Source organism: Chiloscyllium punctatum, chromosome 16, assembly GCF_047496795.1.
Source record: "Chiloscyllium punctatum isolate Juve2018m chromosome 16, sChiPun1.3, whole genome shotgun sequence".
Taxonomy (NCBI): domain Eukaryota; kingdom Metazoa; phylum Chordata; class Chondrichthyes; order Orectolobiformes; family Hemiscylliidae; genus Chiloscyllium; species Chiloscyllium punctatum.
This window is the reverse complement of record NC_092754.1, coordinates 17,963,195-18,085,592: the sequence shown is the minus strand read 5'-3', so window position 1 is coordinate 18,085,592 and position 122,398 is coordinate 17,963,195. Positions and strand designations below refer to the sequence as shown.

The 122,398-nt window shown below is 42.5% G+C and overlaps 5 protein-coding genes and 1 long non-coding RNA gene across 12 annotated transcripts in view; 4 read left to right on the top strand and 2 right to left on the bottom strand.

Moving 5' to 3' along the window:
- Positions 1-730: 730 nt before the first annotated feature.
- zbtb48 (zinc finger and BTB domain containing 48) lies at positions 731-27,288 on the top strand. Of its 3 annotated transcripts, XM_072586323.1 has the most exons (11): positions 731-837; positions 6,829-7,801; positions 9,735-9,846; positions 11,084-11,176; positions 12,268-12,354; positions 19,917-20,071; positions 21,618-21,754; positions 22,845-23,009; positions 23,682-23,770; positions 24,813-25,099; positions 26,888-27,288. In XM_072586323.1, exons 2-11 carry the CDS (start codon positions 6,831-6,833, stop codon positions 26,904-26,906), a joined length of 2,115 nt encoding a protein of 704 aa, XP_072442424.1. In that variant the 5' UTR covers positions 731-837; positions 6,829-6,830; the 3' UTR covers positions 26,907-27,288. The 3 variants fall into 3 exon arrangements, with proteins under 3 accessions (XP_072442424.1, XP_072442421.1, XP_072442423.1); XM_072586320.1 differs by lacking the exon at positions 26,888-27,288 and having other exon boundaries at positions 24,813-25,788; XM_072586322.1 differs by lacking the exons at positions 731-837; positions 26,888-27,288 and adding an exon at positions 3,995-4,076 and having other exon boundaries at positions 24,813-25,789.
- A 62-nt stretch (positions 27,289-27,350) lies between these two features.
- klhl21 (kelch-like family member 21) lies at positions 27,351-67,752 on the bottom strand. 2 transcript variants are annotated; one of them, XM_072586324.1, is made up of 5 exons: positions 67,680-67,752; positions 40,479-41,535; positions 35,129-35,534; positions 30,280-30,352; positions 27,351-29,857 (listed from the first exon to the last, which is right to left on the bottom strand). In XM_072586324.1, exons 2-5 carry the CDS (start codon positions 41,503-41,505, stop codon positions 29,552-29,554), a joined length of 1,812 nt encoding a protein of 603 aa, XP_072442425.1. In that variant the 5' UTR covers positions 41,506-41,535; positions 67,680-67,752; the 3' UTR covers positions 27,351-29,551. The 2 variants fall into 2 exon arrangements, with proteins under 2 accessions (XP_072442425.1, XP_072442426.1); XM_072586325.1 differs by lacking the exon at positions 67,680-67,752 and adding an exon at positions 41,677-41,954.
- On the top strand, positions 67,216-91,621 carry LOC140486995 (uncharacterized). 3 transcript variants are annotated; one of them, XM_072586318.1, is made up of 6 exons: positions 67,216-67,509; positions 68,167-68,249; positions 68,945-68,982; positions 72,967-73,068; positions 82,612-84,607; positions 88,108-91,621. In XM_072586318.1, the coding sequence occupies exons 2-6, from the start codon at positions 68,192-68,194 to the stop codon at positions 88,332-88,334; spliced, it is 2,421 nt and encodes an 806-aa protein (XP_072442419.1). In that variant the 5' UTR covers positions 67,216-67,509; positions 68,167-68,191; the 3' UTR covers positions 88,335-91,621. The 3 variants fall into 3 exon arrangements, with proteins under 3 accessions (XP_072442419.1, XP_072442418.1, XP_072442420.1); XM_072586317.1 differs by lacking the exon at positions 67,216-67,509 and having other exon boundaries at positions 67,789-68,249; XM_072586319.1 differs by lacking the exons at positions 67,216-67,509; positions 68,167-68,249 and adding an exon at positions 68,276-68,361.
- LOC140486999 (uncharacterized) lies at positions 85,783-94,805 on the bottom strand. Its single transcript, XR_011962692.1, has 3 exons — positions 94,682-94,805; positions 92,507-92,562; positions 85,783-88,349 (listed from the first exon to the last, which is right to left on the bottom strand). It is a non-coding gene; the product is annotated as an uncharacterized lncRNA (long non-coding RNA).
- Positions 94,600-110,212, top strand: thap3 (THAP domain containing, apoptosis associated protein 3). 2 transcript variants are annotated; one of them, XM_072586327.1, is made up of 4 exons: positions 94,600-94,684; positions 101,112-101,304; positions 102,165-102,245; positions 108,376-110,212. In XM_072586327.1, exons 2-4 carry the CDS (start codon positions 101,149-101,151, stop codon positions 108,694-108,696), a joined length of 558 nt encoding a protein of 185 aa, XP_072442428.1. In that variant the 5' UTR covers positions 94,600-94,684; positions 101,112-101,148; the 3' UTR covers positions 108,697-110,212. The 2 variants fall into 2 exon arrangements, with proteins under 2 accessions (XP_072442428.1, XP_072442427.1); XM_072586326.1 differs by lacking the exon at positions 94,600-94,684 and adding an exon at positions 94,829-94,966.
- A 10,595-nt stretch (positions 110,213-120,807) lies between these two features.
- Positions 120,808-122,398, top strand: part of LOC140486844 (uncharacterized) — a 14,546-nt gene continuing 12,955 nt past the window's right edge. Inside the window, exon 1 of the mRNA XM_072585895.1 lies at positions 120,808-120,983. The gene's annotated coding sequence lies outside the window, so the exon portion shown is untranslated. The remainder of the gene's footprint in view (positions 120,984-122,398) is intronic.

Below are 122,398 nucleotides of genomic sequence, written 5' to 3'. Positions count from 1 at the left end.
AGTCCAGAACTAGAAGGCATATTTTTAGGGTGAGAGGAGAAAAGTTTAAAAAGGGACCTAAGGGAGAACTTTTTTCCGTGTGTGTATGGAATGAGCTGCTAGAGAAAGTGGCGGAGGCTCGTACAATAACATTTAAAAGGAATCTGGATGGGTATATGAATGGGAAAGGTTTAGAATAATATGGGCCAAGTGCTGGCAAATAAGACTAGATTAGTTAAGAAAATTTGGTCGGCATGGACGAGTTGGACAGAAGGGTCTGTTTCCGTTCTGTACATCTCTGTGACTCTGACATGACTGATAATGAATCAAGAGAGTGAAAGACGGAGGCGAATTCATTGCTAACACATCGAGTGTATGAGAAAACATGGGTTGAGTTATGTCCCTGTTGACTGTCCACGTATTTGGTTAAGTTGATTTAGTCCATCGTTGCCATGGTTACAAAGCAGAATCGTTTCAATATGGCAGCTTGGGTGGCACGTGATCAACATGGGAACCTCGCCAGTCCCAGGGCGAAAGAGAGAATTAAACATTAGTGGGACACACAAATATCCCTGAGGGGTAAATTTGGGGGGAAGAAAGGAAAGAAAAGGAAATCGGAATAAAATAGTGGGAAAGGAGCAAGCATCGTTTCGAGTCACGGCCGGAAGACTACAACGACCGGCATGCCTAGGGTGGTGCATGCGTGGTTGGTCGGCAGGCCGCGCGTGCTCTGTTTGTAGGTTCCCTTTGACAGATGTTTGGAAGATGGCATTTTCATTTTCACTCATCACTTGAAACTAAGAACGTCACTCACATCACATCCATTTCTAGTGGCAGTCAGAAAATATCATCCTGCAGGTAGGAAAGCCTGAAGTTAATCACAACAAGATAAATACAGCCTTTTTGCTGTTAATTAACGAACCTTACTGCTTGCAATCTCTGCTGCTTTGGCAAGATTTATTCAGCATGTGGAGAGAACTCGGGCTTTAGCCCCATTTCAGAAGGGCCTGTGTATGACTGAATGCATGGTATGCTTTGCTGAGTTTCCTGAAAGCCCTTTGAAATGCTATATTGCATAGAGTTTTGAATCAAATTAGTTAGGCCTAAATAGGCCTTTCACTAAAAATGATCTGAACTTAGTGAGTTTCTGAAAAAAATAATGCCAAGTTGAACTGAATGCAACGTGTGTGCTTGAATAATGTCCACTTTGCAGAGATAATTAGTATTTCATTTTATGCAAGTCTTTGCCACACAGTACCTGACATAACTGTACAGTGGCTGGTGTCCTATTACCAAGTCACCCTTTATTTACTTGTTCACATTAGACTGACTGTGGCCAGCCAGCTCAGAGTGAGGAGATGCTCCTCAGGAGATTATTAAATCCCTTGTTTTTTTTATTCAACGTTAAACAAATTGACAATATACATGACACGCCAAGAGTCAAAACAAAAACCTACAAAGAAACGGGGTCACAAAAGCAAACACCTCAAGTCCACTGATAACCAATAGGAAAAGCAATAATCCCCAGTTTATACCAGTCAGCCAGGGCTTCTTGATTCGGATTGTTAACTTGAGCCAATCGAGGATTTTGTAATCCACGAGATCCAAATAGTTCCAACTACTCCATCCCTCCTCCTGCCAAGTCCAGGGATGTAGAACTGGTCTTTCTCTTGGTAGGTTTTCGTGTGATGTTTTTGCCCTAGGTCCAGTTCCTCTGATTTGGATTCTGATACGGACAGTGTGTAACCAGACCTGCGTCTGAAAAGTCTCGGGAAAGTTTTGCCCTGTTCTTGCAGCGGTAATGGTATTAAGACTGCATCCATCTTGGACTCTGAGGTTTCCTTGACACTTGATGACGACCCACGGTTTCTGACAGGCTTTCTGGCTGTTCTGAGGAGCCAGGTATGTTTTGTTCCTGCCCCATTTGCAATATAGCAACTTTCAGGTAATTCACATGTTTGTTCAGGACTGCCTCACCTACCCGAATTTAGTAAATTACAGGAGCTGGCATTGTGACAACCTCACCTCGTACCCATTCAGGGCTATTTCATCCCCTGAAGTAAATTGTCCCTCTCTTGCTTAGAGGAAACGTGTGACTGGCATTGATGTCCCTGCTGCTGTTTCACCATTCCCCCCACCCCACCCACAATGTGTCTGGAAATATCAGATATAACCTGGTGTGGAGTCTTCTCCCTATCAGCAACTCTGCGGGAACTATCCCTGTTTTTGCATAAGGGGTATTCCTGTAATCAAACAGGAACAGGGACAGTTTGGTATCGAGTGACACTGTTAGCTGCTTCTTTAAATCTGCCTTCAACGTTTGGACCATTCTTTCCACTAGACCATTGGATGATAGATGGGATTTAGCTACTTTAGGAAATACTCAGATTCCCTGCTGGTAAATGATTAGATTACATTACATTACAGTGTGGAAACAGGCCCTTCGGCCCAACAAGTCCACTCCGACCCGCAACCCACCCATACCCCAAATTTACCCCTTGCCTAACACTATGGGCAATTTAGCATGGCCAATTCACCTTACCTGCACATATTTGGACTGTGGGGGGAAACCGGAGCACCCGGACGAAACCCACGCAGACACGGGGAGAACGTGCAAACTCCACACAGTCAGTCGCCTGAGGCGGGAATTGAACCCGGGTCTCTGGCGCTGTGAGGCAGCAGTGCTAACCATTGTGCCACCCACAATGATGTCCCATTGTCCATAACCAATACCTCCAGGCATCTATGTATCGCAACAATGCTTGCAGTTTCTCAGTTGTCATTCCTGAGTTGGCCAAACAAACTTTATGCACATTCAACCACTTTGAATGGGTATCCACAATGATCAGGAACATTGAGCCCATGAAAGATCCTTCATATTCGACATTAACCCAGTCTCAGGTTTACCCAGCCTTTCCCACAAATGTGGGGCACCACCAGTGGCAATGTTTGTCCTTGTTGGCACACTGGGCACTGTCCCACCAATGCAGTTACATCAGCATCCAACCCTGGCCATAGGGTTCTAGTTTCTTGGGAGCATCTTCATCTTGGAAACCCCAATTTGCCCTGGTGGAGTTTAGCCAGTATCTGGACGCGACCTTTACTTGGGACAATCACTCTTGCTCCCCATAGTAATATGCTGTCCTCTGTAGTGATCTGGCCTCACCAGATCCAGAAAGGTTTCAATCATGGTTCCAATGGTCATTTTGTTTCCCACATTACCATCAGCTGTTTTAATTTTGCTAGCACAGGATTTTTTTGTGTCTACAGTTGGATATTGTCAGCGGTGTCTGGAATGGTGTCCAGGAAGTTTAAAACCAGAACGGACTCTTCCAGGGGAGGCACCACTGGTGGAGTGTCTGCCAGTTGGAGGCAGCTCAAGGCATCCCCTTTACTTATACACGCTGAGAATGAGGGCCTAACACTGAAGTCTACCAGAAGCCATGGGTGTCACCACCTTGCCTTCCTTTAGTAGCCTTAGCAGGGATTTGTGATCTGTCACTGTGACAAATTCCCATTCGTAGAGGTACTAGTGGAACTTCCTCACAACAAAGATGACCGCCAAACCTTTCTTCTCTGGCTGGGCATTTTGCCTTCTGCATCAGCCAAAGTCCATGGAGCATATGCTATTGGGTATTCTTCTCTGTTGGGCTACCAGTGAGCCAACACCAGCCGATACCATACAGGGAGGCATCGCATGACAGCACCAATTCTCGTTTTGGATCATATTTGGCTGTCAGAGGAATTAGCCCAATAAAGCAGAGACCACACAAACCAGATTGGGTGAAATTGACAAGCTATTTATTACAAGCTATAAAGATGGAAGAGAAATTGACTAAGCTGAAACAGCACAGTCAGTCTGTCCAGGTAGCCGAGAATTCTCTCCCTCGAGCTGAGGATGAAGCCAGGTTTTACAGGAATCTTGTGCAATAAGGTTAATTAAAATGGGGAAAGATACAATGTATTTGGATATTGAGTAATCCAGTTACAATGATGATAATTGAAAAACCAGTTATTGGATGAATGTCCTGATTATTGATACAATGCAACATCCTGACAGTATCAATGGGATCAGGAGATTCCAATTCTCTTTGCAGGTAAGTGATAATGTCTCTTTTGAACCAGTAAGGTGCTTCCATTGTCCTGTCCTGGAAGTGATGTCCTTGGTGGTGCCTCTCCGTCTGACCTGTTCTTTGTGTGACTTTGGTATTGCTCCCTCTTTGCAAGCAATCTAGACCTATTCCAGTTTTACATTTTAGAATAATTACCCTTTAACTGTTAAAAATCTCTTATGATTTCTGTTTCCAGCACCGGGCCTTGCAAATCCTAAATTTGTCTGTCTGCTCCCAGTTCCATTGGTGATGATTTTTGAAATATTTGCTTTGTAAACTTTGTTCACCTACAACAAAGTTTAATGGAAACCACATTTCTATTTAGATAGAGAAATATACGTGGGGGTAAAAATAACTCTCACTAGTATCTGAACTGTTGCTAGATCAATATATTAAATACATTGTCAAACCATCTTGTTTTAAAGATTAACCTCTATGGGCAAAAAGCATGCATGCAAATCCACTGAAACTTTGAAGCAAAAGAATTGGGTCCTGTGATAATGTAACACACTTATTGTTCTGCTTTCAATATATCACTGTCAGTAATTACAATTCATAGATTGCTGACAATGCATGATACCCAATGCAATGTGTAGGAGAGGGATCTCTGGAATCTTGGGATTTTGAGCAGTTAAGTACTTGTGACATACAAGATGCACTGTGGGAATCCCCCAAGAATCCATAGATTCCCAAGGATCCAAACTCTCAATCTCCATCATCTAGAAGGATTGGGGCAATAAATACATGGGAACACCATCACCTGCAAGTACCCCTCCAGCCACTCACTATTCTGACTCGGAAATATATAATTGTTCCTTTGCTGTCACTGTGTCAGAATCCTTGAACTCTCTCTCAATTACACTGTAGGTGTACCTCACTAAATACGCCGAAATATTGCAAGTACGTAGCTCACCACCTCCTTCTGAAGGCTTAGGGATAGGTAATAAATGCTGACCCAGCTGGCAAAACCCATAAGACTGAAACAAAATCCTGGGTTCATAACTGCAGTAAGCAGTGCTGCTGGTTTGAGTGTGCAACTAATAAAGATATGAGGAAGTTCTCAAGAAAGAAAGACAGACAGCTTTTGTATAACAGTTTCTGTGCTCTCCAGATGTATCAAAATACTTTAATGAAATGCATTACAGTAGTCACTGTATCTTAAAAATAGGAAACACAGCAGAACGTTGGTACGTGACAAACTCCCAAAAACAATTTGGTGATAACCAGGTACACTATTTTAATGAGATCATGGAATAATTATTGGCCAGGTCACAGGGAAGAACTCCCTTATTCCTTTTCAAACAGTGTAATCATGGGATCTCCTACAGCCACTTGATAGAGCAGTTGGGGCATCAGATTTACATCTCCTCTATGCTGGAGGAATAACTACATAGTTCCAAGTCAGGATGACGAGTAAGGGGTACTTGCAGACAGTGGTGATCCCATGTATCTGCTGACCTTGTCCTCCTAGGTGGTAGTAGTTATAGTGCCCTAGGAAAGCCATCCTGGCTAATGGTCGCATCACTGTTAGATGTGAAACCACAAACTTTGAACTTGGAGGCAGGAATGCTATCCATTGAACCATGACTGACACCAAAAGAGTAAAGTCAAAGGCAGCATCAAGGGAAGTTGCTTGTTATTATCATGCCTATTTAAGTTGCTAATTGATCCATACAGAGAGCTCCATGGGATCAAACCTCTTAATATTCACACCCACTATGCGGAATCCTAATGGACATAACCCTTTTCCATTCATTCCAATTGTAAATATTCCAATTGATGAAACAAATAAACTAAACCGTCCTGTTCAATCCAATCATTTCCCAACCACAATGCACAAAGATAACCAGAAACTGTTCCCCAGATATCTGAAGTTTGGTACACTGCTTCTGAATATTGGTAGCTGGTATTGTCTTGGCCTCAGTTGTACGGTGTGAACACTGGTATAAAGTGGTCTTGTGCTTGTTATTGTCTGTTCTTGTTTAGACAGTTTTTAATCAAGTGTATCAATGATTGTGGGACCAGAATTACATTTATCTGTAATAAGTTCATATTTTTATTTGAAGTTTATTGGTATTCTTTGATTTTAATATCTCTTTCTTTAAAAAGGATAATATTAACTTTTCAGGGTTGAACTTGAAGATATACATGTGACATTGCTGAAATGAGTAGCCATTATTATTTAAAGGTATTAGAATGACAAAACTATAGTAAAATCTCTTACTAGGGGTGGTCATGGGATGGATGGATTAAGAAATTGCCCAAATTAAATGCTGGGGCGTTACGATGTGTTTCTGAATTTGAAACTTTGACACATGGCATTAGTTAAAAATCACACACCACCAGGTTATAGTCCAACAGGTTTAATTAGAAGCACACTAACGTTTGGAGCACCGCTCCTTCACCAGGTGGTTGTGTCCTCCACAACCACCAGATGAAGGAGCGTCGCTCCGAACACTAGTGTGCTTCCAATTAAACCTGTTGGACTATAACCTGGTGGTGTGTGATTTTTAACTTTGTACACCCCAGTCCAACACCAGCATCTCCAAATCATGACACATGGCATTGTCAGTGTAGCTTTATACTGTCGTAACCTGTGCTGAATCTGCTCTTGGACTGTTTGAGGAAACCTTCCTCTGTTTCTAATCCTATGTCCTGCGAATGTTTGATAAAGTGGTGGTAAGCAGATTATTCATCATTTTTTGCAATAAAAAAATGTCTCTATTCCTATTTTTAGATATGGAAGACCATTTTTCCAAACACAGCAAGAGAATACTTCATGCATTGAACAAACAACGGGAAGATGGTAAATTTTGCGATGTTACACTGGACCTGGGTGGCCATTGCTTAAATGCACACCGTAGTATTTTGGCATGTTGTAGTAATTTCTTCCACAATATTTATGGAGCTGGTACATCTGCTGAAGTCAATCTTCCTGATAGTTGCACTAGTGTCTTGGGCCTTCTGTTTGACTTTATATACACAGGTGAGCTTCAGTTGACCCAAACAAATGTCTCTGAAGTGCTCAGTGCAGCAGAACTCCTTTCAATCCCTGATGCTGTTCAGGCTTGTCACCATTATCAGCAGAAATTTGTTGAAAATGAGAGTAGTGAAGAAACTTCATGCAGCCAAACAACCACTGAAGATAGATCTGTGAAAGTACCAATAGAACCTACCAAACATTCTGGAGATGTTGGAGTTCCTGTGAAACAAATTACTGTCACACAAATCAGACATTTTGGCAGAAAGAACAACAGATGCAATGATAAACAAACACTCAACTTGCTTACTGAGAAGCAGAAAGATAAAATAAGAGCCTTTGCTATTCAGAAAAGGTCTAGAGAATCCTTGATCTTCCCAGGAAGCCAAAACTGTAATCAGGTAAAGGGCAAGGAAGGTGGCTTAAGAGACAACAATGAGGAGAACAGTCATGAGACCACCAATGGGAACAGCAACTCTACAATGGACATAGACCTGGTCAAAGTCGAAGAAGATGAGGAGGATGAAGATATGAATGACAGAGGAGAACTGGACCATGACTACATTCCAGCCAGGCACATTTGTAAGAAACCGAGAAAAGATACCACACAAGGACTGGACAGACAAAAGCTCAAAGCCTCAGAACCAGCAAACAGAAGGAATGATCCTGCAGAGTGTCCAACTTGTCATAAGAAGTTTCTCAGCAAATATTACCTCAAAGTTCACAACAGGTAAATTGACTGCTGCCGATCACAACATTTAATTGTTGAAGTTAATGAATATGCTGTTATCTCATGTTTGTGTGATACAGAGAATAAAGGAAACTCAGCAACAAATGCAGTGATGTTGTCACACTGACTTGATTCTTCAGGAGAGCAAAGAAGGAGTGATTTATAATCATCATCTGAAATCAAGGATGAAATTGCTGGCCTAAACTCACTCCCAAGTTAAAAAGAATATAACATACACTGCTCTGGAGGTGGAGGCACTTTTACATTTGTCTGTTACAAGGCACGTTGACCAAAGTATATTGTAGATCGGGTATGGAAGACACCCTGACTAACTAACAAATGCAGGGTAATCAATCCTGTTTGGTTTGAGCATTAACTAATACTTCATCACCTGACGCTAACAGTAGAACGGATCTTTAGCGCCACTACCTCCCCCCCATCTCATCCTACTACACCTCACAAAACTGAAGTAGCAAAACTACATTTTCTCCCATATTCAATTTTCTTCAATAGAATAAATATTTCAACTCTCAAGATTTGGTCCTGAAAGCCAATTAGTTTGGGATAAGATAACTTGTGGGTCATTAAAATAAACACATCCCTATTGTTCAGGGGAAACTCAAGACATTCAAAGAAAAGATATTTTAAAAGGGATTAGCTTAGAATGGCATCATGGTCTGTACTGACATGATGGGCAGAAGGGCCTGTTCATGTGCTGTCCCATTCTATTTCCATAAAAACTGTCCCTGCAGTATGCCTACTGCTCTCTACTGCGTTTGCAATATTCTCTGTGCATATTCTGAGATCACCATGAAAGACTCTCCCTCTCAACCTTTCCCTGCCCTGAGGTGTGACGACTATTAATTGTCTCCACTACTAGTTGTCACTCTCTGAGAGGGCAGCCCTATGATCTGGTAAGGCTATGGTAACTTTATTCATGCTGAATAAAACTTTACAGGCATTCCAAAGAAAATGGGATGATTGTGGGACTGATGAGGGACCAACTTTAATCAAAAGTGCTTTGCTGTTCTGAAAAAGTATGCAAATAAATAAGTGGTCACCCACAGCTTCTTAAATTATGTTTTCTGCAGATCCATCATTATCCTTCTTTCCATTCTCCCTGGGCCTGGATACTGATCACAGTGCAGCGTTTTCCTATTGAGAGCTCATCAAAGTGTTGTCTCATGAGTATCCCAATTTGGCTAGTTCTCACACAGTGTGCAATTTGTCTTTCAGGAGGAAAGCAAACATTAACTCCATAGAATTGTGGAACACAGAAAGAGGCCATTTAGTCCATCATACTTGTGGTGGCTTTTTGAAATTTCAAGGGCAATTACGGAAAGCCAATGAATGCAACCTTGCCAGCATTGCCCGTATCCTGTGAAGGGGATTCGCAAACGATAGATCTAGAAATGATTGTTTGACTTATCTTAATTAATCGCACCAGAACAACAGTAAAGTCTCCTTCCATACCCACTTTACAACTGCTTTTTAAATGACTCTGGGTGTTGATCACTCTTTGTGGAGAACCTCCTGATGTTAGTTCCAAGTTAGCATTTCATTTGTTTAAACATGTGCCTGCTTGCCCTATTCTTGGAGGCTTGTCTTAAATATGTTCTGGATTAGTATTTTCAATGTTGTTTACTATCTGAACTTGTTCGCAGAGCTCAGTTATCTTCCTGCATAACTCATATGGTGCTGGGTATCAGTCTCATGGTTCTCTATGCTTCCTGGACTTAAATATGGGCAGAACTGTAAACAGTTGCTAAACTGTTCAATCAAATTCACAAAAGTTTTAACTGTCTCAGTCTTGGGACAATCTTCATCCCCATTACCTCATCCCACTCCTCCCCTGTAAAAATAACCTACAGCTTCAGTTGTAAGGTGATTAGTACAAACTAGCATGTTCCTAACGTGGTTGTTTTGTCTTCAGGAAGCATACAGGAGAGAAACCATTTAAATGCACCAAGTGTGGAAAGTGTTACTTCAGGAAAGAAAATTTACTTAAACACGAGGCCAGGAACTGCGTGACCAGGACAGGCGTGGTATGGAAACTAGGTTTTTAAACATTGTTTTTAATTGTTGCATTCTTGGGAGAATTTGTGCTAATCAATTTAAAGGTGCCAGTCAGAGCAAGTTTTAACAATAATCTACATCTGGCACCAATGTATCTTTTGATGTTGAACCAAGTGTTTTGCATACAGTGTTTTTACCTCAAAGGTGGATAAATCTTAAATCAGAACAGATTTGTTATCAGAAACTTATGATTCGTACACAATAATGGGAATAGGGATGTAGGAAAATGAAAATTTTTAATTATATAAACACCTTGCAAAACTTATGATTATTCCAAAGAACTTTACAATCAACTGCTTTTGAAGTGTAGTCGCTGTTGAACACCACAAGATCTGAGAAAATAGGAAAGAGATCATGACTAATCTGATTATGTGATTTGGTTGAGAGTTAAATGTTGGTCAAGTCACTGGGGGATTTCTCTTGCTCTTTTTCAGAATAGTAATGGTAATGGATCATCAACTTGCTTTTTGAAAGGACAGACAGGGCCCCTATCTGATTTGGAAAATCAATGCAGCAATGAGAGTATAAGCTTAGACTCTTTACTTAATTCTCCAAAATGAAGCTCAAATCTACAACATTCTGATTCAGTCGAGATTGCTACCCACTGAGCCAAACATTTCACCTGCTCAAACTTTAAACCTGGTTGCTGAGGATTCATTGTCTGTACCTGGGCAGTTGATCTTAACTGGGCAATGACAGCTTTGACATTTTTATACCTAGAATAAACAGCTGTCTTACATATTCTGTGCTCACTATCATCCCTGTCTCTTGTGCCCCAATGCACTGATTTCAATATTCCCATTTTTGCTTCCTCCTCCAGCCCTACATCTCAAACTGTGCTGTAAAGTCTTCACATAATGGTATCCTGCTCATCCACCAGCTCCTGGGTCGGCACTTCCTGAATCTCTTTCTCACAGAACATTCTCCCTGAACCTCTCGTGTGTAGCTGCTCTTCCCCAACTTTTTATAACCTTATAAAGAGTGTGCTTTTAACTCCATTACCATAATCTCTTGCAGTTCTTCACTGTTGTTTGGTCTCCACGCTGACCTACAGGGTGTCTTGACAGGGAGCATTTTAATCTGTTGAATAGTGCTGAACAACTGCGTATTGTCAGTACAATCAGAACAAATCCATTGATTGACTAAACCTCTTTTCCTGAAACTAATGTGATTCTGATCATGGTTTTTTTGCTTTTCTCCCTACAGGTTTACACTTGTCATGAGTGTAGCAAGACATTTAAAGGGCGGACAGAGTTGAGGAACCACCTGGTATCTCACACAGGCGAGATGCCCTTCAAGGTAGGTCGAATGGCTCTGATCAGTCATAGATTGCATCAACTAGTCTCAGCTGGGGTTAGCATTTTGAAGCTACAATTAACTAGATGAGTGAGGGGAAGTTGGGAACAGAAATAGCCCTGAGTTCTTATTCCTGATAAGCAGCATTTATCTATGAAAGTTTTGGCTGTGGTATGGCTATTAAGGGTGAGTTACGTGCTTGTTAAAACAGAGGGCAGCAACAACCATTGTCTGGAGAATGAAGGAAATGGGTAAGTAGGAAATAGAATTGTACAACACAAAAAGAAGCCATCTGGTGCCTCATTGCCGTGACAGTTCTTTAAAACTCTTTTTCCACTACCTGCAATTTTTACATGTAAAAAATATTATTATTGAATCTAATTCCACCATCCTTTCAGACAATGCATTCCAGATCACAACATATGCTGCACTTAAAATAAATTTCATATTGTTACTGGTTCTTTTGCCAATCTCTTTAAATCTATGCCTTCTGGTTACCAAGCCTTCTGCAACTGGAAGAAACTTCTCCTCATTTATTAAAACTCCCCTCAGGATTTTTTTTATCACTTAACTTCTGAACTCTGAAGAGGAGAACCACAGCTTCTCCAGTTTCTCCGCATAACAGAAGTCTCTCATCCTTAGTACCATTCTGATAAATTTCCTCTACACCTATTCCAAGACCATGATATCTTTCATAAAGTAAAGGTACCTAGAACTAGACACAGTACTCCAGCTGATACTAAGAAGTGTTTTATAGAGGTTTAGCATGTAATGAAAGATGATGGAAGGTCATTAAAAAAAAGGCAAAATGCTGAAAACATGTAAACAATTTATGCAGGTATAATGCATGAGCAGTACACAATACATAACTATGATTTACAGGGTGTTTATCTAAATGTCAAATACCTGATGTGCTAGTTGTGATAAAAGCATCTCATTTGACTCTAACAGAATTTGCTATGCTTCAAACAACAACACTTTTTTATATTAGAACAGAGAGAGTACTAACCTTACACTGTCTAACCAGCAAGAACTTTATTTATTTCTTGCTTACTCTTTGAAATTCTATTATCTGTATGTTTTAACCTTTTCAGTGCTCCTCATGCCCTCAGCAGTTCATGCAGAAAAAGGACCTGCAAATTCACATGATCAAATGTCATGGAGCTCCAAAACCATACCCGGTGAGTGACTAGAGGCAAGTTATAATACTGTGGACCTGTATTTATGTGGCATCTAAAAGCATACTATACTTTGCTGCACTGATAGTTACATATCCAGATCAGTAACAGTTACGCACTCTGTAAGGAGCTCAGGACTGCACCACATAGTAATTAATCATGGATCCCTGTCAGTTCTCTAGATGTTACATTTTGATTTAAGCTATCGTATCTGATGAGGTTAAAAATCACACAACACCAGCTTATAGTCCAACAGGTTTAATTGGAAGCATACTAGCTTTCGGAGCGACGCTCCTTCATCAGGTGGTAGTGGAGGGCTCAATCCTAACACACAGAATTTATAGCAAAAATTTACAGTGTGATGTAACTGAAATTATACATTGAAAAATCGATTGTCTGTTAAGCCTTTCATCTGTTGGAATACAGTGATAGTTTCACTTCTTTCATGTGTTTTATTATGGGGAGCATTTTATTATGGGGAGCAAGAGTGATTATCCTAAGCAAAGGTCCCAGCCATCCCGGGGTGTCCAAAATGAAAACATTGATGAGAGGTTATATCTGGTAGCCAGGATTGGTTGCAAACATAGGCGCAGGGTGGGGCAGTGCCCACAAGGACAAAAATTGCCACCAGCAACACTCCTATATTCATGGGAATGGCTGGGTAAACCCTGAACTCAGTTACGTGTCGACAATGCCAGCCCTTGCTTGGGTTCAATGTTCTTAGTAATTCTGTATGCCCACTTAAAGTGGTTGATTTGCATAGAGTTAATTCATCAAACACGGTGACCATGATAGAAATCACTTACCAGCAGGGAATTTGAGTATTTCCTAAAGTCGAATGGGATCCATTGTCTAAGGGTCTGGCAGAAAGAGCAGTCCAAACTTTGAAGGCAGGCTTAAAGAAACAGCTTACAACTTCAATTGATACCAAACTGTCCTGTTTCCTACTTGATTATCAGGGCACGCCTCATGCAACTACAGGGATAGCAGAGTTGCTAATGGGGATGAGAATCCACGCCAGATTAAATCTGATCTTCCCAGACCTAGGAGGGGGCTGAAACAGTATCAGAAGCATCAATGCCAGACACTACACTAACTGAGAGGGACATTTTATTTCAGAGGACAAGGTTTGGTGCCGAAACCACGGGAATGGCCCTGAAAGGGTTAGAGGCATGTTTGACACAAGGTCAGGTGCAACAGTAGTAGACTCGCAGATTCACCAATTTTAAGGACATTTAAATGGTCATTGGACAGGCATATGGACAAGAATGAAATAGCGTAGGTTAAATAGGCTTCTGATTGGTTTCAAAGGTTGGCGCAACAGCGAGGGTCTAAGGTCCTGTACTGCGCTGTTATGTTCTATGTCAGGTACAAAGTTCAGGTAGATGAGGCAGTCCTATCCAAGCACATGAAAGCTGCAAACTCACGAACTGGGGAGAAGCAAAACATACTCGGCCCCTCAGAAGAGTCGGAAAGGCTGTCGAAACCTGTGGTTTCTCCCCCTCCATCTACTGAAGAAACCTCTGAGTTTGAGATGGATACATCAGATGTCATAGCCTTGATACTTTTGCCACCTGAAGATGATAAAGTTTTTCCAGACTGAAGAAGCGGATTATGATCCAGTACACACCGCCCTTATCTGAAGCCGAGTCAGAGGAACCAGATCTGATGCAAAAATGCCCAGAAGCTATAAGCAAAACAATAGGCCTATGTCCCAGCTCTTAGAGGGGTAGGGATGTAGTAATTGTAACAGTATCAGCCAGGTGGACCTCATAGGACGAGTTCTCTGATTGGGGCATTAATCTGGTCCAATAAGGGAGCTCTGGCTGACAGATAAGAACAGGAGTGCAAGACGTTCTATGCACTCTGAGGAAGGCAGACTTGGTGAGGGGATACTCCCCTCTGTGAACCTATTTTAGATAGTGTTTTAAAATTATATTTCATATTTTAAAAATAAAAGAATCAATAATAGAATCTAGAGTCATTAATTTATAAATTGTCAAATATGATATTAATGACAGGATTGGTGATGTGTTGCTGCTGGAGTCAGAAGGGCACTTACACCCCTCAATAGGTAATTCAAAATTGGTCTGGGCTTGGGAACAGTGGAGTGTTACTGTGGGTGAGGCAGGTATAAGGTGCTAGGGGTTACAATTGACAACCCTCAGCCCCTGTAATTTTCCAACAGTTATGAGGCTCTTGCAAGCTATGCAGACAAGAACGTGGAACATTAGTGAATTGACCACAGCACCTTTGTGCAGGGAGCCTTTCAAGTAGGGGGAGGAAATGGGAGCATGGCCATGTTAAGAGACAGTATAATTGGGGAGAAAAGCAGAAATCATTTGAAAAGCTCAGCAGCTCTGGCAGAATGTAGTGTGAGGAGAAACGAGCGTCAACATTTCGGGTCTGGCAAACCCTCCTCAAAACTGGTAGCTAGGAAAATGTCGGTCTCCATGCAGAAGACAGGGTGGGTAGAGAGGGCAAAGAGTTAACTAGTGGTGGGGATAGAGCCCAAACAGTTAGACAGATGAAGGATTGGACAACGATATGGCTAGGAGTGTGAATGTTAGCTTCCAGTTGCCTGGCCAACATCTGTGTCAGGCTCGCTGCAGTATTCCATTGAAGCTCAGCATAAGCTGGAAGAACAAGACCTCATTTTCCATTTAGGGACCTTGCAGCCCTCTGAACTCTATATTGAATTCAATAACTTTAGGGCCTCAAACTCTCCCATATCCTTATCCCAATCCCCACACACCAAGCCTTGTTACCACATTGTCTGCCATTACACACTGCCCATTGTTAGCCACTAACAGCTATTCACTCTCCTCCCCAGATCATTATTCACTCCTTTGTCTGTCCAACTGTTCTTGTCTCTCTTTTGGCTCTATCCTCACCTTTCACCTTGACCTTAAGCTTACCCCCCACCATATCATCTGTACATAAACCGACACCCTCCCAGAAACAATTAGTTTGAAGGAGGGGTCACTAGAAATGCCAACTCCTGCCTCTCTTCACAAATGCTGCCAGACCTGCTGAGCCCTTCCAGAAGCTTCTGTTTTTGTTTCTGATTTACAGCATCCGCAGTTCTTTTAAGTTTTTATTTAGTTTAATTAGGGAGTTAGATACAGTTCTTGCAGCTGTGAGCAGGAGTCCCGAAGCATGTATTGCCGACTTGGTAAAAACAATGACTGCAGAGGCTGGAAACCAGATTCTGGATTAGTGGTGCTGGAAGAGCACAGCAGTTCAGGCAGCATCCAAGTAGCTTCGAAATCGACGTTTCGGGCAAAAGCCCTTCATCAGGAATAAAGGCAGTGAACCTGAAGCATGGAGAGATAAGCTAGAGGAGGGTGGGGGTGGGGAGAAAGTAGCATAGAGTAGGAAATGACCTGGGAGTTGCAGTGGGAGAGGGATTCCCTGAGATTCTTGTAGAGAGAGGAGGAAAACTTCTTCAAGGCAGGCATCCTTACTTGGTTAGTGGTGCTGGAAGAGCACAGCAGTTCAGGCAGCATCCAACGAGCAGCGAAATCAACGTTTCGGGCAAAAGCCCTTCATCAGGAATAAAATCTGATGAAGGGCTTTTGCCCGAAACGTTGATTTCGCTGCTCGTTGGATGCTGCCTGAACTGCTGTGCTCTTCCAGCACCACTAATCCAGTATTTGATTTTCAGCATCTGCAGTCATTGTTTTTATCCTTACTTGGTGCCAGGGTTAAGGACATCTCCTCAAGGCTTGAGAAGAATGTAGCGTGGGATGAGAGGGATTACAGTTGTCATCATCCATATTGTTATTAGCGACATTTCTAGTCCTATTGAGGAGATTATTCTGAAAAGATTTTGAATAGTTAGGAGCTAAATTAAAAACCAGAGCTTTAAAAGGTAATAATCTCTAGATTACTACCTAAGGCACAGGCAGTCTGGCATAGGACAAATTAAGTCAAGGAGTTAGATACATGATTCAAAGATTGGACCAGTAGAATGGGTTTCAGTTCATGGGGTACTGGGCTAGCTGTTGCAGTGGGACAGCTTCCTCTTAAACCATGCAGAGACCAGTGTCCTTTGAATCAATTAACTAGAGTTGCAAAGGAATTTTAAACTATTTGGTGGGGGGGTGGGGGGTGGGGGGTGCGGGTTTGGGAAGGGGGGAAAATATAGGCTAACAAATACAGGATATAGCAGAATTACAGGGCAGCTACTTTGATAACAACAGCCAGAGTAGGACAGGAAGGGGCAGTATCTACAAAAGGTAGAATAAAAGCAGTGATTAGGGTTAAAGGGAGGTAAAGCCAAAAACAAAAGGCTCTTTACTTAAACGGTCAGTATTCAGAGGAAAATAAATAAATTAATGGCACAAATAGAGGTTAATGGGTACAATCTTTGTAATAGCTATAGGACATGATTGGGAGGAGATCAAAGCTGGGAACTAAATATTCATGAGTATTGACTTCTCAAAAAGGATAGTCAGGAAAGAAAGGGTGTTGGTGTACCATTGTTAGTATGGGAGGGAATAGGTACAATAGCAAGAAATTATCTTAGATCAGAGGACGGAGAATCTGTACAGGTAGAAGTAATTAAGAGAAAGGGGAAAATGATACCGGCAGGGGTAGTCTATACGCCTTCTAACAGTAACTATTTGATGGAAATAAGAAAAATCAGGAGATAATGAGGATATGTAAAAAAAAAATGGCACTACAATAAGGCTGATGACTTTAATCTTCATGTAGATTAGGATAGTTAGATTGACAGACGCAGCCCCAGGAAGAATTCATGGAGATTATTCTGGACAGTTTCCTCGAATAATGTGTCGCAGGTTCAACTCTGGATCAGGCTGTTTGCATACAGTAATATTTTAAAAGGCAGGTTTAATAATTTATGTCAGAATAAAAGATTCCCTTGGCAATGGTGACCACAAGATGGTAGAATTTAGTATTCAATTTGAGAGTGAGGAACTTGGATTGTAAACAACAATGCTAAATTTAAACAAGGGTAATTACAATGGAATGAGGGAATAGCTTGCTAGATTAAACTGGGAAAGGTGATTAGAAGCAAAGAAAGTTGAGAATAAAATGATAGACATTTAAGAACATAGTTAATGACTCACAGCAGATATATCCCAATGAGAAAGAAAGATTCTAAGACGGGGATAGGTTAACCTGTGAAGTTATCTACAAAAGTAGAATAACAGCAGTCATTAGGGTTAAGGTGGGGATGGGGTGGGGGTGGGTGGGAGGAGAAATGGTAAAGCAAAAAAAACCTCTTTATTTAAACACTCAGTATTCAGAACAAAATAAATAAATTAATGGCACAAATAGAGGTTAATGGGTACAATTAATTAATTTATTTTGTTCTGAAGAAAACATCAAATTGAAAGAGAAAGCATATGGCATTGGTTAGCAGTAAACCACAGGATTGGAAAGTTTTAAAAATCATCAAAAGACAACTGAAACAAAGTTAAAAGAGGGAGAATATAAACTGAGGGTGGCCTTATAAGTAATATTAAGATGGACAGCGAGAGCCTCTTTAAATAAACAAAAAAGGAGAAAGAGGCCAGAATAAATACCTACTGTGTCTCCTACTGTGAAGACAGATGCTAATAACATTCTAATATTACTAAAGAATCAAAGGGCAAAAGGAGCAGAGGAAATAAATACAATAACTATTACTGGGGAAAATGTGATAGGGAAACTGATTAAGCTAAAGACTGGTATCTTCCCTGGACCTGATGGGATGCATCCTAGAATATTAAAAGAAAACAAGGAGCAGGAGTAGGCAATTCAACCACTTGAGCCTGTTCCACTATTCAATACAATCATCATCTCGGCTTCAACTCCACGTTCGTGCCTGCTACCCATAACAAATTAAAAGTCTGTCCATCTCCTTAAGTTTACTCAATGCCCCAGTATCCATTGTGCATTCCACAGATTCACACCCTTTGAGAGAAGTAATTTCTCATGTCTGTTTTAAATCTGCTACTCCTGATCCTAAAACAATGATCTCTTGTTCTAGATTGCCCACAAAAGGAAACATCTTCTCTATTTTAAAACTCACCCAACATCAGGTTATAGTCCAACAGGTTTAATTGGAAGCACACTAGCTTTCGGAGTGACGCTCCTTCATCAGGTGATAGTGGAGGGCTCAATCGTAACACAGAATTTATAGCAGAAATTCTTGGTATAAATTCTGTGTATGATCGAGCCCTCCATTATCACCGGATGAAGGAGCTTCGCTCCGAAAGCTAGTGTGCTTCCAATTAAACCTGTTGGATATAACCTGCTGTGTGATTTTTAACTTTGTACACCCCAGTCCAACACCGGCATCTCCAAATCACATCTTCTCTATTTTGACATTGTCAGTCCCTTTTAGCATCTTATATACCTCAATTAGATCTCCTGTCAATCTTCTGAAATTAGCTAAAGAGTTAGTGGATGGACCAGTGATCTTCCAAGAATCCTTAGATTTTGGAAAAGACCCCTAAGGATTGGCACACTGCCAATGTAACATCCCTATTCAAAAAAGGGAACAAACAAAACCAGAAACGATAGGCTTGTCAGTGAAATGTCTGTTATTGGAAAAATGTTAATGTCTGTTATAAAGGATGCGATAGCAGAACAGTTAGCAGTACATAATATGATAAAGCAGAGTCAGCATGGCTTCACAAAGGGGAAATCATGTGTGACATATTTATTTGAATTCTTTAAGGAGATAATGTGCAAGGTAAAGGGGATATAGTGAATGAAACATAATTAAGGTGGTATTTGATAAGGTACTGGATGCCGATCTCCTAATAAACATCATAGCCCATGATATTGGAGGTAGTATATTAACATGGACAGAGAATTAGCTAACTAATAGAAGACAGAGTTGGTTCAGGGCGGCATTTTCAGGATGGCAACTCCAACTAGTAGAGTGTCAGAGATTACAATTATTTAAATATGTATTAGTGAATTGGATGAGGAATGGGAACATACAATAGTTAAGTTTATAGATGACTTAAAAATACGTGGGAAAGCAAGTGGCGAGGGTGACACAGATTCTACAGACGAACATAGTCAGACTATCCGAGTGAGCAAAAACTTGGCAGATGGAATATAATGTGGGAAAATGTGAGATCCTTAAGAATCGAGGGGCTGAACATCATTTAAATGGAGAAAGATTGCAGAAAGCTGCAGTACTGTGGGATTTTAGTTTCTCATACATCACAAAAGGCTAGCATACAAGTTCAGTGGGTAATAGGGAGGCAAGAGGAATGTTGCCATTATTTAAGGGGATATTGTGTAAAGATAGGGAAGTCTTACTAAAACAATACAAGGCACTGTTCAGACAACACCGAGAATACGGAGATCAGAGGGCCAAAATTGATCAAAGAAATACATGGTCTAGAGAAGGTACACGAGGTTGTCCAGGACAGATTTTTAAAAATTGGTAAAGGTTATGAGGAAAAGGCAGGAGTGTAGAGTTTGAGGATTATCAGATTAGTCACAATCTCATCAAATCACTGATCAGGCCTGCTTCTGCACTTGGATCTTATCCTCTTAAAACAATTAATGTGTAGCATGTTTCTTGTTCGCAGTGCTCCACTTGCTCCAAATGTTTCCTCACTCGCAGTGACCTGCATGTGCATGAACTGTCCAGGCACCAGAGGGAGAAGCTGTTTGTGTGCGAGGAATGTGGTCACAGAGCTTCCACTCGTCATGGTCTGCAGTTACACATAAAATCCAAGCACAGGTACATTCCTGAGCATTCTCCTTAATGTACTGAGGCAGTAACAGAAGGGTACATTGCACACACACATAGTGCAAGCACAACTCCTTTTGTTTTGGCAACGATTAAAAATCAAAATGATGAATGTTTAGTGTTAAAATCCACATGTACAGAGAAGTTCATAGTTTATTCAATTGGAATTGTCACAAACTACCAAAGCTAATCTCTTAATTGAAATTGGGTCATTTGAAGATGAGGGATAGAGAGAGGGTGAACATTATAGGGCAGTTGGAGATAGGAGCGCAGAGATCTTCGCTTTGGGGACATCCAGTATTAAAATAATTATGAATGGATTATGGAAGGAGAGAATGTGAACAAAATGGCCTTTTCCAAATGCAAACTTACTTCCACTGAGTTCAAATTAGTTGCTTTGTGTTCAAACAAGTTTGGATGAGTTATGACTGTGCTTACTCATTCACATGCACTCTAACTCACTCACCCCAAAATCAAGTAACTGGCTGATATCCCTGTTGCATAGCCTGTGGAGAAGTAAAGTCTAATCTGCTGCACCCATATTGCTAGAATCTCTATTACATATGATGGAGCAGCAGTCATAAACCAAATGATCAATAGCTTCAGACAATATCTGCATTCCTCAGTTTGATATTTTTGATGGTAATTCAATTCCCTTTTGAAAACAATATTTGAGATTTTTCAAGAGACTGATATTTCAATTTCTGTTTGAGGAATTGGTGCTTCGAAAGAGGAGTGTGTCTGAAACACAGTATCACTGACAAAGACATTGCAATGGATTAATGCTGACAGAGTTACATAGAATTGCCAGAATATAGTTAAACATTTTGACAAAGTTCTTAAAATATATAACTTGGCTTTAAGATAATTGACAAAAGAAGCAGATGGGAGATGAGATTTCTTTCCATGGCAACTTATTCTGATCTGGAATACATTTCCTGAAAGGATGTTGGAAACAGATTAAATAAAAACTTTCAAAACGGAATGCATACCTATAAGGAAGCAGCAAGGATTTGGAACTAACTGGACACATATTTCAAAGTGATGGGCCAAATGGCTGCAACTTTCTATGAATTGTTATTGGTGGAATTGAAGGGCTTAGTTCCTTCATTTCATCTTCCCAAATAGAGGATCAGTTCCCTACCTTTATATTGAAGTGTTTTTTTGTTTAAGTACAGAAACAGTTTTTTGAGAAATGGGTAAATTTGTGTTAAGGATGCTATTTATATAGGGCACCTCTCGTACTGTAATAATCTTTGAGATATCAATACATATGGTGACTTTCCTGTTGAGGCACAATATTGACCAATCTCATTTAAAAAGAAAAAAAAGTTGCCTTTCAAAAGCAGAGAACTTCCCAAAGTGATTTATGGCCCTCAAAGAACTTTTGTCACCATTTTAGTTAGAAAGATGGCAGTTAATCCCACAAACAGCAACATGACCAGAGTCTGTTCTGGTGATATTGGTTCAGATTGGAAAGAACATTTAATATGGGGTGGGAACAGGAGTGACGTTCACTTTTGTACCTCTGTTTTAGGAATGAGCGGCCCTATATTTGTGAATTCTGCAACAGAGGATTCACGCAGAAGGGGAACCTGAACGTCCATCGACGGACCCACACGGGCGAGAAGCCCTTCCAGTGCCATTTATGTGGGAAAACGTTCAGGATTCAAGGTGAGCAGTTGCCTCCCGATTCAAATGGAGCTTGGCCATTTGATTATTTACAACTCCCTAACAGAGGGACCTATGCAAATTTCTGTTAGCAATGATAGCGATGGCAAACTGATCAACTGGTTTTGCACTAATACCATACAGTGTAGCCATGCCCAAACCTGTGCAGCGTTTTCTGACCTCTGTTCAGCATTGGGGACCACGTGTGGGGGTGGGAGACAGTTTTCTGGAGTTGGCTAATATTGCTGGGATTGGGAGAGAAATGTAGACAACTACAGTTATCCAGCAACCCTCTACTGATGCACTCTAGACGGGGTAGTAACACCGTCCGCAGTAGAGCTAATAATATTAGCTGATATTGGTAAAAATGATCATGAAGGTGTCAATCATAATTTTAAAATCTGAGCTCCAGTAATCTCCTTTATTCAAGAAGAAGCAGGAGTATGCCATTCAGCCCAGAGTCCACTCAAATATTCAATAAAATTACAGTTGATTTGATAGTGATCTCAACACCTGTCTGTTCCTCAATCCTGGACTCTCTCATTGAGTGAGAATAGATACAGCTTTGAATACATTCAAAAACTCTGCTGTGGAAAAGAATTCCACAGATTACACACAAGCAGGTGAGCAAAAAAGTGAAGATCAAAAGCAGTATGAAAACATGTGGCAAAACAACAGTGAGATTGACAGAGTCAAACTACAGACAGACATGGTCTATCCAATTGTGATTCCACTCCCCCACGTTTGTCACTTTTAACTGCCCTCTGAAGTGGTTCAAAAAGAAGGCTCATCTCCACTGTCTCAGGGCAACTAGTGATGGCTAATAAGTGTCAGTTTTGCCACCAATGCACACATGGATAATGAATAAGATTAAATCAACAGATAAAATTTTAAAAGCAGGACAGAGGTGAAATTGACTGATTTTGTCAGGCTGTTGCCTGAAAAGGAGGGCTTTGCCAAAGGTGAAGTGTTAGTTATGGAGTTTGATTTCACTGGCCAGCATTGAGCAGAAAACACTCAGTTCAGTCATGCAGCTGATGGGTAAAGCATGAGACAGGTATATCTTCAGGCTGTATTTTGATTTTTGTTTCAGCAAGCTTGGACAAACACAACAGGACTCATACAGGTGAACGGCCATTCAGCTGTCAGGTCTGTAGCCAGACCTTTACAGAGAGGGGTCCTCTCCATCGTCACATGGCCAGCAAGCATCAGGAAGGGCGGCCACATTACTGCGATATCTGTGGCAAAACCTTTAAAGGTAATGTTTCATATACAACGTGGTACAGCAATATTTTATTTTTCCAGCCTTTCCTAATGAGCTCTAATAACTTCACTCCATCAGTGGAAATAACCTTGAATACAGAGTGGCTGGTATTAATACTATCACACTATGTTTAGATTTGCAAACTGGGTGGCTAGTTTTTTTTTCTGCATTTCTTTTCTTACCCCCATCAACTTGACAAACTCTTCCACAGTTGCGGACAAGTGATTCTTGCTGAAACCTGCACTTTTGAATGTTGCAGGAGGAACAGCTGTAAAACAGTCTCCCAGCCACTGATTCCTCAGCCTCACACTCAAACTCACCTTCCAATTCGGTTCAGTTTGGGATGGATAGAATTTTGGTCTCTCAGGGAATTAAGGGATATAAGAAGTGGACAGGAAAGTGGAGCTGATACTTCAAAGAACACAAAATAAAGCAGAACTGAACAAGTCCAAGAACAACCTGCTATACAGGAGCGTACCTGGCTTCTGTAGAACTCTACCCGAAGCAAAGTCACCTCACTTCAAGGGAGGATGTGGCCGGGGGGGGGAGGGGGGGGGGGGTGTGTGTGGTGGGAATGGTGGTGAACATTTGGGGAATTAGGAAGACAACAAATGGGTCAATGCAGTCACTAATTGTCACTATAATTGATCTGTTCCTTCATTTCAGCCATTGATCAGTTGCGTGTACATGTGGGGAGGCACAAAGGAGTGAGGAAATTTGAGTGCAGTGAATGTGGCTATAAATTCACTCGACAGGTGAGACTCTTCATCTATTGATCAATTTTTTTTAAAACTATGAAATTTGCATTTTAGCTCTGCAAGTACTACTGAATTCTCCCAATACTGGGATCAGCTAGAGGTTGAGGTATTGAGGGAAAGAGAGGAGTACTGCCAGCCAAATAAATCTGCAAACTACAATGACTAACCATAGGGAGTTGTGAATGACAGAGTAATTTATGGAAAATCTAGATCAAAAGAGAAGATTTTGCTGATAGGTTGTGATATGGGACAGGAGTCAGCTCACGTGAAACACAAACACCAGCAAGGACTGATTAAGTTGAACAGCCTTTTGTTGCTCGACAACTTATAAATCTCAGGACCCCTTTAGAACAGCTCACAATAAGGAGTCACCAAGCAGCAACTTTAAAATGACTAGTTATGATTAATGTGACAGAAGAATGAGGGGGGAAAAAAAAAGACAATCAGATTTTTAAAAATGCTAAACAGGAAGGCAGGCAGGCCAGGTCTCAAATAGGATTATTTTAGGGCAGCACCTTTATCAAAATTCCTGTGTTTTTAATAGCCAGTTATGGTTGTCCTTCTGTGGCTTTGATATTCCTAACAAGCCACTTGAACTTCAGCTCCTGCCTCTCATAATGCTTCACAGCTACTAATTCTGTCTAAGGCGGAGTCGGACCACTCACAATATAGCGTTTAACTCCATCCATTTCCCCAGCTTGAATACTTTCCAGTTCTACAATGCTCAGAACTTTGTTACCCAGTCCAGCCTTTGTCAGTTTCCAAGTTACTTGGTCTCGTTGGCGGCAATGGAGCCTTCAGCTGTATTGGAACAAAGCTGTGGCATTCCCTGTCTAAATGTCTCCATCCTGTGAAATGTTATTCAAAACCTACCACTTTAATCAAGCTTTTGGTCAATTGCCCTAATATCTCCTTATGCAGCTATATGACAGCCTTTGTTTAGAAACACTACTGTGGAGACTCTTACAACCTTTTTAAGTAAAATCAAATTTCTGTTGACACTCTACTCAGCACTGATGTGTGTTTTGTTCAAATGCAGGCTCACTTGAGGCGACACATGGAGATTCATGGACGGGTAGAAAACTACAACCCCCGTCAGCGAAGGTTACGCAACCTGATCATCACAGATGAGAAAGAGGAAGGTGCAGAGAGTGACACAAACACAGGAACATGCACAACCAGCCCATCAGACCAGGTCCTATCCACTACAGCCATAAAGACTAATCCGTGCACAGAAACTCCAGAACTTTTACCTCATAGGTTCACAGACATTGGAAGTTATCAATTGCAAGAGAATGTGGAGCTGGCCATTGGTATGACAGACATGTACGTTGAAGAGGTCACCATAGTCAAGATATAAAAGAACTTATTCTCGGAGGATGGGGTCAGAACCTCAAAACAAATAATTGACTCTTACTTTGTAAAATATGTAAAATAAAATGGGAGTTTCTAAGTAGTCACTGATCAACACAATCTTCCCTGTACATTTTGTCCACTCACCCCCACAATTCAGTATGTCACCCAGACTTGCACAGTATAGTAAAGAGGGAGTACTGCCTTTTCAAAGTACCATTTATCAGATGAAACATTAACTCAGACACTCAGGAATTTTCAGAATACTGTGTCATTATTTGAAGACGAGCAGGGGTGTTCTTTCTCGTCCTCACCCCAACCCCTGTTCAACCTGCATTTCAAAGTGCACATAACTGCTCATTTAGCAAATCATGCAATATTATTTTGTGAAAAGACAAATTTGAAGTTTCAAGAAGTGCCTTTCATGTCTTCAGGACATTCCAAAGCACTTCAAATATTTGCTTCCCTTCAACAGTGATTTAATTTGAATCATCCAATGTGCACAACAAGATCCCAACAATTGCAGTGTGTTAATTACCTTTAAATTTTTTTTAATGGGATGTGGATGTCACAGGTAAGACCAGTATTTGTTATCTTCGATGAGAAAGTGAGGACTGCAGATGCTGGAAATCAGAGCTGAAAATGTGTTGCTGGAAAAGCGCAGCAGGTCAGGCAGCATCCAAGGAACAGGAGAATCGACGTTTCGGGCATCAGCTTCCTGAAGAAGGACTGATGCCCGAAACGTCGATTCTCCTGCTCCTTGGATGCTGCCTGACCTGCTGCGCTTTTCCAGCAACACATTTTCAGCTCAGTATTTGTTATCTGTCAATAATTACCAGAAAGTGCAAGTGTACTTACAGCACCATTTCAAAGGGAAATCTATCTACAATGAAGAATCCTTGTATTGGACAAGGTATCAACCAATGGAGAAAGTTAGCTTTTTCTCCTTATTCCCATATAATGTCTACACTGGAAAAGTACTCCATGAAGACAAGCAATCTTGTTCTTGCCTGGTCTGGCTTACATACTGATCGGTTTCCCTTAAGTGGCTTAGCAAGCCTTTCAGTTCAAAAATAATTAGGGACAGGTGAGGAATTCTGGATGTGGGCATTGCTGGCAAGGCCAATGAAAGAGAAAAAAAACAAACAACTGCAGAGATACTGCTCAATATTCAGCTAAGATGGTTTAACCATGCTGACCTCGTGGGTGTCACTGCCATCCACTGGTCACATACTCAACCTGCAAAACAATAATGCAGAAAGCATGCATTAGAAACATGAAATCTTGGATATCCTTAAAGTCTGGTAGAAGTTAATTCTCAGCTCTCCATAGATGAGATTTTTGATTACAAACAAAAAAATTTGCAAGAATAGAACTTGAAGATGAATATTGCTGGCAATGAATTAAACACTAAAGACAGAAGCAAAAATCATAGTGAAAAACCATCAAAAAAATTCCTGGATATATGTAACAGGAGCATTAAGTTATTTATTCAGCATTTTTGTTCAAAGATTTAAAATCCTTCAAACTACAACAGAATACTCAAATGGTAAAGCAAATAAACAACAAAAAAAAAACTAGATTGAGATATTGAACTAATGGCAAATTTGTCAAGCAATGTTATTTGACAGAAATTACAGGGTGTTTGAATGAAAGTTTGTACGTCCCTGTTGGAAATTAATTTCTGGTCAGAATAAGTACTGTTCAAACACAATGTGGAAAAAAAAAAACAACTTTCTCCATTTCCCCTCCATTCCACAGGTCACAAGCAACTTCCTAGAGCCTCAATCAAAATTTCACCTTCATTGGAAGGAGAGACAGCTATCGGACATCACTGTAGCCCATCTAAATAAGCGACAGACAACATAAATAGAAATGCTGGCTGAGTTATTTTTATCTTACGAACGATCATGTGGCATTACTCAAAGATGACCAAGGAATGATGAACATGTGGTGAGCAACATTCTACTCAACTGGCAACAAAAACAATAGGTTGTTGCTTGCAGTTCGATCTTGCAGTGTAGAAAATAGCTACTGCATTTGATAACCATAAAAAGGCACTATGCTTAAGAAATAATGGAACAAAAGTACAAATATAAATGAAAATATTTTCTCAACAGGAATGGTGTTGGAGCTGCTTCATGTTTATTTCACACTCACACTTAGACAACCCCTACATCAAGTCAGTATTAAACTATCGACTAAAACAAACCAAGTTAACGCCTTCAGAGTAGACCTTTTATTTTAGTGAATTTTGTGTGGTACAACTTCTCAATGTAAACTAAGTTTGTGTACAATAAGCTACAACACATCAAACAAAATAACACGCATTAAAACAAGAAATAACCAGGAAGTGTTTAGAATTTACAGAATCTGGAAAGGAAAACTACAATGTCCTACCTTTAAAATGTATTAATTTTCTCCTTCAAGGTGACCATTTTTAGGTTCAATATTAAATGAAGATTTTGTTCAGATTCAGGTATATACATAAAAAAAAAGAACTGCCCTTTCTCGAACATCTGAAAGTTTATCCAAATTGAGTTCAGCTTGACAAAAATCAACAAAAGCATCAGTTCTATCCTTGCTCTGTACATCAAACTTAACTCAGCCATCCTGTATTGAATCTGTTTCAGTGCCTCAGACTGAGAAAAAGAGGGGAAGGAAATATTTTAAAAAAAAAGGGTCTCTTGTTCCTAATTATATTTGCTGAACAAGGACAGCTTCAGTCTTATCTTCAGTTAAATAACCTGCCAAAATGCACAACAGAATGTCGAGATAGGTCTGAGTGACAATCACCGCTGCATTCTGTGCCTCAGAGAGGCAGTATCTTTAAAGGTACAAATAGGGAAAGGCAAAAGGTAGAAAAATAGAACTGCTATTTGTTTAAATACACATTTCTAAATAAAATATTTCAAACAATTGGACATGGAATAATGTCAGCAAATAATATTTATTTCATGTTCTATCCAAGTTACCTCAAAATAGATACTGGGAATACTTACTTCCAGGTTCAAAAAACTGCAAACAACCAACCATATCTTTCTACTGAATTAGTGACTCTTGAACATTTAATTGCAAACTCTCTATTTCTACTGCTTTATAAATAGAAATATATAAAAAACTAAATATATATATTCGATACCTTCTGTCCACTCCAAAATGGAGTGGATGAGCTATTTTGGAACAAGCTGGCAGTGTTTCTAGAAAATCGAGTGGAACGCCTTGATATGTATTTTTCCTACCAAAACTGAATTTTATTTTTCACCCTTATGAAATTCTAACAAGCCTGCTACTGCTAGAGAGGGTGGGGATGGTGATGGTGCAGCAAATTTTAGGCGAATTAAAAGACATCCCATAGGATTAAAGTGCACCAGTACCAACTTGCTATATCCAAGGCAACAAGACCCCAATTCCACATTCCAAACGAGCTTTCTCCACTAAACAGATTTGCTCACTTGGTGTCAGAGATTTTAATCAGGTTAGATCCAGCCTTAAAATGTAGCAATCAGTACAATCAAAGGGCTGTTGGCAAGCTTTTTCTGGAGCTAGTCATTGCCAATCCTTTTACACACTTAGCATAGCATACCTTCCAACTGGAACTCACATTGTGATTTCTTTGCGTAAACATTAAACACTACATTGTATGTCTTCATTAAAACCCAGTAAATAGCACATAGTGTTCACCTGGTTCTTCACTATATCCCAACACACTCGTAAAAAACTTAAAATCAGTAAAAATATAGTTTACTTCACAGGGCTGGAACAAAATAGAAAACAAAATAGTATGTACGCTCAACCTCTGTCTGCCTGGGCAGATAAGAGCCTCAAGAAACCTACAGGACAACTTGAAGAGTTCTCTGGCTGTCTGGTTCTCTCCAATACTTGTCCTTCAAAACAACTAGTCAAACCACATTAACCTTGTTGCTGTTCACGTGTTCGTGCTGTGTACAGAACGGCTACCTTATTTTCTTACATTGTTGCACTTCAAAAGTAAATTAATTGCAAGTGAAGCATTTTACAATGTGATCTGACGTTATGTAAAAGCAAGTCTTTTTCAAGCAATGTTAAGGAACAAGCACGTGTCCAAGGGAGAAGACAAAATTGTCGCATCTCCTAACAGAATCGGTCAACAGATACAGTGAAACCTGCCAGACTAAATATAGTCAGCAGACAAGAAATGACACAGTTGTGTCAAGATGAGCAATTTCAGACAAAACCCAATCAAACTGGGAGAAGTGACTGCTTTTGGTCCAACAGGGATGATCTTTTCAAAGAACCGGGAAAGGTCATTGTCCAATTGACACGAGCCAGAACAGAATTAGATGGTGAACTTTTGTAACGTGTTACAAATCTGTTGGTTTGGAAAGAATCCAAGCAGATTTCACTGTAGCAGATATTAGTCTTCACTCCAGTCTAGACACAGTGCTATAGGTGGAGGTTCTCATTATGAAGGTGTCTTCGATACCGAGCCAAGTTCAGAGCATTTATTTCATTGTTATGGTTGTCATTCAGAGTCCCTTCAAAGGTAACCTGGGCGGTGGGCATGAACTGTCGGAAGATGCTGACAGTTCCATGCCAGAAGGTGGGCTGTGGGAGTCGCCCCACTACACTCCAGGAACCAGTCTGAAAGTCAAAGCTTTCGATTATATCGGATAGTTCAAATGTGTTATCATAGCCGCCAGAAACAACCAACTTTCCTCCCAGGGCAGCCACACTGCCACCAACGTGCACCTGCAGTGCAGAGAAAACATCGTTGAACATACACATTCAAAATAAGGAAGCATTCTACAAAATACAAAGTACAGAGACTAAAAGGAGGGATATACCTCAGCCATGCAGCATGCTTAGTTTCAGAATTTTCAACCTATATTTCAAATTCCTCCATGGCTTTCTCAGCTCTGCAACTTCATCCAGATGTACACTCTGGTCTTTCCCATCCACCTCACCTCCAACCACCCAGTTTTCCTTTCCTTATTCCTCCTACTCTGCTCAGCTCTTACTACATGCTAGTACTCAGAGGTGGTTCAATTCAGATTGATTGCAAAATGTCACCCAATTTGAATGTAGCTGGTCACACTGTACCATCCACCCTACAAACCCTCCCATCTGCCTCCCCACTTCCAACACACACACACACACACACACACACACACCTGATTCATGGGTGGAATTTTGTCCCATTCATTCTTTGTTGGGTTATACACATCAACCTCTGAAGAATCATCCCTGTGGAGAAAAGAGGAAGACAGTGTGTTTAGCAATCAAACCAGATGCCACCAGGGTATAACCATGAGCGTAACAGCTTGTCAGAATATGTACCCACAAAAAGTCAGTCTGCATACAACTCTTCAACACAACCCATGCCTTGTATTTTACTCATATTATATCCTGTTCTAAGAGAGAAAAAAACTGGCATTTATACAGAATCATTCACAGTCTCGATATCTTTAAGTATTTTACAAGCAATGAAGCAGTGTTGAAGTGTAGTCGCTATCATAGATATTTTCCAATCAACTTGTTTGAGATGTTATTGCACAGTTCTGGGGCAAGTGAGATATGAATCCAGGCCTCATGGATCAGAGATAAGGACACTACCACTGCACTGGTTGGCACAATTGATTTGGACTGAAAAGTCTGTTTCTGCATTGTATGACACTATGCTACAATAATTCCTGTGTGTGAGAGTTCGAGTGACAGAGACAGCGAGAGCATTCTTGTGGCAACCCCCCGTAAAACTATGTATAAATATTACATTCAAATTTAGACTATAACACCTCGGATTCTGTGACCCATGATAATCAGTGTTTGGGCTCACAACGGACAACTGAACAGAGGTACTGGCACATATGGAACTGTAGCCAAGCAAGCTTCAAGAGAGGAGGAAGAAAGCTGACAGATAAAACAAAGTTACTATGAATCAGAATTCATGCAGTAAGCAACACAAGATGATAACGGTTGTTGCTCATGTCGGAAAACAAACACCCTGTCTCCAATTAATTCAGGTCCAGTTGTTTACTCGGTGAGTACTTGACTGTGGCTGACAGCAGCAGGTGGTACAGCAGCTCCTCATTCCTTCCACTGGGTGACCAGACAGAAAAGGGAGACAAGGAGAAGTTTTCTTTTCTTTCTGCAAAACAAGTTGTGATCTGTATTTCACTGCCAGATTCAGTAGCAACTTTCAAAACTGAAATTGGCAAAATGCTTGAAAAGAAAAAAAAACGGTCAGATAGTGGTGAAAAGGTCAGGGCAGCGGACTAATTGGAGAGCTTTTTTTTAAAAAAGAAATGGCAGAGGAATGATGAACTGAATTCATCTGTGCTGAATACTGCCATGAAACAGACACAGCTGTTTATGTTAAAAAGAAGTGGATAACGATAGGAGGTCAAGATCATTGAACTGCAGATGAAAAATTTAACCAAACATTGAATGCCCCCAAATTGCATAGTCTGGTCAGTGGAAACCAGGCAACCAGAGTCACTCAATGGGAGCTGTCCCAGTGTAGGAGAGCTTTAAGTTTCAGGCTGCACATTGGGCCTAGCCTGGGTTTCTTGGATTCATGTCATTTTGACCAATCTTGGCTGGGATAATAAATGGGGCAGGGGACAGGAAGCAGTTAGTGTTTGACTACCAATTAGATTTGCTCTATCAAAGATTCACATCTTCACTGGATCACTTGGGTGAACAGAATAGACACAGGTCACAGCGTGTGAATCAGTCACCATTAACTCACAAGTGTTTCACGTTGCTAATATCAACAGATCTTGGAATTCAGTGTTAGACTTTAGCCAGAAATTTCTAATAATGAGTTGAAAAAGAAAAACAGTTTCCATTGGCTTAAGACTTAATGAGAGGACACAGATTTAAAGGTGAATGGCAGAAGGAAAATTACCTTGAATGTGGTTAGAATTTGGAAAATATTAATAGTGCTGGATACACATTCAATAGTAACTTTCAAAATGAATTGGATAAGTACAGAGGAGAAGATCTGCAGGAATCTGGGAAACTAGTGAGGGAGTGGGACTAACTAGATTGCTCTTCAAAAGAATCCGTGAAGGCATGATGGGCTGAATAGCCTCCTCCTGTGCTGTACCATTCTAAAAATTACAACATTGGCTGGAAGGGCTTTGAGATGGCTAAAAGACCACAAATATAAATGCTAACACAAATGGAAATTTTGATCTTTTCACAAAGGAACAGCCCTTCCCAAATGTTAAGACTAATTGAATTACAATAAATCAGTTGACAAAAGAAGTGAAGATTCAATAGAATTTACTGGTCAAGGAAAGAATTCCCAAGGATCATAGGTAGTGTTTCAGACACCTCTTGCTCTGGTGATGAAAGACCAGCTACAATTGGATACGGCAAGGTAAGAGGAGGAAAATGCGGAACAGATACCAGAAATGACACAAGTCTGAGAGTCACTAGTATAAACCTCACCGCCTACCTCCCATAGAGGTTTGCTGGGAACCTGTGATTTAATATCGAGACGCAGGCATTTGAAAATTATTTCAGAGTCATATAGCAAGAATACAAACCCTTCGGTCCAACTCATCTGTGCCAATCAAACATCCCAATCTGACCTAGTCCCATTTGCCAGTATTTGGCCCATGTCCCTCTGAACCCTTCCTATTCATATATTGTCATTGTACCCATCTCCACCACGTCCTCTGGCAGCTCATTCTATACATGCACCATCCTCTGTGTGGAAAAAGTTATTCCTCAGATTATTTTAAATCTTTCTCCTCCTAGCTTAAAACTACGTCCTCTAGTTTGGACTCCTGCACAAATATCCACATCCAAAAGAACTTGGCTAGTCACCCTCTCCATGCTGCCCCATGATTTTATAAATGTCCGGAGTATCCCCTCAGCCTCTGACACGCCAGGAAAAAAAAAGCCTTTGGCTCAAACCTTCCAGTCCCAGCAACATTGTTATAAATCTTTTCTGCACTGTCTCAAATTTAACAACATCTTTCCTATAGAAGGGCAACTAGAATTGTACACAGTATTCCAAAAGTGACCTCACCAAAACCCTGTATGGCTACAACATGACACCCCAACTCATACTCAATGTCCTGACCAACGAAGGCAAGTGCACCAAATGCTTTCTCCACCACCCTGTCTAACTGGGACTTCACTTTCAAGGAACTATGCACCTGAACCCCAAGGTCTCTTTGTTCAGCAACACTCCCCAGGACCTTGCCATTAAATTTACATTTCCTGCCCTGGTTTACCTTACCAAAATGCAACACCTCACATTTATCCAAATTAAACTCCATCTGCCATTCCTTATCCAACTGGCCCAAGTGATCAAGATTTCCTTGTACTGGGAGATAATGTCTTCACTGTCCACCACACCATCTATTTTGGTGTCATCTGTAAACATACTAACCATATCTCTTATATTGACATCCAAATCATTTATATACATGCCAAAAAGCAGTGGACCCAGCACTGATCCTTGCAGCACACCACTGGTCACAGGCCTCCAATCCAAAAAAATGACCCTCCACCACCACCCTCTGTCCCCTACCTTCAAGCCAATTTTGTATCCAAATAGCTAGTTCCCCCGGATCCCACATGATCTAACCATACTAGCAAGACTACCATGTGGAACCTTGTTGAATGCTTGAAGTTCATCTACACAAGATCTACCGCTCTGCCTTCAACAATCTTCTTTGTCATCTCTTCAAAAGACAGGACTTACCATGCAAAAGATCATATTGACTATCCCTAATCAGTCCCTGCCTTTCCAAATGCATGTAAATCCTGTTCCTCAGAATCCCCTTCACTTACCTACCAATGACCCAAGGCTCACAGGTTTATAGTTCCCTGGCTTTTCCTTACAGCCTTTCTGAAGCAAGGTCACAAATCAGCCAACATCCAGTCCTCCATCATCTCATCTTTGGCTATTGACGATACAAATCTTGCAGCAAGGGGCCCAGCAATCTCTTTAGATTCCCACAAGGTTTTGGGAAATACTTGATCACATCCTGGGGATTTATTTACTTTTATGCATTTTAAGACATGCAGCACTTTCTCCTCTGTAAAATGAACTCTTTTCAAGACAGCAATGTTTATTTCCCCAAGTTCCCTAGCTATGCCTTTTTCCAGAGTAAATACTGACGCACAATATTTGTTTAGTGTCTCACCCATCTCCTGTGGTTCCACAGACAGCCATGTTCGTCTTTAAGGGGACCTATTCTTTCCCTCATTACTTTGTCCTTAAATGTATTAATAGATAGCTTAAACTAATAGACCTGAGAATCCAAAGATATCTCATATCCCCATTTTGCCCTCCTTAAGTATACGCCTTCTGCTCTTTCACTCTTCTAGGAATTTTTACTTGATTCCAGCTGCCTCTCTCCTCTCTCATATATGACTTCTTTTTCTTGACAAGAGCCTCAATTTCTCTAGTCACCCAGCATTCCCTATACTTACAGCCTTGCCCTTCACACTGACAGTTGAAAATGAAAGCATTTGGACACCCATTTTACATTACATTCCGTGAACTGAAAACTATAGTCAAACACCAATGGGGGAAGGCCATTTGGCTCATCAAATAATGTTTCTCAATAGGACAAGGAATCTAGAATGAATTAAATCACTATGAAAAAATCTAGAAATAAGCCCAAAGGAGAGACAACATTCTCCTTAATCAATGATCAATCTAGTCGCATCTATGTAAAACTGCAAAACTATCAAAAGGAAAGGAAGCTGAACAGTGTGGACCTGTGATTGCATGTCAATGGCTAGAAAAGAAAGGGTAGCAAACACATGTCTGAAATTAGCAACAGATCAAACCATGCTGTAATGGCAGCAGTTGTATAGTTTCAAATTTATCCATGAAGTATACAAGCCAGGGCGAGGTACCTGTGCAGCTGCTCTACAACATGGAGTGGGGGAGTAAACCTTACTCCAAAAAAGGATCATGGCATTCTGTTTACAGATGTTCCCTTGTTAATAGTAACCCCTTCTCACACAGAGTAACCAATCTAAACTCACCGCACAAAATATATTAGTCCATTGAGTGTTACTGTCTTCGGCACAAATGACCACGGAGGTAACGAACCACAAACCACAACACTCCATGAGTCAGTCTCAGGATCATAACGCTGAATGGCCATTGATTCTTTACCAGCAAGAGTGCCGATGGCATAGAGTTTTCCCCGGCAGGCTGTACTTGAGCAGTTGTCCATGGGGTAGGGCATGGGTTGCAGGGCCTCCCAGCTGTCGAGGCTATGATCGTAGCGCTCCAGGCTGTCATGGGCAATGATGTAGATATGGCCTTTGAGTACCACAGAGCTGTGGTATTCTCGGGCTTGCAGCATGGGCGAAACCTCTGTCCACTCGTTCACACTGGAATTGTAACGCCACACACAATCATACAGTGATGTCCCATCAGAACCACCTATTGGACATAAACAAACATAATGAAGACATAGCACTCATTGACTGTCCCTCTCCCTCCCAAGATCAACTGGTCATTCTCCATGCTAGTTGATAAGCACTCTCACCTCGGAAATGCCATCTTTCAGATGAAATTTTAAACCGAAGTCCTGGCTGTCCTTTCAGGTCGGCGTTAAAGAACTATGGAATTGCTTTGAAGAATAGCAGACTTATCCCAGTCACTGGCAAATATTTCTTTCTCAATTAAACAATACTAAAACAGATTATCTGGTCACCACCACATTACAGTTTGTGGGATCCTACTTTGTGCAAATTTCCAATATTACATTTCAAAAATCATTTCATTGGCTATAAGCTTCTTTGGAACACCAAGGCGGTGAAAGATGCTAATATCACAACCAAGTTCAACACATTTCATCCCAGTTTCCAGCTCAGAGAGAGGCCATTATGCCTACTGCATCTGTGCTGTAAGAGAATCTGAACCACATCCCATCCTCTCCTTAAAGGCTACAATAGTCTCTGCCTCAACCATTTCCTGGGGTGATGTATTTCATCCTCCAATTGCCCTTCAGTGTAAAAGAAGGTTTCCAAAATTGTATTTTAAGTTGCACTGAGGAAAATTAATGCTCCTGATCAAGAATTCCCCGAATAGAAGTGGTTTCCCTGTTCACTAAAAACTTGCAGCAATATAGCGACAGAATAGGATGCTCTACCCAGAGCTCCTCTGCTCTGCCTGTTCTTGTTTTCCTTTTTAGCAGTCCCAGGGCAACACAAGGGGAAACCCAAGCCCCACAGCAGTGCAAATTACCTTGGTGTAGTAGAGTGCTGATGCGGAGTGGACTGGAGGCTTGGAGCAGAGCGGGACAGTTGTTGACTGGGCCTAGCATGGGCAGTCAGACCATGAGCTTGCGGAGCTGCTGCAACATAATGTCTATTTGAAATTGTTTACCAGACTGTTATGGCAAATCCTTTAACAATAACTACTTTATTTCTAAACTTTTTTTTTTAGACACTAAGTAATACTGCTACTTTTCCTTTTATTCCTCTTTTATCCAAGATCTGTACCTAGGTATTGTACCCAAGATAGCACCATTAGAGGCAGCCATTTTAAAAATTTTTCATTGTACTCCTGTATTTCTGTACTGGAGTACATGTGACAATAGAAGGATTTTCTATTCCATTCAAAGCTACTCAATATAAAACCCTCTTAAATCTCTTGGCTCTTCCACCTAAGTGGAACCAGTCTTTCCTCAAAACCATTATCCTTCTTCCTAGCATTATTGTCCTTGATAATCTCAGCTCTGTAATCACTCAATGCAGTTTTTGACCTGGCCTTTTAGAAAAACAAAACGAGAATATCCCTCTTTTTCCTTGACCTTTATGATCTTGTTTATAAAACACAAGAGCTTAAGTCTCAATTACCAACTCTGAACACTCCTCTGACATCCTTAGGGCCGGGTGCGTTGCTCTGGCAGACTCCTCCAACACAACAACATTTCACATCTAACATTCCACTTGCTCCTCAGGGTACCCAGCTGTCCCCCAATCCTTGAGTGGCAAAGTTCAGACACAAATACTTGGCAAGCAGGCAGCTCTCAGCAGAACACAGCACCCCAAGAAGTCAGAGCTGAGAACAGCCTCAGGTCATAGCCCACTAAAGCCTAGCATGGTCACAAACCATCACGGAGAGATTTTTAACCTGTGAAGATGTAATTTACATCTTGCCTCACTGGTAGTTGCTAATTATAAATAAATTCTCAGTACGAAGGATTTCACTCCGTTAAAAATAGCTGTATGATCTGCCATGTTGACATGATATATACGTAGAGTTGACACAGACTGGGACTACTGAAATACAACACCACTTCCCATCAATGTCACTGGGGGACTGCACCTTCAGCAACCTCAAAGCACCAAGAATTCAGCATGAAAACCGGGACAGATCCAACGAGTTCTAAACTTCTAGTTTGCCAGTGCACTGCACCGTGTTAATAAAAAACATGCAGAGTTCTGCCTAGCCATCTTTAAGATAGTCTCTGCTTAACACGTGAATGGATACCAAACATAGTTTGGATTTTGATTGGGCCATTCGAGTATCTGTGAAGCGAAAACACACTCAGCAGCAAGGGATGGAGAATAAATAACGGCCTTCCCAGCAATACTCACATTGTTACCCACAACTATTCAAATATCTTCAACTGTTTTTACTTTCGATATCTGTTACTGTATGTTGTATTCATTATATCAGGTTTGTGAAGTGATTGTGTTTAAGGGAGTCCAGAACTAGAGGGTGCAAGTTTAGCATGAGAGGGGAAAGATTTAAAAGGGACCCAAGGAGCAACATTTTCATGCAGAGGATGGTGTGAGAATGGAATGAGCTGCCAGAGCAAGTGGTGGAGGCTGGTACAATTGCAATATTTAAAAGACATCTGAATGGGTATATGAATAGGAAGGGTTTAAGAGGGATATGGGCAAAATGGGATTAGATTATTTCAGGATATCTGGTCTGCATGGGTGAGTTGGCCCAAAGGATCTGCTTCTGTGCTGCACATCTCTATGACTGACTTAAGTGTCAGCTGTGCCCTGTGTCAGCCTCTAGCCCTGGAACCAAGGACTGAGGCTTGAACCTACAACCTACAACTTGAACACACATCCCAGTGCCAGTACTGAAGGAGTCCTGCACTGTCAAAGGTGCTGTCTTTCATACAATACTCGAGTCTTGTCATAAGATATAGGAGCCTTTTTCCTAAAGCTCTAGATTCCCTTAACTATTAGAAATTGGCTTATCTCAGCTTTGATTACTCTTAAAGTCCCAGCCCTAACAGCACTCTTAAGAATGCCAGATTCACCACCCTGAAAAGAAAAAAAATTCCAATTGTTCTCAAAGACTCCACTTCATGTTGCTGAAGAGTAGAGGAAATTCTCTTACATTGTATTCCTTTGAATGAGGGGTGATTTAACAGAGATACTTAAAATGTTCAAGGGATTTAATAGAGAGAGAAACTACTTCCTTTAGGGATAGAATCCAGAAACAAAGTCATTGGGCCCATCACAGATTCTTTGAAAATCTATCCAAGTTAGTCCCACTACCCTGCATTTTTCCCCAGAGACCAATAACATCTTTCTTTTCAAGTATTTAAGCTGCTTCCACCAATTGTTTTTAGACAACACCATCCCAGATCATAACATAACATTTTCCATCTTCTACCAATCTTAAATCCATGTGTCATGATAACTGACTCTGTCAACTGAAGCAGTTTCTCCATATTTATTCTATTAAATAATAGCCCAGCTTATCTCAACTCCTGTTCCCCATCAAGAGTCAAGTTGTTCAGAATGGGGTAGCATGGTGGCTCAGTGGTTAGCACTGCTGCCTCACAGCACCAGGGTCCCAGGTTTGATTCCAGCCTCGGGCAACCGTCTGTGTGGAGTTTGCGCATTCTCCCAGTGTTTGCGTGGGTTTCCTCTGGGTGCTCTGGTTTGCTCCCACAGTCCAAAGATGTGCAGGTCAGGTGAATTGGCCAGGCTAAATTGCCCATAGTACTAAGTGCATTAGACAGAGGGAAATGGATCTGGGTGGGTTACTCTTCGGAGGGTCGGTGTGGACTGGTTGGGCCGGAAGGGCCTGTTTCCGCACTGTAGGGAATCTAATCTAAAAGTAAAATGAGGAAGCAATTTTCACTTATTTCTATGACCCATGTAATTTATTTCATTTCAGTACTGAGGACCAGCTGAAACTTTCAAGACGGTGGTGAAATAGTAGCGGAGTGTGCAGGATCCTGCCCAGGGCTTATCTGCTCTGGGCATTTTAAACTTTTTTTTTTGTATTTTAATTTACTTCCCTTCTGTGCAGTGCGGAGGAGAGTGAGCCCAGCGCAGTGGATTTGAGCCATCGCGGGGTGAGTGAGCTCAACGTGGCAGAGGGTGAGGTCTCCCAGCATCTGCTATGGCAGAGAACAGGCAGCCCCAGGTTGAGGCTGGCACAGACTGAAGGAGCGATCTGAAGGCTAGGCTTGCACAATATGCTTGAAACAGTGTAATGCTGAACTTTTTATTTCATTTTCCTCATTTCAAAAGGTTCTGTACCCAGGTATCGAAGATGGTGCCGTTAAGTGCTAACTTCATAAACTTTTCACTGCATTTGTAAAGTCATGACAATAAACTTAATTCTAATTCTAAAAAGTTATCACTGTTTTAAAGAGATGACAGACACAATAGGTTGATTCCTTCTGTGTTGTCAGGAGGTGGATTTTTCTTGGGTTAAGGATGAGAGAGAGGCTGGATTAAAGCAGAAACACACAAAAAAAACAGAAGTTGTTGGAAAAGTTCAGCAGATCTGGCAGCAGCTGTGCAGAGAAATTGGAGTTAATGTTTCAGGTCTGGTGACCCTTCCTCACCAGACCCGAAATGTTAACTGATTTCTCTTCTGATTTACAGCATCCACAGTTCTTTTGGTTTTTATTTGGATTAGGGCAGATTGTGGTATAGACTTAGTAACTCTAACCGAATGGAAAGATATTTAAAGCAGTGGCTACCAGCCTTTACTTTGAACCAGAAGCTCTGGGTTCAAGTCCCACTTCAGGATGTGATGGTGACAGAAAGTAGGTTCATCATGCAGTGAAACAGGATGATTATCAACTTGTAAATTGTTTTTGTTCACCTATGGCAGGTGGCAAAAGCGGTAGAGTCTCCTGGTCAAGCATGCTTGATGCAGAGTGGTTACCTTCACTATAGCTTCAGGCAACAAGCTGGAAAACTGGTCATGGAAACGGACATAAATATATATTGTATCTGCCTCAGGGGCCTAAAAAGGCATGGGGTGGAAATAAAGATATTTTAATGGAATTGGGAGGGAGGGAAGAGATAGGCCTACTCCTGTTCCCTGGGCAACAGGGACCAGACTCAAGTAGTTTAGTGGCCGATAGGACAAGGCCCTCTTCCTTACCGGTCACATAGATGTCGTTTCCGAAGGCGGTGATGCTGTAGCCTCCGGCCAAGTGATCGGGGAACTCGGCCAAGTACCGCCAGTGCCCGGTCTGCGGGTTGAAACAGTCGACGGTGACCAGCTCGTCGCAGTCCTTGTCGCAGCCGCCGACCACCACCAGGATCTCGGCGAGGCCGGTGGACGGCCGGGCCCTCATCCTCTCGCACGGGTAGTCGTGGCGGTCGTACTCGGAGGACTGGAAGGCCCGTGCTTGGTGGATGAGCTGCAGGCAGCGGGGTGAGTAGTAGACGAGCGGGTCGCTCTCCACGTACGCGAGCAGGTAGAAGCGGCGGATAAACGGCAGCCGCACGTGCTCGAAGAGCTCGGGCCAGAAGCGGAGGCGCCGCTTGGGGTCGGCCTTGACCCAGCGCAGGGCCAGCTGGTAGGCCGCCTCCTCCTTGTCGACGTGCAGCCGGTCATCGGAGAGGTACTCGAGCAGCCGGCGCTGCGGCAGGGCCTCGAACTCCTTCTCGGCGGACAGCTCGACGATGTGGCGCAGGATGAAGCGCTTGGCGTTCTCGGCCAGGCCGCGGCAGGCGTAGGCCTCGGCGAACTCCTGGATCTCCAGGCAGTTGGCCACGTCCAGCTGCCGCTCCAGGTAGGCGCAGCACGCCTCCTTGACCGAGGGGAACTGGAAGAGGTCGGCGGCCCGGGCCAGCGGCTCCACGTTGCCCTGGGTGACGGTGACCTGGCCGGTGTAGGAGAAATCCAGCAGCAGGCCCAGGATCGGGGCCTTCACCCCGTGCAGCTCCACCCGCTCGGCGTAGCTCTCCTTCAGGCGGCCCGCGAACATGGCCCTGAAATAGTGGCTGGCGGCCGCCAGCACCGTCCGGTGACACGGGAAATCCTGGCCGTCCGCCGACAGGGTCATGTCGAAGAACTTGCCCTCCGCCCGCAGCTCGTTGATGCCCTGCAGGATGTGGAGGGCGTGATCGGGGTCGGAGAAAGGCAACACCGAGGTCTGAGTCAGCGTGCTAGGCCTGTCCATCCTTCCGGGCCGCCGGGGAGATCAAAGCATCTGTAACCAGAGAGAGCGAGAAGATTATTGAGGCATGAGTGGTCCGTTCTGCAGCTTTATAATCACGCAGCCGGTCACACAGAGGGTCATGTATATCAGGAGAGGAGCCAGGTGCAGACTGCAAATCATCTTGACATTTACTTTCAATGGATTGAATCTTGGCTGCACGCAGCCTCTCAACAACCCCATACTCCCACAGCTCAGTCACAATGTGAGTTCATGCTCGTACCCTCCCCATCAGGGAAGAACTATAAACATCAGCATTGGTGTGAATAACCATGCTGCAAAACCTATGTCGCGCTTTCTGTTAAACGTGCCCCTGATTTCGCTGCTCGTTGGATGCTGCCTGAACTGCTGTGCTATTCCAGCACCACTAATCCAGTATTTGATTTTCAGCATCTGCAGTCATTGTTTTTACCACAGGAAATTACAGTCAACATTAGAGTGGTGCTGGAAAACACACTAATCTTGACTTTGATCTCCAACATCTGCAGCCCTCACTTTATATCACACACTCTTGTTGAATGTGTGTGATTATAAAGTGAGGGCTGAGGGTGTGGGGTTGGAGAAGCACAACCCGGTCAGGCAGCATCCGAGGAGCAGGAGAATAACGTTTCGGGCATGAGCCCTTCATCAGGTCTGATTCTCCTGCTCCTCGGATGCTGCCTGACCTGCTGCGCTTTTCCAGCACCACATTCTGGAGTCTGATCTGCAGTCCTCACTTTCCCCTAGATCACTTGTTATCAGAGGGCTGGATTCCAGTCTCACCCCAGAGACTCAAGCACATTGTTCAATACTGTTAGCCTGAGGTCATATCTGCTCTCTCAGGTGGGTGTGAAACTGAGCCAGAAGATGTTTCAAAGTACAAAAGGGAAATAAACCCCTTTGGCTCCAAAAGCAAATCAGAAGCTGGGAATTCTGAAGCAAGTAACTCACCTCCTGAGTCTCCAAAGCCTGTTCAGTGTCAAAAGACACAAGTCAGGAGAGTGGTGGAATACCCTCCACTTGACAGTATGAATTCAGCTCAACAATACAAGAAACTCAGACAAAGCAATCTACTTTTTAACATTCCGTCCACCATGAATTCACAGTAGCTGCAGTACAAACGTATGGTGCACTGCAGTAACTCACCCAGTCTCCATAGACAGCAGCTTCCAAACCCACAACATTTACCACCAAGAATGACATGGGCAACAGAAACATGGTAACTCCAAAACCTTCAAGTTCCCCTGCAACCCACTCACCGACCTGTCTCGAAACTATCAGTGAGTCAAAATCCAGGAATGCTCTTCCCAACAGCAACATGGTATACCCACACCAGATGGACTACAGTAGTTCAAATTGGCAGCTCATCCACCTTTTGAGGGCAATTAGAAATGGGCAACATAATGCTGGCCCAGCCAGTGACCTTCACAAAGATTATTTAGGTTTGGATTCCTATTCTGTGCCAAATAAGGATAAAATTTGATGGGATGGGAGATATAACTTTCTGAACACCTGATGGCCATGAAGAGTAGTTACTGGATCTGATTACTATCTTGCATCCCTGGGCTCGTAAGCTACAGTCTACATCCATAATCATATTGGCTAGGATTCCTTGTGCAAGGCACTGAATGGTGGTGATTCATTGCTTGAATACAGTTGCATCTACAATAGGACAAAAGCATCTTAGCCAATATTTAATAAGTCAACTAACATTATAAACAAAAAGAAACCTGGTCACTACGACTGCTTTTCATGGGAACTTTATAACAGTAGCTTTATTGCATGCAAAGCACTTTGGGATGGATTGCAGGTGGGAAATAGATAAATGCAAAACTTTTTAAACATTGTCTGACAATGTGGCACAGGATGAAGCGCTCGGCATTCTCAGCCAGACTGCAGCAGGCGTAGGCCTCGGCGAACTCCTGGATCCCCAGGCAGTTGGCCATGTCCAGCTGCCGCTCCAGGTAGGCGCAGCACATCTCCTTGAACGAGGGGAACTGGAAGAGGTCAGCGGCCTGGGCCAGAGGGTCCACATTGCCCTGGATGATGGTGACCTGGCCAGTGTAGGAGGAACAAACACTCAGTGCAAGCACAAACAGCTCAGTTATTGTATCACAAGTCATTGTACAAACTTTTATCAATTCATCCTTCCTCTCCACCTTCTTTGCTCAAGACCTGAAGAATTTGAACAGTACCACAAGATCCTTTAAAATCTATTAGTACAGAAGGTACGGCCTTGATTCAAAAGTTAATTCCAAAAGACATCTCCAGTATAGCATTCCCTCAGTATTTTTAGCCAGATTACATTCAAAACATGGGAGTTGAATGGGAGGTAGAAATCTGTGGAGAAAAAGCAGCGTCAACATTTTAGGTCTAGTGACCCTTCTTTCTCTCCACAGATGTTGCCAGACCTGCTGAATTTCTCCAGCTTTTTCTGTTTTTGTTTCAGATTTGCAGCATCCATACTACTTTGTTTCATGAAATAACCCCACTCCCCCTATCAAAATCAGAATTTTAAATGTATTAAATCACTTTTTAGCCTTCATTATTCCAGTGGAAATAACCCCAGTCTTTCATACCTTTCCTCATTACTACAATTTCCCAAATCTGCACCTGGCATCATCCTGGAGAATACCTTCTTTACACTCTTGATGGTCTGAATGTCTACTGAGGATATTCACAATAATAGTTTACAATCTAACTGTGAACACTATAGATTTCAGTCTCAGCAGTGAAACATTGAACCATTGGCGTGAAATTTTAAAACACCGATAAAAGACTTTAGTCTTTAGCAAAGGCCCACCTGTATTCTGTGAAATTCAGCTCAGTAACAGAGTTAGGGAAATGCACACTTGGTACTTTCCTGTCAGGGAGCAGAAAATTATCATCTGCAAAATAGCATCAGACCTGCAGCCAAGGGAGAAATACAGAGTGCAAAAGGAGGGGGAATAGTTAGATCCCAGTCAACAGAAAGCAGAACATCTGGGCCAACAATAGACCATTTTGTAAATTTATTTCATTATGAAACAATAGCTCTAAAGTGCTGCAGTTCTGATCCTTGCACAAAGATTATTTAGGTTTGGATTCCTGTTCTGTGCCAAATCAGGATAAAATTTGGTGGGAAGGGAGATATAACATGTCTGAGCACCCGTTGGCCATGAAGAGTAGTTACTAGATCGGATTACTATCTCTCACCCCTGGGGACAAATGGATGAGGAGAGGATCAGGCTTGTCAGCTATAGTCTACCTCCACAATCATATTGGCTAGGATTTCTTGTACAAGGGACTGAATGGTGATGACTCATTGCTTGAATACAGCCCATGGCAGTTGAGACTTTCACAGAATGCAGGAGAGGCACAAGATAATTGGCATCTAGATCAAACTTGCATTATTTACCCCTTTTTTAAATGGATTTTGAACTCATTCAGATCTTTTCCCTGGCAACAAACTTGGTAGATCTCATGTACAGAAAACCTAATTAAGAGTTCCCCATAGCTATATATACACACACACACACACACAAATCAAAAGAGTGGAAGGGCAGATATCCAACCACAGCACACAGACCTCATGCAGCCATGAGTCATCATGCTGTCACCAGGAATTTGGTTTCATACAGAAATAAGACAAAGTATTTTAAAATCATTAGCACAAGTTATAAACAAATCCAATAACTTACTGCAGATCTCACTCTCAGAAATAACTTGTACACTGACTTCACGAGGACAAGCCTGACACCAGGTCACAAATGAGATACTAAGATAAGTAACTAAAGCTTTATTCAGATGGCCCTCAATTGAGGAGAGGCAGCAAACTGTATGGAGGGAAATCTGGAGCTCAAATTCCACGCAGCTCAAGGTATGGCCACCAACAATAGATAAGTTAAAACAGCATGCTGTGGAGGGCAAAGGTTGTTCAACATTACAAAAGTTGGGGAAGGGCGAGGACATGCAGGGATTAGATTATAACTTCATGAGTAAATACACCATACATGGGAAAAAAGATCAGGAACCACCTCATTCGGCTGTTGAATTAACCCAGATCCTGAGGATCTGAAATGCAATTTGTTTACTCTTCACAGCTAATTTACTCAGTCTATTTGCGGCATCCTCAAGAATTTTTAATCAAGGTTGTACTTGTGAACCATATTCTCTGTTGCAATGTGGAGCTGGAGGGTTGAGATAAAACTCAGCATACATCGAATGCTTCAGTGTAAAGGTAACAAAATACCCGACAAAATATTTCAGACATACAACATAAGTTAGTTGCTGAACTAGGCATATGAGTGTGTAATGGGATTCCAAGTGATGGTTTCAACCTTGACTCCTTATGAGGAATCCCACTGATAGAAATGCCACAATAATCACTGAGTTGACCAGTGCGTTATTTTATCAATAATACAATGGGCACACAGATTCTTGAAGAAGGGAACATAGTGAGTGGAATTGAGACAAAGTGAAACTTTATTTCAAGCAGCATTTTACATTGGAATATTGAATCAAGAGTAAGCTATTTACCCCTTTGAACTGCTAACCACCATTCAATGAGATCATGGCTGATTTGTGGTCTAACTCCATATATCTGCCTTGGACCTACATCTCTGAATACTTTTGCTTCATTAAAAAAAAAACTTGCTCAGATTTAAAATTAACAACTGATCCTGCATCAACTGCCCTTGTGGGAAAAAAAAAGTTCCAAATGTAACCACCTTTTGTGTGTCAAAGAGCTTCCAAACACCTCTCTTTAATGGTCTGGCTCCAATTCTCAGATTACACCCCCAGCTCTAGAATGTCCAATTAGTGGAAAGAGTTTCTTATCTACCCTGCCCTTTAAAGTCATAGAGTCAGAGATATGCAGCATGGAAGCAGACTCTTTGGTCCAACTTGTCCATGCCTACAGATATCCTATATAAATCTAGTCCCATTTATCAGCATTTGGCCCATATCCCTCTACACCCTTCCTATTCATATAACCATCCAGATGCATTTTAAATGTTGTAATTCTACCACCCTTCACTACTTCCTCTGGCAGCTCATTCCATACACACACTACTCCGTGAAAATGTTGTCCCTTAGGTCCCTTTTATATCTTTACCTTAAACCTATGCCCTCTAATTCTGGACTTGCCCACTCTGGGGAAAAGACCTTGCCTATTTATTTATGCCCCTCATGACTTTCTAAGCCTCTATAAGCTTATCCTTCAGCCTCCAACACTCTAAGGAAAATAGCCTATTTAGCCACTCCTTACACCTCAAACCTTCTAATCCTGGCAAAATCCTTGTAAATCTTTTCTGAACCTTTTCAGTTTTCACAACGTCCTTCCTATAGGAGGGACACCAGAACTGCATGCAACTAGCCATTTGAATACAGAATGAGCTCAAAGGTAGAAGACAGGTAGGTGGTGGTGGAGGGTTGTTTTTCAAACTGGAGGCCTGTGACCAGTGGAGTACCACAAGGATCGGTGCTGGGTCCACTACTTTTCATCATTTATATAAATGATTTGGATGTGAGCATAAAAGAGATATAGTAAGCAAGTTTGCTGATGACACCAAAATTGGAGGTATAGTGGATGGCAAAGAAGGCTACCTCAGATTACAACAGGATCTTGATCAGATTGGTTAATGTGCTGAGGAGTGGCAGATGGAGTTTAATTTAGATAAATGGGAGATGCTGCATTTTGGGAAAGCATAACTTAGCAGGACTTATACACTTTCTGGATTAGTAGTGCTGGAAGAGCACAGCAGTTCAGGCTTTTGCCCGAAACGTCGATTTCGAAGCTACATGGATGCTGCCTGAACTGCTGTGCTCTTCCAGCACCACTAATCCAGAATCTGGTTTCCAGCATCTGCAGTCATTGTTTTTACCTCGAGGACTTATACACTTAATGGTAAGGTCCTAGGGAGTGTTGCTGAACAGAGACCTTGGAGTGCAGGTTCATAGCTCCTTGAAAGTAGAGTTGCAGGTAGATAGGATAGTGAAGGCGGCATTTGGTATGCTTTCCTTTACTGGTCAGAGTATTGAGTACAGGAGTTGGGAGGTCATGTTACAGCTGTATAGGACATTGGTGAGGCCACTTTTGGAATATTGTGTACAATTCTGGTCTCCTTCCTATTGGAAGGATGTTGTGAAACTTGAAAGGGTTCAGAAGAGATTTACAAGGATGTTGCCAGGATTGGAGGATTTGAGCTATAGGGAGAGGTTAAATAGGCTCAGTCTGTTTTTCCTGGAGCATTGGAAACTGAGGGGTGACCTTATAGAGGTTTATAAAATCATGAGGGGTATGGATAGGATAAATTGACAAAGTCTTTTCCCTGGGGTCGGGGAGTCCAGAACTAGAGGGCATAGGTTTAGGGTGAGAGGGGTGAGAGACCTAAGGGGCAGCTTTTTCATGCAGAGGGTGGTATATGTATGGAATGAGCTGCCAGAGGAAGTGGTGGAGGCTGGTACAATTACAACATTTAAAAAGGCATCAGGATGGGTATATGAATAAGAAGAGTTTGGAGAGATAATGGGCCGGGTGCTGGCAAATGGGACTAGATTAGGTTGGGATATCTGGTCGGCATGGACGAGTTGGACCGAAGGGTCTGTTTCCATGCTGTACATCTCTATGACTCTAAGACTCCAAGAGTGGCCAAGCCAATGTCCTCTACAGTCACATGACCTCCCAACCCCGAAACTCAATGCACTGACCAATGAAGGCAAGCGTTTGGTATGCTTTCTTCATTATCCTATCTATTTGCGACTCCATTGTTAAGAAACTATGAACATGCACTCCAAGGTCTCTTTGTTCAGCAACATTCTCCAAGACCTTACCAGTAAGTATTTAAGTCTGGCTCTGATTTGCCTTTCCAAAATGCAACACCTCATATTTATTTAAATTAAACTCCATCTGCTACTCCTCAGCCCATTGGCCCATCTGATCCCATTGTACTCTGAAGTAACTTTCTTCATTGTCCACCATACCTCAATTTTGGTATCATCTGCAAACTTACTAATTATACTTCTTAAGTTCACATCAAATCATTTATATAAATGACAAAAAGCAGTGGATCCAACACTGATCCTTATGGCGCACTCTGGTCACAGGCCTCCAGTCTGAAAAGCAACACTCCACCACCACCCTCGGTCTTCTACCTTTGAGCCAGTTCTGTATCCAAATAGCTAGTTTTCCCAGTATTCCATGTGATCTAGCCTTGCTAATCAATCAGTCTACCATGAGGAACCTTGTTGAATGCCTTTCTGAATTCCATCTAGATTACATCTACTGCTCTGTCCTCATCAATCCTCTTCATTACTTCAAGAAAACTCAATTAAGTTAGTGAGACATATTTCCCACACAAAGCCATGTTGACTATCTCATATCAGTCCTTGCCTTTCCAAATACATTTAAATTTTTTCCTTCAGGATTCCCTCCAACAACATGCCCACCACCAATGTAGGTTCACCGGTCTATAGTCCGCTGGCTTTTCCTTACTGCCTTTCTTAAACAGTGACATCTCCAGTCTTCCAGCACCTCACCTGTAGCTATCAATGATACAAACATCTCTGCAAGGGGTCCAGCAATCACTTCCCTAGCTTCCCAGAGAGGTCTAGGGTACAATTGATCAGGTCCCAGGGATTTATCCACGATTATCCGTTTTAAGATGTCTAGCACTTTCTCCAATGTAATGTGGACATTATTCAAGATATCACTATTTATTTCCTCAAGTTCTATACCTTCCACATCCTTCTCCACAGTAAAGATTGATGCAAAACACTTGTTTCGATCTCACCCATCTCCTGTAGTTCCACATGTAGGGGGCTTTGCTGATATTTAAGAGGCCCTATTCTCAAGTTACCCTTTTGCCCTTAATATTGGTGTTAATATCTTGAAAGTTTAGATCAGATCAGCCTATAACCTTCTAAATTCTAGAGAAAGTGAGGAGTGCAGATGCTGGAGATCAGAGTCGAAAGTGTAGTGCTGGAAAAGCACAGCAGGTCAAGCAGCATCAGAGAAGCAGGAGAATCGACGTTTCGAGCATAAGTTCTTTGTTCTGATGAACAGCTTATGCTTGAAACGTCGACTCTCCTGCTCCTCGGATACTGCCTAACCTCTTGTGCTTTTCCAGCAACACACCTTTTGACGTTGGATTTTAATTGCACTGTTGGCAGTCATAGTTTCATCTAATTCCCGAGAATTCCCTAACTCTTTCCAAAGATTGAGGGTCTTTGGAACTCTTTATCTGAGAGTTCTGAGACAACAGTCCTCAGGCATATTTAAGGCTTAGAGAGAGATAGATTCTTGATTAGTAGGGTAATCAAGGGTTACAGGAAAAGGCAGGAGAGTAGACGTGAGGAATGTCAGATCAGCTGTTATTCTACTGAATGGTACAGCAGGCTCAAGCAGCCAAATAGTCTATTCTTGTTCCTATTTCTTTTTATGGTCTTACATTCTTTAACTCACTTGTTAAAAGTTCCCACCTGTCCAAACAGCTGAAAAGGTTTCTACAAAGCAAGTTCAATTGTTTATATTATCCTAAAGGTGCTATGTAAATATAAAATTGTCTCCATTGTGTTCCAATCTACCTTTACATAAATAGCACAGTACAAAAAAAAAATCAAACTATTGTCCCACAATGTTGCTGTTGTTCCAAATCAGAAAATGTTCCTCCAAAATCTAGAATTCTCCAATTCGGTGAAATCTGTTAAAGTTAGCATGCAAATTCCTGCCACTAGAAGGCACCACAACAGATTAACACATCATAGTACCACAACTATCCACAAAATCATAAGAGTTGTGCACACAGAAACTGACCCTTTGGTCCAACTTGTCCATGCTGACCAGATATCCTAAATTAATCTAGTCCATTTGCCAGCATTTGGCCCATATCCCTCTAAACCCTTCCTATTCATGTACACATCCAGGTGCCTTTTAAAATGTTGTAATTGTACCAGCCTCCACAACTTCCTCTGGCAGCTTGTTCCCCATCCATGTGTGAAAAAGTTGCCCCTCAGGCCTCTTTTTAATCTTTCCCCTCTCATCTTAAACCTATACCCTCTAGTTTTAGACTCCCAACCCTGAGAAAGTGACCTTGTCAATTTACCCTATCCATGCCCCTCATGATTTTGTAGACCTCTATGAAGACACCCCTCAGTCTCCGAAACTCCAGAGAAAAAAGCCCCAGTCTATTCAGCCTCTCCCTATTATTTCAAACCCTCCAAGCCCAGCAACATCCTTGTAAACTTGAAAAGTTGTAGGAAAGATTTAACACATCATAGTACCACAAGAGACAGAGACCAGAACTGAATGCAGTAGTCTAAAAGTGGCCTAAGGAATATTGTGTACAGCCACATGAGCTCCCAATTCCTATACTCAATGCATTGACCAATTAAGGCAAGTGTACCAAACAACTTCTTCACTAGCCTGTCAACCTTCATCTCCACCTTCAAGGAACTTTGAATCTGCATCCTGAAGTCTCTGTTCAGCAACACTCCCCAGGGCCCTACCATTAAATGTACAAGTCCAGCCTGATTTGCCTTAACAAAATGCAACACCTCACATTTATCTAAAGTATACTCCATCTGCCACTCATTGGACCAGAGTTTAGATTAGAGTGGTGCTGGAAAAGCACAGCAGGTCAGGCAGCATCTGAGGAGCAGGAAAATCATTGGACTATCCAATCAAAAGGCCTGTTGTACTGAAATAACCTTCCCATGGTCCACAATACCACCAATATTGGGGTCATCTGCAAACTCACTAGCCATTCCTCCTATATTCACATGCAAATCATTTATACAAATCAAAAAGCAGCAGAACCAGCACCTATCCTTGTAGCACATCGCTGGTCACAAGCCTCCAGTCTGAAAAACAGCCCTCCACCACTACCCTCATTTCCTAACCCGGGATGGGACCATTATCCACAACAGATTCGCCGCCAATTAGCCACTGCCCTTTGACCACTGCAGACGCTTAGCCACCGCCCATTGGCCACTGAAGACGCTTAGCCACGGCAAATACCGCAAATAGAAGTATACACGATATTGGATGAACCCCATCAAGTAGTTTTGCTAAAATACAATATACCTGAGAGAATAAAATAGGGGCTATGTTGAATGTACCATCCACAAACCACGTCGATTCTGCTAAATGATGTATCCAAGATTCCCTACCAAATATGATTATACGAATACTTCCTTGACCATCCAATATTGTATATACTTCTACCAAATAAGCAGCGTTCAACGTATGTATGCACGTTTGAAATGGTGAAGTCCTTGGTACCTAATCCCAGACCACAGTCTATCCATTGTGACTTTGAGCAGGCAGCTATCAGTGCTATGAGAGAATGTTTTCCTGAAGTTAGAATTAGGGGCTGTTTCTTTCATTTAGCACAAAGTATGCATGAACATATTGCTGCAGTTGGAGCAACAAATCAATACAACACCGATCCTGATTATGCTTTACAAGCAAAAATGATAATTGCTTTGGCTTTTATCTTTATAAATAAATAGCATAAATAAATATCAAATGAACTAAAATTTCATTGTTTAATATTAATGTTAGATTTTACTGCCATAATAAAGATTTTTAAAATATATTTCCTTTTTCTGGTTAAAGTTTGTGACTCATTTTTATATATAAACCAATAAAATGATATTTATTTTACCTTTTTTACAATTAATATGTAGTATGTAGCTGTATAAATAAAGGGGACTGAGAAGTATGAAAGAACAGGAGGGAGGGAACACAATCTATATATTTCCGGTGGCGAGTAGTCTCCAGAGGTCAAACGACCCCAGTGGAGAAACGCTGGTGGAGAACTGCCAGTGGCTAATCATCACCAACCCCTCCTACCCACTTGGATAGTGCCATGTAAGAGATCACAGCGCCAACTATTGCCAGAAGCCTTTAACTACATCAATAAATAACTGAATACAATTCAGCACCTCAGTGGCATGTTTCAGCACTACAACAATGGCATACTACAGGATTCACAATAGAATTTTCTTAAAAGCAGAAAGTGCTGAAGAAATTCAGCTGATCTAGCAGCATTTGTAGATAGAAAAACAGTTAATATCAGAACAGAAAATAGCTGGACGGTGATATCATGCTGATGGAGGGGGAGATACACAGAGAGGAGGCTCAAAGTGAGAGAGAAAAAGTGAGGAGAGGGATAAGGAAACAGATTGCTAATAAGGTAAGAGACAGATAAATACTAGGTGAACTGCTGATGAGAAGGGTCAATGGCTGAAAATGGATTGGCTATGCAGGGAGCAACCCTTGCAAGACAGGACCCAGAGTGTAAGGGAAAGGTAACAAACAAAGGAAGATGCTCATGTTCTGAAACTGTTAAACTCCAGGAGGAGTCCTGAATGCTGTAAGGTACCTCGGCAGAAGATGAGGTGTTGTATCTCCACCTTGCATTGAGCCTCACTGGAGCATTGCTGCAAGCCTGAGACAGCAATGTTGGCATGGGAACACAGTGGCATGTTGAAGTGGAAAACAACTGGAAGGTCAGGGTAATTTTCTTCTGGGTTTATAAAAGGCCCTTCACAAGCTTACAAGATAAAACAAATAAAAAGAGGAATGCTGTTCAAATCAGTTGCAGTTTATGCACAGAGAGACTACAATCTCCCAACAAACTATTTGCTGTTTTGGTACCTTGATTAGATTACATTAGTGTGGAAACAGGCCCTTCAGCCCAACAAGTCCACACCGACCCGCCGAAGTATAACCCGCCCATACCCCTACAATTACCCTTTACCTAACACTAGGGGCACTTTAGCATGGCCAATTCACCTGACCTGCACATCTTTGGACGGTGGGAGGAAACCGGAGCACCCGGAGGAAACCCACGCAGACACAGGGAGAACGTGCAAACTCCACACAGTCAGTCGCCTGAGGCAGGAATTGAACCCGGGTCTCATGCGCTGTGAGGCAGCAGTGCTAACCACCGTGCCGCCCACATAAATTAGAGAAATAGTTATACACCCCCGAAACAGACTGTGCACAGAATTCATCCATGCTGACCACTTATGCTAAATATATCTAGTCCCATGTCCCTCTAAACCTTTCCTATTCAGATACCCATCCAGGTGCCTTTAAAATTACATAATTGTACCAGCCTCCACCACTTCATTCATTCCATACACAAACCACCCTCTGCGTGAAAAAGTTGCCCCTCAGGTCCCTTTTAAGTCATCCCCCCCCCCCACCGATTTCCTGATATCAATTCTCCATTTCCCACTGATTAACTTGGTCGCTTGCTATACTGTCCCACTTCCTCCAATGTTCCTGTACATTAACCATAAAAATGGATCATCAAGTTCTTTTCACAGAATGGATGAAATCTAAAATTCTGCTGCTATCCTACTCAAATCCCATAAACAGTTGCCTGTGGAGAGCAAGATGCCATCTGCAACACTTCAATGGAAAAAAAGCGAATTGCACAAAACACAGAAATTGCCTTGGGTTCTCGACAATGAAACCTTACTGTTAGTTGACATCTAACTTGTTCATTCCAATAAGGTCAAATGGAATAACAGCAAAGTGGTAAGCTCTTTTACTGTATTATCTATTACTTGCAAAGGCTATTCTAAATTGACAAATTGGATGTGGCATATCTCAGCTCATGACTGCAGATCAACCTTCAACAGAAGATTGTATCTTTGGTTTGAGCACAAGATTTATCTGCTCCACTAACTCAAAACATCCACTATAGAGTCAGAGATGGACAGCACGAAACAGACCCTTTGGCCCAACTCATCCATGCCAACCAGATATCCTAACTTAACCTAGTCCCATTTGCCAGCACTTGTTCCATATCCCCCTCAACCCTTCCTATTCATATACCCATCCAGATGTCTTTTAAATGCTGCAATTGTACAAGCCTCCACCACTTCCTCTGGCTGCTCATTCCACACATGCACCAATCTTTGCGTGAAAACGTTGTCCCTTTTTTTCCGGCTCTCACCCTAAATCTATGCTCTCTGGTTCTGGACTCCCCCACCCAGGGAAAATACCTTGTCTATTTAGCCTATCCATACCCCTCATGATTTTATAGACCTCTGGAAAGGTCAGCCCTCAGCCTCCAATGCTCCAGAGAAAACAGTCTCAGCCTATTCAGCCTCTCCCTATTGCTCAAGTCTTCCAATTCTGGCAACATTCTTGTAAATATTTTCTGAACCCTTTCAAGTTTCACAACATCCTTCCTATAGGATGGAGACCAGAATTGCACACAATATTCCAACCATGGCCAAACCAATGTCCTATATAATGGCAAAATGCCGTCCCAACTCAATACTCTTACCAATAAAGGAAAACATACTAAATGCCTTCTTCACTATCCTATCTACCGGAGACTCAATTTTCAATGAACTATGAACCTGATGAAATTTCAGAATTTTATTTTATTTTCACACTAAGGATGTCAGTATTATGGTGTGGTCTGCATTTATTGATCATTTATAGTTTCCCTGAAAGGTCTGTTAGTTTTACATACTAAGCCACTTCAGAGCCTGGAGTCACACAAAAAGGTAAAGATAGCAGTTTTCATAACAGGACATTAGGGAACCAGATAAGATTTTGTCTTAAATCACCAGCTTTATGACATTTTTACTGAGACTTATTGTATCATTCAAGAATTTTAAAAACTAAATTCAAATTCTTAATCTAGCTGACAGATTAATAATTAAGGGAATGCAAATTCAAATCCTATGATTCTGGATTATTATTTCAGTAAAATAACCACAACACTACTATATCACTATGCAATTCCTGATTTCAGATGTGACTTTTTTTTGTAAGTATACTTATTAGCAAACAAAATTTTTGACATTACAAAAATATAGTTATTTTTAAAAAAAGTATAATAAAAAAATGCAAATTACAATATAACTACTAACCTACCCTATAAAACAAAACAAAATCAAACACTGGAAAACACCAATAAATAAGTGACTGAAGAAAAAAAGCAAAAGAACACACAAGAACACAGAATAACAATGCTTGGTGCAAAGCTCCAAAACAAAAAACAGGAGTGTTGTATATATACCCGTATTCATTCAGGAGTCACCCCTTCCAGGGCTCAGCAAACCTAACCATTGTGGTTAAACGAACACCCTAGTTAAGATAGCAGACAAATCTGTATCCAAATAACTCAAAAAGGACTGCCATGTCTTATAAAAAGATCTGTTGTGTGGTGCACTATATTCATGAAAAAAATCCAAGGGAATATGCTCCATCCTAGCAAGCTCAGCAGGTTCTCAGACGCCCAATTCGTCAGAATATTCCTCTGTATACAGTAAGTAAGAATATTGAATAGTTTCTTCTCATGCCCATCTGATGATGATAAATTTGGTCGACCTAGGAGGAGATATGCTGGGTCTACTTTAACTTCGATCCTCAATACCCTTCCTATCTCTGCCACCGTAGCGCTCCAATAAGCGGGGAGCCTGTGGCTTGTCCAGAAGCAATGGGTAAGAGCACCTACACTTATTCTACATTTGGGGCACGTTGGAGATGCCTCTCTTTTTTAAAACTTCACCAGACAGTCCAGTGCCATATGACCCTTGTGTAGAGCTTGTAACTGCATAGCATATGTCCTATTACAGATGGAGATCTTTCACTCGTTCTCCCATATGTCCTCCCACGTTTCAGAAGAGATCTCCACTCCTAACTCTTGCTCACAGACTTCACATAGCCGGTTAATACCTTGCCAGACCCTACCACCCAGCAGGTGATAGAGGGCACTAACCGAAAGGGTGCTTGTGGCACGTAGCAACAACCTCTCTGCATTGAGCTCAGAGGACTTAGTGAGAAGTGTAGTCTTCGTCTGGATGAAATCCCTAACCTGAAAAAAAAAGGAAGAGATCTCTGCTGGGCAGCCCATATTTGCAGCTCAATTGCTCAAAGACATCATAGCGTCCCCTCAAACAAGTCTCCCAAACCAGATATTCCTCTCGCTGCCCATAGTTTGAACCCTGAATCCATCATCCCTGGTTGGAACCCCGGCATACCAACTATGGGGGTGAGTGGTGAAGTCTTAGATAAGCAACAGTCACTCTGATGCATTGCCCTTCATACCTTGACCATAATAACAAAAATAATAAAGTTCTGGCAGTGGTCCGTAACTGTCCTCATCTTATCCATGAACAACAGGTTAATAAGAGGGCACTTTGCCTGGGAGGCACTGATATCCAGCCATATTGAGCCTGGATTGTTAACTGCCCAATCGCACACAGAGGACAGCGGGGAACTCAGTTGATACCTCTTGATGTCTGGTAAATTAACTCTTCCCCCCTCCTTGAGTCAACTGCAATTAAGTACGTTTGATAAGGGGCCACCCACAATGCCAAACGAAAGAACTAAACCAACCCATAAGCTTCCGCAGCGTTGACCTGGGAAACATTATAGGGAGTATACGCATGGAATAAAGCAAACGAGGAAGGACATTCGTCTTAATAAGGGCTATTCGGCCCAACCCTGAAATTGGAAGAGCCTCTCATCTCTGTAGATCCCGCCTAATATTGTCAAGCAGGTGAACAAAGTTAGTCCGAAATAACTGATCAAACATGGGAGAAATAAAAATACCTAAATATCAGAAACCCACTTAAAGGAGAACCTCGGGCCACCTTCAACCTCTGGGGCTTCCGTAAGATCCCACAAAGGCATAGCCTCAGACTTTGCAAAGTTGACCTTATATCCTGAAATAGCCCCAATTGAATTAATACATTGTATCAGATGGGGTACAAAGATCATCGGGTCCGATAAGATCAGAAGGAAGTCATCCGCATATAGTGTAATCATGTGTACCCTCGATCCCACTTCCAGAGCAGTTATGTGGACGTTCTGACGAATGGCCTCTGCCAGTGGCTCTATCAGCATTTACAGCCCCTTATAAAACCTGTCTGGTCCTCTTTGACAATATGGGGCAAAACCTCCAATCTCAGTGCCAAAATCTTAAGACAGAATCTTAAAATCTGAATTTGATAGAGAGATGGGTCTATATGAAGCACAATCCTCAGGAATCTTCCCCTTCTTAAGAATGAACAAAATATTAGCTTCTCTCAAAGAGAGTGGTGGGCATTCATGCATATAGGAGTGACTGTGCATTTCCAGCATCGGCCCTGACAGAATCCCTATAAAAACTCCTTATAAAACTCACCCGGGAGACCATAAGGGCCAGGTGCTTTCCCACTCTGAAGTTGTCTAGCTGCCTCGTGTATTTCCTGAACTGTCAAGGGGGCATTAAGGAGAGAAGCCTGTTCCAAGTTTACTCCCAGGAGGTCCAAGCTCTTAAAAATGGTTTCCATCTTGTCCCTCCTATCTCGCAACCTTCAGGACCAATAGAATTCAGAGTAAAAACTCCAAGAAGCCTCATTAATCCTTTTGGCATCATATATAAAGACCCCGGCGCTGTCTCGGATTGCAGTAGTGGATTGGGGAGCACGCTTTTTCCTAGTCAGGTACGCCAAATACTTCCCTGGCCTATCCCATACTGGAACAGATTTTGTCTAGCAAAGCAAGTTCTTTCTTTGCGGTTTGTGTAGGTACTGAATTCAGGGCAGCCCGAAAGGCCGTGATCTGCTGTAGCTTGGTCACCAAAGGCCTCACAAAAATGTGCTGCCTCAGCAGCTTTCAGCTGTGTCCCAAGTAGATGCTGCGGTTCCTACATCTGTTGTTTCCAGCTAGCCGAATGGGAAATAGCTAATCCCATAGCAAAGGCCTTAGCAGTCTCCCATAATATAGACCGACTACTGGCCTTGCCCGAGTTGATAATCAAAAACTCCTGAAACTCCCTTAAAATGTATTCCACAAATTTGGAATCCTTGAGGAGAAAAGGATCCAAATGCCAATGCCGTGAACCTAGCCCCTCACTCTTGGCCTTAACCTCCAAATATACGACCGTTTGATCAGAAACTGCTATGTTCCCAATTTTACAACCCATAATGGAATCCAGAAGGGTCGAGGGCACCGGAAAAAGATCAATCCTTGTATGAAATTTATGTGGGTTTGAAAAAAAAAGGTGAATTCCCTACTGGTAGGATGAAGATATCTCCAAATGTCCACCAGCCCCAACTCCTCGCATAAGTCAGTCACCTGCTTAGCTTGTGAAGAAATAATTAGGGGCCCACTAGGCATCCTGTCCGCGTCGGATCCAAAAGGCAATTGAAATCCCCCCCTATAACAATGTACCATGTTCCAAAGGCACTCAGCTTAGAGAAAATACTAATCAAAAATTTGAGGGGATGCGCCAGGGGACAGTAGGCATTTAAGATGCCATATTCCTCCCCATGTATCAGGGCTTTAAGTATTACAAACCACCCTTGCTCATCTTTCACCTGCTCTAATAATGTGAATGGAAGACTTTTCTGGATAAGTATAGCCACTCCCCTACTTTTAGTAGTAAAGGATGAAAAGAATACCTGGGTCATAACCCTCCTGTTGTAACTTCAAGTGTTCACCATCAAGATGGGTTTCCTGCAATAGGGTAATATCAACCCTTTTCCTTTTAAGGCTAGAAAGCACTTTTTTTCCTCTTAACAGGCAAATGACTTCCCTTGATGTTCCAGGTGCACCATTTAACAAGACACTTAGCCATATCCGCCATCAGAGACCCTTGAACCCCTGTGAGGGAGAACCCTGCTTGCAATGAGCCAAATACAAGTAAATGAAGACTCAGTCATAAAATTGTGTGTACAAAAACTATTTTAACAAAACTACAAACAAATATTGCTACCAAAAAACAAAGAAAACCAACTGAAAAACCTTGAATGACAGACTCTCCCCACCTGCCCATGAGGGCACTCACCCTACACCTCCCCCACCAACACCTCCTCCTCCCCCCACCAAACAACTCCTTCAAGCCCACACTGTGCCCCAGCCTTAGGCACAAATAAATATGTAAACAAGGAGGAGACGATCCTTAAATCAACAAAATACAACAATGTCAGGATAAGCACTCCATCCATCCCCAGCTCCATGTCAGCCCCAATTATAAGTAAAAAGAGAAAAAGGAACAGAAAAAGGGGGAAAAACAAAGAGCACCCATTAAATTTCCCATGATAAAATCCAGTTATAAAAAGTATAGTAGGAACAACATATTCCAAGATTTTCTTTCCCTTAACAAAATTATTAGGGAGAGGGGAAAACAAAAGAAAAGGAAAGGGGAAAACACAGGGAAAGAAGGAAAAGAAGACAAACATTAACCATATTCTTCAAATCAGTTGGTCTATTTTATAGTGTCCACAAAGTTCTTGGCTTTATCCGCCAAGTCAAATGTACAAACCGAATCGTCGTGGCTTGAAACGGAGTACCGGATGCAGGCACCCCCTCAGCCTCTTCTTAACTTCAAAGGATGTTCTCTTTTGGATTACAGCGGCTGAGAAATCTTGGAAGGACATAATTTTTTGACATCTTGTGCAGCAGTGCTTGTGTATTTTTCCCCAGTGATCTGGAGGCTTCTATCATTCTTTGCTTGTCCTTGTTGGTGAGGAAGTGGACTAGAACCGGGCAGGGGCAGTGTACCGGCCTGGACCTGCACACCGCGACCTGATAGACCCTTTCAATGTGCAATTGGCCGGACCTGGTTTGAAGGCCTAGGGACTGCGACAGCCAGTGTTCAAAGAAGCTGAGTGGCTGCCCAGCTTCTTTATCCTCCGGAAGCATGACAATCTACAGATTTGTCCTCCAATTGAGGTAGTCATCCTGATCTCACAAGGCCTGCACTTGCTGCTCCAGGGCCTGGATCCGCCCACACGAGGACTCCATCGCCGCTTCTGAGGCAATGGTTTAACCCCCCACCTTCTCCGTCCACGCTCCAAGGCCCTGGAGCTCTGGTTCATGCTTTTGCTGCATGGTTGTGAAGGATTGGATCTGGGCACGAATCTCCTCGAGTGCAGCCTCAACCTTCACAATAAGTCTTTCCATTGCCACCGACAATTCCTACAGATACGTGAAGTCCCTCAGGGGTTTGGGAGATGCCACTGCTGCGGCTTCTGATGTGCCCAGTGCTGCAGGGGAGTGTCCTCCCTGCTGCTGTTTGCTCGCTCCCTTTCCCTTTGGCATCCTTCCCACTCCAGAATGTGAGCAAATATATGTTTTCAAAGTTTTAAATTAACAGTTCTTTCATAGAAGTTAGCCAGGGATGGCAAAATAAAACCACACCAATATGCCTTGGCTGTTAGGCAGAGCCATCCACGATTGTTCTAATGAATCGCCACCATCTTGCTGAATCTGGAAAACACAGACTCCATTCCCATCTCATTGCTTCTCCTAGCAGCTGATGAGAACACAATCGATACAATGAAAGTGCATGCGGGCATGCAGACAGTAATCTAAAAGGGGACAAGCTTTTAAATGCCTGATGAAGGGCTTTTGCCCGAAACGTTGATTTCGCTGCTCGTTGGATGCTGCCTGAACTGCTGTGCTCTTCCAGCACTACTAATCCAGTCAATGGATAACATGTCCACTTCTGGGACAGCAGCTTGTACAGTTTGATAACCCTTTCTCCACTTCCTAGGCTCACAGACCTTTGCAATACCGATGAGTGTCGCATTGTCCAGATGTGTCAACTTTCTGATGAGACATTAAACAGAGATCTCCACCTGCCTCTTGACATGGATGTTAAAGAACTCCAAGCTTTTTCGAGATCTGACTTTCTTGCATTGACATGACCACATTCCTCGAAATCATCACCAAAACAAGTTAGCCATTCATTGGTGTTGCTGGGGATGTGTTGACACAGAATTGGCATTTACCAAACAAATTATCATGTTCCAGAAAGCAATGAATTCAGATACAAATGTTGGCAAAGTTTATGCCAACGGTGTAATCAGCAGAACGAGTAAAACGTTGCACTGGTGCTGAATAGAGGAAGTTATACCAAGTTTCCATACAAACTCCAAACCCAAATGTAAAATCTCCTGTGATTCAGGGCAACCTGGGTAATTGATCACAATCAACTCACAATAGAAAATGTGCAACACTCCACTTCATCATTATAAAGAAGTGCGATTGCCAAGAAATAGGCTAGTCTTCACCTGACTGATTTAAAGCTCTTTTAAACTGCTTCAGTCATGGTTTTGATCCGCCTTTGGTACACAATACCTGTGACCAGTCAGCAACTCAATTGACAGCAGTTACATCTGGTCTGCTGCAATTGATCATAATTACCAAATTGAAATGGAATTTAAACAATTAGCAGCAGGAGAAACAACAGGACAGACTGGTCATTGCACGTATGATTAATTTAAGATTCACATTGGTGCCTGTGTGCCCGAGAGTCTGGATTCAATAGGTAGCAACATATCATTTTGACCTGGGATGGACTATTTTGGGAGGAGGATGAATTTTTAAGCTAATGTTAAAGATTTTGGTTACTCCAATGTAAATGTTTATAAGTGTAACGCATTTCTGTTCAATCCTCCACTTTCTGTACTTCAATTCTGCCAAGAATGTTATCTGGTTGAATCTTGAAGTATTTGTTTCTTATTCATACATGTTATGAGAGTGTACCAATAGGAGGTTGTGCTCTGATGCTGAAGGTCAGCAGCATCTGACAGAGATACTGGATTTTCACCAATATTGTTTTTAATGAGTCAACAGAAGACACTAGTTACATGATCATTAACCTAAATCATTGAATTGCAAAGTTATCCTTCTCTCCATTTCCGAGTCTAGGCTCCTCCTTTAATGACAAATTTACAAAAGAGCTCTGAATATAAGAGCAAAAAGATCACAACTTATTGCTAGGAGACTAGTCTGTAATTCAGACAGAGAATTCATTGCACCACATGGTGTCAGTCACAGGCCAGCTGGTCGCAGTGTGAAACTTCAACCCTTCTCCAACTCCACAATTCTTATAGCCAGTGCTGATCTGACCCTTTCTCTTTCAATTTCTTTATATCTTATCCCCACAATTTCTTCCCCACATTCTTGCTGTACTAATATCTGGACACTTCACAATCTCTCTCCCCCTAGGACTATTGTAGAACACTCACATCCCGCAATCTCACTTCTCTTACAATACTTATGCTTAAAGATCCAAGTTCCAAAACACATGGTCACTACTCAATTTAGGTGGTATTGGGTCAAATCATCAGTGAGAGACCTTCATCCCCTCTCCAAAGGGTGTCTGATATTATTTAAGTGCACTCAGGCACCACCAAGCCTCCCACAGATAATGACCTCAGTAGTGGGCAATCCTGTGCCCGAGATCCCTACTGGCTTGAGGCCTGTTCACCATCAGCCATCACTGGATCCCTCAAGATAGGCAAGTGGTGGGGTTTGCAGAGAGGGACAAGGTTGGTCCTGATGTCAGGGCCCTCAATTGGGCACTAGCTTGAAAGAAAGAGCTTGAGGTGCTGGACAGCGACAGGAGACACATGAATGATAGAGTTCCTACAGAACAGAAAGAGGCCATTCAGCCCATCAAGTTTGCACTGCCCTTCCAAACAACGTCCCATCCAGATCGAGCTCCCTACCCTCTAACCCATAACCCCGTAATTACCACTTGGCCTGCACATCTTCAGACCGTGGGAGGAAACCAGAGCACCCAACAGAAACCACAAGACTCAAGCGAGAACATGCAAACTCCACACAGACAGACAGTCACCCCAAGCTACAGTCGAACCCGGGTCCCTGGCACCATGACAGCAGTGCTCATGACTAAGTCACCAGCCCATCCATTCAGTGTTCACGAGAACTTCTGAAGTACCATTAAATCCAATAGATCTCAGGGATAAAGGCCCGTAAGATGTTCAGTAGTAAGCCGAATTAATTCGCAGGCAGATTCCCACATCAGGCAATTCCCCACCACCATCTCCCCGGAACTAAAATGGGATCGGTTTTCTGACCAGAGGAGAATGGTCACGCATGATCACATGGGCCCATTTACCACTTTGTCTGCTCTGGCAGGCTCCACTAATTCATTGTCCCAGTCTTATTAAAATCAAAATTAATTCCACTGATATTGGTGTTACTGACTAGGCGATGTATGTTACCCTTTCCTCTTTGCTCTCGAGAAGGTGGTGAAAGGGTTTCTTCGAGAATTGCTGAAATATTGCTCAGTACCAAATTCTCATGATACAATTACCCTCCAAGTACTGGTGAAACTGACAGCTTGCACTTATCATTAAACAAGCAACAGTGAAGGTCACTAACCAAGGAAAAATAAATACAGACATAAATAACTGATTACATTCTGATTGACAGAAGAGTTCAATGTGGGTCCATCATTAAAAAATTAATAACACCACATTTCATCTGATTTGCATAACACATGCCATCTGTGAGAAACCATCTTTGATAGGAAAGGGGGACAAGGATCAGGCTGAGAATTGCAAGTATAGTCACTGAGTTTTCTACCCGTTTTAACAGAAACAGGTTTTTCTGCTTTAGGCTGTCCCAGCATTTACAACATTTAATTTTTGACCTGTGATAATCGATTGACTGGAAACAGCAACTGCACTGCATCATCATTCTAGACAATGCAGTCATTAGCTTATTCTGCAGCAGGTTGTGTGCACATAGATGCAATACAGCTTAAAGTAGGTCATTAAATATTTAAATGTATGAGTTGAGCTCCTGTGGCATTGCTTACAGAGATATCTGATATCTAGTGATGAGCCTGCCCTTCCTACTGTTAGTCAAATCCAGTGAACTACAACTGCCATGAGTGTCATCCTCACTCAAATTATATAAAGGGTAGAGGATCCCTGTAACCTTGAAATTTCCAGGTTGAAGTTAAATTAGTGGTTTTCAGCCTGTTTATTTATCATGAAAAGAGGGTTGTTCTCACAAAAGTGTATGCATCTTTAAGATTACTCAAAATTTGAAAGTTTGCAAACATTGAGTGGGTTTACCACATGTCAATTAAGAGACTGCAGATACTGCGCCTGTAGTTTTTTCTATTACTGAAGAGTTTCCTTAGATATTTCAAACAAATGATTCTGTGGATTTAAATTACACACCACAAAGTGACAAAAAATTTAAATAAACGATGACAGTCATCCAAAATACAAACTTGTGCAAGGTATTTTAAACTTAAGTAGTATTAGACTGAACAATTACCCAGTGTAATCACTATCTAGTTCATAATTCAGCTCTGAAGAAGAGTCATTCCAGACTCAAAATGTTAATCCAGTTTCTCTCTACAGATACTGCCAGACCTGCTCAGTTTTTCCAGCATTCTCAGTGTTTGAGATTTCCACTATCCACAGTATTTTGCTTTTAGATACAGTAGCAAGTTTTGAGAAGATTTGCAGGTTAGCTTGAGGTTCTGGATGTAGGTTTGCTCGCTGAGTTCAAAAGGTTCTTTTTCAGACGTTTTGTCACCATACTAGGTAACCTCATCAGTGAGCCTCTGGTGAAGCACTGGTGGTATGGCCCACTTTTTAGGTTTAACCTACATACAAGTAAAAAGTGGGCCATACCACCAGTGCTTCACCAGAGGCTCACTGATGTTACCTAGTATGGTGATGAAACATCTGAAAAAGAACCTTCCACCTCAGCAAGCTTTTGATAAAGTACTTCGTAATTCATATTTTAGAATATAACTTTTGGTTTTAGGTTTAGGTTTAAATTTATAACAATACTCTGACTGAGAAACTGATAAAAACAACCGTTAAGTAAACACAGTTTAAAGAAGCCTGGAGTCTGTTATACTTCAAACAGTTGGGGGCCATATTGGCGTGAAGTTAACGACTAGAAAAGCAACAGTGTATGTGACATTCACAGTTTTTCGAGTAAAAGATAAATTCTTCATGTGGTCTTAGAGAATTCAGCAAAGTTTTGGAATTGAAAGGATTGCATTTCTGCCTAGCAACAGGCAATGTATCACATTGCTATTGAGATGGGTGGAGCTGAGTGAGATTCTTTGTTCTGAGTCATCCCTGAGAAGTCAATTAGGTCACAGCTATTGGACAGTGTTTGGAAAAGCTGCTAAGAGACTGTTCGTTTTTCTTTCGTAGCTCATAGCTCCTTGAAATTGAAAGTCAAGTAATAAAGCCAGATCTGCATCAGAAGTACCAGTAAATACTATTTATTGTCCATGATGCAACTGAATGTGTTTGAGATTCAGTGTTAGAAAATTAGAATGGAGAAAAATATTACTGAATATGTATTTAACTGGAAAATTAAGAAAGAACCCTTTCCAAAAAAGTGTGTTTTTTTGCAACTGGACTTCTGCAAGTTATCAGTTTGGTTGTAAAGTAAAACCACAACAGCTATTGGAAACCAAGAGTGTTTTCTGATGTTTTAAGCCACTGCACAGGAGTCACAGGAAGTTTCATGATGGAGCTATGGAATCCAGAGTTGAGAGATTGGTAAATGAATTGGAAGTTAATTTAGCCACTAGCAAATGGAAGGACCTCCATGAAATCTTCCAAATTAGTGAATGGCTGGAAAACTGAAGAGAAATCATGTGTGACTTTCAGAGAGCTGTGGTATACATTCTGGGCTGGTCCTAGTAAAGGTTGAGAAAGGCAAGGGCAGTGGGGAGGAAGATCATGAGTGTGTAAAGGAGTGAATTTAAATGCAAGTTTTTATAACCTGTAGTGTTAAATTAATCATGCTCAGATGTTTAGTTTTTGATGATAAACAAGAAAGTTCATTTTTGTTTAAAAACTCTTGAGTTTTGTTCTATCACTTAATTGGTGGTTATTTGGATTTCTTCTTCAAACATCTAAAAACCCTATGTGGATTGCAATACTAGGCAAAACATAGATGAAAACAGAGTTTAGATTAGAGTGGTGCTGGAAAAGCACAGCAATCAGGCAGCATCCGAGGAGCAGGATAATCGACGTTTTGGTCAAAAGCCCTTCATCAGGAATTCCTCTAACCTAAACTCTGGTTTCCAGCATCTGCAGTCCTCACTTTTGCCATATAGATGAAAACAGCAGAGACGCTGTTCACCTTTAAATGTTCTCATCAACCTGTTCATAGACATGATTACTCACCTGTGGGATAGGTGGGATTTGAACCTCTTGACTCAAAGAAAGACATACTACCATTGCATCCCAAGAACCTCCCTGTTCACGTTTATAATGAATGACCCAAGAATAAACACATGAAATGTGTAAAGTGTTATCACAATTGAACTATGGGTGACTGACAGAAATCCAAAGTGATCTATAATTCTAACGTTCACCCCATAGTCCTGAATTTTCCACCTCAAACTTTGCTCAATTTATCCGTTAACAGCGACATCTTGCAGTTCTTTGGTTTATTCAAATGTAGCAAAACGCATGTTTGAGGATTGCTTGCTTCAAAAGACCCCCCCCCCCCCCCGCGCCCCCGCTTCCCTGTTTTCAAAAGCCGCCCATGTAAATTGTCAAGGCTCTCCCCCTCACTCGAAATGATGGATGTGAATAAACCAATTGTACTAGTCAATTACATTTCAGTCTATAATTCACCTTCGAGTATCACTTATTCTGCATGTGCCCACTAACTGTACGCCTCGATTTCAATCCAGACTCTGCGGAGAGTGTCCGTTACTCTACATATAAACCTCAGCAGAATTCCACGTAACAGCCGAGTAACGCTGGAAACCAGAATAAAGATACGACTGTTTTTCAATTGGAAAGCATTTTATCGTATTACAGGATTATAGACAAACTGTACGGAGGTTTGTAGCGTTTAACAATAACTGTCTACTTTCATAAAGATCTGGTTAATTCAAAGTTAAAATTAGTGGCCCGTTTGTATGCGGGAGAGAGAGTGACTTCTGGTGACGTGGGCCCCACAGAAACCAGAACAGCAGCCGCCAATATACCCCCCGTACACGTGCAAATGACCCCAAGACAGTCAGAGGAGCTGGAAACAGGCACCAGGTCACACCCATTGAAAACCTTGGAAATTGCGAAGGAAAGGCGCGACTCTCACCCCTTTACAGAAATAAATACAACACTCAGAATGAGCCCTCGTTACCAAGGAACAAAAACAAAAATGTGACTGGAGGGACCACAGTATTCCTAGGTCAACCCTTGACCGCGAGGTTGGGGGTGCAGGTAACAATGTTCGGGGTTGGGTGAAACATTGAATAGATGATGGAATTGACACACAGCTCCGTTTGCTGGAGCTGTCTGGACTCTGCCTCCCTCCACCCCGTCGGCTTTTTCATGGGAGGGAAGGGGGTTGCTCGGGAGCAAGGAAAGAAATTAAAACTGGCAGCACTCACCCAGAAACCAGTCACAAAAGCTGCCCGTCCGACCTGCCCATCTCGCTCCGTTCACTTCGCAAGTGAATTTGGGAGATAAGAGTAAAAAAAACTTCTTGCAAATTCCTGCTCGCAACTATTTCAGAGGGTTGGCTTGGACGCAATCAAAACCAGAGGGAGAGGGAGGATACACATCCTGAATCTACCAAAAAAAAGCATTAGTTAGGCTCCAATGAACAGGGTACACGTTTAAAGGATGGTATATAGTGTGTATTCATCATATTGTGTGGGTCAAAGTTGTTTTTCTTTTTGTAAAATTAGTATTTTGCGAAGACCCATTGCTACTTCCCCCCCCCCCCTAAGACTGTGATGCTGATGGAAGGAACCTCATTTACATGAAGATTAAGGGTTGACATCAGGATTTTGTTACAGTGTATCATTCGGCGGGGAAAGGTATCAATTTATTTTTAATTATTATTTTCTTTCTGGAAACCGATTAAATCTGGAGGAATACCGTTACAGTTGAGCCTCGAATGTGGATGAACCTTTTATGCAAAATGACAAATCGTGTCGCCAGAGAATCTTTCCAAGGTGGGCTTCAGATTCCTACATTTTTTTTCTCTTCATTTTAAATGCTGCGTTTAAATGATTAACAACTTTCTTTCTGTTCGGTCGGAAGAGACTTATTTCGGATACATTTCAGGTAGTTGTCAGACTGAGAAGACGTATCTTTATTTGTGTTTTTTAAACAATTAATTGAAGGCGCGCTCGGTGTCTTTCGCTGTTAATTTCTCGGATCCCGAGAGAGATGGCAATGTCGATGCGGCTATCAGTCGTCAGTTTATTACTTCAGTCCTCTGAAAACTCTGCTTTCTGTGTGTTGAAATCGGAACATTTCTGTTTTAACATTGTAACCCCCTCCCTCCACCCCCGCCAGTCTGATCTCGTTGTTTCCGAGTGTAAATGATCAGGTTTGCGAAATATGCATAAAAGCTGCCACCCCGATTAAATCCCCGTTTAATGTTGGGGTGATATTTATACATGGGGGGGGGGGGGGGGGGGGGGGGGAGAAGGGGGAAGGACTGGGGTTGGGTTTATGCTGCTAACTTTTAAGTTTGATCTGCCTCCATATTCTCTATGGCGAATTCTGCCGGCTGCCTGAACTCGAACAGATCTCGCCTTGGATTCTCCCTCCCTCCCTTCCTTCCCCTCCTCTCCCCTCCCCTCCCCCTCAAATCTCTTCAGGGGAGGGGAAAAAAAACTAATTATTTTTCTCTCCGTTACAGACATGGATTCTTCATCGCCCTCAACTTTCGACTCGGAGGTAATTCTATGACATTAATTCTAAAAGGTCCTTGAATCTTCCTATGGTCGGAATTTAGACGGGATTTTTGTTTTTAAAAGTGATCGATTTCAGTCGACAGTCGGATCAATTTCATTCCCATAGGGGTCCGATTATATACGTCGCGCCATCTTGTCACTTTACCATACCTGTGTGTAATTTTTAAGACCCCTTGTTAATCAGAGCAGATAGGTTTGTGTTAAAATGTGTGTCTGGCCGCCTTGCTGTGCTCCCATTCGAAGTTAGCAATCTATTGTTGCGGGGGTGGGGGGGACATTTCCCCTTTAAATCAGTGCTGTCCTTTTTTTAAAATTCCCTCCCCCTCCAAGAGTCTGCTGCCTGCCTGTTCTTCAGGGATCGCCAATCCCGGTGTGTGTGTGTTTTTTAGTGATGAATATTCGCCATCTTGCCTCTGACCCGTCCCTTTTTTTTCCCCCTATCCTTCCCTCCTTCCTCAAAAAGGAATTTTATTTTCCTAATGAATCGCCCCGCGCCTCTTTTGACCTCCTCCACTTCTGCCCCGAACTCTAATCCCGCACACTTCGCTTTCATTAAACCCAGATCGTTCCTACTTTTAAAAAAAACAATTTTTATTAAAAATAATGTTTCTCTACGCGAACGTGTCCCGCGAGGAGGCCTTTTAATTTATAGTTAAATGGAAAGGTTTTACTGGTAGTAAAATGTATCAATAGTACAGAATGAATCGGTCCCTTTGTTAAATGGTGTTATGTACAGTCAGTTGGGGATGTTGTATTATGGGTAGATGGACCCTTCCTCCCCCTTCCCAGACTGTGGATTATCCGAGATACATCAAACTGAGCTTTAACAGCGAGCAGCTCAATCCTGGGGATATCTGTAAAATCCGAAAGAGCGGTTGCCACAACAGCCCTACTTTTTGATCAGTGGGACGAATTATTTTTTTCTCAAATGGGCGAAACGCGCGATCTTGCTTGAAGTGAATGGTAGTTGACAATTCCGGCTAATAGGTGGACGATCGGGGTTTAGATGGCAGAGGTCAAACTGTTTTCGTATCGCCTACATTCAAGTTTTCCAGACTACGACCTTCAGCCCCTTGCACCCTCGCCGGCAGTCATCCCCTTCCCGTCTGTTGAGCAAAATTCTAAGGAGGTTTACTACTCACCAGTAGAATGTGATGCTGGGTAGGATATAGTACAGTCATTCGGGAGGCTTGGTGCCTGGAGTTAAATCGGACACTCAGCTCCTGATCTGACCAGGAGGCAAAGAACCGAAGAACCGTTCAGGCAGGTAAACAAACTGTTGTGTGTCCCCTTTACCTAAGAATTGCACTGAAGTATTTTCTAATGTAAAGCCCAGTTGCCAGGAACGATTGATTGCCTCATCTGTGTTCCTGAAGAGACGTTAATTTGAAAGATTTTGCCCAATCTTTGCAAAATTTCTACTGTGCTAAGTGCTGCACATTATTCTATCTGAGCACCAAGACTAACAATAAGGCCTTCCTTTTCTTTGTTCTGCAGTGTCTATGGTAATGGGGCCAAAATTAGATTCAAATCTTGAAAAATTACTTGAGACTCAGTGCTCAAATTGTTGACTGGCCATCCGTGACAGACCTCTGTGTACATAAACACTGAGCCAATCGTCGAGTTATTCAGACCCTTTGGTCCAACCAGTCCACGCCAACTAAACTAAACTGTTTTCACCTGCCTGCGCTGGCCCATATCCCTCCAAACTTTTACTGATCTTTTAATTTATCCAAATGTCTGTTAAATGTTGTAAACTGTACCTGCATCTGCCACTATTTCTGACAGTTCATTCCACACACAAACCACCGTGTTTAAAAAAAAGTTGCCCCCATGTCCTTTTCAAATTTTTCTCTTCTCACCTTAAAAATATACCCCCTAGTTTTGAACTCCCCCACCTTAGGGAAAAGACTCTTGTAATTCAGCTTATCTATGTGCCCCATGATTTTATGAACCTGTCTAAGGTCACCCTTCAACCTACTACACTATGGTGAAAAGGGTACTGAGCTTTTTTAGCCTTTCCGGTCTATTTTTATATCTCAAACCCGTCAATCTCGGCAACATCCTGGTTAATCTTTTCTGAACCCTCTCCAGGTTAATAATATCCTTCCTATAACAGGGTGATCAGAATGGCACACAGAGGCATTACCAAAGTCCTGTACATTCTGAACATGACATCCAAACTCCTACATTCAAAGGTCTGAGCAATGAAGGCAAGTGTGTTAGACGTCTTCTTAATCACCCCTGTCTACCCGGAGTGCAAATTTCAAAGACTTCTGTACCTGAACCCCTAATTCTGTCTGTTCTACAACACTACCCAGGGCCTCACCTACCAGTCTGTCAGCATCCACATCCAAATGATCATTAGCTGCTATTTCTGCTACCTCCAGTGACATGCTACCACAGACACCTGTTTCCCTCTCCTCCATTGTCAGCCTTCCACATGGACAGTACCATCTGGGACATCCTGGTCCACTCTGCCGTCACTCCCAACATTCCACCACAGCCTCATGGCACCTTTCCCTGCAACTGCAGAAGGCATGACACCTACCTGTTTACTTCCTCCCTTCTCCGCATCCAAGGGCCCAAATTCAACTTCCAGGTGAAGCAGCACTTGACCTGCACTTCACGCAGTCTGGTCTACTGCATTCTTTGCTCACCAAGTGGTTATCTCTACGCTTGGGGAAACGAAGCATAGACTGGGTGACCGCTTCACAGAATACCTACATTCTGTCTGCAAAAATGACCCTGAGCTTCCAGATGTCTGTCCCTTCAAAGTACCAATCGTTCCCTGGCCAACATCTCTGTTTCAGGCTTGCTATAGTACTCCAGCAAAGCTCAGTGTAAGCTGGAAGAACAGCACCTCATTTTCCACTTTGGGACTCTGTAGCCCTCTGGACTCAATATCAAAGCCCTCTCCCATGTCCTTATCCCAAAGCCACATATCAGGTTTTCTTAACATAGTTGGCTATTATACACAACTCATTGTTAGCCATTAACAGTCACCATTAATAGCTATTCACCCTCCTAGCCAGATTATTACCCACGCCTTTGTCCGTCCAACTGTTCTCTCTCTTTGGGGTCTGTCCCCACCTATCGTTTACTCCTTACCACCAAACCCCCCACCCCCCACCCTTTCTCCTAGATAAAAACTGACATTTTCCGAGCTACCATCAGTTCTGAGGAAGGGTCACTTGATTCAAAATGTTCACTGATTTCTCTCCACAGATGCTGCCAAACCCACTGAGCTGTTTTAGCAATTTTGGTTTTAGCTTTGATTTACAGCATCTGCAGTTTTTTTTGGTTTTAACTGTACAAGTCCTGCCCTTGTTTGTGTTACCAAAATGTGATACCCCACATTTATCCAAATTAAACTCCATCTCTGCTCCTCAGCCTACTGACCCAACTTATCAAGATCTCTTTGTAATCTTAGATATCCTTCTTCACTGTCCATTATACCACTAATTTTGGTAAAAAAGATAAAAGTCAACTGCAAACTTAATAACCATTCCTCCTATATTTTCATCCAAGTCATTTATATAAATGACAAACAAAAGTGGACCTACACCTGTATTACACAGGAAAACAGCTTTAGAAGAATGTTTTCAGTAAACGTACAGTGGCAGATCTGTACCCATAGACACTGAATCCCTGTATTACTTAGCTGCAAGTAGGATGAAAATTTCATCTACTACTAAACATCACTGAAATCTTGGGGATGACAAAGCAAGAATCCCACCTCTCCCAGTCATAGTATCCCTGTAATCCACTACATTACTATTAGATGATGGTAGAAACCGGTTGATTTTAAACAAAACTGTTCAAACGTTGAAGCTTTGCAATATTAGTGATCATAAAGCAGTATTAACTTGCATACCAATGACCAGAGTACAGTGGTTGGTTTGTCTGTACCGATTGCACAAATTCACATCTAACCTTACTCTCTTTTGCTCTCCCTTCTCCCCAGGATTATACTCCAACAGATAAGAGGTGTAGGACAGTCGAAGATTTTAATAAATTCTGCACGTTTGTCTTGGTTTATGCTGGTTACATTCCCTACCCTCAAGAAGTAAGTTCAACTGCTTCAAACTCCCAATTTTTATTCTCTATCATATTGCAGTTTGACAAAGTAACTATCTTTCCTGCTCAATTTGTAGAAAATGACACATAAGTAATGGTGGATAGTGTCACAATTTCAATTCCAGTATTGGCGACAGACACCATTCAATGGCTCAATGCATTTATTCAGTGATGAACTGACCTGGAAAGTCTCGGGTTTGATTGGTGATCTGGAATACAATGTCTTGAAAGGATGATGGAGGCAGGTTCAATCCTGATTTTTCTTTTAAATGAGATTGATAAACAGTGGGGCTGGGGCTAATGGAAGAAGGAAATGTTAAGGCTAGGGGAAGGAGTAACCGGCGTGAGATAGCTTTTTCAAAAAGACAATACAGATGCTGAGGGTGAAATCGTTTTTTTCTATGCTCTGTAATTTCATTTTCCAAGCTCAATTAACAGGTCTCGGCCAGGTGGGTAACAGGGGCACAACAGTTGGTCTCTAGTAAGGGGAGAATTTAACTCTGGCTTTACTCCTGATTGCCAGAAGTTAACTATGGTCGCCAAAAGGATGTCCCCCCTCATAGGAACATCAGTCACACTGTTTGAATTGGGAGATCCCTTTAGTTTTAGTCAGAGATAAAAGAAATATCTTTCTCTGGAAGGTCATTAGTCTGGGTAAATTCTCTTTCTCAGAGGAATAGTGGCTGGGTCAGTTTAATGATTTTAAGGCTGAGTTAGATAGATTCTTGGTGGACAAGAAAGTCAAAGGGTATGGGAGTAGATAGGAAAGTGGAGGCCACTAATTTGAATACAAATTAGGAGTAGACCCTCTTCAGTCAGCTCCACTGTTCAATAAGTTCATGGCTGATCTGATTAACCACAGTCTGACCTACCACTGATCAAATCAGCCAGGATCTTACAAAATGGTGGAGCAGGTGCTGCATAAGTTAGTCATAATTCATAGGTTTGAGACACTTCAACCAGGGCAATGTGAGCTTGGCTGAGATCCCTGTTTTAATTGTTCAGGCACTCACTATTTGGTGATGGTGACAATGAAGAGTTAGGATTGAGGAACCTGTACCCTAGCATTGGAGAGGAAAGGAAGGTGATAAATGAAGGAGAAACGCAGATGCTTTTCCTTAAGTGTGCTCATCAGTGTCCTTAAAAGTAGGAATAATTTATAACAAAACTTGGATGCTTTTGATCGAAGCTATGCACATAGGGCATAAGGGGAGAGAGAATCTGGAATGGGCGAAGGAGAAAAGATTGCCTGGTTCTACCTGACCTTTTTCATTTTTGAAGAGTGTTGTGCTGGAAAAGCAGTCAGTCAGGCAGCTTTTGAGGAGCAGGGGAGTCGATGTTTTGGGCATAAGCCCATCACCAGAAATGATGCCCCAAAACATCAACTCTCCTGCTCCTCGGATGCTGCCTGACCAGCTGTGCTTTTCTAGCATCACACTCTTCAATTCTGATCTCCAGCATCTGTAGTCCTCACTTTCTCCTGGTTCATTTTTCACTTGGCAACAATCTTCAAGTCAGCATCAGAGGCCCTTTAACATCACCCAGATATGGTACCTTTGTAACAATGTCCAATTGGGGAGTAATGGAAGGCTTCTTTTAAAAAGGCATCAGTGATCTGAATTTGACAGGCAAATGTTCACGCCTCCCCCACTCCTCCCATTTTCTAGATATGTATTACTTTGAGGGCTGGATGTTTTGGTTTACAAAACAGCAAGCAGTCACTCAGTAGTCAGCTTCTGGGCTCATATTGTTACACTGAGCAAATAGTTGAGTGTAATCTGTTTCTTATTTCAATCCCGTTTATGGGCAGAACTTCTTGTTATCCTGTTAATGTTGTGGCATTCCAAGCATGTCGCTTAGAATGTGCCAATTCCCAAAGAAAACCAGAGACTTTTGATCAAACAGGTTTTCTGTTTGACTCCATGAAACTAAGTTGTGTCTGGATGTTCCATTTTCACAGATTTTGTCAGCTGTTTGGGGTCACCCGTTTCCGAAGGCTGTATAAAGGAGTGGGTGGAGATAATTATTTTAAAAAGGAGAAAATGTACATTTTTATAGCACCTTTCACAACCTCCAGATGTCACAATGCACTTCACAGCCAATTTTATAATGCAGGAAATGTTTTGGTCAGTCTGAGTACAACAATGTTTCTTGAGCAGCTAATCAATAACCAAATAATTTTTTGCTTTTTTTTTCCAGTTGAGGAATAAATATTAACTTATGATGCAAGAGAGAACTCACCTAATCATTTTTTTAAAAAAAAAGTGCAACAGGATGTTTTATGTCCACGTGAGAGGGTACATAGAGCCTCATTTTAAAAAAACATCCATGCAGGTGCTCCAATCCTTTAGTACCTCCCTGGAGTGTCGACTTTGATTCTCCTTAGACATAATCACTTTCAATGAAGAAAAAGTACTAAGGAAGCTGAGGGGGTTAAAGCCCAGTAAGTTCCTTGGACCAAATGAATTGAAACCTAAGATATTGGTGAAAGAAGCAACTAGAGAGTTAGTAGATGCACTGGTAGTAACCTTCCAAGAAGCCTTCAATTCTGGGAAAGGTCCCAGGGAATTGGAAACTGCCAATGTAATACCTTTATCCGAAAAGGGAAGGAGGCAAAAGAAAACAGGTGACTGTGGGCTAGTTAGCATAACGTTTATCATTGGGAAATGTTAGAGACTGTTATAACAGATGTAATAGCAGAACATTAGAAATGCGTAACATAATCAAGCAGAGTCAGCATGGCTTCATGAAAGGTAAATTGTACCTGAGATATTTCTTAGAATTCTTTTGAGTAGGTAACAAGCAGGATACTGGATTAGTGGTGCTGGAAGAGCACAGCAGTTCAGGCAGCATCCAACGAGCAGCGAAATCAACGTTTCGGGCAAAAGCCCTTCATCAGGAATAAAGGCAGTGAGTCTGAAGCGTGGAGAGATCAGTTAGAGGAGGGTGGGGGTGGGGAGAGAGTAGCACAGAGTACAGTGGGTGAGTGGGGGAGGAGATGAAGGTGATAGGTCAAGGAGGAGAGGGTGGAGTGGATAGGTGGAAAAGGAGATAGGCAGGTTCGACAAGTCCGGACAAGTCAAGGAGACAGTGCTGAGCTGGAAGTTTGAAACTAGAATGAGGTGGGGGAAGGGGAAATGAGGAAGCTGTTGAAGTCCACATTGATGCCCTGGGGTTGAAGTGTTCTGAGGCGGAAGAGGAGGCGTTCTTCCTCCAGGCGTCTGGTGGTGAGGGAGCGGCGGTGAAGGAGGCCCAGGACCTCCGTGTCCTCGGCAGAGTGGGAGGGGGAGTTGAAATGTTGGGCCACTGGGCGGTTTGGTTGATTGGTGCGGGTGTCTCGGAGATGTTCCCTAAAGCGCTCTGCTAGGAGGCGCCCAGTCTCCCCAATGTAGAGGAGACCACATCGGGAGCAACGGATACAATAAATGATATTAGTGGATGTGCAGGTAAATCTTCGATGGATGTGGAAAGCTCCTTTAGGCCCTTGGATAGAGGTGAGGGAGGAGGTGTGGGCGCAGGCTTTACAGTTCCTGTGGTGGCAGGGGAAAGTGCCAGAATGGGAGGGTGGGTCATAGGGGGGTGTGGACCTGACCAGGTAGTCGCGGAGGGATAGTTGAAGGGGAACCAGCAGAGATAATACATTTGGATTTTCAAAAGGCAACAAGTTATTGCACAGGTGGCTACCTCATAAGATAAGAGCCCATGGTGTTGAGTGTTTAGTGCAAGGACAGAGGATTTGCTACCTAATAGAAGACAGAAAGTTGGGATAAGGGGGATATTTTCAGAATGGCAATCTAATTAATGGAACTCCACAATGAGCATACTCGGACTACAATTATTCACAATATCGTTCATGACTTGGACGAGGAAAGTGAGTGTACATTAGTCAAGTTTGTAGATGGTACAAAAACAAGAATGGAAAGGCAAGTGGGGAGGATGGCACAGAGTCGACAGAGGGCTAAGCAAGTGGACAAAAACTTGGCAGATGGACTATCACGTGGGAAAGTGTGCGGTTATGCACTTTTGGAAGCATGAACATTATTTAAGTGGAGAATGGTGTAGCACACAAGGCCTTGGATTCCTTGTCCATGAATCGCAAAAGACTGGCATATAAATGCAGTGGTAATAAGGGAGTGAGATGGAAATTTGACCTTTATTTCAAAGGAACACAGTATGAAAGTAGGGAAGTCATGCGAAAACTATTCCAAGCACTAGAAAGGCTCACACCTAGAACACTGTGAACAGTTTGGGTTTTTTAGCTAAGGAAAGATTAGATTAGATTAGATTAGATTACTTACAGTGTGGAAACAGGCCCTTCGGCCCATGTATGGCATTGGATAGGGTTAACTAGACTGAACGTTTGGAGGGATTGTCCTATGAGGAGAAGTTGATTAGATTTGGCCTGTGCTCATTGGAAGTTAGAAGATTGAGATTCACTCAAGAAGATTCTCTCTCATGGGTCTTGACAAGATAGATGCTTTCCACTTGTGGGAGAGTCTAAACTCAGAGGGCATAATCTCAAGAGTAAAGGGTTCATTTAAGTAAGAGATAAAGAAGATGGTTTTCCCCAGAGGGTAGTTGAAATAACTGCAGAGGCTAGTGTCCCATCACCAAGTCACCCTTTTATTTAATGTGCACAGTACGTAGGCTCTCTTCAGCAAGCCTGGAGTCAGTGCCTCGACTGAGGAGACTTTCTGAATCTCCTGCTTGTAATTTTTTTTACCACTGGGGAAAACATCCATGTGGTCAGTGAACCCATAATGAGCAAAGCAGGATTATAGCAATACTAAGCTCCTGTTTATTTTGTACTGTTTAATAATAAAAAAGAAAAAAAAATGTTAACAACACACAGAAAGCAGCAGTTCACAAAAAAAAACACTATATACAGGGGAAAGGGCAGCAAGGCCGAACCCCATCGTTCAACCATGTTTCAGGGAGATGAGGAACCTCAGATCCCACTTTCATTCATCACAAAGGTAACAGTAACAAACAGAGGCAAGACAGTGCAATCAAATGAGAAACAGGGCATAGAACACAGATTCAATATAGCTATAAAAAAGTCCTTGGCTAGCCATCCTGCAGGACAGTTGTCAGTCTTCTAGTCTCTGGCCACCAGGTGTACTGGCTGACCCTCCCCAGCACTCTTTACATTCTGTTTACTTTTTAAAAAATTTCTTTTTTTCCCTTTGGGATATCTGACACTCCTTTTTTTTTTCCATTACCCCCACACTACCATCTAACTGTGGTAGTGCTTATTTTTCCCCAGCACCCATGTTTGTGTGCGCAGATGTGAGACACAGTGAAAGGCACAGTGAGCAAATCTTTATTCATATGTTTTTTCCCCGCCCCCGCCTTATATTATTTTATTAAACAATTCAGTTTACAAAACAATTAACATTAACAGCTGTATACAAAGAAACAGCAATTTTACAGGGGAGAGGAATGGCAAACTCCAGGCCTCAAACCCCACCATTCAACTATTTGTCAGGGAAATGAGGGCAAACCTCAAATCCCAGTTTCAATCATCACAAAACAGTAACAATGACAAGTACATATGAAACAGTGCATACAATACAGACCCCCACAAAACCCACCCTGTGCCTCCCACCTTCTGCCCACCCCTACACACCTTCCAGTTCTCAGTCCACCCTGACACACCTTTCGACCACCTCTAGGACAGCCCACCCAGGGTGACAGCACTGAGGATGATCCAGCTGCCTTCCAGTCTGTCCCTACGTACCATTGTGCTGTCGCCCACCCCAATGTACTATCCGGCCTGTGGACTACCCTGACACACCTTCCAGCCACCTCTAGGACAGCCCGTCCTCTTCCCCAGGAACGAAAGCGTGCAGGGCAGCCCACAAGCCTTCCGGATCTCAGCCTGCCTCTCGGCTGCTCCAACACCTTTCAACCAGCTCTAGGACAGCCCATCCCGATTACCCCTTCTCAGGACGGCAGCGCTCAGAACAGCCTACCCACCTTCTGGCTCTCGGAGCGACTGGCATCAGGGTGGCCTACCCACCCTCCAGCTCTCAGGGTGACAGCTTTCAGGACGACCTATGAGCCTCCCCGCTCACAGTAAGGCCTGCCAGACCCAGGGACACACAAGACAGTACAGGTGATAACCCCAACAAACCACATGACAGTAAATTATCAACAAACAGTCTTTTCTGGTACATTGAGTCCATTAACATTTCTCTTCAAAATGTAGAGTTCATTCCCAGGAACACAGAGTCCACTCCAGTATACAAAGTGCACTGTCAGAAATGGAGTCCACTCCAAACTGCAGAGTCCGTTGCTAAAAACAGAGTCCACAACTGAGGGCAGAGTCCACTCCCGAAGACAGCAAATGCACACCCCACAGCACACCAGTGTTCAATCTTCATGGAGTCCTGGCCCATCCTTGGAGAACCAGTCCCACCTCATAGGAAAACAGTATATTGTAAAGGTGCAGTTAACTCACGGGTTTGGTCCATTCCAGAAGGCAAGGTCTTCTCCCAAACTCCTGGATACAGCAAGTGCTCACCTCCCAGCACACACAGGTGTTTAGTCTTTGCAGAGGCCTAGTCCAAAGGTCAGGCCTACCAACAGGAACAGCTCATCTGGTTAGATGTATTTTCTCACAAGGGCTCAGTCCAAACACCAAAAAAAAGTGAAAACGAGATTCTAAAGGCTAAGCCCTGCCACAAATTCAATATTGTTCTTTTCTCAATAAGAGTAACACAGGTTGTAACCATCCAGTGAAACAACAATCCTCTAATGAGAACTGAGTCACACCTGAAACACATTGTGTGCATCAGGCAGTTTAGAAATCAGTCCTCACTAAAGGAATGCCAGTTAATAAACTGGCTAAATAATTCAGCCAGTTTAAGAATCAGGTTTTCCCCCCCCCCCAAAAAAGCAAGAAACCAATAGTAACACACTGACTGTGGCCCAGCCAGCATAGAATCAGTCTCCTAAATTGAGACAACTCAATCTCCTGTTTATTTTTTTCTTATTTTATTGAAACAATTACAAAAGTTTTCAAAAAAAAGTTAACATTTACAGCTGTATACAAGAGACAGCAATTTTAAATGGGAGAGGAGAAGCAAAGCTAGGCCCCAAACCTTACTGTTCAACCAGTTTACATGGAAATGAGGACAGACCCCAAATCCCAGTTTCAAGCATGACAAGACAGCAACAATGACATTTGTACAGAAAAAGACAATCCAGTTACATAAAAAAAGCAGTGCATACAATACGGACTCAGCAAGACCCGTCCCTCCAACCTTCCGACCACTCTAAGGCAGCCCGCCCCTACCCACCTTCCGGCTCTCGGTCCACCCCATGTCCCTTCCAGTTCTCGGTCCGTCCTGACACACCTTTCGACCACCTCAAGGACAGCCTGCCCCGGGACCCGCCCGGGGTGACAGTGGTCAGGACGGCCTACCCACCTTCTGGCTTCACTAACCACCCTCAGCACCTTTCAACCACCTCTGAACGGCCTACCCACCAACTGGCTCTAGGGGCATCAGGGTGGCCTACCCATCCTCCAGCTTTCAGGACAGCCTACTAACCTTCAGGTTCACAGGATGGCCTACCCACCCTCCGGCTCTTGGGGTGACAGCTTTCAGGATGACCCATGAGCCTCCCAGCTCACCGTAAGGCCTGCCAGACCCAGGGACACGCAAGACAGTGCAGGTGATAGACCCAGAAAACACCACAATACAGTTAATTACCAAAAAAAAAGTCCTTTCTGGTACACAGTCCGAATCTATACAGTCTTCAAAATACAGAATCCATTTCCAGGAAGAGTCCACTCCAGTATACAATGTGCATTGTCAGAAATAGTCCACTCCAAACTGCAGAGTCTATTGCTAAAGGCAGAGTCCACTCCTGAACGCAGCAAATGCACACCCCATAGGTGTTCAGTCTCCATGGAGTCCTGGTCCAGCCTTGGAAAACCAGGACCACTCACAGGAGTTTGGTACACTCCCAAAGGAAAGGTCTTCTCCCAAACTCCAGGATACAGCAAGTGCTCACCTCCCAACACACACACAGGTATTCAATCTTCAGAGGCCCAGTCCCATGACTAGGCCTCCCCACAGGAACAGCTCCTCTGGTAAAATGTATGTCTTCCACAAAGGCTCAGTCCAAACACCAATAAAAAGTGAAGATACATACAAAAAAACAAAGAAAACTAGAATCCAAGGGCTAAGCCCTACCACAAAATTAACATTGTCCTTTTCTTGAAAAGAGTAACACGCAGGCTGTAACCAGCCAGTGAAACAATAATCCCCCTAATGAGAACTGAGTCACACCTGAAACACATTATGTGCACTAGGAGTTTAACAATCAGTCCTCACTAAAAGGAATGACCGTTAACAAACTGGCTAAATAATTCAGCCAGTTCAGGAATCAGGTTTTCCCCCTCCCCAAAAAAAGGAAGCAGAAACCATCAGTAACATACTGACTATAACACCAGCCAGCACAGAGTCAGTCCCCTAAATTGAGAAGACTCTGAATCTCCTGTTTATTTTTTTAAACCCCCAGTGCTTATTTTTTCCCCAGCACCCATGGTGTGTGTGTGCAGGTGTGAGACACAGTGAAAGACACAAGGTGCACAAATCTTTATTCAGTTTCCACCACCAGGAAGAAAGGAAAACACCCGAGTGGCCAGTGACAAGCAGTGCCCTTCACATCAAAGGGCAATGCTGTGTGATCAAACAGTCAAGGGGAGGGCAGGAATTAAATCAAAATAGAGTTGGAGGGGGAAATAATGCACTCCACTCCCTGCGGCACCCACCTCTCCCTGAACAACTCCAGGGTGTCGGTGGACACCGCGTGCTCCTTTTCCAGAGACACCCAGGCTCTAACGTAACCACAGAAGAGGGGCAGGCAGTCGGCCTTAACGACCCCCTCCACGGCCCGCTGCCTGGACCTGTTTATGGCCAGTTTGGCCAGGCCCAGGAGCAGACCCACGAGGAGGTCTTCGGACCTGCCCTCCCTCCTCCGTACCGGGTGCCCGAAGATCAGGAGCATGGGACTGAAGTGCAACCAAAAGCAAACCCTCCTGTTGATATCTGTCAGCCTGGGCTCCCTGATTGGGGTTGTTAACCTGGGACAATCAAGGATCTCATCATCAATGAGATCCATCTAGCCCCCATTTCAATCAAATCCGGTAATGAATCTGTGAAATTGTTCTGACACAGAGGGTTATCAAGGCTAGCTTGTTAAGAATATTAAAAGCGGAGATAGATTTTTAATCAGTAAGTCAATCAAGGGTTCTGGGGGAAAGGCAGGAAAGTGGTGCTGATGATTATCAGATCAGCCATGATCTCATTGAAAGACAGACCAGACTTGATGGGCTGAATGGTCAACTTCTCATGTCTTATCATTATGCGCTTAAATCTTTGATGTGGCATTTGAACTCGTGAGTTTCTGACTTCAAGTCAAGAATGCTGTTCACTTGGTATCATTGATTATTATCCACCCACACATTGCGAGGGGAAACAGCAGCAGCTTATTTACCTGTTATCTTTGTGCATTTCAGGAGGTGCCTCTGCGGAACAGTTCCAGCCCTCCCAACAGCACAGGCAGTACCGTGGAGAGTGAACCTTGGGACATCCCATTGTCTGTCCCCAGCACCAATAAAGGCAGAAAGACTTTCAGCGGTTTCAAAAAGGCCAAGCCATACTCATTTCTGAAACACCATAAATCAGGCAGCTTCATGCTGCCCCCGTTCAACCGCAGGAAGCCCGACAAGGTGAAAAGGAGGCGTGAGATGAGGGCAAAGGATGACCACCTAAAGCTAGAAGAACCACAGATTGAAGAGATCAGCAAGCAGGAGTCACCTGACCCCATCGCAGAAACCAGTGTATTGTCTCCTGTCCATGGAGCAGAGGATGCGACAACAGCTTCTATTTTCCTGAAGCATCACTCCCAGGAACCCCTTGCCCAGCAGTCCCTCATTCAGCAGCCCCTCACTCCAGAGCCCCTCACTGTGGAGCCCCGCGTTCAGCAGCCCCTCACTGTGGAGGCCCGCGTTCAGCAGTCCCTCACTGTGGAGGCCCGCGTTCAGCAGTCCCTCACTGTGGAGGCCCGCGTTCAGCAGTCCCTCACTGTGGAGGCCCGCGTTCAGCAGCCCCTCACTGTGGAGGCATGCGTTCAGCAGCCCCTCACTGTGGAGGCCCGCGTTCAGCAGCCCCTCACTGTGGAGGCCCGCGTTCAGCAGCCCCTCACTGTGGAGCCCCGCGTTCAGCAGTCCCTCACTCGGGAGCCCCGCGTTCAGCAGCCCCTCACTGTGGAGCCCCGCGTTCAGCAGCCCCTCACTGTGGAGCCCCGCGTTCAGCAGCCCCTCACTGTGGAGGCCCGCGTTCAGCAGTCCCTCACTGTGGAGGCCCGCGTTCAGCAGTCCCTCACTCGGGAGCCCCGCGTTCAGCAGTCCCTAACTCGGGAGCCCTGCGTTCAGCAGTCCCTAACTCAGGAGCCCCGCGTTCAGCAGTCCCTAACTCGGGAGCCCCGCGTTCAGCAGTCCTTAACTCGGGAGCCCCGCGTTCAGCAGCCCCTCACCCGGGAGCCCCGCGTTCAACAGCCCCTCACCCGGGAGCCCCGCGTTCAGCAGCCCCTCACCCGGGAGCCCCGCGTTCAGCAGCCCCTCACCCGGGAGCCCCGCGTTCAGCAGCCCCTCACCCGGGAGCCCCGCGTTCAGCAGCCCCTCACTCGGGAGCCCCGCGTTCAGCAGCCCCTCACTCGGGAGCCCCGCGTTCAGCAGCCCCTCACTCGGGAGCCCCGCGTTCAGCAGCCCCTCACTCCGGAGCCCCTCACTGTGGAGGCCCGCGTTCAGCAGCCCCTCACTCCGGAGACCTGCGTTCAGCAGCCCCTCACTCCGGAGACCCGCGTTCAGCAGCCCCTCACTCCGGAGACCCGCGTTCAGCAGCCCCTCACTCCGGAGACCCGCGTTCAGCAGCCCCTCACTCCGGAGACCCTCACTGTGGAGACCCGTGTTCAGCAGCACCTCACTGTGGAGGCCCGCGTTCAGCAGCCCCTCACTCCGGAGACCCGCGTTCAGCAGCCCCTCACTCCAGAGACCCGCGTTCAGCAGCCCCTCACTCCGGAGACCCGCGTTCAGCAGCCCCTCACTCCGGAGACCCTCACTGTGGAGGCCCGCGTTCAGCAGCCCCTCACTCCGGAGACCCGCGTTCAGCAGCCCCTCACTCCGGAGACCCTCACTGTGGAGGCCCGCGTTCAGCAGCCCCTCACTCCGGAGACCCGCGTTCAGCAGCCCCTCACTGTGGAGGCCCGCGTTCAGCAGCCCCTCACTCCGGAGACCCGCGTTCAGCAGCCCCTCACTCCGGAGACCCTCACAGAATCTCCATGCACAGGCCAGGACAGTTCTTCAATGCCAGCTACTGCAGCAAATGTGATGAATGAGACGATAAAATGTGAGAAAGTAGAACGACAGAGGACTGTATTCCGTCAAGGAAAGCAGGTTGTGTTCAGAGACGTGGACACAACTGGGAATGATGAAGATATCATGGTGGATTCTGGTAAGTGAGTTTTTGGAATGTTAAGTAATCAACTCTCACCAGCTCCCCAATTTTCGTTCACCATTTTCCAGGCACAAGTCCTGAGTGTGATGGAATATACTGCACTTGTCTGGAGGTGTGCAGTTCCATAAGCACTCAAGGAAACTCCATACTATCCAGGACAAAGCAACCATTTGATTGGAACCCTATCCACCACTTTCTCCATTCACCTTTTCCATCACCAATGCACAGAGGTAACAGTGTGTTATCCTAAACCCAACCCCATGTGACAGACTCATTGCAACAACTCAGCAAGGCTACTTCAACAGCACCTTCCAAATGCGTGACCTCTACCACTTAGGATTAGGGTAGCAGATGTATGGGAATACTTACCAGCAAGAGGTTCTCTCCCAACCCCACAACATCAGAAACTATTAGTTGCTGGGTCAATGGGTTCCTACCTCTCACGGACTGCAGCAGTTTGATAGGTGTCTCAAGAGAAACTGACATGGTGCAATTCATAGACTCTGTGTGCTCCCTTATGTCTCGGTTGCTAAGATACCTTTTTCCTGTGTGGGCCTAAATCCTGTGGATTACAACTCTCCCAGGTTTGACTGGTTTGATGCCCAGAGCCACCTGTTCAGCTAAGCCATTAAAAGGACGGTCACCAATGATATAGCTTTGATCATTCATACAGATTGTAATTTGCATGGTAAATGAGGATTATAATGAATAGGATTAGAGACTGGTCTCTTTAGAATATATTATTGATTGACCTATGATGACCAAAGCTAGCCCTGGTAATACTAGTGTCAGATTATAACTGTTTCTAACTGTCAGAACTAGCAATAAATGATAACTAACAGCATTGGTGATATACATGTGACAACCAGGACTATAGGCAAAAGACCATCTCCAGGACTGTCCAAAGAGCCAGTGATCTTCACAATCTGGCCATAATGTCTTGAATCTATGATTCTGTTTCTCATAGTGCACCAACAATTAATTGAAATTCCTGCAACAATACTCAAAACCTTGCATATGTACCTAATCACCATGGTAATGGGCCAATCTCCCTGTATCAAATGCTGTCTAATCCCAAGCTTGAGAAAAGCTGCTGTCTACAGCACTTACCTCATACTAGCCCCATTGCTTGGTGTACACCTCAGTGAATTAAAGAATTACTCTTGAAATAATTGAGGATTAAATATACATTGTATTTTCTCATGAGCTGACATTTTAAAGAGTATTTCCACATCTCTACTCTTGAGGTGCTGACTGTGTTTAGGGTTTGAGTCTGTTGCTATCAGGTAGTGTTACCAAATGTGGGGAATCACATCCGAGATTGTTTTATCCAGCTACTATTTTTACACTTGCTTTCCAACTAGAGTTGCCTCTCTCTCATCCAAGAGGTTCTGAAGTTAATTGTACTTTCTCCCAAAGCCATTCTTGCTGAGATCAGCAAATACAGCAGCAGTGAGGTTACCTAGGACCTCCATGATTTGTATGACTGAATACCTGCAGTTACAGGTAAAATTAATTCTTCATTGACTGCAGATTATTAGGCAGCTAAGCAGAGATCATTTTCACATCACAAACATTGCAGGAATTGTATTATAGCTTGAGAAATCCAAGACATTTATGAACTGAACTGTACTCCCTTGAGTTTCAAAAAGATTGGGTGAATTATTGAGGTGTTTAAGATAATTAATACTTTGATAGTTTCTCACCATCATGTGGTGGGTAGTCCAGAGTAAGGAACATTTTTTTTAAGATGGGAAAAAGCTGTACAGCGTTGATATCAGGAAACACTATTTCACACAAAGGGCAGTAGAAATGTAGAACTCTTTTCCCTGAAAAGCTTGTGAAATTGGGGTCAGTGGAAAATTTCAAACATGAGTCAATAGATTCAGAAATAAAACAAAGAACTGTGGATGCTAAAGATCTGAAACAAAGTCAGCAGGTCTGGCACTATCTTTAGAGAGAAAACAGAGTTAACGTTTCGAGTCCAATGACCCTTCCTCACAATTTCTGATTTTGTTTGTGTCAAAGGATTCTGGTTGTGCAAGTCTATTCAGGGTAATGGAGTAAAGAGTAAATTAACTGAGATATTTGAGTAGTGGAACATGTTTTGAGGGACTGAATGTTCTCCACCCACTCCTGTGTGTTCTCATTTTCCTCTGTGAAATTATTTTGGATAGTCTCAATCTCGTTCCAAATAAGCAAAATTCCACACCAGAGAAGTGCTAGGAAAATATCAGATTGGCCAAATGGTCAAACAAGGGAGTGAAAATGGACTGAGATATATTTGATGGCCTTGGACATGAGTGAATACACAACTTGAAAGTGAAGTGTTTAGATCTACGTTAACTCGAGAGAGAAGCACCAAGCTTCACCTTGTCCACATGTTCTTATCTGTCTGTTACTTCATCATCAAAAATTCTTACACTCCTCTCAACTTATTTATGAAATTTGGCCTGACCTATCCTTAATACAACTTCAGGTAATCCTCCAGTCCTTCTTGCAAATAGTTATTCATCACATATGAACCCACAGACTGTGGCACGACTCCATCCAGGACAAAGTGATCCATTTCATTGGCACCCCAAACACCACCTTCCACATTCAATCCCTCCATCACTGATTCATGGTGGCAACAGTCTGTACCATCTACAAGATGCACTGCAGTAACTCACCCAGGCTGCTTTGACAGCACCTTCCAAATCTATAACTTTTATCATCTATATGGTAAAAACCAGCAGATGCATGGGAACAATGTCATCTGTGCAAGTTCCTGTCCACTGTGTACATCTTCCTGATTGAAAACTCTTATCTCAGTCATTCACTGTCACATGGTCAAAATCCTGGAACTTCTTGATGGCACTATGCATGTGCATAGGCTTTAGCAGTTCACCAACAACTTCTCAAGGGTAAGTAGAGAAGGGGAATGAATGGTGATCCAGCCAGTCGTGCTAACATCCCATAAATAAGTATTTTTTAAAAAAAGTTTCAAGTCCCTCTCCAGAAACCTGAGCCACAAGATCCAGGCTAACACCTGCATTTTAGTACTGAGGGAGCGCTGCACAATTAGAGGTGCCCTCATTCAAATGAGACATTAAACCAGAGTTTACCTCTCATTTTTCTTTTTACTCATTCATGAGATGTGGGTGTCGCAGGCTGGGTGAGCATTTGTTGCATATCCCTAATTGCATTTTTTCAGGTGGACATAAATGTTTCTAAGGCCTGTATTTTGAAGCAGATCAGGAGAGTTCTTTCTACTGTTCTGATGAATATTCACCCACCAACATCACTAAAACAGATTATTCGGTCATCATCCATTCGTGAGGTGTCACTGTGCACAAATTAGCTGCTTTCCACTTGTCAGTGAAATTATCTGAAAGCACTTCACTGGATTTAAAGCACTTTGGGATATCCAGGGCTTGTGAACGTTGCTATGTAAATGCAAGTTATTGTTGATCTGGTTTGTGATTAATCTTTGGACCTTTCTCTTGAAACAACAGATGATGATTCCTGGGACTTGGTGACATGTTACTGCATGAAGCCTTTTGCTGGTAGGCCAATGATTGAATGCAATGAGTGTGGCACCTGGATCCACCTGTCCTGTGCCAAAATCCGCAAGTCCAATGTCCCAGAAGTGTACGTCTGCCAAAGGTGTCGAGATTCCAAATACGATATTCGCCGATCAAACCGATCTCGAATCAGCTGCAGGAAGCACTTCCTCGACTGAGGTGTCCGAGTCTTTCTATTTTTATTGGTTTTGTTTTGTTTCAGGGAGAGAGAGAGAGAGAGAGAGGAGAATATTGAATTGGCATTAAGGGAAGGTGGAAATATTTAAAAAATGCATTTTAAAACAAAATAATTTGATGCACTTATTTGGAGAGTTGCATCTGTTTCCACAGGAATTGCCTGCTTTTTGACTCTGTCTCTCCCTTCATCCTTACTGCTTCCAGGAATAACCCAAGAAATGAATACAAATTAAGCCAATCTTTCTGACATCACACCCTGAATAAATAAGTGCAAGGGAGACTGGAGGCATGGGGTTGATTTGCACGAGGAGGGGAATGAACTTGCTGACTGCTATAAACTATATTTTCCTTCCCCTTTCTCCATTCCCTTCACTCTTACCTCTCACCCCTTGCATTTAAAAAGCCTTAATCCACCAAGGTCTCCATGATGAAAGTGATAGCCATCGCCCCCATTTTTGGTGCAATCCCTAAAATGTTTGCTGCTAAAGTAGCTGCAACAGATAAACAGGGCCTGTGCAATAGTTAAAGGCTTCAAGCATTAATGTTTTCAAAAGAAATGGGAAGGGAATAATAGATAATCAATACCTAATGGCCTGCCATTTATTAAAGTGTAATAAAATCAGATAGTGTTGGAAATACACAATGATTCTGTCAATTTGAGAGTTGATTAAAGTAGGTTCTGACCAAGGGGATGCACCTTAAATCTGTCTTCTCTCTTTACAGGTTACAACTGACTTGCTGTTCTGTATCTAATATTTTCTGATGTTGTTTTCACTTTCTGGCACTTTCACTTTTAACATAACAATACTTACTTTGGTTGAAATGCCTTTTTGCTCCCTCCACACTTTCTTTAAACAGCAGTCGAAACCCAAACAAGTCTAGCTGTTCTGACAGCATGCTGGTTGACAAAGAGTTAAAATCCACCAGGAGGTGTATGATAATAATCTGGGTTAATCCATCAGGTTTGACTGGTGCTGTTAAAAGGTTTAGAGTAGACAACCAATTTTGGATTATTTTTGGAGAATATTTGTCTTAAGGAGGCCTTTACAATTTTTATGCCTGCAATTCAGTATTTAGAACAAAACTTGGTCCTTCCATGAGGAGGGAAGGTATCCTTAAGTGTCAGGAATGTGGCTTTTAAATGAACAGTTGATTAACTCTCATCCTCTTCTATATATTGAAAGAATTGTTTTATGGGTTGCAAGGAGAAGAGATGACAAAGTCAACATTTTGTCAACTCTTAAAAGCTCTGGATAGAAATGTCTGTTAAAAAGACAGCAACATAGCCTCTCTCTTGTTGGGGGGAGGACGGCAAGAATGTCCTATCAGTAACTTTTAAGTCTTTTTGGTCCCTGCTTGGCATCATATGCAGTAAGTTCATTACAGTCATCGGTGAACCTGAATTGAAGAGTTGGGTGAAAAGGGCGAGAGAGAGAGATCACATTGTCCTCTCTTGTCCATCTCTGTACCTCACAATACATGAAGACACTGTAGAACATGACCATGGTTCCCAAGATGTTGCCTCAGTCATTCAACAGGCACTCGTGTGGTGTTTAAATGTTCAGCGGTGATGCGGCTTCATTTGGAAAAGCTATGTGGGTCATCGGAATGACTGACTCGATTGGTAATTTGGCATTTAAATGAATGCAGACACTACTGTTTTGAGCATTGTAAATCTAGAGTCTTCATCATTTGACCCTTTCCATTAAAGGAAGGGGTAGGGGCGATGAGGAGGTTTCCATCTGGTTCAACCTTCCATCGTTGTATACTGTAAAATATTGTTCGTGTATTTTTACTCCCAAATGTCTTATCCTACAAAAAACCGCCAAGTTGTGTCTCCTCGACTTGCTATTTCCAGTGAGGGGAAAGAACACAGAATTGACTTCATTGATATTATTACAGCCAATCAAAGTGCACAAGTGTTTCTGCCTCTCATTGTAGGTTGGGGAGGGGAGGTGATTGTACACAATCAGCAACTTTCCATTCCTGTCCTTTAACTCTATCCCAATGGTCAAGTTACCTCAAACCAAACATATATTATCTTTCTCCCCTTTCCTGTAATAATCGGCTGTAGGAGGGTGTAGGCCATAGACATAGTGAGCACTTAGATGCCTGACAATCAACCAGCATCCCTATCACCACCATTGTACATGAGGAGTTAATTCACATCCTCAATCACCCAGACTCCAATATTAGAAATGTCACCTTGCTATTGAGGAATAATGTTTCCTAACTATTTCCCTTCTACCAAAGGTGGTCTCCCTTTTGCTGTTAGAGATAATGCTTTAAATTTTCCTCTCTTTATATAGAGGGAGGGGTCAAGAGAGAAAGACAGAGATGGTGGTTTGAGAAGGTAGTTCTTGTAGAGCAGCCACTCCTTCAGATTTGGTAGTAGGGTTCTGATCAGAATGCAGCCAGGATTCTCACTCGTGATTGCTATCCTGTGTTCCCGCTGGGAATATGTGAACATGAGCAAGGGCAGAATCTAGCTCAGTTTGCTAATCACCGTGAATTAGCTGGATAACACATACTTTTCACACATATACACACATGCGTGAAAAACAGCTGTACAGCCAGCAAGTGGAGAGTCTGGATCTTTACAATCCTCCAATTAGAGGAGGGGAAAATCCTGAGCCATCATCAGTAAGTGTAAACCCCACAAAGGCCCTAGATATCTACATATTAAAAATAATTAATTCATGCTCAACACTCTCCCTTCCATTTTCTTTTGAGGAATATCTGTCTCCTTTACACCCGTAAGAGGGAACAACCTCTCTACATTTACCTGTCAAGCCCCCGAAGAATCTTGTATGTTTCAATAAGGTCTTCTCTCATTCTTCTAAACTCCATTGAGTAAAGGCCCAACTGACTCAACCTTTCTGCATAAGAAAATCCCTCCATACCCAGGATAAACCTAGTGAACCCTCTATGGACTGCCTCCAATGCAATATATCTTTTCTTAGATAAGGGGAAATTGATGAAAATTAGGGTATTTTTTTTTTAACAGAGCAGCGTTGTTATTATTTCAAACAGCAATGTTGCTCTTGCTCCCGATGAGAATGCCGACATGAGATTTTCATGGATATGTAACAAGTCTCTGACTTTGAAAGTGTGTGCCAGGAGTATTGGACTGTCTCCTTGGAAGAATTGTTAAAGTGGAACAAAGAAAACCTTGTTTCTGTGAAACTTTGTACGTGTATATCGGAAGTTATTTTGTAAATAAAAATTTAACTATTGGTATTTTAAATAATAAATCTGTTGTAACTTATTTCTCCTTTATTTTCTGTATCACATGAAGGACATTTGAGGCACAGAAAAATGCAGTGGAGGTTGGATATAGAGGCAAGTCCACGTTATATTTTGCAACAAGATTATATGCCTGGATGCAGAATAAAGATACACTTAGTCAGTTCTAAATCTCAGAAGAGTCACCTCTACTGTTAATGATTGAATAATTTGAATAGTTTTTATTCAGATGAATGCTTGGATGTTGTTGGGACAACATTCAGACAGAATCTTTGTTCTTTTTACTACACAGTAAGCTATGTTGTTGGCCCCAGTGTTGAAATAATTCACATCCTTAAGCTGGTTCACAGAATGCTGCACACATTAGAGCTTTTAAAAAAAAACATGCATCAGAAAGGAAAAGGCCCAGAGCAAATGCAAGGGAGATTCACCATGTTAATGTCTGGGCTTGTGGGATTGTTTTATGAGGAGAGAATAAGGAAACTGGGTCTCCATATACTCTAGAGTGTTGAAGAATGAGAAGCAATCTCATTGACACTTAAAGGACTGACAGATGGATATGAATGGGATTTTTCCCCTTGCTGGCGAGGTCATTTAAGACTGAGATGAAGAGGAAATCTTTTCACTCAGAGGGTGGTGAACCTTAGGAATTCTCTAGAGGGCTGTTTAGATTCAATCATTGAGCAGGATCAAGATTGTAGGTTTCTGAAACCTAATCACATTAAAGGTTTTAGAGAGAGTGCGGGCAATGGCATCAACAAGATGATCGAGAATGGCAGGGCAGGCTCAATAGGCTGCATGGCCTACATCTGTTCCTAACATCATGAAGTTAGTGGTAGGACTGATAAAGAGATTGAAAGAAAAAAATGGTTTGCTTGTTTGTTGGCTCAGTTGATAGAACTCTTACCTGAGGAAGAAGGTTGTGGATTCAAGGGCCTTTCCAGCAGATAATTGGAGTTGATGCTGCAATGCAGGTGACAAGTTCCATTGTCAGAGATGCTGTCTTTTAGATGAATATTTAAATGAGGTACAATCTGTTCATTCAACACTAATATTGAAGAACAAGGGTGTTCTTCCTGATATCATAACTACTATCCATTCCCTAATAGACAATATCAAATGATTAATTTATCTTGTTACAGTATGTGAAGCATGGTTGTACAGTGGTTCGTCACAAATGCAATACCTGCTCCGGAACTTGGAAAAAGTAACTTATTGGCATTTTGCAATGTCTTGAAGGGATAAAAGGTGTTACTTAAGTATAAATATTTTCAGACATAGAAAAGGATAACTGCTCCAGAGGGTGAGGCCTGGTATCTGAATAGCTGGATAAACCAATCTTGGATGTGATTCTCCACATTTGGTAACACTACCTGATAGCAACAGACTCAAACCCCAAACACTGTCAGCACGTCAAGAGTAGAGATGTGGAGCCACTCTTTAAAATGTCAGCTCATGAGAAAAGACCTAGGAAACATGCAGAACTGGTTCTGTGATGGTGTCAAGTAAGGATGTAATGTTGAAGGAGAAAGGAAGGATCATCAAATCCATGGAGATATTTAAATGTGAAGTTAAATATGTTAACGTAAGATGTTGTACGGGAAGCCAGTGATAACCTGGAGTAATGGAAGTCCTAGGGAACAGATGGGCAGTATCAATGAGTTGCATATAGTGTAAGGTAGAAGTGGAACTAAAGGGAGCAAAAGAGAATCCTAATAAAGTCAAAACTGGAAATATTTGGTAAGACAAACAGCACTGATGAAGAGAGTATGAAAAGCTGATGTTTCAGTTGGATGTTGAAAAATGTGGTGCTGGAAAAAAACACAGCAGGCCAGGCAGCATCCGAGGATCAGGAGAATCGACGTTTCGGGCATAAGCCCTTCTTCAGGAATGAATCGCCTATTGTCTGAACTGAACAAACATAGTAGCAGTTAAACTTTGAATTTATGGAATTCAATGTTAATTCCAAAAGTACACAATCAAAAGAGGTGTTGTTTCCTGAGCTTCTGTTGTGCTTCAATAGAGGAATGTAGGATGCTCAAACAGTTTTGAATGGAAGTAGGATAGAAAATTAAAATGGGAATCCTGATCACGCTGTGGGATGAATAAATTTAAGCATTCAATAAATTATAACCAGAGTTATGTTTGGTCTCATTATTGGAGTATTATGCACCACATGATGTGAAGAAAATAATGTCATTATCACCCATCCCTCTTTGAGGATGATATGAACTCAATACAACTGAATAGGACAAATCGCAATCCCCCCACCCCAGAATTTTGGGCATATTTGACAGGACTTCTCTTGTGGTAGTGGGATATAAACAGCAGGATTGCTGCTTGTCCTTCTTTGCCTCATTGTGACGCAATGCATAAAGCAGCTTTAATGGACAAGTTGTTGCCACTTTGAACAACTGGCAGTTTGCTCTTCCCAGTCACTAATCTCAATGTTACTGTGCTTCGGGGTGTCTTTGAAGTGTTTTCTTTGACCTCCTGGGATGTTGGTCATTTGATAATTGAAAAAAGACACCAGCGGGGGAAGACCAAATCGTCATAATCTGTCCAAGTTGATTTTGCAGTTTTGTGTTGATTTTGGCTTGTGAAGATTAGTTCAAGAACAGCTAACAGCAATAATGTACGCTCATTTTTGGGGGGGTACATAGCCCATGGAGGTGAGATGGAAAGTCATGAAGGAGTCATTGGACTTAAAATGTGCTCTTACTGCACAGATGCTGCAAGACCTGTTGAATCTCTCCAGCACTTTCTATTTTCATTTCAGCTTTACAGCATCCAGAGCATTTTATTTATATTTGAGGTAGTTGAAGTTGCAAAAACTTCCACTTGAGGGGGGAAATAAACTTCCCCAACAGCACTCAACTAGAGCCACACATGGCACTAGCTCCACTGTCAGTGACACCATCGCGCAGGCCAGAGGCCCCGCCCACTGTGCGCCCAGTGACGTCAGCGGACAGCTTCCTCCCCTCCCCCCCGGGAAAAAAAATCCCAGCAGCGATTGCGGCGAGAGGGCTCGCGCCTCCCGGAATTTTAAAAATCAAAATTTATTATTATAATTAAACCTTACCCCGTAAGTTAAGCGCGCGGGACTGGGAGGAGGATCCGTCCGGGAGCGGTTTAGGTTTTTGAATTCGCCGGCCTGAGATATAGTTTCGGCTGGATGGATGTGTTGGCTGTGCCGCCAAGCAACGGCGCCATTTTGTTGTGAGGGGTCGCAGCGCGTCGGCTGTTGCCGCTAGGCCGCCATTATTGTGGGGGGCAGAAGCTGGGACTGGGTCATGCCCAAGTCCTGTGCTGCCTATAACTGTACCAATAGGTACAGCAGCAAGAACAAGGAGCTCACATTCCACAGGTAAATCCGCTGGGCCTCCAGAACATCAGTTCATATTGGGAATGAATAATCATTGGATACGATGCATTTTGCTAGAAATAATCTAATTGTCTGCAGATAACTAATCAATCTCTGTGCGAATACTGTTATTAGCGACCAACAGCACATCAGGGACAAGTAACTCAATTGTCACTGTAAAAGAGTCGGGGATCCAAAACTTCAGTACGATCATCTATCAGTACTGAGTGGAGTCATATAAATATTTAAGCAATTTATAGGTATAGATACAGTTACAGGCATATGGAACAACAAACTCACCTGTCACAGGTAAATCAGACAGGCAGCCAAAATACTGTACAATTCATCTATGTATGTACTGATCATGCCTGCCAAATTTAGAGATAAGAAGCAGGAGAGATAAAGGGGAACCAGTAAATGTTCAGATATCCGAAAGGTGGCTTATAACACACCACACATAAGGCTATTTAATAAGATGAGCCCATCATGTTGAGAGTGGTACGTTAGTATACATAGAGGATTGGCGCACTGACAGCAAACAGAATGTTGGGTAATATGAGCATTTTTAGGATGGCAACTCGTAGAATCTCACAGGGATTAGTGCTGGGGCACAAGTTATTTACAATATGTAGTAATGACTTAGATTAGGAAAGTGAATTACTCGTGCCAGGTTTGTGGATGATTTAAAAATTGGTGGAAAGTCAAGTAGTAAGGATGACAGAGGCGGCCTTGGAGGGATATAGACCAGTGAAGTGAGTGGTGAAATCTTGTCAGTTGGAATGTAATGTGGGAAAATATAAGAAAGAAGAGCTGAATATTATTTAGTCATATTGTTTCATTATTTTGAAGAAGGTATTGCAGCTTTTTGTAGTCTGAGGGGTTTGGGGATCCTCGAGCATGAATCGCAAAACATTGGCATCCAGGTTGAGAGAGTCACAGGAAAGGAAAATGAAGAGGGGTGACCCCAGATGTTAATTCTGCTTTCTCTCCACAGATGCTGCCAGAACTGCCAGGGTTCTTCAGCAATTTCTGTTTTTGTTTCTGATTTCCAGCATCACAGTTCTTTGTTGTATGCTAAGGCAACTGAACTGTTAGCCTTTATACAAAAGAAATGAGGCATAAAAATAGTGAGGTCTTGCTAAAACTGTAAGATAGTAGTCAGATCATACCTGGAATACTTGATTTGTTCTGGTTCCCTTATCTAAGGAAAGATACACTGACACTAGAGGCAGTCTAGAGAACTTTCACAGGTACATTCCAGGTATGAAGAAGTAATAACTCTGGAAGCCCAACTGAAAATGGAACAGCATATATTGTTGAACACCAAAATAGAACCACTATTTGTGGCATACATAAACTAGTCCCAGCCAGGGACAGAGTTCAGCAAATCATTCCCTAGGTCTGTTTTTTCGTCCCTAGATCTGTTTTACATATTTGTTTTACATAACCTGTTCAATGATGTTATTGCATAATTTGGAGCAAGTGGGACTTGAACCCAGACTTCCTAGTTCAGAGGTAGGGATATTACCATTGCACAACAAGAACCCTCCTGGGCCTGTTTTTTTTCTCTGAATTATATGCGAACAGCTTTCCCACCATCAAATCACTGTCTTTCTTTGTTTTAACCATTAACTGTCACCAGTAAATCACCTATGTAGCCAATTAGAAATTTACCTGCAAAGCCCATAATGGGCAATATACTGGGTCTATTTTATATATTTTCTTAATCAACCTGCTCAGGGGTGCTATCACACAATTGTAGAGAAGGTAGGACTTGAACCCAGGCCTGCTGGTTCAGGGGTATGGACACTGATGTTAAACTTTTAGAGCTCCCTTGTGGGTGGTCTTTTTTTTTCCTAATTACCCTGTTAGGAGATATTGCTTCACTTGAATCCAGGTCTTCTGGCTGAGACGTAGGGAGACTACCACTGAATCACAAGAGAACCAGAGTCTTATAGAGGTTTCAGGTGATGAGTTCTGGCTGGGCAACCCGTTGCCTTTTACCATGGGAGTTCATATTCTATGAGCTCCACTGGAAGATTAGTTAGTGATTCCCTATGGGCTACACCCTCTGAGTCTGAGGGTTATCCTTGCACCTGTGACAATGAGGCCTCTTATGCCGCTTTGCCCTCGGCCCCATTCCTATTGCTGTCCGTGACTGATTGGGGGTGTATAATTAGGAGATGAACGTTTCTTCTGTGAAGATGAAAGAGCCACTGCAGGGTTCCTCAGTGGCGTGACTGTTGAAACAATTACCTCTGTGGAATGTTCCTGCTAAAAGTGGTGGTCATGTTTTTTTTGTGTGATGTCTTGGTTTTGATCATGTATGCTACCAATGTTTTTATTTCTAATAAGATAATTTCTGGGATCCCTGGAGAGACATCCCCAAAGTTCCTTAGCTCACCATATCTCCCCCAATAATTTTCGAGACCTCGGAAAACCTTTGATTTTGTTGTGCTCCTTGGAGTTGGAACCGCTGATACTTTAGGACTTCCCAGTGCTTGTCACCAATCTAGCCTTGATGTCTTGTAGACGTAAAGGCAAGATGCCCCATTGGAATTTCCCAAAGGTTTTCTCCCTTACATTAGATGGTGTGACACCTGTGTCTACCTCCATGTCTAAGTGGTGGAAGTTTGCCCAGAGTTTTTTTTTCTTGAACCTCTCTTCCACTGTATTTACCTGGAGGTTTATATTAATTGGGGCCACTTTGGGAGCAGTTATGCAATTTAGCTGTTATCAGTTCTTCAAGCTCCTGCTGACTTATGTGTAAAGCCCTGTCTTGAGGTAGCTTTGCACTTTGGCCTGGGCAGTACACACATTTCCTGTTTGGTAACTTTGTCTGGGGTGAACTCTATGACCACAAGTGCAGCGTGAAGCCTCTTGCTTCTCCCTGTATTGTGGAGAAACTTCCCGTTCAGTTCTGGAACTTCGCAGCTTCCGAGTCCAATCACATTTAGCAACAAGCAGAAGCCACAAGTTTTGTTCATTGGGGTCTTGGCTGGGTGGTATGGAGTTGCCTAGGGTTGAGGATATTACTGGATTAGTGGTGCTGGAAAAGCACAGCAGTTCAGGCAGCATCCAACGAGCAGCGAAATCGATGTTTCGGGCAAAAGCCCTTCATTAGGAATAAAGGCAGTGAGCCTGAAGCGTGGAAAGATAAGCTAGAAGAGGGTGGGGTGGGGAGAGAGTAGCATAGAGTACAATGGGTGAGTGGGGGAGGAGATGAAGGTGATAGGTCAAGGAGGAGAGGGTGGAGTGGATAGGTGGAAAAGAAGATAGAAAGGTCGGACAAGTCCGGACAAGTCAAGGAGACAGTGCTGAGCTGGAAGTTTGAAACTAGGATGAGGTGGGGGAAGGGGAAATGAGGAAGCTGTTGAAGTCCACATTGATGCCCTGGGGTTGAAGTGTTCCGAGGCGGAAGATGAGGCGTTCTTCCTCCAGGCTGGATTAATGGTCACCTTCATCTCCTCCCCCACTCACCCATTGTACTCTATGCTACTTTCTCCCCAACCCTACCCTCCTCTAGCTTATCTCTCCACGCTTCAGGCTCACTGCCTTTATTCCTGATGAAGGGCTTTTGCCTGAAATGTCGATTTCGCTGCTTGTTGGATGCTGCCTGAACTGCACCACTAATCCAGTATTTGGTTTCCAGCATCTGCAGTTATTATTTTTACCTTGAGGATATTACTGCCTATGGACCCCTAAAATTCCTGAGCCCATTACTCTGTTTTCAAGGAAAAGGACCTGTTCTATGGCTTTCTTGAAGTCAGCATCTTCCTTTGGGTCATGGTGTTATTAATTGCACGAACTAAGTGATCCCTTAATTTCTTGAAGTGCTGACCTGTACTCTAGTGTTCCACTGATTTCCATAATCTCATCAAGAAAATCATTAACTGTTTTCCCAGGAAGTCTATTTGCTGTGTTAAACCTGTAATGCTACAATATAATAGATGGTTTGGAGCCATAGTAGTCTGCTACAATATCTATTGTTTCATCAAAAGATTTCGATCTTTGGGCTGCCGGCAAGGTAAAACTATATGACGATGAAAGCTAGGACTCCGCAAGGACTGAGGAGAATGACATTTTGTTGGGTGATCCCTTCCTAAAAGTATCTAATTCTTTCGATGAACAGGACAAATCCTCCACAGTCATATCATAAGGTTCTAGTTTCCCAAACAGTGTCACTTTCAGTACTTTCCCGTCATGGTCTCACCATATTTGATGAAAGGCAAGGCTGTCTGAAACTTTACTCTCATCATCAATGAAATATCTCAAGCGTGACTGGCAAGGAACATTTCTTATTTTTGAACATCGTAATAGAGCCACTACCCATGGCATAGATAGACTAAGCCCAGCCTGGGACAGACAGTTCTGCAGACCCATCCCTGGGGTAGGAACTCATACTCAACCAGCTCCCAAGGGAGGTTAATTAGTGATTCTTCATGGGCGTTCCAAGGGTTATCTCAGAAGGGACTTTCTTGTGAAGAGAAGTTGAAAAAGTTGGGCTTATATTCATTGAAGTTTAGAAGATCGAGAAAAGAACTTATTGAAACAGATACGATTTTAGAAGCCTTGACAGGGTAATTGCAGAGAGGTTCTAGGACCAGAGGGCATAATTTTGGAGTTAGAGGTTGCCAATTTAAGGATTTAATTTTGCCTTCAAAGGCAGTGTATTTGTGGCATTCCTTGCCATAGACGGCTGTAGAGGCAGAGCGTTAAGTATGTTCAAAGCTAAGATGGATTTTTGATCAGTAAGGGAATGTGGCAGGTTGAGAATGTGGCGGGAATGTGGCAGGTTGAGAATGTGGCAGGAAAGTGACAAGGTACCAGATCAGCAATGATCTCATTGAAGGGTGGAGCTGTCTAGATGGGCCAAATGGTCCATGCCTGCTTCTATGAGAAAGTGAGGACTGCAGATATTGGAGACGTGTTGAACATCTTCAACATTCCTGATGAAGAGCTTATGCTTGAAACGTTGACTCTTCTGCTCCTCAGATGCTGCCTGACCTGCTGTGCTTTTCCAGCACCACATATTTTGACTCCTGTCTGCTTCTGTGTCATGTGGACTGATTTGTTTATATAAATTATGACAGTTTGTAAAAATATGGTGTAACTACCAAGATATCAGGAGCAAGTAATTCAACTGTCCTCAGCAAATTAGGCAATTTGAAACTAATAATATTAATAATCCAAGTGTATGGATATCCAGAATAAAGGCAAAACATAGCTGTTTTAAAAAATAATTAGTCAGCTATGGTGTAAAAGTACTGGTATAGATCACTGTTAGCAATACAGAAAGAAGTTGCTCACAAGTGAAGGGTAAGTTCACCAGTGGTCCTGGATGTCAGTGGTGAAACATTGTATCTACAATGAGTGAAGTTATCTTGTCTGAATTTTTATAAACAATGCTGTTCGGCTCTGGAATGCATGCATCAAAAGGGGGTTGGAAGCAGGTTCAGTTGTAAGGTTGAAAATAAAGTTCAGTATACTTTTAGATAAGAGCAAACTTACTAGGATCGGGAGTAGAGTGGAACTAATTGATAACAGGTGGAATAGGTGGACCAAATGGCCTCTTTTTGTGCTTTATGATTCATTGTATCAATGGACGCAATTAACTTTAGAACTACCACAGATTGAGTAACTCATTTGTCAGAGGTAATTGATAGTTTTGATCCTAACAACATGCAGGCATTTCTGTACAAATAATTAATTAATTAATTTTTTACTAACGTGTCAGAGGCAATAGCCCACTTTTTGCAGGTCAGTCAGCTTGAATTGTAGAACGTTTAAGTTGAGGGTGAGCAGCTGAGAGTTGGTAGCAAGTCATCTGAATAATTTCCTCAAAATTATAAAGTTAATAGCTTATATTGTGGCTGTATAGTAGTCTGTTAATTTGGACAACTACAATTCGTGATTTTGAAGTAGCAATATGTCAGCGTCTTTTATACAAGTGTGAAATAGAGACAGGAGTAGTGGATAAATGTGGATTGATAGTAGCGGGGACAGAGGGAAAATCTTGTGCATAATTAAGGGTACAAATGGTGGAAGGGTGAAAATGATAACCCAGAATCCAGTTTGTGGCTGGAAGAAGGTGAAACTTGCTATTTAATATTGTATTGTTTCTTTCTTTGTCTTCACTGTCACTTAGGTTTCCCTTCAGCAAGCCAGATTTATTAGTGCAGTGGATGAACAATGTTGGAAGAGCAGAGTTCAAGCCCAACCAACATACTGTCATTTGCTCTGAGCATTTCAAACCAGAGTGTTTCAACACTTGGGGCAACCGAAAAAATCTGAAGCACAATGCTGTACCCACAGTCTTTAGCTACTCAGAGATTATGAAGGTACAGTATGAGTGTTGTTCTGCCCTCTCATACAGCCGCAATTTCAGTTCCTCACTGTTGGTGTCCTGCTGCCTAGACCTATTCTCAAAATCTGTCTGGCTCTCTCCTCCCTTTAGATGCTCCTTGAAGCCTACTTCATAATTTGTCCAAATATCTTCTTACGTAACTCAGTCTGAAATTTTGATAATTTTCCCACAAGCGTCTTGGGATGCTTTAGACCATCAAAGGCATTGTTATTTCAACAACAACTTGACTTGGTTGGGATTGAATGGAGCAGAGGAGTAAACACAGGTTTTTCGCCTCTGGGTCCAGATTTGTAAATTAAAACGATAGGGTGAAACCTTCCACTGGCCACAAGGGTCCTGAGGGAAATGATGTTCAGCTTGTTAACCCAGAGGCCCACTATGAGACTTTGAGATGGCTGGCTGTTGTGCCGAAGTGCTCCACTGAGCTTGGGATTTAGTGAGAGCTGCACTGTGATTGCTGTGTAGCCACCGGTGCTGAATCTTGGATCTGGTAATTTAAATGAGAGATTTTTCCGCTCAAACACTGCTGTTTGTTGTGGAATGTTTCCATCTTTCTTGGTCATCACGCCTAATCGCTCTCGGTGACCCCGGCAGGTGTATTGCTTCAGGATAGACATTGACTTGATTGAATTGTGATGCTGATATAGTTGAACAGTTTATATAAGCTCAGTGAAGAATGTGCATTTTTGCAAAGTACCAGCAGATGGCTGCCCCTGGAATCCATATCTGAGCCAATAATTTCTTTTATGAGATTTTGAATGATGGCTTTTGTCTGATTTGCCTTTCATTTTTTTAAGGTCGTATTCCAATGTTTGATTTTGTTTGTTATTTCAGCAAAGGCATCGAGCAAGGAAAAAGTTGAAAACAGCCGCAGATGTGTCAAAGCCAGAAATAATTGAGGAGAGGGTTGAGACGGTGCGTATATGATTTAGTGAGAGCAATTCAACCTAGAGTGTTTTAACACTTGGAATAAAACCATCGTCAGATTTGATAGGTGGGTTTGCAATGGTAACATTGTCACACCTTAGCCAAAAGTCATGGGGCTAAGTCCCACACTAAAGACTTTATAATCTTGGATGAGATTCCAGAGAGCTCTGCGGGCATGCCATACTGTCAAAGGGGCCACCTGTTAGATGAGGTACCTTCTCAGATGAATCTAAAAAATTCATGGTATTTTGAACACGATCATGGGAATTCTGTCCAGTGTCCTGGCTAATATTTATTCCTCAAATGGGATTATTAAAATAAATCATCTGGTTATTATTGCACTGCTATTTGTGAGAGCTTGCTGTACACAATTTTGGCTGCACTTCGCTACACTGCACTTAAATATTACTTTGACTGTAAAGCATTTTGTGAAGTCCAATGGACATGAAAAGCTCTACAGAAATGTGGGTGTTCCTCTTCTTGTTTTAACTCATGGATGCCACCCCTTGTGATTCTTCACAAAGTGAACTTGTTATCCCACCTGTGTCTTTTAAGGGACATTCCAAGCAAAGACTACATAGAGTCATAGAGATGTACAGCATGGAAACAGACCCTTCCGTCGAACCTGTCCACGCCGACCAGATGTCCCATCCCAATCTAGTCCCACCTGCCAGCGCCCGGCTCATATCCCTCCAAACCCTTCCTATTCATATTCCCATCCAAATGCCTCTTAAATGTTGCAATTGTACCAGCGTCCACCACATCCTCTGACAGCTCGTTCCATACACTTACTACCCTCTGTGTGAAAAAGTTGCCCCTTAGGTCATTTTTATATCTTTCCCCTCTCACCCTAAACCTATGCCCTCTAGTTCTGGACTCCCCAATCCCAGGGAAAAGACTTTGCCTATTTATCATATCCATGCCCCTCATAATTTTGTAAACCTCTATAAGGTCACCCCTCAGCCTCCGACACTCCAGGGAAAACAGCCCCAGCCTGTTCAGTCTCTCCCTATAGCTCAAATCCTCCAACCCTGGCAACATCCTTGTAAATCTTTTCTGAACCCTTTCAAGTTTCACAACATCTTTCCGATAGGAAGGAGACCAGAATTGCACGCAATATCCCAACAGTGGCCTAACCAATATTCTGTACAGACGCAACGTGACCTCCCAACTCCTGTACTCCATACTCTGACCAATAAAGGAAAGCACATCAAACGCCTTCTTCACATGTGGAAGTGAGGCAGAAACCGAGAGTTTGGATCACTATTCCTTGTTCTTATGCTGGGCGTTGCTAGAGACAGAAACCCAGATAGCTTAGTTTACTTCATACTCTGAATTCTTACCCGTTGGTTTAACTCTTTGAATGGTGGGCTACTTGTAGCTGTTACCTCATTGATGGATAAATTTTGTAATATCATGGTTAGAGAGGGTGTGTTCATGAGCGCACTGTTTTCCCACTATGTCCAGTGACTGTTATAACAGGATCACACATTATTGCAGTATTCTATAACAAGAAATTTCATCCTTTGTAATGCCCTTTTCCCACAATTACATAGATTTCCATCATATTTATTGCATAAAACCGAACATTTGGTCCAACTGCTCCACGCCAGTATTTATGCTACACAAGAATCTCCTCCAATCCTTTTTTATCTCGCCAAATCAACATATTATTTTTTTCTTGTCTAAATTCATTTCTGCTGTCCTAGTTTTAGCAGGCCATGTAATACTTACCCTCAGCAGTCCACAGAGTAGTATTACTGAGTTAAAGTGTGACTTCTGTCAAATTTTTTATTGCAAAAATATCCCTTAAAAAATTGTCGATAAGAACATAAGTTCTCGAGCCATTCTGTACGATGTTTGTCAAGAGTTAATAAAGACATAAACACAAGTCCAAAGATGTGCAGGTTAGATGGATTGGCCATGCTAAATTGCCCACAGTGTCCAGGGATGTGTAGGTTAGCTGGATTAGCCATGATTATTGCGGGGTTATGGGGACAGGGTAGGGAGCTGGATCTGGATGAGATACTCTTCAGGGGATCAGTGCAGACTGCCTCTTTCCGTACTGTAAGGAATTCTGTAAAAGACACTTGAAGTTCTACATCTTACAGAGCTACCATACAGTTGTAATATCATAAAGACATTTGTAACTCATGCAGGAAAAATACTTACATAAGTTTGGAAGCAACAGGGGTTCTGAGTACTGAAAATGCAACATACGTCAGAAAGATGGTGGTTCCCCTCACGAATTCCTACCCAAAGGAGATGCTGGTTTTGAACAAGGGTGTACAAAGTTAAAAATCACACAACACCAGGTTATAGTCCAACAGGTTTATTTGGAAGTGCTAGCTTTCGGAGCGCCGCTCCTATCACCACCTGATGAAGGAGCAGTGCTCCGAAAGTTAGTGCTTCCGATTAAACCTGTTGGACTCTAACCTGGTGTTGTGATTTTTAACTTTGTATGCCCAAAGGTGGTCATCCTAACTTCATTTTCAACAGGCAGAGACACACCTTTTTATTTCATGTGTCATGGCTAGATTCAAATAGATGACACACAAATTGGTGATGATGTGAACAGCAAGGAGGATGTTCTCAGGCTACTGTCTGGTATTAACCAGCTGGTAAATTGGGAAGAGTAATGGCAGATGGAATTTAATCCTGATTAAATTTGAGATAAGTACTGAGAGGCCAAATAAGGGAGGATATACACAATTTGTGGGTAGGGTCTTGGGGATTACTGCGGAACACAGGGACCTTGGTGTACAATTCCGTAGGTGTCAGCACAGGTAGATAGGTCTTCTTCACTACCCTATGAGATGCTTGCCTTATTAGCTGGGGTGTAGGATTTGGGAGGAAGGAAACCTTGTTACAACGTCACTATATACATCATTTAGGCCACAGATGGAATATTGTGTGCAGTTCTGGGCACCATACTATCAAATGACATGATTGCACTGGAAAAGGTGCAAAGTAGATGCATCGGGGTGTGGTCTGGGATAGAAAGTCTCAGCTATGAGGAAAGACTGGATAGACTGGTTTTTGTTTTCCCTGGGGCAGAGGAGGTTGAGGGTTTGGGGGAGGGGGGATCTGATTGCGGTTAACAAAATTATGAGAGGCATAGATTAGATTGTGAGAATCTGCTCCCCATGGCAGACGTGGCATAATTTTAAAATGAGGAGTAAGTGGTTTAGAGGAGATTGGAGGAAAATTATTTTCACCCAGACCGTGGTAGATGTATGGAACGTGTTGTCTGAGGAGATAGTTGTCATTACTTAAAATCTTAGGGAATAGTAGGCTATGGACCAAGAGCAGGGAAATGGGATTAATGTAGTTTGGTGTTTTTTGGTCACGATTAACATGATGTACCAAAGGACCTGTTTCTTAACTGTTTGACTTTAAATAAAGGTTTCAAGGACAAAAAAAATCACTGATGTTTCTAGTTGCATGCTGTCCTGCAACTTTCCTTAAAGTGCACACATTGCAAAGCATAGAATGTATCTCTTACATTGCTTAAAGGGGACTTGAAGGCCTTAAATATCTGAAAGGTAATTAAACATCATTGGAAAATTTAATGCCAAACTATGGATGTTGGCAATCTGAAACCAGAAAAGAAAATGCTCTTGCAGCATCTGTGGAGAGAGTCAAAGATGTCAGCCTGTGCTGTTTCCTCACAAAATGTTATTATCATGTTACTTATGTTTGCTATTGGATGTAAGTGTAATTTAATGAGGTGCACACTATGGGTGATCACAGTGGTTTTTCCCAAAACAAAGTTTTTAATATGCTCCAAGTAACAACTTTGAAAATGTTGTGAAAATGTTTGGTTAATGCTTAGTGCTTTCAATCCAACATAAGTGACTTTAAGTGTGTATAAAGTGATGGAGATTGTAGTGACTAATTACAAGTAACAAAGACATATACGTTATCTTTGTGGAGTAATTACCTCAAATGCCAAAATGGCCATCAACACGTGTTGCAGTCAGGGCCAGTGTCATCCCCGTACAGCCTTCTTCTCTAGGATGTGCTTGTCTTTGTGGATCTCTTGGACAATCTGTTTCTTAAAAAAAAAGCTGCCATATCCAATGGCACAGACATGTCAGTATATTTCTCCAAGATGTTTGGACATCTCTGTGATTTCTAAGCTTTACTTGCAAAGTTCTAAATTTTCTATTGAAATGCCAAGTAACACTCATTCCAACTAATGACCATTTCCAACATGAGAGAATCTAACCATCACTCTTTAACATTTAATACTATCACTGAATCTCCGACTGTCAACAACATGGGGTTACCATTGCACAGAACGTAAAATGGACTAGCTATATACATTTGTTTATGACAGCGGATCAGAGGCTAGGAATTCTGCAGTGAGTAACTCGCCTGAATCCCCAAAGCCTGTCCAACATCTTCAGAGCTCAAGTCAGGAGTGTGTTGGAACACGACCCATTCAAGAAACTTGATTTCATTCAGGACAGAGCTGCCTACTGATAGACACCACATCCTCAAATGTTCACTCCCATCTACCACTGACACTCCGTATCAGCAATATGGACCATCCTCAAGATGCACGGCGGAAGTTCACTAAAACTCCTTAGCTAGCAGCTTCCAAACCCACAATCGCTATCATCTAGAAGGGCATTGATACTTGGGAATACCACCACCCGCAAGTTCCACTCTAAGCCACTCACTTTTCTGACTTGGAAATAAATCGCCGTTGCTTTAGTGTTGCTATGTCAAAATTCTGGAACTCCCCAAAGACACATTGGGCAATTCAAAAAGCAGCTTTCCACCATTTTCACAAGGGTAGTCAGGGCAGGGCAATAAATGTTGGTGCAGCCACTGACACCTGCTTTCCATGAGTGAATTTAAAAACAAGTTTTTAATGAGTGCTGAGCAGGTGATCTTGATTTTGTCTTGCTCTCAGCTGGAAAATGGAATTAGAATAATTAGGTGCATATTTTTGATTGACACAGACTTGGGCTGAAGGGCCTTTTCCTATGCTGTAGATGTGCCATCTTTGTTACCGGAAGCTGCTATTTCACTGCCAAACTGTCTGCATGCTGTCACTGCACCACCTAGTGGTGGCATTCTCAATAAATACAGCCCTATCTGTGACCCTTAGAGTTCCATGGTCTCTATTCCGATCAGGATAAGGTCTCCTTATCTGGTGATGGAGGGTCTGCAATAAAAGTTTACCAGACTGATTCCTGGATTGGCAGGGCTGACGTATGAAGAGAGATTAGATTATTTGGGCCTATATTCACTGGAGTTTAGAAGTTTGGGGGTGGGGGGTGGATCTCGTAGAAACCTGTAAACTGCTAACTGGTCTAACCAGCAAACACAGGAAGGGTATTCCTGATGGCCAGGGAGTTCAGAACCAAGGGTCTTCATCTAAAAATATGGGAGAGGCCACATAGGACTGAGATGAGAAATTTCTTCACCTAGACAGTGGTGAACCTTTTGAAAATTTTTAAGAAGTTAGAAATAGCTCATTGGGCTAAAGGGATTAAATGGTATGTGTAGAAAGTATAAACAGGATACTGAATTGGATGATTAACCATGATCATGTTGAATGACTGAGCAATTTCAAAGGCTGAATGGCTCCTCCTTCTATGTTCTGTGTTTCTGAGAACAAAGCCTCCTGGATTAAGGATGCAATGTTAACACCACCTGAATCATAAGGGGGGAGGGTCATAAAAGATTATGGGGGGACATGAGGTCATATGTGTCTGATTCAATTGTTAGATTTATTAGATTAGATTAGATTAGATTACTTACAGTGTGGAAACAGGCCCTTCGGCCCAACAAGTCCACACTGCCCCGCCGAAGCAAAACCCACCCATACCCCTACATTTACCCCTGCACCTAACACTACGGGCAATTTAGCATGGCCAATTCACCTGACCTGCACATCTTTGGACTATGGGAGGAAACCGGAGCACCCGGAGGAAACCCACGCAGACACGGGGAGAATGTGCAAACTCCACACAGTCAGTCGCCTGAGGCAGGAATTGAACCCAGGTCTCTGGCGCTGTGAGGCAGCAGTGCTAACCACTGTGCCACCGTGCCGCCCGAACTCATTCTGTGAACTCATTCTCATTTTTTGTGTTCTTTTCAGGTGCCCATGGCCACAACAAGTAGAAGGCAGGAGAACCTGCCGCAGGCAGTACCAAATAAAGTTGCTGCCTCCGACAGCAGTGCTGACCACACTTATGCTGCCACCAACCTGGGCATGATGAAGAAGAGGCTGTTTACTGCCCTGGAGAAGAATGAGAAGCTAAGGAAACGGCTGAAGGTGAAGCAGGAAGAGATGAGGAGAATGATGAAGAAGTGGCAGGCGGTCAAGGACGAACTAGAGGATCTGAGAGCCAAGAGTCTGTTGACAGCCAGTGGACTGAACCTTGCAGGCATAGCCCAACTACAGCGCTGTATGAATTAAATCGCTGATTATTTGGAGGACAATAAGGAGACAACCTGCAGACTCTCTGCATAGTCCATAAGGCGAAACTGACTGTTTCAACATTTGATGCAAACAAACTGCAGCTAATTGAGTTTGAACAGTTTAAAGAAGGAAGTACACACAGTCGCCATTGATATAAAATTGATGACAGGGATGTAAATCAAACAGGTCACACTACACCTTGTCTCTCCTCTCTCTCTGGTTGTGATCTGCTGTGCTATCCTCGTGATCCCTGGAAGGTTCTCAGCATCTGAGTTGAAAGAAATTCTAGCCGTTGACTGTCACAGTACGCCATAGGTCAGGGAGAGTCCCATGATGGTAGACAGCTTGGACTTCACTTTGTGTCATAGGAAGCCTTGATATTCAATTGGTGCTGTGCTGGTGTACCTGAAGTCCGGTTTACCTTCTTATGTGTGAGATGCCTTGATACTCAAACAGTGAATTCCTTTATTAATCTTCTGTAATCATCTCCTAGTTTAAGACATGCTTGAAGCTCTTGTCCTGTTAATGTATTGCAGCAAATCCCTCAGATGCCAACCTTGAGCAGTGAGGATATCTGTACTTTGTACATCAATTCAGGTTATAGATCCCAGGCAGTTTAGATGGGCCTGTGCTTTTATAATTATTGCCTACCATACTGCTGCTGGTATCAGTCATGGTGGAACACTGTTTAGATGCTTTTTAGTGGCTTTCGAACTAAACCACGTAAAGAATATGTCATCCCTATAAATGCTGCTGATGGGTCAGTGGACTACACACTGGTCCTTCTGTCTCTGGGAGCCCAGACTACGAGGTTGAAATAATCCTTTGCCTGCAAGTTCTTAAGATTGCTGTAGCCTACAGTCAGCCCACCTTGTTCAGGAGTCTGCAGCATAAAACTATTCCTAATAAAGCTCTTGCTCATACTGAACTAGTACATTTACTTTGAGAGGTCGAAGCATGGCAGTTGTGTGAAACATATCACCCTGGCACATCAATGGTATCTACCAGGAGCTTAACTCTGCACTTCAACCAGTGCATCTGCAGTTTGAGTCTGCATATAACCTGCCACATACCCAACCTGGCAATATTTCATGCCCACCCTGACTCTGGATGCAAAAAATGAAAAACTCTGTTTGATTTCCTGACACCCCAAGCATCCCTTGCACCAATTACAAAAAGTGACACCTAAAAATGGGAATTAACAAGAAAAACAGTTAAACTGAAATGAATAAATGCAGTATCTGCCATGACCTGAGTGAAAACAGGTTGTGGGTTTGATTCTTATCTGGACGGAGCCTGGGGTGGCCTCATTATCTGTGAGGGGTGCAATTATCGACCACTATCCTGTTTTCTCCTGCTTGAAATTGGGTGACTGTCAGTATCAGCATGATTTTGCAGTGTGCTAGTATTTGCTGTTCAGGCAGAGGGATCACATTTACCTTGAGCTGGCACCTTCATGAAATGTAGGGATGAGAATGGAAAGCAAAATAAAACTGAACAAATACCACAAGAACTTTTGAGGCTGTTATGGTTAATCTTCTGGCATGGCTGAATTATATCCTTCTTGTTTCTGCCTGAAGTTAGGGATCTCTTCCTAGTGGATATTTTTATTGACTCATTCACGGGATGTGGGCATTGCTGGCTTAGCCGGCATTTATTATCCCTGTGAGTTGGAAGAAAGACGTATGGTGATGGTCTGTAGGAATTCCACATTCCACCCCAACCCCACCGCCAAACTCAACAGGTCAATTTTGAGGGTAGCCCAGACACCAGAAGCAGTTGGGTGGGTGAATACGATCATGGGTTTGTTGACAAGTATTTATGTAATTCTCTTTTAAGCGTTAATACTGAATCAGTTTCCATCACCTTTTCAGGCCACGTACCTGTATTCCATTTCACAAAAATGCCCCTGTTCTTTTCCCCAGTGGAAACTGTATCTCCTTATTTACACTATGGAAATGCTTCATAATTTTTGGCCGTTAGCAAATATCTGCTCAACCTTTCTGCTTTGAGAAGAAAAATCTCAGCTTCCTCAGTCTCTCCATGTAATTGAAGACTTCACATCCAAGTAAATCTCTTATATCCTTTCCTAATGTACAGTCCAGTGCTGTACAAATAAAATGCAGTACCAGTATAATCTCTGACATATCCACAGCTCACTACATACAAATTAGAAGCAAGATTAGGCCTCTCACCCTCTTGAGCCTACTCCACCAATCAATAATATCACAACCTATCTGATTGTGACCTCTCTCTATTTCCCTGCTGACCTTTCAACTTCCTTATTAGTCAAGAATGTATCTCTGTCTTAAAAATATCAATTGACCCCACCCCTACTGCTGTTTTGGGAACAGAGTTAAAATTTGTTCTAAATTGTATCCCCTAGTTCTCGTCCCTCCCTCAAGGGGAAACCCCCTTTCAGCACCCACCCTCCCCAGCTGCCTCGGACTCTTCTGTTTCTCTAAGATCACTTCCTTTTCCTCTAAATTCCAATCGATAGCAACAGCATTCGATTTGCGTTTGTATTCACTTGCTGCGCCTGCCGAATTATGTTTTGTGATTCATGAACCAGGGCACACATTACCAGTTCAGAATTCTGCAGTCTGCTCTGTTTAATATGCTGCTTTCCTTGTTGCCAAAGGAAATCAGTCATCCACCATTATTCTTGGATGTAACAACAGTTAAATGCAAAAAAAAATGATGTTTTTCTTGGGGAATGATCCCTTTCCAGAAAACCTGTGTGGTTGGTGTTTGCAGAGAGCAGTGTTAAGTTGAGCAATGAATTCACTCTATGGAAGATGAAGGCCAAATCAGCAACTACAATAGGAATCAAGCCCACTCCCGCTGACAGCTACCAAAAGCTTTGCAAGGAGGTGGGGATTAATTGGATAACTCTTTCAAAGAGCTCCCACAGGCATGTTGGCTGAATGGTCTGCCCTGTTTGCTTCAATAAATTATTCACTGGCAGACTTGTGACTAAATCTTCAATCACTGCAGTCAACCTGTATCTAGTCTTTGTGAATAATTCAATTCCAAATGAAGTTAGTCATTTTTTTGTGTTGACAGAGTGAGCCAGTATAAATATGAATCAGTGAAAGTTTTGAGGACTTGGTTAATTTTGGCTATTCTCCACTCGAGGGAACTGCTATCTTGTTGCAACGTCAAGTGAACAGCAGATGGTGCTCAATCATTTTCTTTAAAGTAGGCTATCATTTCATGGTAGTCATGATTTGGAGATGCCGGTGTTGGACTGGGGTGTACAAAGTTAAAAATCGCACAACACCAGGTTGTAGTCCAACAGGTTTAACTGGAAGCACACTAGCTTTCGGAGCGCCGCTCCTTCTTCAGGTGGTTGTGTCCGAAAGCTAGTGTGCTTCCAGTTAAACCTGTTGGACTATAATCTGGTGTTGTGTTATTTTTAACATCATTTCATGGAACATTCAACTTTTCAGAAGCGGGATCAGTTTCTCGTTATCTATTTAGTCAACATCCCCTCATGATTTTGAATACTTAGGCTTAGGACACTACTAAGGATACTCATACATCATTTGCCAAGGCCTGAGATGATTGATGTTCAACAACCATGACTCCTTTGGATTAGAGGTGCTGGAAAAGCACAGCAGTTCAGGCAGCATCCGAGGAGCAGGAAAATCGACGTTTCAACCAGTGGAGATTATTGCTACTGCTGTGCAAACTTCAGGCTTGTGCACAGCTTCCAGAATCTGAAATCAGACCGGGTCTGCACACAGATCAGTATGGGTTGCACGTCTCTGAGGAAATGCTGGTGAAGAGTTTCATCTTCACTGATTCTCAGCAAACTTGATTTTACGAGGGTTCCTTGTTGACACACTTTGTCAAATGCTGCTTTGCTCCCCAGGGCAGTCACCTTCACCTCTGAAGCTACTTTTGGTGAAGATTAAGTCACAGAATCTCAATTGTTACAGCACAAAATGAGGCCATTAGGCCCATCGTACCTGCACCAGTTCTGTAACCTGCCTTTGCTCCATATCATTGCATATCATTTTTACCTAAATAGCTACCCTGATGAATCCTCAGTTGAATTTGCCTCCACCACACTTATATTCCATACTCCGAAAAAAAACTTTTTCTCACATCACATTTGCTTTGCACAACATTTCAAATTGAAGCCCCCTCGTTCTTTCTTTTATGAGAGTAAAGAACTTCTCCCTTATCTGCTTTATCCAGCCCGCTCATGATTTTGAAAACCTCTCGAATCTCAAGTCAGCCACCTTCTCTGCCAGGGAGAACAGTCCCAACCTCTTTAATTATAGCTGAAGTTGCTCATCCCTGGAGACATTCTTATAAGTTGCTTCTATGTTCTCTCTGATACATTCACATTTTTCCTATAATGTCACGCTCACAAGTGTACACAATAGTCCAACTGAGTTCTAACAAGTGTCTTATACAAGTTCAGCATCACCTAGAAAATTTGGTATGATGGTGAATATCCTTGCCAACTTTTATAGGTGTGCCATTGAGAGCATTCTGTCTGGATGTGTCACTACCTGGTATGGTAACTGTAACATTCAAGATCAGAGGCAGTTACAGAGAGGGTGAACTTGGCCTGGACAATCACAAAGGCCAACCTCCCATCTATAGAATTCATCTACCAGGCCCGCTGTCAAGGAAAGGCCGTGAGCATTCTCAAAGATCCACCCCAACCTGGCAATGTTTTTCTACAACCTTTACCATCAGGAAGAAGGTACAGAAGCCTGAACACATGCACTAGCCGGTTTTGGAACAGTTTCTACCTGACTGTTGTTAGAATACCAAATGGACTCAAAACACTTAACATTTACCTGTACGTGTTTTTGTTTTTGCCACTGTTTACCTATTATTTAGTATCTATGCTACTTAACTCTGTGATCTGCCTGTATTGCTCGCAAGACAAAGCTTTTCACTGTGCCTCAGTACTCGTGACAATAAATTCAACTCAATTCAATCCTTGCTTTAGTACTCTTAAAAATTAGGTCTGGAGCTCAGAGTCCCTGGCAAAACCCAAACTGAACAGGATTTTGTCACTAAGTGCATCTTGATAGTGTTGTCTGAGTCTCAATAACAGAATTTTACAGCTTCCAAAACCAGCCCACGTACTGGTTAGACTTACAAGGTGCACAGTCTGAGTTTGAATGGACACATGCTTTAATCCTTGGCTTATTTTTTCGGGTATGCTGCTCATTCAAGGTGCTTCAAATCATGAGGGGATTGTGTAGAATTAATAATGAAGAACTACTCCCGTTGAAGGAAGGTTCAGTAGCCAGCAGCTTGCAGATTTGAGATGTTTAGCAAAATAATTAAAGGCATAACGAGGACAAAAAGTTTAGTTACTCAGGGAAGGAGAGTTGGGATTTTAATGAAATACAAATACATGGGAATAAGGTAGATTTCACTCAATGAAGAGACTCTGAAATTGGTATTTTAAACTTGAAAGAAATTGAAAACATTTTTGTTGATGATGAGAATCCAATTTTTAATTCTTTCTGTATTTTACTACCTCCCCCTTCACAATCTGCCACCCCCCCCCCCCCCATTACTCTCACACCAGGCAGGAGAAATTCCACCCTGTATTATGACCAGGGGAATGCACTGCTTTAATAGGCATTGGAAGCAAATTCAGCACTAATGTTTGAAAGGAAATTGGATGAATACTTGAAGATGGCACATCAGCTCTGAGGAAAGAGTAGGAAAGTGTAACCAACTGCATAGCCTGCTTCACTCAATAAGCTGTCACAGGAAAAATGGGTTGAATGCCCTCCTTCTATACTGCATCATCCCACTGTGCTTGGGAGGGTGTGTCACTCTTTAACCCGTGAAGGGTAGTAGGTGGGAGCTTTTAAAATTTCTTGTAAAGAACTTTCCGATGCAATCATTAGTTTTTTTTGAAAGATTCTACCCTATGGAGCTGAGGCAGTGAATATTTTAAAATCAGAGTAGATTGATTTCCCTTGCCAAAAGAAGGTTAGCCGGGGTGTGGATAGGAATGTGGATTGAAACAAATAGCCGTGGTCTGAATGGTGGAGCAGGATTCAAGGGGCCAAATGTGCTCAATTTGTGTGCCCTTTTCAGAGATTAAACAAGCCACCAATGAGATTTATAAACCAACCTAACCTAATTTGGTTAAATGTTTGAACAAAAAGCAACTTGATTTTCATAAAATCAATAGGTTCTCAATTTATGAGGTAATGTCATTTTCAAGTTTCCCAGACGGAGCTTTAATTGGAAGGAAAGTCAAGTGTAGAAAGAAAAACATGACAGGAGGGAACTCGCTGAATGAGGTGTGAGGAAATGGGAAGCGCATGTTTCAGCTCAACTTTGTTATTAGAGGAATTGTAACGATTCAAAGGGGAAACTAAAATCCATGACAAAGCATGTGTTTTTTGCTGGGTCAGCTTTTGGGTGAAATGGGTAAGGAAAATGAAAATGTTTACCCTCAAGAATTTTATGCGAGGTAACTTAGCTGAAAACAAACCTGGGCAGAGCCAACATATAAAGCATAAGGAGTACGAGCCGGAAGTTAGTCATCCATTTGGGTCTGTTCCAGTTGTCGCTACGATCAGAACATTTTATTTGGATTTGTTCATGGTGTGCGTGAACCAGATGGATTTTTATGACATTGTCACCCATTAGGCTGGCTTTTTATTGACTTCAAATTTTCACCATCTCTCATGGGGCTTTCGAACCCATATGCCCAGAGCATTAGTCAGTAGTTATGTGCCACCACCTCTCCCATCAGAGCTGATCACTTTCCTGTCTGCACACATACCATCCTCACAATGCTCAACTCCCTTGTTAACTCTGGGCCAGCATTTATTGCCCATCACTAACTATCCTGGAGAAAGTGATAGTAAGCTGACTTCTTGAACCACTGCAGTACGTGGAGCGTAGAGGTATGCACATTGCCGTTGGGGTGGGACCTCTGGGATTTTAACTCAGTTATACTGAAGGAATGGTAATATATTTCAAAGTCAGGATGATGAGTGATTTGGAGGGGATCTTGCAGCTGGTAAGTGTTCCCTTCTACCTGCTGCTTTTGTCCTTCTCGATGATAGAGATCACAGGTTTGGAAAGTGCAGCCATGGGGATTTGTTACAGTGTAGGTTGTAGATGGTACAGATGGTCCTTAACTAATACGGTTTTTCTAATTACATGTTTTTTACTTTACTACCCATGATCCAAAAACAAGCGCCTGATTCGCAGTAACATGGTTCTTAACTGACTCCTGGCAGCGTGGAGGAATAACTTTATGCCAAAACCCAGCTTTCTGAACAGGTTCATGCCTGTTCAGCTTGTTTGGCTGCTGCCTGTTCCAATTAAAGCGTTTAAGATTTTTAAAATCTGCACACAGCCTTCCACCTCCAGAGATGCAACCCCGCATATGAGGCAAGAAATGGTTGTTTTTGCGTATTTCATTCCTATTTTGGTGTTTCATATTAACTTTACACTTGTATTCTGTATTTGATTAACGTTCTGGGAAAGGAGCACGAACATCCACAAGTTTCTATGGGAATGTGTGTTTTGAATAGCAAAGTTTCACTTAATATGGCGATTGTCAGGAACATAACCACTACATTAATCAAGGATTACTTGTACTCATGTCTGCCACTGTGAATCAGCCGTGGAAGAGGTGAAAGTTGAAGGTGGTAGATGCCCATCAAGTAGGTTGCTTTGTTCTGGATAGTGTCAAATGTTTTGAATGTTGTTAGAGTTGCACTCATCCAGAAAATTGTACAATATTCCATCACAGTCCCGAGTTGTGCCTGGTAGAAGGACAGACCTGAGGGAGTCAAGTGTTGAATACATTACTGCAGGATTCCTAATCTTTGACCTAGTCTTTTGGCCACAGGATTTAGGTGGTTAGTCTAGTTCAGTTTATGGTCAATTATAATGCCCAGGATGAATTGGTCAGGATTTAACAATGGTAATATATTGAACAAAAGGCAATGGTTAGATTCTAAATCCTGAAGATAGGCTTTGCTTAATACTCACGTTGCAAGAATCTCACTTGTCACCTGTCAGCCCAATACTGGATTAGTGGTGCTGGAAGAGCACAGCAGTTCAGGCAGCATCTAACGAGCAGCGAAATCGACATTTCGGGCAAAAGCCCTTCATCAGGAACCTGGATATTGACCAGATCTTGCTAAAACTTGGACACGGACTGCTTCAGTATCTGAGGCACCATGGATGGAAACGTACTGTACAGTCATCAGCAAACTCCCAGAATTCTGACCCCTCAATGATTATAGATGCTGTCACACCTGATGAAGGGCTCAGCCCCAAAACGTCGATTTTCCTGCTCCTCAGATGCTGCCTGACCTGCTGTGCTTTTCCAACAACACTCTCAACTCTGATCACCAGCATCTGCAGACCTCATTGTCTCCTGCTGCCAGGCCTGCTGAGTTTCTCCAGCGCCTTGTTTTTTTATTTCAGATTTCCAGCATAAGCAGTGCTTTTCTTTTATTAAAACGTGTAACCTCTGTTTCATTCATCCAATGGGGTCTCCTTGCCCCCATCTACTTCATTTAAATTCTTCATGATTTATGTCTATGTTTAATAATCGGGGGATTCTAACACTGCATTGTCAACACTGGCTTCATAGGACAGAGGATTCTGAAAAAGTATCTCGTTTATTTAGTCCTCCAGCCACTATTCGCTACTTCCCTCTTTTGGTGCCATCATGCACTTCTGGCAAGATGGTAGTAGAGTAGGACTCTCCACCCGGAGCTTATCTGATCCTCCTGTCCTTTATCTTTCTTGTCATTTTTATGTCTCATTTTAGCAGCGATTAAGGAAGGAGGCCACAGAGCAGCGGGAGGGGGATAATGTCCCGGAGCAGCGGGAGGGGAATCGTGTCCCGGAGCAGCGCGAGGGTGATAATGTCCCGGAGCAGCGCGGGGGGGAAATCGTGTCCCGGAGCAGCGCGAGGGGGATAATGTCCCGGAGCAGCGCGGGGGGGAAATCGTGTCCCGGAGCAGCGCGAGGGGGATAATGTCCCGGAGCAGCGCGAGGGGAATCGTGTCCCGGAGCAGCGCGAGGGGGATAATGTCCCGGAGCAGCGCGAGGGGAATCGTGTCCCGGAGCAGCGCGAGGGGGATAATGTCCCGGAGCAGCGCGGGGGGGGGGGGGGGAAATCGTGTCCCGGAGCAGCGCGGTTGGGAGGGGGGAACAAGTCGTAGAGATCTGGGAGAGGAAAAGCAAGTCCCAAAGTAGTGGAATTTGCCTTGGTACAGTTGTGTGTCTGGCAGAGGGCCCTGGGGGATTGGATAGGAGCAGGACTGTTGTTGGACTGGAGTCTGACGCGGTTGGTCAGGCCACATGCTGAGTGAGCTGCTACAATGTAATGTCAATCTGAAATTCTTTGCTGGACTGAAATGTCAATTATTTAACTATTATAACTATCTTACTTCCAACTTATTTTTTAGACACTGTAAGTAATGCTCCTCCTTTTCCTGTTATTCCTCTTTTGAATCCAAGATTTGTACCCAGGTATTGTACCTAAGATGGCTGTATTAGAGGCAGCCTTTGTAAAAACTTTTCATTTTACTCATGTACTTCTGTATTAGAGTATATATGATAATAAAGGATATTCTATTTTGTGTTATGGAGGAGGAGCCACACAGACATAAAAACAAAATGAAAGAACTTGTTTTCAGATAGTGTATTTTCCACATCTAGACATTCTCAAGTCCATACTTTGGAATTGTTGTAACTGTTTACATATAAATAAACATGGCAGTAAATTTGTGCAAATTAAGGTCCCTGAAGCAGTGATTTGATATTCAGAGGATCTGTTCTAGAAAAACGACTGGCAGTTGTATATGACTTTGTGTGAACATCAGACAATTTAAAGCACTTTATTGCTGATGAAGTACTGCTGAATTGCGGCTGTTGTTGTAATGTATGGAGCAGCCAATATGCACAGCGCAAACTCCCATAAGCAGCACCATAATAATAGAGAGAGTCTGTTTCTGCGATGTTGATTGAACAATGAATATTGACCAGGCCACCAAGAAGGATTGCTTGCTCATCTTTGCAATACTGCCATAGGGTCGTTTGCCTCCACCTACGAGATGTTTCATCTGTGAAGAAGCATTTTTGACAACACTCCTTCAGTTCTGCATTGGAGTATGAGCCTAGTTTCTGTGCTCAAGCACTTGGATTGAGGTTTGAACCTGTAACCTTTTGGCTTAAAAGCAAGAGTGTTACCAACTGAATCATAGCATGATTACAAGTCTCTCATGAAGTTATTTTCAATGCAACGGCTCACTTAGCTTTTCCACACACACCCCTACCCCAACCCCCATTATCTCCCAGCCTCAGAACCATAATCATTTCTGAGAGATCAGAGATAGTCTCAGGGATGGTGTTGTGAAAGCTTTTTCTCACCAATGCAAAGCATTTGAGACCTGGTGGTTACTGAATTCTGAGAAGCATTGAAGACCCATTGGAAAGCTGATAATTCAAAGCTGTTGTCAACTCTGTGGGATGCATTTTGCTGCTTGTTTCTCTTCTTTGGACACTCCTTTTCTGTCTAAATTGCCAGCTGTTTGCACATCATTTCTGAGAGCTATGCTGTTTGAGTATGTAAAATCAGCATTCACAAAAAACTACTTGGAATATCAAACTGGCAGCACAGAACCAAAGTGCATAATGCATTGTGCAAGATTTCCCACAAGTTGCCCCAACCAACATCTAAAGTTGGTGTGCGCTTCATATGCTTGGAGCGTCTTTGCTGTTTGTTCCTGTTTTTGATAATTGTATTCCTTGAAGCTATATCTGGCATTTTTTTGTTTTTCAAGGGTAGGAAAAAGTAATGGAATAGTTGAGACATATTGGGGGAAATCATCTGAAAAGTTCCTGTACAATCCATTCAGGTGGTTAAAATTAGTCCAATGTATCACAAGTACCACGCATATGATGCCTTGAGTTATACCCTTCCTTTTATGTAACATTTCTCTTCAGATTCTGGATGCATCACATGCATATTGGTTCCTTCATTCAGATAAATCTCTGAACCTTGTAAAATGTGGAAAATATTATTGGAACAGAAATTGGCCATTCAGACCTTACTGCTCTTCCACTCGACTAAATTATGGCTTCTCAGTATCTTAACTCCATCAACCAACCACAACAGTCACATTACTGCACTGGTCAAATCATATAACTTAGAACAGACTAGGGCTTGACTGTGGGATCTGCTGCTGTAACTCATAGAACCCTAACAGCAGGAATAGTACACTTGGCCCTCCGAGCTTGCTCCACCATTCAATAGGATCATGGCTAAACATCCAACTCAGTACCCTAGTCCTGCTTTTGCGCCACACCCTATAATCCCTTTCACCATAAGAACTATCTCTAACATCTTCTTGAAAATTCTGGATGTTTTGGCCTCAGCTACTTTTTGTGGCAGAGAATTGCACACAGGCTTTCCACTCACTGGGTGAAGAAATTTCTCATTATCTTTATCCTAGATAGTTCACCCCTATCCTTCAATTGTGACCCTTGGTTCTGGAGGGATGGACAGCAGAGAGTGCCATTGACAAGTTGGCTGTGGTGGGAACCAGAAGGAAACATTTGGAGGATCAGGAGCTTCATGAAAATATGCCTATGAGGAAAGTCATAGCTGCCATAGGAGTGAAGAGGAAGCAATTGTTAATTATTTTCCAAAAACCTAATTTTTGATTTTAATAACGTTTTAAAATGCTAAATGTATAACTTTTGACATAGTGGATGCAAAGTCAGATATTGGGACTGGGGTAGTTTGTGGAGGATTGTATAATGACAAACAAGTCCTTTGCTAAAAATCATGCAACACCAGTTTATAGTCCAACAGGTTTAACAGGAAGCACTAGCTTTCAGAGCACTGCTCCTTCATTAGGTGACTGTGACAACTATCATGACTAAAATCGAATCCTTTGCTGCCTGCCACCTCCCTTTCTCTCACTGCTCTCTCCCATTGGCTGGAACATAGCCTCAGATCACAGTACACCAATTAGACAGTAACTACTGTTAGACAGTAACTACTGTTTGATGTTGGACTATTGTTGGTGTTATCTGATTGACAAGGTTAGCAAAAATCTCAATCGAAACATTGAATCTAGATATTACCGAGATCTGAGATCAACCTGTTCTCGGACGGTGAGATTTCAGCATCTCTGCTCAACTGACTGGTGATAAACTGAGGGAATCTTCCAGACCCGGATCCATAAATCCAGCTCTTTTCCCATATTGGAAAGTGTGTTCTTCAACTAAATCACATTACATTGGTAAGTCAGTCTGCCAACTTTTGCAAGAGTTGAATTAATTGTTTTCTCTATCATTCCTATTCCATTTCCACCTTCACTTTCGGTTTATCTCTTGTTCTCTATATGATCTGCTTTTTCAAACTCTGTGTTTCACAGCCATTTTTAACCCAATGTTTCTCCTGTTTCTGTCTCTCCCATCTTCCTCTAATAGACTTTCTGTGTCTAAGTCTCTTTCCCTCTCCCTCAAACACACTATACATTTCGAACACCTCCATTAAAGCTTGTCTTAAAGTTTTCTTTGTTAGGGGAATACCCATGCCTGTTGACAACCTAGAGAAAGGTAACCAGACGTTGCACTTGAGAAACCAGCAGAGAATGCAAAAATGTATGATTTTATTGTCGTCATGGTGTTAGCTGTAGGTGTGAAAATGTCAAGCATTGAACAGAGATTCACATAAACCCTTTGCAGTTTTTCTCACAAAATCTCACAATGGCATCAAGGGAGAACGTCGCGAGGCGTTAATTTCTCTCAGATTTTAATGAGTCATTAAAAGTTCAATTGTTTGGGTTTGTTTTGACGAATTATTATCAACGGGAGGGAAGTTGATCGTTCCTTTAAACACCTGTTACTTCTACTGCAATGCTTTAGACATGAGAAATGAATCAAATATCGACAAGACAACTATTGCAGGGTCCACTGATATTTCATCACAATGTAATCATCTTGGACTGTTGGTAACAGATTTAAGACTGCACCCTATAGTCCTGTCCACCATGAGTGTTTCTTCTGTAATGATGTAATTAATGACCGATATGAGAATCTGCACGAACCCTAAACAGAACAGGGTACAATCATTCCGTTTGGCTACACAGATAGAATCTTCTTTCTAATGCGGTGAGGTGAGTGCACGCAGCAAGTATCAGAAAACCCACCAAGAATGCTAACCCTGTCATCTTAAAGACCTATTATCATATTTTCAGCTCAGATAAATGAAGGAACTCTGGCTGACTATTGTTATGAGTAGCCCAGTTATAGTTAATTTGCAAAGAAAATTACTTGGAATTGATGGAAGTAGGCCATTCGGTCCAACAGGTTCATGCTGATGTTCGTGGTTCACTCAAGCCTCTTTCCACTCTGCTTCAAATTTAGAAACGAGTCATAAGATAGAAAGAGATCTCACATTTCACTCCATCAGCAAAGCCTCTTATTTTCCTCCTTTTTTTTCAGATTCTCTTTAAATCCATTTTCGCTACCCCCTGTGGTGATGAGTTCCACATTCTCCTGAATTCCTTTTTGGATTCCATAGTGACTCTCTGACATCTACCTCTGGTTTTGGCCTCCTCCTTGTGGGGAAACATGTCTACATCAAATCTAGATAGCACACCCTCATAATCTTAAAGAACTCCAACTATTTACTCTCCAACTCTTCAGAAGA

What these genes read in the sequence shown, in the direction of transcription:
- zbtb48 (XM_072586322.1), top strand. Translation starts at nt 6,831, where the DNA reads ATGGAAGACCATTTTTCCAAACACAGCAAGAGAATACTTCATGCATTG. An exon ending in GAGCTCCAAAACCATACCCG is followed by an intron (nt 12,355 to 19,916) that starts GTGAGTGACTAG and finishes TCTTGTTCGCAG; the next exon opens with TGCTCCACTTGCTCCAAATG. An exon ending in GAAAACGTTCAGGATTCAAG is followed by an intron (nt 21,755 to 22,844) that starts GTGAGCAGTTGC and finishes TTTTTGTTTCAG; the next exon opens with CAAGCTTGGACAAACACAAC.
- klhl21 (XM_072586324.1), bottom strand. Translation starts at nt 41,505, where the DNA reads ATGGACAGGCCTAGCACGCTGACTCAGACCTCGGTGTTGCCTTTCTCC. An exon ending in AAACGACATCTATGTGACCG is followed by an intron (nt 35,535 to 40,478) that starts GTAAGGAAGAGG and finishes TATGTCCAATAG; the next exon opens with GTGGTTCTGATGGGACATCA. An exon ending in AAATTCCACCCATGAATCAG is followed by an intron (nt 29,858 to 30,279) that starts GTGTGTGTGTGT and finishes TCTGCACTGCAG; the next exon opens with GTGCACGTTGGTGGCAGTGT.
- LOC140486995 (XM_072586318.1), top strand. Translation starts at nt 68,192, where the DNA reads ATGTGGATGAACCTTTTATGCAAAATGACAAATCGTGTCGCCAGAGAA. An exon ending in CGCCAGAGAATCTTTCCAAG is followed by an intron (nt 68,250 to 68,944) that starts GTGGGCTTCAGA and finishes TCTCCGTTACAG; the next exon opens with ACATGGATTCTTCATCGCCC. An exon ending in AGATATCATGGTGGATTCTG is followed by an intron (nt 84,608 to 88,107) that starts GTAAGTGAGTTT and finishes TTGAAACAACAG; the next exon opens with ATGATGATTCCTGGGACTTG.
- thap3 (XM_072586326.1), top strand. Translation starts at nt 94,893, where the DNA reads ATGCCCAAGTCCTGTGCTGCCTATAACTGTACCAATAGGTACAGCAGC. An exon ending in AAGGAGCTCACATTCCACAG is followed by an intron (nt 94,967 to 101,111) that starts GTAAATCCGCTG and finishes ACTGTCACTTAG; the next exon opens with GTTTCCCTTCAGCAAGCCAG. An exon ending in TTGAGGAGAGGGTTGAGACG is followed by an intron (nt 102,246 to 108,375) that starts GTGCGTATATGA and finishes TGTTCTTTTCAG; the next exon opens with GTGCCCATGGCCACAACAAG.